This window comes from Carex rostrata, chromosome 23 (genome assembly GCF_964058835.1).
Source record: "Carex rostrata chromosome 23, lpCarRost1.2, whole genome shotgun sequence".
In the NCBI taxonomy this organism is placed as follows: Eukaryota; Viridiplantae; Streptophyta; class Magnoliopsida; order Poales; family Cyperaceae; genus Carex; species Carex rostrata.
Window position 1 is genome coordinate 5,394,577 of NC_135940.1, and position 142,685 is coordinate 5,537,261.

A 142,685-nucleotide genomic window follows, 5' to 3' on the forward strand; every position below is an offset into this window, starting at 1 on the left:
GTTCGTATGGTACAAGTTTAGCTGTTCAATGCGTCCTTTTCAAAAAATAATTTTTAATAAAGAACACAATAAAAATATGTGAATAAATATGTTAAAGTATTTAAATTAAAAATAAAGAGTGTTTAAGTTAGGGAACATGTTAGGCTAACTACAGAAGATTCATCCAAATTTTTATTCCTTAATTCTCTACCAAATTGGAACACAGAGAGCAAAAAATAAACATGAGCCCTACAAAGTGACAAGCCTTGATGCTGATGCTTCAAATAATAAAGAGGAGAGAATTGTACAAGCAACAAGCATTCACATTTGAAATGAATAAGTTTAACCAACAAAATTATGTTAAAATTAAGACAAGCAGATAAGATCTCTCTTTAATATGAAAAGCAGTGATTTAGAAATACTAATTGTGCAATTTGAAAATTAACAGGGGGTGATTATTATATTTAATATAAATATCATTGAATGGTCTTTTAATTCACATGCTTATTACCTTTTCAAATATATTGTACATTAAGTACCTCTACCAGTTAGAAGGTGCGACTGCATTTACTCTTAAAAAATGTTCCCAGGATAAAATGCATTGAACCTAGTCATTTGAGAGAGGAAAAAAAAAAAAAACACACCATACTATGATATAGTAAAAAGAGATAGGGATGAAAATTTAAAATAGTGTACGTAGCATGCATTTCACGCCGTTTAATTGTGGAAGTTGGTAACCATCTCAAGTAACCAAATTTATAAGACTGACCTTGTTTAATTTCATTTTTAAATAAAAGGAGGTGAAAATTATTTCAATGCACATGTTAAGTGTTGTACATCGCCAAAATCATTTGACTATCTGTGCTGATTTGTCTCCAACGTAACTATTCTTAAACATAGCAAATTTCTTGATTGAGTTATCCATTTGGTTTCGGTTCAACGCTTCCGTATTAGCATTAAAATAAATAATTCGTTCATCTCTTTATTTGCCCCTAAAAAGTATTTATATTTGACATGTAATTGTCCATATCTTAATTTACAAGTATACATAATGTGCAACGTGTTTGTCGCTTTAACTTCTATTAAAAATCATAAAGAAATTTTAAGTGAAATACTTTCTCAAACAAGTAAAAATACAACTTTCAATTTTTTTATTATTTGTGAGATATAACAACTTTCACTGTTAAATACAATCAATATTAAAATATATATATATATATATATATATCAACACACCTGAAAAAGTACAGATAATGAGAGTGAAGTTAGTATCTCTCCAAAATAACTTGTCATGTCACTTTTTATATTAGTCTTTCAATACGCTTATTCCCATTTCTATTTCTGGGTGTTCAAACTCATCAGAGCACTATATGAAATTAACATCAAATCAATAACAAAAGAAATAAACAAACATAGTTTTTTTTTTTCCTTTAACTCCAACAGACCATGCAACTATGGGCAGCATAGACCCGCTCAATGAGCAGATCAAATAGCCCACATTTATATGAGATGCTCAGTCCATATATTGTGACAGATTTGGAGCAATAATCATTAGTAGAGCATTAGAATCCTCCTCTGTATATTGGGGCATTGGAACCCCTACTTGTTAATCTTTCCTACCTTCTATAAATACACACTTATATTTACCGGACAATCACTTCTACAAGTTAATATTCTTCTACCTATTTTTTCATGATCCAAATCAAGTTGATCATTTGTGTCTGTTTTTTTTTTTTTATCTTCACAAGATCCAGCACTTAAACACACACACTGACAGGTAGAAAATTCTATCTATAAGTGGAAATTTGAGGGTATACTTTATTCATACCGTATATTCATCCACAAACTCCATACCTCTCCATGGGGCAAAATCATTACCAATATTCAAAATATGTAGAGTTTGAGAGTTCCATTACATTTTCGCCCTTTCAGATAGAGATACGGTACAAATAAAGAGGACCCTTAAATTTCCACATACAAGTATATTTCCGTACCATCAATGTGTGTGTTTTTGCACTAGATCTTGTGAAAAGAAAAAGAAAAAGAAAACAAAAACAAATTATGAACTTGATTTGGATCAAGAAAAAATGGGTAGGAGTATATTAATTCATAGAAGTGGTTGTCCAGGAAATATAAGTATGTCAAATAAGAATAATATATAGAAGGTAGGAAAGATTAACAACGAGGGTTCAGATGTTAACATATAGAGGGTTCCAATGCCCCAATAAATATTTGCCCCAAACCTGCCTCAACCACGCGTCTCATAAATTTCTAGGTTATAACCCAAATCAAATATTCAACCGACGCAAATCAGAAAATAAATAAGACATGTAGCACATCACAAAACGTCTTATATATCAGCATCTTATTATCTCACTCTCTAGTCTGAAATTATTCAACAGAAAAGAAAATAGAGAAAATGAAGCCGATTGAGAGACCTAAAGGGCAGCAATGCACTCGATTTCAATCTTTGCATTCAATGGAAGTGCGGCTACTTGGTACGTCGATCTAGCTGGCGCAGGATGCGGGAAATCTGCACCGCCAAATTTTTTATAATGAAAAAAAAATATATATACTATCAACACATGGGATAGATTTATAGCCTATACACACTATAAAAAATACATCTACAAATTTAATAATGAGTTATTTTGTCGTTTACCCGCAGTTCTCAACCATTATGTGAATTTTATAAGAAAGTTGGATTAATGTCCCTGTTGAATTTTTGGTAACTTACATTTTGCATAAATCTCATTGACCTTCTTGAAATCCTGGAGATCAGCTAACCTGAAAATTAAAAATCAAAATCACTAAATCTACGAAATATCATAAAAACTGTGAAATTTAGATTGATTAAATTAGATCATTAGTACATAATAGTGGTCTTCACAACAGAAGAATAGCTCGCCCCACTCGCTTTCAGTATTTCACCCATGTTCTTCAAAACCTATTAAGATGCAAAATTTAAAATCTTGAGTACAGCTAATTTGATTCTCACAAATGAACAAAAATCTTTCATTTAAAGAAGTATATTATAATACCAAATTACGATTACATGGTTTAGTCTTTACCATACTTGGGTTCAAAAGAAATTTCTCATACCTGTTTAGTACAATGTAACAAAATGCAGTCTATGCGGCCGCATATGCGTATGCGGTTCCGAACCGCATAGAAAAATAATATGCGGCCGCATATTCAACTGCATAATTTTGACCGCATATTACCTAACCGGCCGCATATACCGCATATTGGATGTTTGGAATCGGCATAGCCTAATTTCCCTAATTGTTTCTCTCCGTCTCTCACTGTCTTGTCTTCTCTCTCCAGTAGTCCAGCCGTCTCCGTCTCTCAAAATAGATCCACCGAGCGCCACCAAAACGGATCGCTCTCCAGCCCTCCGTCTCTCACTCTCCTCCAAAACAGATCGCACCGATTGCTTCTCTCCTCCGCCTACTCACCCATCGACGCCTATCCTTCCATCCCAGCGCGTCCTTCAATATTTCCTATGTGAGATGATGAAGAACCTTCTATTGCATCCCAGCGCGTACTCACAATTTCTCTCTTGATTTTGTTGTTTTGGTTTTAATACCAGTTGCAGTTGCTTTCTGATTTTGATTGTTGGTTCGTGTGATCAGAACCGTCTAATTTTGATCTAACATCCCTGTGAAGATTCTAGTCAGCAGATGGCAGGTGCCAAGATGTTGACAGTTCAGTTCTCATTGAAATCATAGATGATAGATACAAGTAAATAACTTTAAAAAATATGAAAAAAGTATATTTTTACTTGATTACCAGTATTTATTTACTAGTTTTGTCAGTATCTCTGAAAAATGGAAACTTGATGCCTCTCGGATTTTAAAATATGAATACAAATGTTTGTATTCTTATTCCTGTTGTGAAGATTATGCTTTCAAATATATCTGAATTTTTATTTTAAAATCCGCATATATAAATCCGCATAAAAATCCGCATATGCGGTATGCGGTGGCCTTCCGCATACCGCATAAAAACCGCATTTTATAACACTGGTTTAGTATGTTCTTGGTAATTAGTGTTTGTGAGATTTGGGGTTAAAATGAATTTGTCGGACTTTAAAAATATTCAGTACCTGTTCAGTCTGCTCTTCAACGCTATCAGAGACAAACTTTCCTGTCTGCAAATGCAAATGCAAAAAAAAATTCATAACTCGACCATTTAGTACATTCTTCTATTATAGCAGCATCTATTAGATTTGTAATCTTAGGTATTAATAATAAACAAAGAATAGTTCGAAACCTCAGGAATTAGGCCCAAACAACCAGAGACAAAAAGAAGATTATTGGCTTTGATAGCCTGTGAATATGGACCCAGTGCAGCAGGTGCATGCTTAGTTTCTACAGCCTCTTTTTTCTCTGATCAAGGTGAAAATATGTTAGTGCTATAAACATTTTTTTCCTTTTTTTGGTTACCATTTCATGAAAATGCAGCAAATTTGTTTTACTTGTTCTTCCAAAATTGCACAATGGGATTATTTGTTTTTACCAGTGGAAAGGGAGGCGGAGATGGAAGCGAAGGGCTTGGTGGATGAGCGGTGGGACCCTCTCGCAGAGAGACCAATGACAGAGACGCAATACAAGCCGGCGACGATCGGCGCGCGGTTACGCAGGGCCCGTAGCCCGATAGCCGGAGCACTGCCTGATCCGGTGACACTCCACGCCATTTGTCAATTGTCACTCTCACTAAAACCCTAGCTAGACACAAGTCTCTCTTTTCCGTCTGCTGTGAAACAAACAATGTCCGGTTCCGCTACACTTGTTTTGTGCTGCATTTTGTGTTGCGACTTACTTTTCAATTGTGGAAAGACTCGTGTGTAATTTTCGTAAGAGATACATAAAAATGTCGAGTTAATAAAATGCTTAAAGAATTTAAGTTCAAGAGAATGTACAATAATGTATAATTATATATAATCTCCTATAAGAGCATAGTTATAAATGAATGATTTGATAAAGATTTGGCAGAGTTAAAAATTCGTGTTCGAAAATAATTCGAAATTATATATTAAGTCTGAATTAGAGATCATATTCTCACAAGTAAGAGTGTCAACGGGTACAATACAAGTCGGGTGAAGATATTTTAACGAAAAAAAAACTTTACCCTTATCCGTTTTTTCGAATACGGTACAGGTTGGATAAATAAATAAAAGTGTCATTGACATCTTGATTTGTGTTTTCAATAAAATATTTGTAAAAAAAAAAGAGAATAAATACAACTAATTTGTATTATAAAAATTTAATAAAATACAAAACTTTATTGCATCATGTATTATCTTCATACAAATATATATCTATATCTATAATTTTATTCTTTGAAAATTATCTTATATGATAACAAAAAAAATTTACCCTTACTCATACCCGATAAGCTAACGAAAAAAAAAATTTTACCCTTATCCGTATTTTCGGATACGATATGGGTTAAGTAAATGAATAAAATAGTGTCATTGACACCCCTACCCATAAGAGAGCAACTTTTTTTTCTTAAAAGTTTGAGAATAATTCGAAAAACTGAATAATACGTGGATTTAGGGGTGTAGCACCCTTTTATCTATTTACCTGACATGTACCGTATCGGATAAGACGGATACAGGTAATATTTTTTTTCGTAAACTTATCTGATACGGATGTGGATAAAGATTTCTTTTCGTTATCTAAACGGGTAAGGGTACGGGTAAAGCCTAGTTCGTACCCATTACCCAATCGAGTAAGAGGAGGGCTCAAATGCCTCCATGTTTTTGTGCCTCCATCTCTCTTCATCATTTTCAAAATTCAAACAGTCGATCCGAACCGCTCAACCTAACCTCCATACTAAAATATGTTTGGAGACCAAATTTTATATTTTTAGGAATTTTTTTACTATTTTTTTAGATAGGTACAAAAATACTGTTTTTAGATGGTTTAGATTTACTGATTTTGTACCTATCTAAAAAAATAGTAAAAAAATTCCTAAAAATATAAAATTTGGTCTCCAAACATATTTTAGTATGGAGGTTAGGTTGGGCGGTTCGGATCGACTGTTTGAACTTTGAAAATGATAGAGAGAGATGGAGGCATGATGGAGGCACAAAAACATGGAGGCATTTGAACCCTCCTCATCGAGTAATTATAAAAAAATTATATATTATATATATATTAATAAGTATTGAAAATAATACTTTAATTGGTTTACTTGCGCTTAATATTTTTTATTAATAAGCATCATCATATATTTTTTTTCAATAAAGTACTATACATGTGTGAAATGAATGTATATGTTTTAATATTTTATTTAATAAATAATAAAAATAATTATTATATTTGTATTACCCGTTATTTACATGCTACTGTTTTGTTATCCGACAACCATAACGGGTAAGGGTAGGGTACGGATAAGATAATTTGTAGCGGGTAAGGATAGGGTACGGGTAAGATCGTAAGATCAATTTGTAACGGGTACGGGTATAAAAATGCTTCCACCCGATCCTTACCATACCCGTTGACAACCCTACGTTGATTGCTTCAGGGAGGGTTTAAATCTGGATTATTCGCAAATCTTATCACTATGCTTATATGTTCAATTGAAAAAAAGAAGAAGAAAAGAATGCTTAGTGAAGTGGCATGAATTATATTTCTCTAGTCTCCATAGAGAGATCACATATTCAATTTTTAAAAATAGCATCTAAAAGGTGTTGGATGTATTATGATCCTTTAATAAAAAAATATTATATATACTTAATTTTTATTGGTCCTTAATACCTAATTGATTTGTCTTTAAATTGCACTAAGGGCTGCTTAATGTTAGTGGAATATCAAGAAAAAAGAAGAAGAATTTTTTGAGATAGATCATTTTTTTTGTCATTTGGTTTGCAGCTTATCCTGCAAATCTTGATCTTTATTCAATTTTTCTTTATTGTGTTTATTTCCTCAATTTTTAATGTGAAAGAAGTAAATAAAAAAAGTAACACTAACTAAAAGATTTTTTGTCGCTGGTGTAAATTTCAATGCGCATGTTATATATAATATACCACGCTTTCCAACAATTTTTTTTTAAAGAAAATAATATAATAAACTTGTCTTTCTGGCGCACTTGTTGGAATTTAAAAACATCATTACCAATTTTTTTTTTTTTTATCATTCCAAAATATGTATTAGTAGATTTATGTGACAAGTTTCTTAACTCTAGTCCATTGACATTATAAATGCATATAGATATAATGGAATCTATTATTTGAATGATCGTCTAATTATGAAGTTAAATGAATCTTAAATGTTCTTCGTGCTCCATCTCATGTTTTTATAATAGATTAAACATCCCAAACAATAAAATTATGAAACCTTTAATAAAATAATACAATTTCTAGCATTGTCCGAGAGTTTTTCATCTCCTTGTAGGTCAAACAGCCTAAGATAATTACATGTATAATATATTTTTTTAATTCATAAATACTTCCACGTGTTTAAATTTCATGATTTTCAGTATAATGTGAATTAATAGTTTGTTGTTTTATAAATGTAGATTATATATCAATCATTCATATTTATACAAAATTAATAAAAAAAAAGCCCCTCATGTTTTATAACTTAAAAATAATATAGATAAATATGATATATCATTTGTATAATTCGTGAAATTCAAAAATAATATAAAGAGATGCTAAAAAATATTTAGATATAATACAAATATCACTCCAAAAACATTCTTACTACGGTTGGCAGTGACCCAAAATAACATGTGCAACACCTGGGACATTTAAATGCCTTGTAATTAATACAACAATTTAAGTACTCTTGACCAATACCATGACAGAATCCAACTATCAAGATTTTTTTATGCTATGCTAAAATTATACCAGAGAAAAATTAAACTGACCTAAAACACAAAATTGTTTTGAAAGAAACCAAACACTACAGCAAAGTAGACACTTTATGCGAGAGAAAAAACGCATTTACAACGGTTGTCCGTCGCAAAAAAAAAAACTAAACAATGAGAGTAGTCCGTCGCAAAAAATCACTTTTTTATCCTCGCGAAAAGTGTCTCGTTCTTGTAGTGAAACTTGTACAAGTAGATATAACAGGAAACTGTTTTGAAACCAGACCCAAAACTCAAATATTTTACAATGTTAAATTATCCTGAGATCGATTCATCTAAGGATAGCTGAATGACGATACAAGAAATGTCATCCTTGCTTCCCCTGCTCAGCGCTTCGTCTGTTAATTTCATTGCCACCCTCCTCGCATCCTCCACGCCTCTCACTGTGTCAACCACTTCTTGATTTGACATCACCGGACAAATCACCAAATTCAAATACTTTTACCATGATGAATAAAATAACATGGCACCATATAACTTTTTATAATTTATTACCTTCGAAATGCCATCACTAGCAAGTATAATGAACTCGGCATCAGCGTGAATGTCTTCGATTACGATGTCGGGGTTTGAGCTGATGTGCTGTTTTACAGTTACATCACCAAATGATCTCGCCATAGACAGATGGCCGTCAACTCAAGGAACGTTACCTGACATTATTCACCAAATTGCATACTGTCAGAGTTAGTTAAACTAAAAGTACACAATTCTAAAACCAAAAAAAATAATGTAGAACAAATTATTCTACATGTTTAACTCTTTTGTGTGTGACAGAGCCACCTCGGATTTCGATCTCCTCTTTCTCCTTAAGAGGCTCATGATTGACTGAGAGTTGCCTGTCAATGCCGCCTTCAGAAATGACGGCAAATGAATCCCCGATATTTGCCACAACAAATGACTCACCATTTATCACTATCACTGTTACAGCTGTGGATCCGCCATGTGTTTTCACATCGTCACTTGATTTCTTCTTCAGGATCTTTCAGTCGGTCACTCAGTTGTATGGCATGCTCTTTTTATCGCTTTCATGGTATCATCCCAAAAATCAGGCTGTTATTAAAAAAAATGAAGATGTCTTATGTTCCAAAGATATCAGAAAGAAAAAAATAAATGAATGAACAAACAAATAATAAAAATCAAGTTAGTGTAGATAAGTGGAGTTTCTGTTTGACCAAAATTATATGTACGACTTCAAAAATTTCCAAGGTGAGAAAATTTTGGCTATCTTATTCATCTGCTAATTCGTTATCTGAGAAAATTAACAAAATCCATAGATACCCGGCCGGCCCCTGTAAAAAAGTCTTCTGTTATATTACTTTTTAACACTCCAGATTCTAATAGGAAAATAAAATTAGATAAACACATCATAGAAAATAACAAGCACAATTAATGCTACTTATGTTGTATTCCTGCTCAAGAATGTTATCAAACAGATGTTGACGGAGATAACTCGCCACATCAATACCCGAATGCCCATCACAAATTGCGAATAAACCGACCTCATTTTCATCGACCTCTTGGAATTTTGCTACATGGTAGTCCTCCATTTTGTGACTCAATTTTCCTTCCACCAAATGAAACCCATGTGTTATTTTCCTTTTAGAACCCTAGCTCTTTCCTTTACCAGTATTGCACACTGGTGCATCATCATCAACACTACTATCCTACCATTAAATGAAGTTTTTTTCATATATACGACGAAGTAATATTAAAATCAAGTTGCTCGTACCACTCATTGTTCTAACAAGTAGTTACTTGGATATCATATAATTTATAATTGAGAAAATATTTTAATTAGTTTCTTTCAAAACATAAAACAACTTTAGGTTTAAAATATATCCTAATCCATCAAACCCTTGTGCATAGGTTGTAGCTTTAAATTATTTTCTAATTCATTGAACCTTTCCGGGTTTAAATGTCTTTCAAGGCTTGTACCAGAGGAGGTTTTTGCTAATTGCAACTTTGTACAGGTTCTAGGCACACTGGCGGTGCATTTCTGTCCCATAGGAATATAACTTGTGCTCATCGTTTAAAAGAGGCGGTGAGGCTTTTTCTCTAAAACAAGGATCTCCTGTTGTTTCCCAGTATAAGAGAATTCGTGTGTTGACTGCAAGCTCTGATGAATGTTAGGGAATAGGGAACTTGCCAAATGTCGCCATAGAAAATTAAGGATGTTGATTATTAATATAAACCACACTTGAGAAATATAACCTGCTATCTTGAAATTTTGTGTATTATTATTTCCTAAAAAATACAGGTGCCCAACAAGACGTTAGGAAATAATACTAGTTAAACGAAATCGGATTTACAAGTTTTGCTTATTTGCATTAAGATTTGCTTTCGCCCGGATCTCAAGACAGATGAACAATGAGAGATGATATCTACACATATCTACACTTTTATTAGCAGACCAACGAGGAAAATAAATAATGCGTTTGCAAATAGTTACCTCTGCTGATACATGCCACGTGGGTTTTATTTCTCTTCGAAAATGTTATTACAAGTCAAAGCGATGAACAAAATTTATTTTATAGAAAAATCAAATTCCCACTCAATAATTATGAACTCAAAATCTCTAAGCAGAATCACAGCTTCACCATATTATCTGGTTCGACAACAACATGCTGCATAGAAAAAAAGTAAACGCAAAAAAATTGGATGATACTAACTTAAAAACAAATTGATTATATAAGACACAAATTCATAAATAGCCTTGTATAGTAAAAAGGTTAAGAAGCAAGTCATGCAATCATAACATTGTAATTTCTTTTATTAATATTATTTCAGCAATTACGTGGAAATTAATGCAGTATTACCCTGTAAGTACTGCTAAATCCAATTTGATTTTGCGAATAGAGGAGCACAAATTATTCCAACCATATTCAAAACTCTTTCATATAATTTTTTTTTTTTAATTATTGATACCCCTGGTGCCGGTATTAATGAAATCTGGAGGGTTGACCTCCACATTTCTTCTTCTTAAAACAAAAAAGAAACTTATTATTTAATTGTAACAATCTTTTTGGGACTGATAGTTGTGGTTCATTCTAATTACCAGCAGACCGAGGAGTTGCAAGGAAGTATCATCGCTAAACTGTCCCAGTATATTTGACACAATATAATCCGGTTATGTTTACTATATAAAGTACATTCCTGTACCTCTCTGAAAATAAGATGTATTTCTGGACAAAATAATGAATTTCTTGTGAATCTTTAGGTATTTTATTAGGATTTTACCTTAATTTGCGTTCTGTTGTAGGTGTAAGTGACGTGTATCAGGTTGTCAGAAGTCTGGATCACAGCTGGATAAGAGAACTCCATGTTATCAGTATTATCTAATGTCAATTTTTCCTCCCAGGAATCACCATCATCTGCGGAAACTGCCACTTTGAGGCAGGCTCTTGAGTCGGTATTGTAAGCCAGTACCAATCTCCCGTCCTTCATCTTAGTTCCATCAATCCCTGGCAAACAGCAGCAATGATTTAAGCTGTTTTGTTAATATTTGTCAAAATTTATGTAAATAACGATTGATTAGGGCTTGAAATGGGGCGGAACTAGAAAATTTAGATTGGGGGAGTTGAAAAGCAAAATGCATAATATGTGAAAATACAGGTCACTGGGATTTGAACCCAAGTCTCCACAACCACTAATAAATGGAATTCTAACCACTAGACTACAAGCACACATTTAGCATTTTGTGAGAGAAGCTAAACTATATAAAAACTTTCAGAAAAATGAAAATTCAATTAAATTTCAGTATGCATGATTATAATTTTTGAAATCACGGACGTGGCTAAGCACCCCCTAGACTATATCTAGACCCGCCCCTGGGCTTGAACATAAATATAGGCCAAAAGCCCAAAATTATTATCGGAACAAATGTCCTTGAGCAGGTACATTAAAAATAACACTTTACCAGTAGATCTGGTAAGGTAGTAAAACTGTACCAGCTTCCCTAGCTTATGCACACCCTTACAAATATAATAAACTATGTTATAAATAAATTTTAGGTATAAACCAGGCCCGTCAACATTTTGGCAAAAAGAATGATAAGATTTTGGTCAGATGCATAGTCACTATGTTATTTTTATACTTATTTTTTGTTTAATGGGTTCACTGGTACTGTGGTACATGTTGGTACTGGATGCCTACCTGAATTTGGGTTTGGAAGTTCAGTTTGCCGCACATAACTCCAGTTAACACCATCCTCTGACTCTGACATGCAAACCCGTCCGATGCCCTCAAAAGAACGTAGAAGAACCCGGTAAGTGCCTTTAGCAGTCTGGTACGGTACTGGTTGAATCACTCCTAGGGTTTCACCCTCTAACCATATTGGTCCATACTTCCTCCAAGTCTTTCCTGAGTCTTCAGTGACCTAAAGGTAAATCAGTTCTAGATGTTATAATGGCAATACATGAGAAAAATAAGAACTCAGCAGTCAATATAATATATATCCCGTCCAAAATGAGAAATATTTCATATATTTCACAAAACATGAGAAAAAATAACATGCCACCATCTCTCAAGGAATTTTGAAAAATATAACCTATCTGCTTTTCATCGAAAAAAAAGAAGTGATAATTTGTTCATCTTTTTAAGGACAAACTGGAGTGAAGGTTATGAACATATTTATAATTTCTGTAAGGTGTATAAATAAAATATTGTTTCCGAAAATATAAAGACATGGATAGAACAGAAATCTACCTCAACCCAAGAACCCCAGGAATTCCAGCTTTCGACTGAGGAACCGCAAAAAAGTCGCCCATCATCGAGCAATATAGGCTGCATTGTTGCCACAAACAAAAAGAAAAGGAAGGAAATGTATAGCAGGGGCAGGGGCGGAGGTAGTAAGAAGTAATGTTCTCGTACACAATTTTCTATATAGCTTAGAGTAAAATACTATGGATACTGTAAAATTGACCTCCATTCACAGCATGAAAATTTTATATAAATGACCCCATTAGTCAGGAAGTTTGGCTCCGCCCCTGAGCAGGGGTAACGATTTAGACCAAAAACATGCACAAACCACTTCCTGCGTAACATGCCATTTTGGTATATGTTGCATTATTTGTTGTATACTCAAACATCCATGGACCTTAGTACCTTACACACTTTTTTGTATACTATATTTATTTACCCTTGGTGATGGCTGTCTCTGTGTTTTTCTTCTTTCTTGGGGTATTTCAGCCCTTCTAAATTAACAAAGGAAGATGCACTATTTTTTTTTAAAAGCCATCTTTTATAAGAAATGAAAATATACCTTGTTTTTTATAGGACCAAGGATGCCAGGTGGCAGTTGCTCTCTCTTAGACCATGTCAAGCCCCCATCGTAAGACCGCTTCATGCAACCACTCCACCTGTTTTATTATACAACCAAGTTCACAAATAAATGGAAAAGTGTGCCTATGCAAAAGACCAGATTTCAGAAGTTCTTGTCAATTTTGTAGAAGTGTATATATAAGTGTATTATACACTGTGTATATATATATATATAAAGAAATGCAAAAAAAAGCTAACTTTTGAACTTCTTGTCCAATTTTGTAGAAGAGAAGAATCTCCTTGGAAGGAAGCTGAAATAAAACTGGGTTCCACATAGACACATTTGTTTGTTCATCCGCTATTTTTGGTCCTTGCCAACAACCATTCTACATAAAACATACAAGATAAGGTTTTTAAACATATATGCTGCCTCTAATTGCATTCTACTTAAATTATTTGACCTTCATGAAATACAGGTTCTAAAGAAATGAATTTGGCCAGTGGCCTCCAGGCTCCAGAGTAGACATCTTAAATGTGCATAATCAGCCTCCGTTTATAAAGGAACCGAACTCCTAAGGCATAATATAGGTAAAATTAAGTGAGACAACCTAAAAATTAAATTATGGAAAGAGAGATGGATTGATTGAACCCACACTGTATCTCTGCACCCAGATCTTGACATCGGGTGCCCCCTCATAGGAACCACCAAAGTAAGCAACCAAGAAGATATCTTTATCAACCTGCCAATTAAATGCAGTTTGAGTTAGTAAAACCATCAAGGTAGATTGTACACGTAATTGTGCCACTATTATACCATCCCACATTACTCAACCGGCAGGTGTATTTATTTTGTTTAAGTGAGATGCTCCTTGCTAATAGTACCAGCCAGTGAGGTACCCATACCAGCAATTGTTATACCAGGTGACTTAAATTGGATGCTACCCACCTGTTTGTTTGTTTTATTTTTATACTGTCCTAACATGTTCATATATTTTGTTACTTAATAGGGCAAAAAGATCAAACAAATGAATAACAGTTCAATGTTAATGGGTTTGCCGACGGGCAACAGTTAAATAAGTGTTTTCTAAATTCCAATTTCCGATTTATGAAAGGGGGTTCATAATCCATCTAGCATACAGGAAAAAATCAAGAAGAGGAAAGGCACATGAAAAAAGAGAGGAAAGTGAACTCCTCTTTGACTGAGCTTTCAAAATTACTGACCTCAACAATTGTGGAGGCATGACAGCTATTGAAAGGGGCCCCACCAGCAGGAAAAGTGAAGCCCTCTTTGACAACTTTCCATCTGTTAGTGGTTTTTTCCTTTGTGAAATTATTAATGGTGTTGTAAGATTTTTCCTCCATTATCCTTCCTTTATGCAAAGAACTATGCTCCTCAGTGCATGCGTTGGTACTCCTGTGTTTTGTTACCCAATAAATTACTCATCTAATTGATGCTTGAAAGAGAGTTTTAAATGGAAAATCTCTAAATTGAACTTACTAAAAACTCCAATGTACCTCATCAAACACATGGAAAATATAAAACAAATAGAGAAGAACCTAGATGATGTGATAAATTTAATGTGGTTCAATACAAATGAATCCAAGGAAATGACAAATCCAATAACACCCAGCTCATTAGATTATTTGCACAAAGATCCCAGTTATCTTTAGTTAAATTTTATTGAAATAAATGAGAAGAGCAAATTAATTGCAGAAAGTAGTAGCTTTGTGCAATGGATTTTAAACTTAAATGTAACAGAGGTTCGATTAGTAGAATGAAATAAGTTTGAAGATAATATGGTAATGCTTCAATTGACTTAAAATCTTCTTTCAGCTGTCGGAGTCAATTGACCAGGGAAAATGAAAAATTCTAAACAAATACAGCACATGCATTTGCAGGTTTTGTTTGAAAATGCAAATAAACTATAAAATAGGGTGTAATTACAAAACCCTGTAAAAAAATGTAGAGCCTTACAAGAACGATTTGACAGAGCCCAGCATTCCTGGTACGAAATGGAGATTAAAAAAAAAAAAGTATTGTCCCTACTTATGAAAAGGAAGCAGATCGGCAGAGGCAGGAGAGAAGGAGATGAAGGAGAGAAGAGAGAAGTAGCAGGACCCACAGCTGCCTGAGATCTTACGTGGCAAGTTTGATTTTGCAAGAATGTATAGAGACAGAAGTCCAAAAGTTATCACCAAAATGTAGAAATGGTGAAGCCTACTGGTACAGGACTCCATTGGTGTGCCTCGACTGTAGCGGGTACAAGAAAAATAAAATCAAGTACTATAATTTTTTTTTAAATTAGAAGGTAAGCATCAAAATACCATATTATCCCAATTTAAGCATTTGAGATTCCTTATAAGCAAAAGTCGGATTTTGTCGCTAAAAGTTCGCTCCAGACTACCAGCAAAGGAGAGTAACTTCTATTCAGGATCTCTCAAAGAAGATACTGACACTGGGGGCCCGCTTACTCTTCTTTCAAAGGAGTCTGATGGAGCCCACTCCGACGAAAAGTCAATGGAAGTCGTATAAGTTAACTGAGGAAATAACTGAGCCCAAATCCCCACCGGCCTGTTACAATAGAGCTTCGAATATTGGTTCTCTGTGACAGTATACTACCGAGTTTGTCGAGCATAACATGAGTGTCATTTCAGTCTGTATAACACTAATTCTAAAATCTATCAAATTGACTTCGAATGATTAATTCAAACTATTCAAACCGTTTTACATTATGAGTGATGCGTTTACATACAATGTTTTTATATTTTCGAGTTATTTTAGTATCAAATCAAGCGGTAAAAATATTAAAAAAATTAATATATTAAAATTAACTTAAAAACTCACACATTTGACCGCTTGACTTAATACTAAATAAATTCAAAAAGTTATAAATTTTGCATGTAAACGCACAACTAATGAAGTAGATCGGTTTGAACGGTTTGGATTCACCGTTTGAAGTCGATTTTGTAGGTTTTAGAGTTGGTGTTATATAAGTTGAAATGACACTGATGTTATACTAGGCAAACTCTATACTACCTTGTTGATTTTTGGTCTACAAATAATATATATTTTAATATTTGTTTCCTCATAGCATTTTTATTCTCCTTTTTACTTTTTACTATGATCTTAAGTATTTGACTTTTACTTCTTCTACAAGCTTCGAACTCTTAAGGTAAATTTAATATTTGTTTCTTTTATAAGAAACTTCATATTTTACTCTTCATAATTTCTTAATCTCTTCGTTCCAATAATCATTTAGCTCTCATCAAGGTAATTTTTCAATTCCTTCTCTTAATTTTACAAAGGTTTCATATACTCTAGAACGTTTATTTTCTAGGTTTTCATGTCAAATTCCATTTTCTTTTCATCCTGACTTTTAATCTTCTTCATGAAATTAACAAGGGCTAGAAAAGACTCAATTCAGCGGTAGAGACTTTCAGGTATGATGAAAATGCAAGTCAAAAGAAATTAGCACTTGCTATTGTCATGCATGAATATCTCTTTTGCATGGTCGAGCATGAGTACTTCATTGATTTTGTCAAATCCCTTCGTCCCTCTCTTTCATTAAAATCACGGGCTACATGTTGAAAGGAGATATTGGAGATGTATAAAGAAGAAAGGGATAAGGTTTATCATTATTTTGAATAGCTTTCATGCCGATTGAATGCAACCATGGACCTATGGACTTCACAACATAATAAGAGCTACATGTGCATAACGGTCCACTTCATTGATGATAATTGAAATATTTAGAAAAGAATAATTAGTTTCATGAAATTATGTGGGAGGCATTCGGGTTTAAATTTATCTCAAGCTGTGATGGAGAGTTTGTTTGATTGAAAAATTGATAAGAAAATGTTTTCGCTTACCTTAGATAATGATGGTGCAAATGGGATGTGTGTACGAGACATGGTTGTTCGACTTAATGAGAATAGTGACCTTTGTTGTGGTGGGAGGTTCTTTCATGTGAGGTGTGCTGCTCATATTATTAATTTAGTTGTGCAAGATGGGATAAGTATGATAAAGAACGCAACCAATGGCGTATGAGAAATAGATGGAAAGGTGAAGAAGTCTCCTATTTTGAGAGAAGAGTTTGAAAAAAGAGCTAGAGATTGTAAATTAGACACAAGTAGAGCGTTCTCCCTAGATGTTTCTATTTGATGGAATTCAACCTATATGATGCTAAGAGATGCTCTCTATTACAATGAGACATTTGAGAGGATGCGCATCCTTAATCCTTCAACGTTTCTTAATTTTTCTACAATAGAAGAGTGGGGGCAGGCAAAGGAGTTGTGCAAGCTTTTAAAGAATTTCCATGCTATTACCGAGCTTCTCTCGGGTACTTCTTATCTGACCTCTAACTTGTTCTTTAAAAAGTTCTGTGAAATTCAGTTGAAAATCGAGGCATGGCTTACAAATGAAAATACAACGGTTGTTGCAATGGCTAATTCCATGAAGCAAAAGTTCGATAAGTATTGGGACCAATCAAATATTATTTTAGCCATAGCCTCAGTTTTGGATTCTAGTTGTAAGATGGGACTGATTGAGTTTTACTATCCCAAAATTTATAAAAATGGTGGTGTAAGTGAAATGATTGTGTTTAATCAAAGTCTTGAGAGAGTTATATGGAGAGTACGCATTGAGGTACCAAAATAGTTTGGATGAAGTGGTTCAATATAGGGAACTGTCTATGCCCGGTGATGCATCGGGCAATATTAGTGATGATGAAGACGATAGTGAGTTAAGTCGATTCATGTTAGAAAAAAGTCAGCCATGGAATATTAAGTGTGACTTAGATCAATACCTTGAGAGACCACCTACTGCATGTTCTAAAGGTCAACCGTTTAATGTTCTTCGCTGGTGGGAAACTGAAGGCAAAGAATATCACATTCTTTCCAAAGTTGCTCGTGATGTGTTAATTGTTCCAGTTTCTACAGTTGCATCGGAATCAGTTTTCAGCACTGGAGGTCGTGTAATCAATCTATATAGAATGCTCGACTCGAAGGCTGTTGAGGGTTTAGTTTGCATACAAAATTGGATTAGAGCCCACAACAAAGATATATTTTTTAGGGAAAACATTATTTTCCCCCGTCCGCTTTCCCCTATTTGTCCCCCGATTTCCTAATTAACCACTAACTACCTAATCTTAACCGAAATTAACGGTAGCTTCTATAATTGGCAGTCCCACATATTCTTCCTTATTAACCGCCGCATTTACTATATTTTGAATTTTTTACTGCGCGCTCTTCTGACGCGACACCGGACGTGATTTTGGATGCGATTTCTATTTCTCGCTCTTCTGACGTGATTTCTTCTCAGGCGATCTGCTTTGGTGTCTCTCTCAGGCGATTTGGTGTTTCTCTCTCGGGCGATCTGGTGTTTGTCTTTGTCAGGCGATTTGGTGTTCTCTCATGCGATTTGGTGTCTGTCTCGGGTGATCAGGTTTGTCAATCATGATCTGAGTATGAATATCTCAATTGATGATATTATCTTTTTTTAACTTATGCAATTACTCTTTCTATACTGTATTGTTAGATTATTCACCATTATCGATTTGGATTTTTAGAATGTTATTAGTATATAATTGCATTTGTTTTGTGCGTTTGCAATTTTGAATTGAGAATTTTATTCTGTTATCAGTTGATCATTGTAGTTCTTTTATATTGATTAGTTATTCATAGTTCATTGTGTTTTGATGATGATTTGTTCCTGTTCATATTTACATATAATTTTCTGTTTTAGATTGAATTTCAGTGTTTAATTATATTTGTGTGCAGGACTGAATACTTTAGTATTTCAATATCTGTACTTATGTATCCTGATATTACACAGTTATGTTAGTTAACATTACTGTTAGATGTTAATGATGGTGAAAATTTTATATAACTGGTTAATTATAAGTATTTATGTTAACATACAGAAACGAATATTTGTGATGTTCACTATGTGTACATAACAATGTTATTATGTTGTTTATCTGGTAAACATGTTACATTATATTTTTGATTGTTTATTAAATGAATTTGTTATGTATTGGTGAAATTTCAGGATGTTATTTGACCTGAATGAGAAGTTTGGCGATGATTTGTTGATGCAAAATGCTAATGGGGAAGTTGATGAGGTGTATTGTATCGATATTTTGAAGATGTTCATCGTGCAAATGAAGTAGTTAATGATAATGTTGGTATCAGAGAAAATATATTTGATTGGAATTTGAATGTTGATGATGTTGGTGAAGTGGAAACAGAAGAGTTTCAAGTTGAAGAAGAAGAAAAGCGTGAAATAGATGTTGTTAATGAGGAATATCATGAAATAAGTGCACCCCAAGTTGGTGATTGATTTGATTCAATTGAGAAAGCTTTTAAATATTACCAGCTTTTTTCAAAGCAAGTTGGTTTTGGCATAATCAAAAGATCAAACCATAGAAAGGGTAACCAGGTTAACCACTATTGTTTTGCATGTTGCAAGCAAAAAGATTCTCAGGTATATGTCAATGGTCTTTTTTTCAGAGAGGGATAGGCCTGTTGTAGGTACTGGTTGTAAAGCATGTTTGAAGTTGAAATATCATTATTTGTCTGAAAAATGGGTAGTAGTGGAAGTAATTTTGGACCACAACCATGTTTTACAACCTGAATCAGCATTTTTGATTTCTGGTTTTAGATATATCCCAAAGAGATACCATGATTTGTTGGATTTCAATGAAGAACAAGATTTAGCTGTTTCGGTCAACATCAATCTAGTGATAAAATGTGTTGGAGGGTATATGAGATGCCCTTTCACTCGGAAAGATGCCCGAAATCATATAGACAAATACAAGAGTAAATTAGATTCTCTTGGAGGTGATGATTGTATATTAATTTTTGAGTACTTCAAGAAAAAACAGATAATTGATCGTAACTTCTTTTATGCGTACGATTATACAAAAGAAGGTTGTTTGTGGAGTGTTTTTTTGGTCTGATGGCCGAAGTCGTGCGGCATATAAGTATTTTCGATGTTGTTGTTTTGGATGTCACATATTTGACAAATAGGTAGTAACATATTGATCCTCAGCTTTATATTTTTTTTGAAATCATATTTTGTTTTGTAATGAATACATCATATTGATGTACTGTATACTTATTACTACTATTGTGGGTAATTAGTTTTCTTTAATTTTTTGTTATGATATTTCTTTGTCAGGTATGATATGCGACTCGCACTATTTATCGGTGTTAATCATCATGGACAGTCTATTATATTTGGTTGTGCTTTACTTGGAAGGGAGAGTGTAAAAGATTACAAATGGTGTATTTCAAGGTAATAATCACTGTTGTAAAATGCGGTTCTATGCGGCCGCATATGCGTTTGCGGTTGAATTCCGCATAGAAAATCATTATGCGGTCCCAATATGCGGGACCACTGATTCAAACCCATTATATGAGTTCAAATCCAAAAATTTCACACCCATTATCTAGGTTCGGACCTTGAAATGTCATCCAGACCCATTATTTGAGTCCAAATATCCAGGTAAGTAACACAGCGTCCCCCTCATCTTCTTTTATAGGAGTTTGAGCGCTTGAAATTTCTTGTTTGATTATTGTGGGACTTATGCTCCGCTGTAGTACCGTTTCCGAAGGCAGCTCTCGCAGAGAAATGACATAGGGAATTCACGTGCAGCCCATTTACATGTGCAGCTCCAATATATTATACGTGCAGCCCATTGGCCCAAAAGAATAAAAGGCAAATTGACGGGCTATTGGCTCCAGTATATGACATTGTCATTTTTTAATGACATTGGTTTTTCTCCTTCTATTAGTGTATGTCTAATATTTAATATATATAATCTCATAAAATTTTAATAGGTGAGAAATTTCACTTATTTGTTAATAAGTTTTTAATATATTTGATATAAATGATTAAAATATTTAATATATTTGATATAGATGATCTAAATATTTAATTTTTAATGAAAAAAATCCGCATATGCGGCCGTATACCGTATATGCGGTATGCGGTGGTCTTCCACATAGCGCATAGAAACTGCATTTTACAACACTGGTAATAATCATTCTTTAAGTGTGATTAATTTTCTTATCAGATATGAATACTTTTGACAGTAGCAGTGAATCATTTGTATTATAATACTGTTTTGTTTTCACTTTTTTAGGTTTTTAAAATGTATGGGTGGTGTTAAACCAGGTGACATACTTACTGATCAGTGTGGAAGTATTGAAACATGTGTCAGACATGTTTTTGGTGCAGAAACCGTTCACAGATACTGTTCATGGCACATTTTGCATAAGCTTACTACCAAATGGGGTCCAAGGAATGATAAAAGTGGTAAAACAAGGCAAGTTAAGAAAGTTGTATGAGTCGCAGACCAGACAGCAGTTTGAAGAAAATTGGACAAAGTTAATGGAAAATCTCGAGAAACAGAATGATCCATGGTTCACTGGTATATACCATATGCGGGAGAAATGGGTACCAACATTTTTAAATACACATTTCTGGACTGGTATGACTACAACTCAATGTGTTGAAAGTATGAACGCGTTATTAAAAACCTATCTGACAAGGAGAGAAAGCCTTCAAGATTTTGTTAGAAGTTTTGAAGAAGCTCTGGTTAATATTTGGGAGAGAGCACAAATATGATTATGATTCAAAGTATAAAGCTCCGAAAGTGCATTCTGAGTTACCTATGGAGTATCAATTTCAGGCTATTTATACTAATGAAATGTTCATGAAATGTCAACAACATTTCAAATTATGTATTGGTTTATCTTGCAAGATAATTGAAGAACATGAAGAAGAAGCACTTTATGTTGTTACTGATTGTTCGAATAACTCATTTCATATTTTATACAAGAGGTGTTCGAAAAAAATATTTTGCATTTGCGGTATGTTTGAAGTAATGGGTATTGTTTGTTCACACTCTATTGAGATTCTGAAGATGGAGAATGTCTTATTTATTGATGAGAAATACTTTGTTGATCATTGGAGAAAGAACATTTGTCGTGAAAATTTGACAATATGTGACCGCTCACATCCAACTAAACCTGAACATAACATGTTAAACTTCTTAATATACTCTTTTTTAGAAATTATGTTAGAAGTTTTGGAGTTTAGTATTATGTAAGTAAGTATGAATACTTAGCTACTTTTAGCTAACTATTTATTTTTGTTAACCATTTCAACAAATGCAATAATCCAAGATCTGCTAAATATTGGGAGTGTAAGTGACAATTTGCACAATGATGTTCTTAATGGTTTGAAAGAGTTTAGGAATAAAATTCAAGGTTTGTTATTGTTATTTCTATTGATTATGTCACACCCCAAACCAGGTATTCTGAATTAAGGTGTGATCAACCTCGCCTCGTGCTTAATTAGTCATTAAGCACGCAAGGTTAATCATAAATAATAAATCAAACAGCAGCGGAAGCAAAATAATATAAATATCAAGCATCAATCACATAGCAATAAATAAACATACACATACATAACATATAATTCGAACCATCTCGGATCCAAATAACACCATCTATAGAAGGGGATATATGATCTATCGAGCCCGTATATATAACACAGGAAATACGAGACTCGCAAACCTAATCAAAAGCCTAACCCTAACTAGGTCAAGTGGTGTGGCCCTCGGGGACAGCTCTTGACATCTCCTGCTGCGGACCGCCAGAACCTGTACCTAAAACCCACGAAACAACTTGTGGGTGAGCGATGAATTGCCCAGTATGTGACCCAGAATTATCCCCTCAGGGATCCTCTACGGTCAAAGCACTTTTATTTATAAAATGAATACAATTAAAAATATGCACATGTGTGAACCTATATTAATATCTAATAGAATTTATAATACTTTTGAATGATGCCATGATGCGATTATTCTATTATGCCAACATGCGGAATAAACCCAAAATAAAATCAAGGTGTAATATCGGATATAAATCAAATCGAAATCCAGTACTCTATGCACTGTGTGCCCAAATACAATAATAATAGTAATAATATGGATAAAGTAAATCACCCCGTGCCGTGCCAATAGGATCAAAGATCTAAACAATATAATCCAAGGACTGTGATCAGAGTGCAATGATACGCGTTGCCTGGTGACATCAAGCATTGCCCACAAGATAATAGCACACTAGCCGATGGTTATATCAAATCCAGTGTGTCATCTCGCCTAACGATTCATCACCCAAACATATCCAATAGGAGAAATCATACAATGCAAGTCGTAAAAAGTTAATCTCTTCTCTCATGAGCAGGAGAGAACTCTACCGTCCGGCCAGACCAATAGGAATCAGGGGCTCGACTCGAGCTCGACCCCGTGCACCAAGGCTCGCCGACCTTATGCACTTGCACTTCATTCCTCAAGACCCGCATTGGGCCTTAGGAACTTCCGTTCTAGGCAAAGTAGCTCCTAATGTAAGGAAGGAATAAATTCCCGAATCGTATCGTGCCACAGAACTCGAGATCGGAACTGCTCACGTCAAATAGTAAAATGATCGAAAATGATATATAATTAAGTTTATACATATAATATAAATCCTAAAGCCATCCAAGGATCAAGTGACCCTCAGCTCAGTGGCTGTCGGGCCGTCCCATGCCAAGTGACACCAAGACGGAACGAAGTCACTCGGCTCTGCTCAGCTCTCGCCAATGCATGCGTATGCACGTATTATAATAATAATATATTGTCTTCCACGAGGAGGAGACAACTAATAACCTAATATTATAATAATATATTTATAATATTATTTAATTATTCTACTCCTAAAATACAGTAAATTCAGGTTTTTCAGGGTTTATGCAATTCTACATACAGTGCAGAAAGGATAAACATGCTATAAAGTTTTAATGCAACTACTTAAAATTAAACTGCGGATGTCAGGTCAGATGGATCGACTGGTAAGAGTACACCAACGAAAGAAAATAATTCAGATATCCCACACCTGAGGGGGCTGGAGTCTATGTCGCTAAAAATCAGCGTGCGCCACGTATGCTCCGAACTGCGGGTCAATCGGATCGGCCCACGGGTCAGACTCGTACGGAGTTGACTGATATGTGATCACGTAATTTAAACTAATTAAAATCTACGCAAATTTTATTCTAACTCTCATTCCAGTTAATGTGCAAGTTAAATTCTCGATGATTTCGATTTTATAAAATTACCGATTCAGTCAGTCTAACTGATCCGGTTAGGCATATATTAATTGTTTACTTTTATGTCATCGAGCTTAGCATTAATCTTAATTTCTTTATAAGTTCGTCAGGTATTGATTATTCACTTTGATCTAAATTAATCTAACTTAATCCTAAATTAATTCATATTTTTATTAATTTAATTTGAAAATATATCGATTGTAGAAATTAAAATGTCAAATTATTCGTAAATAAAAATAATTGGTCGAGAGCTACGGTAAATTACACGTGTTTTACTTAACTAATATATTCTAATTGCCTATCTACTTGATTTATTTTAAACAGACTACAGTTAATTTTAATTGATCGAAATTCAGATTCGAAAGTTAATTTATAATTAAAATCCCTAATGCTAATATTTTAATAAAATATAATAATTATATGATTATTGAAATTTTATAATCAGTTTTAATATAGTTCAGTTATTTTATTTTTTTGATGTATAATTCTTTTATAAAAATTTTAGAACGGAACCATTAACTATTTTACGCGTTTTCTAATTAATTTATTCCTAAGTCGCGCAGTTCGTTATTTTTATAACTAAATTAATTCCTACGTATAATTTGTCGTTTTGAATCCAAGTCAAGTAAATACTTTCCATTGTTAAATAAATTGGTCCTTTAATAATTAACAACGGAGTTTTTATAAAAGTTTTGAAAAGTTTAACAATTTTATTTAAAACTCGTTTATTAGACTTTTACTTTAATTTAAAGTGTGAGGTGTGTTCGCGTGAAAGCGCAACGCAAGTTTCGGTACGCTTGGGAGCGTACCTTTTAAACCGCGGTTACACCTTCCGATTAGGGTTGCAAGTGCACAACCCTATCGAGGAGTATAATCGGGTATCGATCCACAGGGACGGTTTCTTTATCTAGAATTTTACTTAGCTTAGCTAAAGACTAGAAGTGAGAAAAAGGGGTTTTGGTGTTTAATTTTCCTAAGGAATCAACTCAAGCAATCACACAATGATATAGAATAGTAAATGTGCAAGAAAAGGTATAAACTGTGTTTTGATTTGGGATAAAAGGTGTTTCAAGGGTTTCAGACTTCATCTCTGATTTGCCTCTAGTGGTACGGCCCTTACCAAGTTGGTACGGCCAGGCCGCACCAACCTGGTATGACCAAGCCGTATGGGGCCTGGTACGGGTAGGCCGCACCACTCTTGTAAGGGCCGTACTGGTTTACCAGAACAGAGCTTACAAGTTCGAGTTGATGCATTTCTTGCTGGTACCTCGTATTAAACTCTTGATAAAGGTTCAATTGACCATACCTAAGGTTCCTAAACCTCAACTCTCGTGTGTTGGTTCAAGATCTAAGTTTTGGATTCAATTCTTTACCTTCTAGGGTTTCTAAACCTCAACTCTCGTGTTTTGGTCCAGATCCTCTAGTTGATTGATTGGAGATCTAAGGTAACCTCTAATCTGTCGATTAGAGGAGAATTCAACCTTTCGGCTTCAATTCGATCAAGTCTACCTAAAGGGATTGGTTTGGTTGAGAGAAGGCAATGGTCACATGACCTTGTTAGGGTTGATCTACCACTATAGGCACACCACATGCAATCACAGAAACACAAAGCAATCAAGACAAGCAAATTCACAATCAATTCAATCACAAGAGTTCATACAAGATCCAAATCAAGAAAAGCAACACAAATCAAGAAAATCCATCTACAAACCCTAGAAACGAAAGTCTACTACTCACAAGTCATGGATCTGTCCAGATATACAAGAAAAGAGATAGAGAAAGTCATGAAAGAACTAGATTGAAGATCGGGAATGGAGAAGGTGTAGATCCGTCGATTCTCGCCTCTTCCTCTTCCTTGATCTTCTCTTCTTGCTCCTTTGCTCTCTTTCTCTCTTTCACTGAGCTCTCAATCTGGAATGAAGTGGAATCCCCGAAAATGGAGAGATCCCCCGCTATATATAGCCTCTGCCAAGATTTGAATTATGTCAGGCGGCACCTATGTACGGCCCGTACCAATTTGGTACGGCCAGGCCATACAAGGTGGGAAGAAGGCTGAAACGGCTAAGTTTGGTACATGCCGTACCAAGTTTGGTAAGGGCCGTACCAAGGTGTCCAAAAACGTCGTTTCTTCGTGTATTTTGCTCCAATCCTGCAGAAAACAAACAAACTCTCAGCAGTACCAAATTCTAAGAATATATCAATGAAATGCACATGGTTTTGACAATTTAGAACGTGAATTTGGTACGAAATCAAGTCAAATATAGGCTAAATATGCGAGGTATCAAATTCCCCCAAGCTAAACTCTTGCTTGTCCTTAAGCAAAGATCTGTTCTTTGTTACCGGGTTGGACTCTAAATGCAAGTTAAGTTCCTAAATGTGAAAATTTACATGAGTTGCTTAAATCAAGAACCTCGAGAATCTTTATGGTATGATTTGGACTTTCCTTGATCAATTTTGATTCACCCCACAAATTGACTAATCAAACTTCAAGTTCTAGAATGTTTTAATACTTGCAAAGCTGAATACTCGAATTGATCAATCTATCATTCTTTTACTAAAACCAAGCTCTCATTTGTGGAGATTTTCCCTTTTTCTCCCCCAAGCTTCGAACAAGCTTAGGTTAGCAAGTCCCGGACTTCGTGTGTTGATATATGCAAAAGTTATTTTTTCTTTTCTAAATTTGGGAGACGAGCTCAAAGGCGCCCAATAGGACTTATTGCCAGTACTCTTATTTTCTCCATCTTTTCTTTCTTTCTTTTTTTTTTAAATTTGGGAGACGAGCTCAAAGGCGCCCAATAGGACTTATTGCCAGTACTCTTATTTTCTCCATCTTTTTATTTTTTTATTCTTTTGCTTTTGCACATACCATGAATACACACATCCATTGGTATTCATTCATACCAATGAATATCCAAATCTTTCTTTATTTAAAATCTCCATTTCCCTATTTAAAAGGCACAGTTCAGTTTCAAAAATTGATTTTTGATACAATTCAAGTTTTCATCCTTTCAAGTTCTCAAAACATCCCTTCCTAATCAGTTCTTTGATCAATTATGAGGTTAGTTCTAATTTTTCAAAGTCATCCAAATCACAACCAAAATTGTTCAAACAAGTCCTCAACTCAAGTAATCACACAAATTTATCACCTGAAAATGCAAATTTTGGAAAAATAAACATGACCTAAATGCAGATACAGTTTTCTTCTATTCACTCCCCCAAGCTTGAATGAAGCATTGTCCTCAATGCTTGAATTCACACAAGAAAAAGTAAGTAGAAGAAAATATGGAAACTAACCAGACATGGAGTGAGGGGTGAGGCGGGGGCGCCTCACTGGTTGGTGGGAGGTAGATCGGGTGGTTTTTGGTGGAGCGCCGCGTCGAATGTGTCGGAGGGATACACCATTCTTTCTTCATAAGGGTCGGGTGGTTTTTTCTTTCTAACACACCAAGGAACATAATGCATCGACCAGGTTGGTTGTGCACGGCCCGTATGCTGGTCTGCATGGTCCGTGTGTCTGTGATCATCCGCTGGTAAGGTCTTGTGCATGCATGTGGCTGGGTTTGTGCCCATCAGCTTCTCGATCAAGTTCGCGATCACATTTCGCTGAGTTTGAAAATCCTCAAAGTGTCCAGCAGTGCAATACGGGGGCAAATCTGAGTGGAGCGTCGTGTTCTCAAACACTTGCAAAAGAAAAATCCACCCCGTATCTTTCAAGTATTTGATCGAGCATCCGATCGCGCTTATGTGAGCTTTCAATTTCCCCAAGAGTGTGGCAGTCCGATCAGGGTTGAGATCTGCATTTAAGATCACAGGACAAGTTTTATCTGGATCTAGGAACTCATACCTGAAGTTTACTGGAAGAGGCTTGAGTTCAGGGGTCGGACTCTCTGTTTGGATTTTGACGCGACCCGCGTCTGGTGCAATCGGCTCGCGTGCGGACCCCACGTGGGTTTCATCCGACCCGCTTCCTCTGGTCTCCAAGTCTTCAGGTTGTGGCATGCGACTCGCGTGAGATTCATGCGGCCCGCATCCAGGTTCTCCCAGGTCGACAGTAGTCACATCTGCTCCATACTCTGATTCCAACTCGCTTGTTTCAACCTTTTCAGAGCTTGATGCGAGTCGCATCTCTGGAATGCGGGTCGCGTCAGATGGGACCTGACCTATTAGGTTGGCTGGTTCCTTGTATTGGGCCCCACTTCTCAGAGAGATTGCTTTTACCTCTCCTCTTGGGTCTGGTTCTGGTTGAGCAGGTAGCTTTCCAGGTTGAGGTTGGCTCGAGGTGACTATGTGACTCAACTTCTCCAGCAACTTGTTCTGAGCAGCTAGTTGAGTAGACATAGATTGCATTTGATCCCACATGATTTGATTCATTTTCCTTTGCTCGTGTGCGAAGTCACTCACGGCGGGATCAATGTACGGCTCGGGTGGATCGGATTGGAATGAGTAATTGTTTGAGTTATCGAATGGTGCATTGTTGTAGAAATTGCTACTGTAGTTGCTGAGATAGTTGACCTGTTCGGTTTCCTCATCCCAATCCGCCAGTGGGCAATACTCATAAGAGTGCCTCATGTCCCCACACATGACACATGGCTGTGGTTGATGGTTACCGACTGCTTTCATGCTCATTTTGATTAAAGCCTCTTGCATGGCCTCCTCCAACTCGGCAGCTCTAGCATATAGAGCTGTGATCTGATCAACCCTGTATCGACCGCCTCCTCCTCCTCGAGAATTGTCATGGCCGGACCACTCTTGGTATGTTTCCATAGCGTCTTGAGCTTCTCTGTCTCTTCCACGCGAGTCGCGTCGGTTGTGATGCGGGGTGCGTCGAGAGGTGGTTGTGCAGGAAGAGCTGTGTTCCTGTGGTAAGAGAAAAAATAAAAGAAAAAGATACAAATTAAAATCTAGATTAGATAAGATAAGCAAAAATCCAGAAAATGATAGCCGTCCCCGGCAACGGCGCCAAAAACTTGTTCGCGTGAAAGCGCAACGCAAGTTTCGGTACGCTTGGGAGCGTACCTTTTAAACCGCGGTTACACCTTCCAATTAGGGTTGCAAGTGCACAACCCTATCGAGGAGTATAATCGGGTATCGATCCACAGGGACGGTTTCTTTATCTAGAATTTTACTTAGCTTAGCTAAAGACTAGAAGTGAGAAAAAGGGGTTTTGGTGTTTAATTTTCCTAAGGAATCAACTCAAGCAATCACACAATGATATAGAATAGTAAATGTGCAAGAAAAGGTATAAACTGTGTTTTGATTTGGGATAAAAGGTGTTTCAAGGGTTTCAGACTTCATCTCTGATTTGCCTCTAGTGGTACGGCCCTTACCAAGTTGGTACGGCCAGGCCGCACCAACCTGGTATGACCAAGCCGTATGGGGCCTGGTACGGGTAGGCCGCACCACTCTTGTAAGGGCCGTACTGGTTTACCAGAACAGAGCTTACAAGTTCGAGTTGATGCATTTCTTGCTGGTACCTCGTATTAAACTCTTGATAAAGGTTCAATTGACCATACCTAAGGTTCCTAAACCTCAACTCTCGTGTGTTGGTTCAAGATCTAAGTTTTGGATTCAATTCTTTACCTTCTAGGGTTTCTAAACCTCAACTCTCGTGTTTTGGTCCAGATCCTCTAGTTGATTGATTGGAGATCTAAGGTAACCTCTAATCTGTCGATTAGAGGAGAATTCAACCTTTCGGCTTCAATTCGATCAAGTCTACCTAAAGGGATTGGTTTGGTTGAGAGAAGGCAATGGTCACATGACCTTGTTAGGGTTGATCTACCACTATAGGCACACCACATGCAATCACAGAAACACAAAGCAATCAAGACAAGCAAATTCACAATCAATTCAATCACAAGAGTTCATACAAGATCCAAATCAAGAAAAGCAACACAAATCAAGAAAATCCATCTACAAACCCTAGAAACGAAAGTCTACTACTCACAAGTCATGGATCTGTCCAGATATACAAGAAAAGAGATAGAGAAAGTCATGAAAGAACTAGATTGAAGATCGGGAATGGAGAAGGTGTAGATCCGTCGATTCTCGCCTCTTCCTCTTCCTTGATCTTCTCTTCTTGCTCCTTTGCTCTCTTTCTCTCTTTCACTGAGCTCTCAATCTGGAATGAAGTGGAATCCCCGAAAATGGAGAGATCCCCCGCTATATATAGCCTCTGCCAAGATTTGAATTATGTCAGGCGGCACCTATGTACGGCCCGTACCAATTTGGTACGGCCAGGCCGTACAAGGTGGGAAGAAGGCTGAAACGGCTAAGTTTGGTACATGCCGTACCAAGTTTGGTAAGGGTCGTACCAAGGTGTCCAAAAACGCCGTTTCTTCGTGTATTTTGCTCCAATCCTGCAGAAAACAAACAAACTCTCAGCAGTACCAAATTCTAAGAATATATCAATGAAATGCACATGGTTTTGATAATTTAGAACGTGAATTTGGTACGAAATCAAGTCAAATATAGGCTAAATATGCGAGGTATCAAGGTGTTTTAATTTTTGTTTTCGATTGGAGATCGATTTCTATTATGTATAACATAGAAATACAAGTTCTAACTAATCCATACTCTAAAGATCGTAATTTAGAGAATTTTACGAATGTTCTTTTATTAATTTAAGCAACAAAAATACGCTATTTACTTGTTAATCTATTTATCTTGATAGTTTGTCATACTTAAAATACGTATGGAATAAAATACCATGTTATTAATTAATAACTTTTACACTTAGTTTTGAATTTAAAACTTTGTAACACAAATTTTTATTTAACTACGATTTGGGTGGTTTTAAATTTTATTCGATTTCTTATTTTAAAATATAATTTTAAAGCCGTGTTTTAATCCGAGAAATTACGCATTTTAGATATCCAAATTCCATAATTTATACACAATCTTAAATGGCCCAATTCAATTCAACAAGATGTGTCATGGATGCTGCAATGAATTTTTTTTCATCTGCGAGTGTTGCCCAATCTATAGCATGAACACATAAAGGAGTTAGCGAAAACCCCCTTTCTTCACGTGTTCTGCTTCCCTGTCAACACACAAGTGAACAATCCCGTGTTGTATTCAATCCTGTTGAAATGGGACGCTGGGAAAGGTTGTTTTATATTCAAGGATAAGCAGTTGAAGTTTACTGCGAATGAAGTTGCTATGGTTTTGGGGCTTGGTACTGAAGGGGGTGTTGTAGTATACAACAGAAAAGAACTTGATACATCTGGTCTGAGGCACAAATATTTCAAGAACGAAGGTGAGATTACTCGGAGCCAGCTTGAGGCTGCAATTTTACAATGTATTGAGAGAAATGCTTCTGCAAGTGATATTGTAGGATTGCTTGTTATGTACTTGTTTACAACGGTACTATTCCCTCAAGCATGTGGAAATGTGCCGATCCACATGTTCCGATATGCAGAAGATATTAACCGCCTGAAGAAATATAACTGGTCTGAAGGAGTGTTCCGTCTTTTGATGGAAAACATTCCAAACAATGCTGGTGCCAGATGAGATCTGATGCAGAACTCAAAGGTGAACCAATGACAGAGAGTCCTGAAGTTCAAGTTAGAGGAAAAGAAAAGAAGATCGAAGAAGTGTTAGGGTACACTACCTGGTTGTGCATTTGCATTAATTGTAAGTTATTATAAATCAATATTATTTAGTTTGATAAATTAGCAGTTTTGGATCAGATCAGTTATAAAACCAGAAAAGTATTTTGAACAAATCTGTTATGTGTAAGTATTAAGTAATAGTAGGTATGAATACATTATCTGATAATGGTGGATATTTTTTTCTGTTTAGTTATACAGTATACACAAATGTTTTTTGAACAACTTTGTTATGTCTGAACTTCTTTTGTTTTTTTTTTTATAGGCTTGGTTTTATGAACACGTTGAGATACCGGATTGCAGGAAATTTACGAGTCACATTCCTAGGTACTTAGATTGGAAGTTGAATGTAAGTTGGAGGAGAGCACACTTCAATTGTCATGTATTGGATTGAATACTTATAAGGGCAAGTATTCATTCTTATTAATGTTGCCAGCTATTATTATAATCTATTGGAAGAATTTATGTGAATCAATATTTGTTTTGTATAAGTATGTGAATCAATATTTAGTTCTTTGTTTACAACTTGTCTTTTAATCTGTTTTGTGAAGATGATTAATTTGTTCTATGGAAATGAATACTTTGTTTACTTTCAATGATTTATTTTGATGCAAATGACTATTTTTTTTAATTGCTGTTTAGCTGATCAATCTTGGAGAGAAGTTCAATACCAGTGGATGGATTGTCCCAAGCAAGCCAAAGGATCAAAAGACTGTGCAATCTTTGTCATCCGTTATATTGATTGTCTGAGAAGAGATGCTCCACTAGACTTCAATCAGGTTTTTATTTATTCAATACAACTTCATATTCATTAATAGTTATTTTTTTGTTATCTAACCATTTATGTTTTAATAATGTAGGACATGATCAGCAAGGAACGGCTTCTTCTTGCGTACCGATTCCTAATTGATGATAGGAATGAGGTGAAATTCATTGCCTAAGGTGTAATGAATTGTGGTTATTTGATATTTCTGTTTTGATGATTGGTACTGTTATGTGATAATATTTGTCGTTACTGTCATGAATTTGTGGATGGTTGGTTGTTGTGTGATGTTAGTTGCTTTTGTGATTTGTTTGATTATGGAACACTTTCATATTTATTTTTTTGTGAACTGGTAATGGATTGTGAAAATCTAGTTTGTAATGTGATTGTTATGTGATGACAATGGTTTTGTTGTTCTAAGTGATATGTTTTAGTTTATTCAAATGAATACTTTCAGTTTATACTTTATATTAGTTGTGGTTACATATGATATACACTTAAATAAGATGAAAAATAGTCTTTATAAAAATGAATACTTATATAATTAACTATTAATACTTCATACATAGAAAGTTAATTTCATACTATTTTTATATTGCTCATACGATAAAAGGGTGAAGTCATATGCATGAATATTACTGAGTTTTAAAATTAAAAATTTTGTTTTATTGCAATGAATAATTTTGGTTTTATTATGAATGATTAGTAAGGCTTATGTAACTCTTTTGCGGTCCCCATTGACAGTTAGACACAGTAATTTTTCCATTAAACACATTTTCTGAATGTTAATCAAGGCTCATGTTGTTGTTTTGCGGTCCCCTCCAGTCAGTTATTGGTCCCCATCAACAGTTAAACGCACTTTGTTTCTATTAAACGCATTTTGTTTCAGTTAATAAGCGGTCCCCCCACTTAACGCGTTTTTTTTTTGTCTTCTTGTGCTGGTCCCCCCCAATTAAACGCGTTTTGTTTTGTCTTCTTGTGCTGGTCCCCGCCATCTTATGAGTGGTCCACGCAATTTAACCCGTGGGGCCCACAACGGGGGATGAATGGGGGATTTTATTCGGGATATAGTTAGTCGATCCCTTTTTTTTTATTCAATTGTGAAATAGAGACAACAACTAGTAGTTGGAGGTGACATCTATTTCTATATGGCTACAGTCTAGTTTCTCTGATCTTAACAAGCCTTTATATTTTACTCCACCTCTTTTTAATTATTAATTTCTTACCACTACATGCTAAGATCAAATAAAACAACATAGGTGTTAAGTGAATAATGATAATCAATAAATCAACTAAGATTGATTAATAGGGCATGATTTCTGAACAAAACTAAACGGTTCAATTTGTGTCAAAAAAAACATAATGGTATGTATAATTGGTGTTAATTGTATAATTAATTAGAATAAAAGAACTATACTTGTTGCTGGTTCAAAAATTATGTGTACATAAATTATGATTCCTTTTTGTTTAGTAAATTGATTTATTAAACTACATCCACATGTATACTTATGATTGATTATTTATATATATAGGCCACATAGTATATATCGATATATGATTTTGTTGAAGAAGTAGAAGCAGAAGATGTTGGTTCAGAAGAAGTCGTTTAAAATTGGCATTGTTGATGCAGATGGTTCAAGACATTTTTAGTTGTTTCTAGTTTTTTTTGTTTATCCTATATGGTTAAAAATAAGGAAAAATTGTGAGAATGTCACTCCAAAACTTTGAAAATGTGAAAATACCACTCTAAACTTTAAAATTGGGAAAATGCCATCCTAAGCTTGATTAATTGTGAAAATGCCATTTAGAGTGTATTCTTATACTTAAAAAATAAAAATAAAATTAATTCCTAAAATACCCTTAAATCAATAAAAAAAACCCTAGCCTCCTCCGCCCGGAGAAACGAACACGCTCTCCCCTTCTCCTTTTTTCCCCGCATTTCTTCCATCTCCGCCACAACTGTCTCATTCTCTTCCATCTCCGCCTCAGCCAGTTGTTTCACCTCCATCTCCGCCCAGTAATTTACCAGCACCTGTCTCGTCCCCGCCTCCACCTAGTAATTTACCAGACAGGTAGTCTTGAACAGAAGGAGAGAGCTACAACTCAAGAAGGTCCTTCTATTTCTCAGACTAGGTTCGGCCAGGTAAGCATATTGTGTTATTGTTTAATTATTAGTCCAGAGCATAGGGTGAATAATTTATTACTGATATGTAGTGAACAGAACGAGCATTGGGGTAACAGACTTGTCAGAGGCAACAAATAACCGAGAGGTTGGGGCAAATGAATTTCAGATAGAAAAATTAATTCTGAAGCTTTTGCCTTCTAGAGATGGCGTTGTCTTACGAAGGCTTCTCATGACTGCGGTATGCATTTTTCATCTACCCATCAGAAAAGTTTAACCAAGTGCTTGTTGTATTTAGCAAATGAGGTTGGAACATAAATGACAATATCAAAGGCATTTGAAAGAAAATTCTAAAATCAAATGTGTGATACTTTATTTGCTCATTTTTGCTTTTCATATCATCATAGACAAATCTAAATTATCATATTATGTTTATTAAAACAAGCAACTCAGTTGTATATTGGCGAGTTAAACATTTCCTTGCAACTTTAAATCTAACATTGGCATTATTTGCAACTACGAAGATTTAAAATTTGAACTATAATTCTTTGGAACTGTTGATTCTTAAATTTGCGCTTGTAGCCAACCAACCAATTACCAAAAAAAAAAGAAACTCCAAGTAATTACATCCATCAAATGATCTGTTGTTTTGAACTGGAGCAGGATGGGGCTTCCTTGGTAGAAGCCATGCTTTCCAAAGAAACCATCTTTTTTCGCTAGTTTCTTGTAACTGCTTTTGCCGATTCCATTTGCCAATGGCTGGTGAAGACTACAATTGGCAAAGAAGGGACCCGGCAGCTAAATAGAGAAACAACTTCACAATTGCAAGCAATTATAACAGATCGCAGGGTGAGAGTGGTACTATTCAAATTGGTTAGAGATGCGAGCAGACGGCCCTTTGTAATGCTACGATCAGCTTGTGCATTGTTAAAAGTTTTTGTTGTTGCCTTGGCAAAAGCTTTGCACCGTTTTGTCGTGCACTTGTCAGAAGGATACTTACCATCATTTTTGCTGGTACCAAGGCAAATTGTGGGCAGTACATAGAATAGCTTGAATGGTATTTCTGACATGAAGAATTGTAATATTCTGTTTCTGTGACATGAAGAATTGCAAGATTGTAATATTCTGTTTTCTGTGATTTCTAAGTATTGTTTCTGTGATTTCTCTTCACATTCCATTGAGCTTATTTCAAAATTGTAATATTTGTCAGGATTTTAGTATGGAGTTTGAATTGAACTTGTGTTTGTTTTAGGGCTTTTTTTGCAAAATTGTAATGAATTGTTTGCTTCTGGTATGAATTGTTTGTTGTTTGAACTCATTTGATCTTTAGAATTGTAAAGCAGGTGAAGTGTTTGTTTGAACTCATTTGTGGATTTTTTGTATGTAGTCAAAGAGACGGTTGCACTTGCACAGCAGCTGTTAATTGGGGATTAATAATCGCCTTATCTGACCAATTTAAATGGAACATTGATTTGACATGCGTGTTGCAATTGAACCAATTTAAATGGAACATTAACGTATAATTACATCATTATAACCTTGTTCATTAGTTGGGGAAAGTGGTTTGGTTTGACCAAAATAGAAAGATTCTTACTTTTTAAAACCTTTGATTGAAATTTCGTTTAGGTGAGGCATTATATTCCTATTTAACATCTGAAACAAATTACACCCCCTTTTCATCAGTGGAGATTGCTACAACCCATTTTAAAATCATAGCTTAAAATCCAAAACAAACACAATTCACTTAACTTCCTAACATAATGCTCTAATTACATCAGTGCGCTTGTTGGGACTCACTTAACTTCCTAACATAATGCTCTAATTACATCAGTGCCTTTGCTGGAACTCTCTTGACATTTGATTCTGAACTGCGCCTAATACCTACACATTGAAAAACAAACCATAAACCAGAAATTAACATTATAATGCAACGAAAACAGAAAATCAGAAAGTTTTGATGGATATATATATAAATTTAAGAGTTAATTGGTTTTAGTGTTGTTACAAATGAACTGAAAGGAAATATACCGGCTGGTACGATAACCTTATACAATAGTACATAGCCTACCTTGTGTCAATCTCCCCCCACATATCTCCAGAAAATTGGCAGAGACAAAAAGAGAGGCTAACCAATGTACAAATATGTCATGCAACAATGAGTAAAATCTGAAATAGAAAGAGCAAAACAAAGCTCTTAATTTTGCAACAATAATCTAGGTCCCTACAGTCCAACTAATTAAACAAAGAACAAGGAAATGAGATAGAGACCAACATATTCTTATTCTGGCTGTTAGATGCGTACCAGTATGGGCTAGTACATGCTATATAGGTTTTAGTTTTGCAACAATTGATGAGCTCCCAATTATGCAAATAAATCTTACTAATTTCTACTAATTTGGTTAATTGATGAGATAAGCATCTAGCTTTTTCACAAGCTTTGATTAAGAGGAAAATTTAGAGGAAAAAATAAATATGTGGGTCAGTGGGTCAGTGGGTGGAGATACAGAGCTGTCTAATGTTATAAATTAAACAAAAATTAACCGAAATTGCAACAAGCCGTCAAAAATTAAACAACAATTGTTGAAAATTCACCTGTCAAAGGAAGCTTGTTCAGTTTAAAAGTGGAGGAAATATGGAAGTTCGACGCGACTGTGGGGAGGAGGCGCGGCGTGGTAGGATCGAGGCGGAGCGAGGGAGAGACGGCCATTGGTAGCGTACCCCGGCAGAGGCTGAGTGAAAGTGAGAGCGATTCGAGATAAAGGTGATCAGCTCGCCGCCGATTCGAGAGCGAGAGAAAGAGAAGGGTTCTGGTTTGAGGCGGAGGGAGGAGGCGAGTTCCTGGAGGCGGAGGCGAGTTAATCGCCTGAACCGAAGAGGTTTGCGTTTTGAAGAGAAAAACGATTACAACTGCAGGCAGGAGGGGGCAAATAACCAATTAATTGTATGAAGGGTATAATAGGAAATACAGAAATATGTATACCAAAATAGTATTTTTCAGTGGATTTTTAATAAAAATAGTGTAAGAATACACTCTAAATGGCATTTTCACAATTTAAACAAGTTTAGGATGACATTTTTCCAATTTCAAAGTTTAGAGTGGCATTCTCACATTTTCAAGGTTTTGTAGTGGCATTTTCACAATTTTCCCTAAAAATAATGTTATTCAGCTTAGGTTGATTATATTGATGAACAATATGATATGATTAGTATCTATTATTTTGTTAACATGATATATGTTTTATAACCAACAAATTTATGAAAAATATTAAATCTAAAAAAAATTATATTTAGATATTACTTTTTACTAGAATGTGCATTAGTATTTTATTATTAATTATCCGAATTATATTGATATCTGTATCCGTATTCGTTTAACATCCGATCCGTATCCGAGACTATTCGTATCCGTATCCATATCCAAAAAATTATAACAAATACAGATACGGTTTGACCACTATCTGATCCGTATTCGACCATTTAACAACGTCTCAACTCTCAACTAATGAGTATTGAGATGAAAAGTTGCCTCAATTGTATTTGTATCTCCCTAATAGTTTGAAAATATATGGTGCCTTCCTTGTAATTAATATATAGAAAGAACATCCTCATTTTTTTTTTTAGGAAAATAAGCTAAATCTGCCGGTTTCATTAATTAGCATCCTTATTTTTGAAATAATGCATCGCAAACTTTGATGACGATACAAGTGTCATATCTATAATTGTGTTATGAAGAATTTGTAATTGTCAATTTTTATAACAGTGAGTGAAGTTATAACTTTTCCTTCTTGGTTAATAATATATATCTAGTTGGCTTATACTTAGGTTTTCTTTTTCTTCTATTTCTTTCGAAGAAAAAGGTTTGGTTTTCTAAATTACTTAGGTTTTTGGAAGAAGAGTAATCAATGTATCTGCGTATAGTTATATATAATTCGCAAATCGACGATATATAGGTGATAATCAAGTAGTCGTTTTCTTTTTGTTTTGCTAAAGAATGATATTTTAGTTATTTTTTCATTGCTGGAGAATGCAAGTGAACATGTTTTTCTAGTACTATCAATGAATTGCATTTACTTTTCTTGCCCCAAAATATTAAATAAGGATTATATCGCTATCCTTGTTGCCTGTCTAGCACATTTTTCCCCGTAAAAATTGTTAATTATATGCCTTCAAATTTGAAGCATGACAATAAATTTTGGTAATTAATCACTTTAAATATGTCTAGAATTAAACGAAAGCATCAAATATCCATAAAATTTGCTTCAAATGCATTACTGTACATTTGTTTGCGTAAAAATTGTTTTTTTTTTCTTTGTTGCTTTAACAAATATTTATGCACATATTAGATTATTTTTTGTGGTGTAATAACTTAAATGACTCCGAAATTAATCGAAAACTTTTATTATGCATGTAAATTGTTGCAGAAGCTATATATGATCGATACAGCTATTTTTGCGTAAAAAATGATGGATCGATGCTTCTGAGTTGCTTTTGGATTTTCTATGACATAAGTTGTTCACCTGCATACATCTTCTACGGAAATGCTTGAAGGTTAATTAATTCGATTTTTCCTAGTGGATCAATCATGATTTATTATTATTATTTTTTTAATACTACAGAAAAGAAAAATCGGAGAGGACCAACAACGATTGTGCAGACCAGGTGCTAGCTAGAAAACAAGGGACTTGACTTTTTCCCGTTTGCTCGGTCTGATTCATGATACATATATAATATTAATATATTATAAAGATTAGATGGGAACACGAATATACTCCGGATGTTAGCAATTTTATAATATCGATATTATTATCTGGCAGTAAAGAAATGGGTTGATCTGTATATCCTATCACTTGCCGTTGGGGCTAACATAATAAAACTACGAGAGCTTTTGCAGAATTATCCACATAAAATCTTTCCTTTTCATGGGCATTCACATCCACATTATTGTTGTTGGAATTTAAAACATAAAAAAGTTGTCAATTTTTACAAGAAGAGTGTTAACTATTGTTGCATGATTCAATTTTTTTTTTTCACTTTAAAATTATTGTAAAAGATATGGTTCCTTTATTTTTATTTTTTTCCTAACGAGCAACATATTTCTATTTTCTACACCAAAAGTGCGTCATACAAGTATACAACTACTGCCAAAATATTTTCTTGGATAGCATACTCGACTTATTTTTCTACCTCTTTGTTGACATGATATTGGCTTATATCTCGTTTTTAACAAACAAGAGTTTTTCTTTCATTTTTATAATATTTTAGTGAATTTAGTTTTTATATGCTTACTAGTCGTTTAAAAAGAATTAAAAGTAGCATACATAAACGGAGTGTTAAATATATGTGTTTCTAATGTCGCATCATAATGACAACTTTTTCATTAATAATTAAAAATGAAAATTCCAAAAAAATAAATGTAAAATATTAGTCTTATCTAATTTATGTCCAAGATGAAAATTTTGGAGTTCATTTTTGAGCAATATTAAGAAGAAAAAAAATTAACGGTTATTTTGTTACCTTCCATCACTATTTTTTATTTTTTAATATATATATATATATATATATATATATATATTGTGCAAGTAAACTCAAATCTCAAATTTATAATCATTTGAATTAATTTATTCAGTCTCAACTCGAAAATACTTAAGAAGAAATTATGTTATTTAATTTTGAGTACGCAATCATGACATAACATAAGATGTTCACATTTTTTAAGTGTAAAACATGGTTTATATTTAAAAATTTTGTTTATCAAGAAAATTATATCTTTGTGATTTTATATTTTAACTCTTTAATATAATTCATAAATAAATAAAAACGCTAATTAATAATTGAGCTTGGGTAGACATCAAGCTTCATTCGAGTTTTATTAGTATGAACTCGATAGTTAGATTGATTTTTAATTTGCGCTCAAAAGATTATTAAAAAAAAAAAAAAAAAAGCCGAAGCTGTAATCTGCTTCCTATAGCTCGATTCATTTCAAACCCTACTCCAACAGCTTTGCTGATACTTAAATTTTAGATTTTAAATTATAAGATTTTTTTTTTTCTAAAAAAAAACTAGAAGTATAATAAAGACATTTTTGTATGAAAGTGGAAACAAATCCACCGATTTCATTGATATTTACATTAAAATGAACATATATGAATCCAACTCTACTGTGGTTGTGGTACTCTCTGGTTAACTAAGTGACAGTAAATCCTATTTGTTATCGCTCAATCTATTTATATTATTGTATTTGTATGAACTCCTTTGATAAATTGGAATTGTGTGAAATAACAAAAAAAAAATGAGAGATTTACTTTTGAAAATTGTTCAACGGACGGAGGAGGTTATTTCCATTTTGGAACTTAAAAGGGAAATATTTGTAAATGTCGGAACTGGATAATAAAAATGAAAAGGAAAGAAGTAAAAGTCCTATAGAATAAGAAAATAATATAACCAGCTGAGAGACTTATAAAAACGAATACATATCCTCTATGGTAACAAAATATTTGTGTTTAGATACAGACCGTCCGATTAGAATCTACACGAATATTAAAGAATTCCCGTGCTTTCCATCTCCGGCCCGATCTGCTAGGATTCTCATCAACGGTCCAGATCTAAAGAGAAATATTTTGTTACCTCAGAGAATTTGGATTCGAATCGAAACCACCTCGATACTGTTTAGTTGGTGTCACGACACATAATCAGGCAATCAGTCTCTTCATTTTTCTTAATTTTCGCCACTTTTGAATTTTTTCTCAGTCGTCGCTTTCTTCTTTCTACCTCTTTCTTTTGTCTCCTCTTACGAGCCTTTCAAGGTCAGAGATCTCTGTTATCTTTGGAATTTATCTTTATTTTGTGCTTTATCTACACGAATCCAGTAACTCATATTTAAATTCTGGATTTCTCTACTGAATTGCAAATCCGGATATTTTCTTTCCAAATTAAGTGGTACATAACTAAAAAAAAAAGTTAGAGGTATTGTAGAATTAGTACTATTGTAATTTTCTAAATTGAGGCTATTTCTCTCATTTGCAATATCCAAATCTGCTGTGAATTCATGTCAATTTAATTTGTGCAAAGCTACTAGGTTGCGACCTGAATTTCCTGCAGCTATATTGAGGAAAATTCCAAATCGGGTCTTTCTTCTCACAATGTACATCTGAAAAGTAGCTCTGAATTTGTAATTTATATACTTCTGGTTTTCGTTGTTTTTGTCAAAAGATCTAAAATTCAACACATTTACTTGTGCATCCTTATTTATTATTTTTCATTTTTATCTCTTTCTTCTATTTCAACATATCCCTTTTTACTGTGCAGCAAATAAAAGGGTTTGGTAAGCTGAAGAGACTTTACTTTTAGAGAGAGATAGAGATGGGGCAGTGTTGTAGCAAGGATCCAGCTGAGCAGCCTCTGCCCACACACCGAAGTGGCGGTGGGAGCAATGGGTCTTACCAGACCGAACCGGCACATGCTCCCCAAAAACCCACCACCCCAACAGCTGTACCGTCGCCACCTCCCTCAGCGTACCAACCTAGTGCTCCTGCACCCGTCACCTCCACCAAACCCATAGTACCACCTATCAGTGCGCCTGTACCAGTCCCACCCAAACCGGCAGTGGCACCTGACACTATCCTTGGGAAACCTTATGAAGATATACGCTTGTTCTACACTTTAGGCAAGGAGCTAGGCCGGGGCCAATTTGGGGTCACATATCTCTGCACTGACAGTGCGACAGGTCATCAATATGCGTGCAAATCAATCTCCAAGAGAAAGCTCGTCAGCAAGGCCGACAGGGAGGATATAAAGAGAGAAATTAGTATAATGCAGCATTTATCAGGCCAAGCTAACATAGTTGAATTTAGAGGTGCTTTTGAGTGCCAATTTTTTTAATTTGCAATTTGTTCTTGAAATAAATTGCTTACAATTTACTCAAGGAACTCCTTAGTTTTAGTTCAATCTATGGGTACAATGGTACTTAATGTATGGATACCTCTGCCCACTATGTCAAAAATGACATTTTACCCTGCTGTAAGACGAAATCTTGGCCATGAGGCTACAAATTGTACGAACATACCATTTTACCTCTACATATTTTCATTTATAAATAAAGGGTAAAACGGGCATTTTATAATTCTAAAATGAGTTTTAATAGGAAAGGCAATAAATTGGGTACATTTGTGAGTTTTTAAAATTTAGAAGGGTAAATATTTTTAAAATTTAGAAGGGTAAATATTTTTAAAATTTAGAAGGGTAAATATTTTTAAAATTTAGATGGGTAAATATGATATTATGAATTTTAGATGTGGAAATACGTAATTTTGAAGTTTTTGAGGGGTTTACATGAAATTCCCTTTCTGAAAACATCATAGGATGCACATATTTATTGTACCTGCTATACTGGTGTATTTGAAGACATCATAGGAGGGTAAAGGAGTTACTGGGTAAACCGAAAAAGAAAACTCCAAATACAGTGAGTTATTTTTACTGTTGTCATGCTCTCTGACAGGTGCGTATGAAGACAAGAGCAATGTGCATGTGGTGATGGAGTTGTGCGCAGGAGGAGAGCTGTTCGACAGGATCATTGCCAAGGGGCACTACTCTGAGAGAGCAGCGGCCACCATGTGCAGAGCAATAGTGAATGTGGTGTACACCTGTCATTTCATGGGGGTGATGCACAGAGATCTGAAACCCGAGAATTTTTTGCTGGCCACTAAAGACGAAAATGCCATGCTTAAGGCCACTGATTTCGGCCTCTCCGTGTTTATTGAAGAAGGTTAGTTGGTTTCATTTGTTATTTATTTGTTCATTCTATATCTTTGTTTCAATTATATGCCTTGTAAAAATCAGATTTTTTTTTTTTGTATATTCGTCGTAAAACTAGGCCTGTGTAGTTTCTACCCATCCTGTCCCAAGCCAGGAAAAAAAGGAGGGTTGTGATAATACAGCCTTTTATGGAAATGAAACCCTCCCACCGGGACTCTGGTTGGTTGTTTCTAGCCTGCCCAACTTGTTTAGGACTGCTCGGTTGTTGTTGTATATTCATCGTAAAACTGTTTGCTGTGTGCTGAAAAATAAATTGTGTAATGCTGGTACTTGAGAATGCGTGATGCTACCTATTGGTGCTGCTCAGTTGTACCAATGAGTTTCTTTATTTTTTTATTATACTTCCCAGGATTTAAGGTTTCTTTAGAGGAGTTGTAGTGTTATTCCGTGTATCAATTTATAAAAAGATAATTTTATTTTGTGAAAGGTGTGATATTCTTCTTTTCTTTGTTTCATGATTATGAAATTTTGTATGATACATACTAACAAAACTCTTCAATATTGAAAACAATGCAGGGAAAGTGTATAGGGATATAGTTGGAAGCGCCTATTACGTTGCACCTGAGGTTTTGAGGAGACATTATGGCAGAGAGATAGATGTGTGGAGTGCTGGTGTTATATTGTATATTCTTCTCAGTGGTGTCCCTCCTTTCTGGGCCGGTATAATACATTTATTTTTCGGTTGCATGAGTAAACTAAGATTGTCTGAAATTTGATTTTGTTGGGTCCTTTTCACAAATTTATCTTGAGCAGATTTGTTTTCTTGGATAGTTGATATTTTGCTTGTACACATACAAATTGTAGATAATGTGAAATTTTGCTTATACACATTAATGTAAAGCTGCAGGAATATACTCGTAGATAATGTGAAATTTTGAATCAGGTTGCTGCATAGATAATTGTTATCAATAGGTTAAATTCATATCCAGAAATGTCTTTATGCATCTCTCTGTAAAGAAAAAACAAGGACAGATTTTATTGCACTTGTTTGAACTTGAATTTAATGAGTTATTATGAAGGATACTCAAGGGCTTTAAAACACTTGATGGCATTTTATTTTGAATAAATAATTACTAATACACATTTCCTATGATATCTTTTTAAATATTTAGATCAAAATATGTATTCTTAGAAAAGAAAAGAAAATTTCACCTTATATGCACCATATTTGTCAATTGCAGCGTTATATATAACTTTATACATTTAACCTCCTCTGATGCATGTAGAGACCGAGAAGGGAATATTTGATGCAATCTTAGAAGGAGAAATAGATTTTGAGAGCCCACCATGGCCTTCTATTTCAAGTAGTGCCAAGGATTTGGTAAGAAAAATGCTCACTCAAGACCCCAAAAAGAGAATCACCTCTGCGCAGGTTTTACGTAAGTTTCTCCTATGGTTCATGATTTTCTTGCAGATTTCCTTTGCATGATTCTCCCAATTCAACTAAAAGATTCTTTATCATTTTTTCATTGTTTATTTATTCAATTATTTATTTTTTAACAGAGCATCCGTGGCTGCGAGATGGAGAAGCATCAGATAAACCAATAGATAATGCGGTTCTTTCTAGGATGAAACAATTCAGAGCTATGAACAAGCTCAAAAAAATGGCGCTCAAGGTACAGTACAACACCCAGCGATGACAAATTGTGATTTTGAACAGCTTTTTTTTTTATACAGTACTTCATTTGTTTTCTTGCCAAGTATAGTCGCAAGCATTAAACAATGGATACCCATTTTTGATGGTTTTGTTTCTTTTTCTCAACTTTGGTATTTTCGTTTCTTAATTAGTAATTGAAAGAAGCAATTTTAAAATTCTAAAACAGAAATCTTACTAGTTTTTAAGTGAAGAGGTGAAAACGAAAATTTAATTTAATTTTTGGTAATATTAGAGAACTAATAAAAGGATATTTTAGAACTTTTGTAATGTCTACTTCAAATTGGTTTCATTATTAAAAAATGAAATGCAAAAACTTCTGAATTTTCATTTATAATGGCTTACTTCTTAAAAAATTACCAACCCCAAGCTAAAGATGATGCTTGTACTAATTTTAACAAATTTACGCCTCACAGGTTATTGCGGAGAACTTAAATGAAGAAGAGATAAAGGGTTTAAAACAAATGTTTCTAAACATCGACACCGATAATAGTGGTACAATCACATATGAAGAACTGAAAGCTGGTCTGGCCAAGCTCGGGTCAAAACTTACTGAAGCTGAAGTTAAGCAGCTAATGGAGGCGGTGAGTTTATAAAAAATATAAAACATGAGAGTTATAAATTTGACTACAATTTGTGTTTTGTTTCTTTTGGTTTAAGAGCCCTCCTAAAAAAGAAAGTGTCATTTCTGTGAAACAATTAATAGCTAAAATGATAAAAAATACAGTGGCAGTGATTTTCTTTGTTCTTTTAGTTTACAGTTTTAATTTTTTAAATTGGAGAGCAAGGTTTACTAAATGTTTGCCAGATGTATACCTCTTACATACTCATTGATTAAAAACAATTTTGAGGTTACTGATTGGGGATGATGCGTGATCTTTTAAATTGAGAGCAAAGAATTACCTTTTTTTTATATATATACAATATTTCATTTCCTGTTCAAACCTTAGTTTTTAATTGATATCAACAGGCTGACGTGGATGGAAATGGGTCAATAGATTATGTCGAGTTTATAACGGCCACAATGCACCGGCACAGGCTAGAAAGAGACGAGCACCTGTACAAAGCCTTTAATTATTTTGATAAAGATAACAGCGGGTAAGTTTTCATACCTACCGGTACTTTTAAAGAACATGCACAATATGGACCCAAATCAACTTTAATTTGGAATCAATCTCACAGGTACTTTTTAAGAACATGCTTTTTGTGTTTTTGATTACCAAAAAGGTAGTATGGACCCAAATCAAATGTTTAATTTGGAATCATTCTCAAGAAAAAGAAAGCACTTCTAGTCTGTAAATACAATAAAGATATTGTGCACACTGAATGCTAAATGTTTCATGGAGATTTTCATGTGCATAGATGCCCATATGAACAATTATATGTATATTGTTTCTCAGGTATTAATTGAAAATATCTTGCATGTAGTGCAATTCATTGATGTTTTTGTCTTGTAGTCCTAATTTGAACATTTCCTTTTGTTCTTGTCAAAGATTAATCTTATTTTTTCAACTTGGGTGCTAAGATTTTTACCTTCATTAATAAAATGTTTCATACTGTGTGTATCGATGGTGTATCCTAATTATGTATATATTGTATTGCATGAAAGTTGGTAACTTGTTGGGTTTTTCACTGTATAGCTTTATTACAAGAGATGAATTGGAGGCAGCATTGCTAGAACATGAAATGGGTGATGCAACTGCTATCAAGGAAATTATATCAGAAGTTGATACTGATAATGTAAGGCTAAATACAGAAAGTACCTAACTTCTTTATTTTTTCTAAGATTGTAAAACTATATCTATACTAATTACAAAATAGACCAATGCATTGCACTTGAAAATTTTCACGAGCTATCACTGATGAAAGCATGAGGTTTAATTTTCCAGATGAATTCAGAGTAAATTTTTTTTATGCTTATGCTTGAAATAAGTCAGAGACGTATAAATTTTCTAATTGCATCTTTATCCATGTATTTTTATTTTTTTATTTTTTAGGATGGAAGAATTAATTATGAGGAGTTTGTGGCCATGATGAGAGGTGGGGGGATGCAACAGCCAATGAAGCTAAAGTAGATGTAGAGCTTGGTCCTTCATTTATAGCAGTTTCTCTTCAAATTGTAAACTGATGTTGTAATTTGTATTATTCAATGAGATGGATTTTTAATGTTGTGTTATGTATTATTTTCACGAGAATCAAAGTTTGTTTGTAAATCTTGGTTTTTAGTTTTTGTGCTGTACTCCTCTGTTGAAATAATGATATTGCTCTCAGGGGAGTAAAGCTGAGAATTGGAGAGGTTTTTTTGTTTCAAAGATTGTGGAGAGCTCTTTCGTATCTTGTAAATTTGTTATTACATTTTGTTGTCTAACCAGAGATATTTGAGTTTGTGGAAAACATTAATTTTTAGTAATACCATTTTATTTTAATTTGTTCTTTTTTAACTTGTGAATTGTTGTTTCAGTAGTTTGGTGGATTAGGTATGATGGAAAAGATGTCGTGGTGAAAATGGATTAGATACGGAGCGGATGGTAGTCAAACCGTTTGTATCCGTTTTTATTTTTCTGATAAGGACACCTATCAGATTGAATATTTATTAAAATAAATAAATAAATATATATATATATAGAGAGAGAGAGATAGGCTAATAAACAATCAATTGTTCCTAGCCTTCCGTACAACCAAGTGGTTTTCCAATTTTTAAAGTCCAAATGATCGATCCAAACCGTTAGATGTGATCTCCATATTAAAATGTGCTAGGAGACCAAATTTTATATTTTTTTGGAATTTTTTTACTATTTATTAAGTCACTTTGAAAATCGTTGATCCAACGGTACCTTCTGATTTTACTGTTTGGTTAAGTCACCGTTGGATTAGCGATTTTCAAAGTGGCTTAATAAATAGTAAAAAAATTTCAAAAAAATGTAAAATTTGGCCTCCTAGCACATTTTAATATGGATATCACATATAACTGTTTGAATCAATTATTTGGACTTTAAAAATCAGAAAACCACTTGGTTGCATGGGAGGCTAGGAACAATCGATTGTTTATTAGCCCCCCCTCTCTCTCTCTCTCTCTCTATATATATATATATATTTTAAGAAAATATCCAAGTTTATAATATTTATTTAATTATAATAGTGAATAATATATATTTTTGTAATATATATTAAATTATATAATATTAGAGGATTGCTAAAACCCGAATGGGTAGTACCCGTTTTGTCCGACCCGTATCCGTTACCCAAGGTACCCGTACCTGTGCCCGGGTATAGGCGGGTAAACGGGTACACGGGTACGGGTTTGGGACGGGTAGGGTACCAATATTTGGGAAAAAAACCCGCCCAACCCGTACTCGCCTTACCCGTACCCGAAACCCGCCTATCCGGACCCGTTGTACCCGTACCCGCACCCATTTACCCGAATACTTTACCCGTTCTACCCGCATACTTTACCCGTTCTACCCGCACCCTTTACCCGTTTACCCTTTATCCGTTTACTTTTAAAATTCAAATTTTGAAATTTTTTTGCCACACTACCCGTAAAAACAGTAAAAAATAGAAAAAAATAACAGAAAAAAAAGAAAAAAAAACAGAAAAAAAAACAGAAAAAAAATAGGAAAAAAAGGAAAAAAAAAATATATATATATTAAAAACCGAAAAAAACCAGAAAAAAAAAATATACTTGTACCCTACCCGAGGTACCCGTTACCCGAGACGGGCACAGGTATGAAACGGGTAGGGTACACTTTTTAAAAAAATTACCCGACCTACCCGTACCCGTTCTACCCGACTACTCGTCCTACCTGTACCCGCCCTACCCGAGGTATCCGTACCCTATCCGAGAGCACAACACTATATAATATATCTACTATTTAAATAAGAATAATTAAAATTTAAAATCTTATCCGTATCTCTACGAACATTGGATTTGTATCTAATTTCTAAATATGGATTGAATATTATCTACTTCATTTTCACCCCTAAAAAGATGTCAAAATATATATATGAAAAACCAAGCTTTAAGAATGGTATTGTTCTGTTTTGAAACTAGTGAAGGAAAAAAAATGATGTGAACAAGCTACTAGCTAACACATCATGACTTAATCAACGTCGTCGCAATACGTATACAAATTTTTTTATATGACATAATATTAAAATGAAGAATAGTCATATCATGCAAATGACAATATCACGTGTTATATTGCGATCACGTGATGTGATCAAATGTGATGTGATAAATGATATTTAATTATTTTTTAGATTTTAAGTTCATCAAAAATAACAATGAAAGATAGTAAAAGTAAGATAATATTAAATAACAAATTATAATAAAAAAAAAATGTTAAAAAAATTGGCCACCTATGACCTAACATCTCATGTGATATGACCTGACAAAACATGCCATGCCATTTTAGACACAAACAATAACATCCGCAACAACAGGCTGTCTTAAAGAAAATATATATATATATATATATATATATCTACGTCATACAAAAGCATCCAGATATTTTCTAATGTCATAAATAGAACTAAGTTTAAATAGATGAAACAAGAAAAAAGAAAGCTAAGAACTAGATCTGTGCGCACTTGACATCAACAACTAGGTGCAGAATATGGGGCCCATACCACTTCACACGCTCTATATGATGTATGGTTACATGCCATGATAAACCTGGGGCACAGAAACACAGTCACTAAAGCTGTTTTGACATGTGTATTAAAAAAAAAAAAAAAATCAATAGTGCTTGCTACCTTCCTTTTGGGAAATTCTGGTGATAGATTGTACAACATGATCAAACCATGTGGCCTCTTCTGAATCATTAACGTTACCATGTATGTGCAACATACCTCCCTCCGCTCTGACATGGAAAACAGTATACATTTGTGAAATTCATTTATAGTTTTTTTTTTTTTTTTTTTAAGTTAAAGAAAGAAAAATAACCTCAGAGCCCTGACGGCAGTAACCCAACTACCTTCACTGGAAGGTAGAAGGCCAAGACAAACACGGTCAGCAACCGCCTACATTTGATCAGTAAGATAAAAACAAGTAGTCATCAATCAGTGAAAATTAGAAATTATTATCAAGAGTGGAGTCAGGTCATGATCCTGATCGGAACCCCACTCCATTAACTGTCAGTGTTCAGGTCAGGGGGGGAGACAGAAAGATGCTAACTTTAGGTGCAGTGATGCAGTTATCTCCTTGGAGTACAATACACCGATCAGCCACTGAGTTGTCATGAATATTGCGTCTCAGAGCAATTAATGCGTTCGGGTTCCACTCGCATGCATAAACCAGCTTAGCATGGGCTCTGATGACAAAGTATGATCCTTTAATTTTCTAATGATAAATTAAAAGGACAAAATATTTAAACACTTTGCATGAGATTCCCTACAAAAACTCAAAACATCACATGCATGTTTGTAAACATGGAAATACTTTTGCAAATCCAAGTAAAGAGAATATTATTCGCATGCTTCTAAAGGGAGTGAGACGTACTTGACTAGGAAAGGTAGAACAAAGTAGCCAATACCAGCAAACAAATCAACTACGACCTCATTGGTACAGTCTAAAGAACCCATGCGAAGCTTCTCTGAGCGATTTCCCCAAGAAAACATGCATTTTGTGGCATCAAGAGAATAGCTTATACCATTTTCATGATGTGTAACCCACCCATCAGACCCCAAGAGAAGCTCCAACCCACTATCTCTTGTACCAGTTGACATCACACTACCCTGGGAAAGAAAAGGAAAATAAATAAATGAGAGGTGGCAACTATTGCCCAATACAGGGTTCATCTTTTTTTTTGCTTTAAAATTCATGCAGGGTCTCACTCTTGAGATGTACAGGGTTCACCCTTTTTTGTGCATCAAAATTTGTGCCACCGCACTGAGCAAGAGTTAAGTGATTTGCCCGGGCATGTGAGATCATTCCCCTAAATGAATTTACTAAAAAAAAAGTTTGGACAGTGCCAACACAGTGGTACTTCACTTGTATTTGTGCTTTGGTTACTTGTAATCCTTGAACATTGCCAGCTTGATTCTCATATTTTCATTCTCTTGTACAAAAGGTAAATGTATTAATTGAGACAGGTACCAGTATGAACTGTGTAATATGATTCTTACTTGGCGTGCAAGGCGCTGAGTCCCAAGTGAGTTAGCAATTATTGACCACAGCTCCTTGGCAATGGAATCCCATCGAGGATCCTTAAATGCATTCTTAGGTAGCACAACCATATCACCAAGTTGCTCCCACCTGAGTAACAATTTACCCAAAAAAACAAAAAGATAATAATATAAAAGCTTTCAGGAGTTAAGATTACTTAGATTGAGTGAGGCTACAGTAATATGGATATTACAGATCAACCGGTGCTATGGATCCATATCTCTATTTTTAAAGTTCAAACAATTGATCCAAACTGTCCAAACTGTTAAACATGATCATCATATGAAAATGTACTTGGAGACCAAATTTTACACTCTTTAGAATTTTTTTTTTACTATTTTATTAGATAGGTAGAAAATCACTTGATCTAAAAATTCTTGACCATCAGAGAGTAGTGATTCTACCCATCTACAAAAATACTAAAAAAATTCTAAAAATATATAAAATTTGGTCTCCAAGTATATTTTCATATGGAGATAATGTTTAACTGTTCGGATCACCTGTTTGGACTTTGAAAATAGAGACATAAATCTATAGCACAGGTCGGTCCATAATATGCATACTATTATAGTGTCACTCAATTAGATTTATACGAATTTACTGGATTTAAGTGTTTCATTTCATTTCATGTTATGTTCAAATGAGATCAAGTGAATCAAGAGTCCAAACTAGAAATAAACCGAAGTGCCAACAATGAATGTACCAAATGTATTAACTCCTTACGATGAGAGGAATAAACAATATTATGCAATACAAACAAAATTTAGCTAGGAACTGGTACTACAATGCTTGTAAAAAACTAACCTTGTAGGAAGCTGCTCAAGCAATTCTAGAGGAATCCCACTGCTCTCCAATAAGGGCTTTACTAACTCTCTCATTAAATTTTGAGGGGACTTGGGCCCCTTTTTGTTGATGGTTAATTCATCTTTTTCCAAAGAGCCCCCGCAAGACATCAAAATTTCCTTTTCATGATTTGCCTTCTCGCTAAAGAAAAAATCACAAAAACCCCCGTTTACAGGAAATAGCACATAATGCCCATTTGGGGCCACTTTAACTTTTCTGTTGAGATCCAACCACCCTGATTTTTTCAGCACATCTTTTATCTCTTTTGCACATTTCTTCTCAACTTGAAAAACAAAATTTGAATCTGAATTCAAACCATCTATGATCTTCAGGAAATTCAGATTAAGTTTCATTGGTGGATTGAAATATGTTCCAAATGCATAGCATGCAGCCCCACCACCTACCAAAACAAGCTCTTCATCAATTACCACAGCCGAACTACGAACCCACATGTTCTTTTTACCGACAGATTCAATTTTCTCATGAACCCATTTCTTTCTATTGAAATCCAAAAGAACTAGTTTTTGGTGCTCTTGTTGTCTAAAAGGGCACCCACCCAATATCCCAATATAGTGATTGTAGACAAACATTGAATGTGAAAACCTTGCAAAAGGAGGTTTTCCGGAAATAATTTCTTTTTTCCAAATTAATAATTCAGTATCCAAGGAGTATAGGTCGCCAAGTGGTTTCTGACCATTATGCCCTCCAAACAGAAACAACTGGGAGCCGTGGGCCACCATTGAATGAGAGTGGCATGGGCCCGGCCAATCTCCCCTTTTCTTAATCTCTTTCCATTGCATGGATTTGGTGTCTAATACAACCATGCAAGAATATATTACTTCATCACTAAGGCCGCCGAATACATATATGTTTGAGCCCACAACTGCTGCAGCATGACGGTGCCTGTGCACATGACAAGAAAATTCAAATTACTAAAAAATGATTAAAATTTAGGTTTTCTGTCTAAATAATCTCAAAATTTAGTATATCACAAGGGGAAAGGTAGAACTATGAAGCCTAAAACTACATTGATAAACCTAACAAAATTATCCTCTGACAGTATGCCAGTTTAAGCAGAAGCACAGAAAGTTTTAGAATGTTCAACACAAAAAAAAAGAGTTTCAGTATTTAGTTCTATTTTTCATATTTGTAACTAAATCCAAATTTTAATAGGTGAAAGATGTTGCAAATAGCACCAGACTGTGAGATCAATGTGATGAACAACTTATATTCCATTATAAATTATCTATCCAAAACACAAAGAAATCTAAAATCAAAAGTGACCCCAAATGGGCAACACGTGGCAAGTACCTTCCGAGTTTATATCTGCTTGTTACAGATTGATTTTTGTAGGTCAATATGTTAATTAGCTTTTGTTTTCTTAGTTAGGTTTGGCAAATAGCCAAAGTAAAGTCAATGCTTGATATAAGTATGTAATTTGTCATGTGTTTTCAAATATATAGAATAGCCAGTTGCAGGGGCGGAACTAGAAAATTTTGATAGGGGTGGCTGAAAATTAAAATGTACAATTGTAGTAAGTGGGATTTGAACCCAAGACCTCTCAACCATAAAATAGAGTTTTAACCACTAGGCCACAACTAAACATATGTCATTTATTGAAGGTGGCTAGACTATATAAAAAGTCTAAAAAAGATAAAATTCAATTAAATTCCTATACATATAATTAAAATTTTAAAATCATAGGGGTGGCTTAGGCGCTTAGCCACCTTTATTTTTAGGTCAAAACACAAATTTTTGTTTAAGATAAACAGAATTCATTTTTTGTTTTTCTTTGAAAAAATAATTGAAGTCAAAGTAGCTCAGTACCTTGGTTTAAAGACATCTCCAGTGCACTCAAGTCGCATCCATTCATTGGAATTTCTCTTTAGAACCCACACATCATTTAGTATTTCTACAGGACCCGCTCTTCCCCCAATAACATACACATCCTCTTCGACTAGACTGACAGAGTGCCCCATTCGTTCCAACGGGGGGCCCGCAGCATTTAATGTCGCTAGCGAGCCTGAACTGGGGTCCAGAATTAGAGAATAGTTCCTTCGTGAATGACGGCCTATGCCACCAAATCCGCCAAAAATGAGTACTCTGTTATTGCTATACGCACAAGCTGATTGTCCCCAGAGGAACAGCTTCTCAATTGGTTCACCTGTTACATTCAAATCTGAAGTAGAGAGACTGTGGTTTTGGTTTGGCACCATCTCCTTTATTAAGGCTGAATTTGAACTGTTAAAAAAAAAATAAATAAATAAGTGCACTAGTCTCGGTTGCAGTACAATCAACACGAAGATATATACCAGCCAATACTTGTTCTAAACTGGCCATATAAGAAATTTCTTTCTTGAACTACATTGCTCTTTGTTTTTTCCTGCTTTTCTCTTCAATTTTATTTGTTTCTTTCTAGGAAGTTTGACACAGGGAAGAAGGGGTGGGGGTGCCATGAATTCACATCACCTAAGGTACCTCAAATTTTGAGTTTGGATCTGGTCCAATGATCTGCTTCAGCACAAATACTAGAGAGGCCCTGTGCAATCTACCTCAGACCGGATTGGCCCCGATTCTGATCAGACGGTCCAGATCCAAACTCAAAATTTGAGTTACTTCAGGGGATCCGGACTTGGGTTGTCATGGTGAGGTTGGAATGTTATATGAGAATCTAGTACAATATAAGCTAATATGTACCATTACCAATCAAAACCTAAAGTATTATCATTACCGAAATCAAAACCTTTTGTGAGTATTGGCTTCATCAGCTTCCTCTTTACATAGGCAACCAAGCTCAATATTAGAATCATCAAGTGTTAGATCACTGATTCCATTTGGTACCAATGAGGTTGTACTAGTACCGGGTCGCTCAAAATTGTTAATCTGCTCTGATGGCATTTCTTCTCCACTGATTGATGCTAATTTTGCATGCAGAGCAAGGAGAAAGCCATCTGTTCTCTGTTTGTTTGCCTCCATTTTGTTATTTGCAATGCCAATTAAGTACCTAACATACTCATCTGAAACAAGCAAATTACCAACTTGTCCAAGAGGTACTTCCATACGTATAGAGCACCGTACTGCGACCATGATACGTTTCTGTACGCTTGTTACACCTGCAACTAACATAAATTACTCGTCTGACATAGATAATATCATAATAAGATAACATATACCAAAGTTTGTTGTACTACCGTACTATAAACGTTGAATCTTTTATTTTTCATTAAAAAATGTATAATATGAACATTTCAAATATACGCATTACTACAAACACCTTACTGCAAATGAAAAATACTTGCCAGATTCTCTAAAACCAGATGAAACAGCAACAGTGACGAGGTGACGTGCCGCATCCAGATCTCTACAATCGACAGCCAAAATCATAGGTTCAAATCTCAAAACTGCCTCAAAACCCACATCTTGTTCCTCTAGGACCCCAAAAAGCAATCCGAGTATCGTCTCCAGATCAGGCTTCTCATGTGAAACATACAACCACCTACCTCCTCCCGCCTTCTTCTTTTGTTGAGTGGAGGAATCAGGGTTAGAGAGAAGGATGGAAATACGCCCGGAGCAGGAGGAGGTGGTAAAGAAGGAAGGGTGGGAATTGAGGAGATCTAGAAGGGGAATGATTGGGGCATCGACGCCACCTTTGGGGGACTTATCCGGCGCCGACGATTCCAGCTCAGCCATCGCAGCCGCCTTCCTCTGGGCGAAGGTGTCCATGGCGATGTAATTTAGGGTTTTGGGGGGTTTGAATTGGTCGTTGACTAGTCTTTAGAAGATGGACCTGAACTGAGCATAGATACGATTTGTCGCTGCCTCGCTGGTGATGGACTTCAGATCCAGTGCAGTATCTCACTGAGTGCAATAAAATCTGAGTCGTCAGTTTTAATCTGGCACGAATATCAAAAATACTTTCTCTATCGAAATTAGGGGGTGTAAACGGATCGGATATTATCCGATTTTGAACGAATCCGAATTTAAAAAATTACTTAAATTATCTGATCCGTATCAGTATCCGAGACTATTTGTATATGTATCCGTACCCGAAAAATTATAACAGATAAAAATACAGTAAGATTTTAACTATCTGTAATTATCCGTATTCGACCGTTTACACATAGAATATACATTAGTAATTGATTTATTAAATTATATAACAAATCTATTTTATGCTCTTAAATTGATTTATTAAATTGCATATTCATACCAATGATTTATTAAACTGCATATACATATATATTTTGATGAACAATATAACACTGTGACATAATTAGTGTCTAATATTTTGATAATATGATATATGTTTTGTAACTAACAAACTTATTGTGAAAAATATTAAATCTAATTTATGAATAAAAAATTATATTTAGATGTTATTCTTTACTATAATATACATTAGTAATTTATCTTTAATAGAGAGAGTAAGACTACTATGTTTTGCAAATTAAAATGGTTGTTTTAATTTGCGTTCATATCTCTAGTTTTAAAGTTCAAATAGTCAATCCGAACTTCTCAACACGTTATTCATATTGAAATGTGCTTGGAGACCAAATTTTACATTTTTTGGAATTTTTTTTTAAAATTGCCCAAATTATCTGTTTGGATTTCTTTTATATGTTTCGTTGGTGATCGGAGGTAGAACTTTTGGAGCATTCGCATCGTGCGTCATATGATTAATGATTTTATTTCAGATCAATCTATTTCCTGTCAATTTCGTCTCAGTGGCTATTCTGTTCCGGACGGAGAGGTGCATTCCGCCCGAAAAGTCACTGATCATCGTTTCTGCCCGGATTTTGCTGAAACATGTCTCTTGAATGGAACAAAACGGAATTTCATATCCGACCCGAAACGGAACGAGTTGACACCGGCGTTCAATGGATGGATGCTTTCTGAACGAATTTACCAGAAACGACACAATTTCTTGCGAGACGTCTATTGCTTAGAGAAATGGATTCAAACAACGAAGAAGAAGGAGAGATACAAGAAATCACCATCGACAAAGAATCAGAGAAACAGGGACCTACTACACTACTAGGCACTGAGACTGAGAAAGAGGGAATCAGTATTGAAGAAAGTAATGCTAATACTAGTGTGGAGTCACAGAGAGAACTAGATGAAAAAAAGAAGACGAGGAATGCACTAAAGGGAATTAAAGAGATTTTATTAGAGTGGAGATCTGAAATAACAAGGCGATGTCATTTCATCTGTGGTTATCCTGATCAGCGGGTCCCTCGTGTCTGTGTTTATCAAGTTTGGCCTGGCAAGAATGTAAGGATCAATACTATGTATTTCCCTCTTGTACTATTCCTTTTTTCCTTTTTGTTTTAGCTATTGCTTCATGATGTATTTTAAACATTATTACTCTATTTTAGATATTTAGAAGCAAAGAATTCGAACCTATGAGGGTAGTATTACTGTAAATGTGTGTTGACTGGCAGGCTCGAAGCAAATTTAGGTGTCTATTATGAATTTAAATGTTGATTTTGATGATTCATTAAACTTATAATTAAATCATTTTTTTAGTGACATACACATACATCATATTTTCATTATTGAGTGAGTTGAGACCGTTTATTGCTACAGGAAAAAAGTTTGGTTCTTAATTTTGTTTACACTTGGGGGACTTTATACTGGATGTGTAAACTTTTGAACACCTTTTTAATGATTTCAATCTACTTTGACTATGCATTATCTAAATTAGAAAGTCAATTATATATGCAGGTCTTTTTCTTTAGAGGCCGCATGATCTGTGGTCCTGATCCACGCGGCTTTATCCTGACTGTGATTTCTATTATCATTTGCGAGTGGATCTTCTTTTCTTACAGAAGTGATGTTTCACCAAAGATCTTGGCTGTAGTTTCTATAATCTCTGTGACACTATCAATTATAGTACGTAAAAAGATGTTCAAATCAAAACAAATCTCTGATTGTTTCCATCTGTCTTTTCTAGATTATTTCCTCTAATTGTATAATTCACTAAATTAACCTCTTGAACAATCATCCATGTCTTTCTCAGGTTCTTACAAACTTGTTTTTGGTCGGGACAAGAGATCCAGGAATAATCCCTAGAAACCAAAATACACAACTAATGGAAACCGGGACAAGCGCACAGAGTAAAAGCATCAGAAGGAGCAGAAGCAGGAGAGTTAATGTCAATGGAATAGAGATAAAGGTCAAGTATTGCAGAATATGCGAGATATTTAGACCTCCAAGGAGTTCTCATTGTGCAGTCTGTGACAACTGTGTTGACAAATTTGACCACCACTGCCCCTGGACAGGCCAATGCATCGGACTGGTATCCAAACTTCTACATAAACTGTACCTCTTTGACTACTCAAGAGTCTCAGAGGCATATAATTTTTTCCTTTAAGATAAATATGGTGATCAAGTCTTCAAACTTAAAATATTCACAATAGATCCACTTGCCAGATTTTTAACCTAATTTTTGTTTCCTGTTCTGCAGAGAAATTACCGGCACTACTTGATGTTTGTGTTCTCGGCATTTGTATTCTTTCTTTTTATATTTGTAGTGTCATCATGGAGAATTATGATGAAGATGGCTACGACAAACAATAATACTTTGGGAATAATTAAACATATGCCTGAAATATTTACATTAGCAATTTTTAGCTTGATGGTAGTTTGGTTTCTTGGTGGACTCCTGGTATTTCATGGATATCTCATCTCTCTTAATCAGGTAGTTTATTATATCCTAAGTTCAATGCTATGTTAGTACTAAGTAGAATATATAACAAGTTTATTTCCTATATATATTGTTTAACAGACAGCACATGAAAGATTTAAGCAAAGGTATATCAACTCTGTGAACCCATATGATAAAGGTACAAGAGAGAATATAAAGGAGGCTCTATTTGCAAAACTTGAACCTTCTCGACTCAATTTCCGAGCAGTTGCCAAACCTGAATGGAATTCAATTGCAAAAGCATTGAGTTACTGCTACTCTCCTGAAAGAGCTAAAAACGGAGATGCGCAAACTGAAATGCAGAGGGATTCATGTTCAGGTCATAACATTGATCCAGAAATTGAAGATATCGAAGTATAAAAGATCAAATTGCTCGGCACTAGTGTATATTGTGTACTTTAGCTTTTCTTGTTGGTTTTGACTTTTGAATAACAAGTAGTGTATGCAGGAACTTGTGTCTTTGATTAGATGAATTAGGAGAAAATATAAGATTGATAAGGCAATTAAGAGCAAGAGCCCTCATGTTGTATTAATTTAAAGAAATTTGTAGACCGTGATTTAGACTTAATTACAAATCTCTCCTGTGATCTTAATTGGTTTCATGCTGCCTGTTATATTCAATCCCACTGCATTAACGTCAAATGCATGTTGGTCGTTGGATGCTCTGTTGTCAACGAAAATGTATTATTAACAAATGCAATACATAAACTTTATGTTATTGATTCTTTAATAGGGCTCTATTGGAAGAATACCGGTTAAGATAAAATTTCCCTTTTATTTGTATTTGTCATTTAATTGATTCTGTGCACGCAATTCTTTAACTCTATTTTTTCCCTCCCATTTTGTGGTGAATAGCATGATCCCAATTCTCAATCTCACCCCTCAAAAATAAATTTCCAGATACTCAAATTTGATAATCCTAATACGTTTTCATTTTATATTGTGTAATTGTGTTTACTTTGTCATACCTTTGGCCTGGGCATCCTTGGTAGTGCTTGCTGTCAGATGCCACAGAGAAAACCAAATACTGTGACTTACTCAATGGCACTTGTCATCAAGCATCTGTGTTATGATGCAGCTTACCTACAATTTGAACAAGTTCTGCATCACCAGAGAATCATCAGAATTATATTATATGGTCACCTGGAGCGACAGCCTCGATTCCAAGCCATTATATCTGTACAGGTAGAAAATAAGTGATTTGAGGTTATACAAGGCAGACTTAGAAGGAGGAGATTTATAAGAGAATGTGAGCAATTAATGTGATGCGAGGAGACTTGGGAAGGGGGTTTAAGAAAAAAAATAGGAACAAATGAGTTTAATTCATGGTATTTATTGTTGAATACTTTTTCCCAGTATATTCAACAGCATAGTTGGCGAACCAGTATCTTATTTTTGTTTAATAATAATGTTAATTATGGCGTACATCATAAAATATTTGTTCAACAAATTATCTTTCTTCTCATTGCACATAAAAGCAAACATGTAATATAATTGGAATTTCTTATACTCGTACAATATTGAGAAATTATAGCAATTAATGGTAAGACCCATGTAGTACCAAAAAGTATTTCTCTCAAATGAAGTATTTCAATGAACTGGAATTGATACTTCCAGAATATATTAAAGAATAATTTTATAATTAGGATTTTATAAAAATGAGAATTTCTGATTAATTAGGGGCTATATGTAGCTTTTTTATAATCCACCAATGCCTATTGTGGTTGGATTAAAGATCCAATATATAGGAAAGGTTACAAATCTTTTAAAGAGTAATATTTATGAAATTTAAATTTCTAAAGTCGAGTTCGGTAAGATTAGTTAAAAGTTAAAACTCTAATGCACATTTTGTTATCAGTAAAAGATGTTAAATTACTTTCAATAAAACCATGGAACATACAAGCTTTTTTTAAAAAAAAAAATAACTTTAATTTGAGTATCTGAATAAATGAAAACGTGCATTGTTGGACAAAATGAAAACATATTGGTGAGGATCAAAATGAAATTTTATCATTCAACAAAAAAAAAATACCAATGCACTTTAATTTCTCAATATTGGTGGAAAAACATCTATTAAAAAAATTGAAAACAATCATATAAATTTATAGGTAACTTGCCCCTTGTTTAAGTTAGTTAGATATTCCCACATCTCTTCCAAACACTGAAACAAACAATTGCTTGTGCATATTTTTGTACGGCAACTTACATTTTCTCTCTTTTTATTCGATTTTTTTTTTCAGATTTTTCAATTTTTTTTCTGATTCTTTTGAGATACTTTTTGGGTGAGATTGACTCTAGATTAATATGAGGATTTAATTTTTCAACAATGATAATTAAAGATAGTGGTAAATATAAAAGTTATAAAAACATTGATAAAATAAGATAAAGATAGAGATAAAAAAAAAATTATAAGATGTTAGGTATCCTAAAAAATTATATGTCATAAAAAAAAGAGAGTAAGAAGATAATTCCAACCGTTACTATTTTCTTAAGGTAGGAGTTATCTTTTCTTTTCTTTTTTCTTTTTTTTTTGTTCTTTTCACCAAACATAACGAAAGAGTGATTTAAAGAGATAGGATTTATTATCGTATGTTTTTATCATTTCTTACCAAATATAACAATAGACTGTATTTTAAAGAGATACACTCAAAAAAAAAAAAAATTAAATCTTATCCCTCTTGCTCTCTTCCTCCGTCTCTCTTCACTCCATTCTAGTTCAGCAAATTTGATCAGGCTCCAGGCAATACCCCTTTGTTATTATTCTTCAATAAAACCATGGAATAGACAAGCTTTTTTTAAAATTCTGTAAGCTTCCTTGTTTATAATCTTGATCGGTGTCTTTTAATTAAGAATCATAATTTTTTACTGGAACCATCCCTCTCATCAGTCTCACATTTTCTTTAGTGAATTTTTTATTGAACTTACTGCTTTTACTTTAGTTTTTAAAGATTTGCAATTTTCATATTTAGTAGATATGAACTTGAGAGGAATAAAGTTGTTTTCTTTTGTTTTTGCACAGATATTGTGCTGGCTTGTCAGGTGTTTGAGGAAAAGTCTCTGTGAGAAGTAAATGATCAAGGACGCATTGTGATCTGCTCAACTCGCTTCTTAGATTAATTACTCTGTGTTAGTTTTTCCATCAATCATCTTAGAACAATGATGAAAACCTGGTTTTCTTTTCTATAAATATTTTTTCATTGAAAAACTTAGATTTCAAACAATATTTGAAAGAGTAAACTGTATGATCAAGGAGCTAATTGATGATAATTTGCTATTGGAGGGGATAACAATTGCAACTGATAAAACGGTCTACAGATTAAAAAAATTCTGATTTTTTTTTTTTTTTGCCAAAAGCACAATGCATAGCTATAGCAGGTTCATGAAATATGAAAATCTGTATTTGGTTGAAACTTTTTTTTTTAATCTTAACAGCATATGCATGCTTTTTCACTCTTTAATTAGAAGACAGGAACATAATATAGCAGAATCTTTGCAGAAATTGTAAGGGATATATGTGCTGGGGAGATTTGAAGGAGAGACGATTAATGCATATTTGCCCCCATTCACTGAATGTTAATTTTTGCATTGTAAATTTGTAATACACCATGTAGCAACTTTTAGATACAGTATATAGTTTTTACCTGATAACTCTATTCAATGAAAGTAAATTAAGCTCTTATAGCTATCCTTCATTGAGATACACCATGTAGCAACACTGCAAATACAGAATATAGTTTTCACTTGATATAACAACCCTATAACTAACCTTGAAAGCATATGAATTTCCTACTTTAACAATGTAACGAATAAAAAGAATAAACGAGAGGACAATATAGTTTTTACTCGATTCTGTCACCACAGAGAATTAATGTACAAATATCTAATTAGCCGTAGCAATTTCGATTTGCTCCTATATGTGTAACACATCAATCATAAGTGGACAATTCTACCCTCACTTTCCTATCAAACTCATTTATTTCAGTGAAGGACTTCTGTCATAACAATAATTTGAAAACCATATATTATTGTAGATAATATATCAGACCCAACATCAGAGATTAATAAGCCGATGTTCTTTTTCATACTTTTAACGATAATTTCCACCTTGAGATGTTCTTGTATTAGTAAAAGTTTGTGCTAATATGGACAGAGATGAAAGCATATGATTTTCCTATTTTTCCATGTAACCAATAAAAAGGATAAAGGATAATACATACTATAGTTTCTTTTGAGATACATACTATAGTTACAAATGTCTGTGCCTATAGGGATCTCTATGTTGGTTAATGTTTTGTGAGAAATTTGCTATTACTTCCGAAGCAAGGATTTCATTTGAAGTTTTAATCTACGTGCTCTAGAGCATATCTTCACAATGGTGTATCTTGTAATATTCTAAAGTACTTGTTGTATATAAAAGTTATCGCAACTAATGTTTACGAAATGTCATAAAGACTGGCTGCAACTTTCTTTGTGGTTTTTGCTGTTTCGCAAACAATATTAGCGAATGCAATCTCTGAAAATTCAGTATTCCAATTGTAGGGGTTCAAAAATTAATCTTCTTAATGAAAGTTATTTTTGTTAATTTGGATGCAATAAATGAATGAACTTATTTTTCACTGTCAAACGCAGTACATCCCGTAATTATATATGTCCCTTTTGTAAAATAAAACTGAAAAAGAGCTCAATGTTTGACATGTTTGATGATGGTACGTGTGTCTTCCATATTAGTAGGCATCTGTGCCTCTCTTATTAGAGATAAAAAAGAGCAAAAGAACCTTAGTAGGCATATGTGAAGTAGAGCTTTCATTTCATTACCTTCTTTTCTCCTTTAAAGGATTTAGATAAGATCGTACTGTCTAGAATTTTTTTTTTTTTTTTTAGGTTTCTGTTGGTCAGTCTCACGACTCACGAACACCTTATATTAGGAACTTGGCGAATGTTTGAGCAAACAGGCTATAACAGGTAAAGAAACATTGCCATGTCTCATATATATTTTATTTTTTTACCTTGGTCAGGTGTTGCAAGTCAGCATTAGGGTGCTCTGTGCTATTGAATGCTTTCTTTTCGCCCTCGTCAATGTGTTGAATGCTTCTCTCCAATTACTGCTGGGGTGGGTCCCTTTACTTAGTTGATCTGTGTCTCTCTGTGATGCTTCCAACAGGATATCATTATTTATGCGCTAAACTTGGTGATGGATAATGAAATTGAAAATGCAGTTTTCAACTTGGTGAACCTACCCTTTTGAAGACCAAAAATGTAGTTCATTTTTACATGATTACTTCAGTAGATCCGTCCCAGTTTGTTATCATTTGAACAGATAAATACTGGAACAATTGATTTGTTGCTTGCTTCAATCGGTCCAATCCTTGCTTTTACTGATCCAGCGCCTATATGTTGACTCAAGTTTTGTTTATAGATAATGGTGATGGTAATGGAGTTTTGTAGTTAGCAGCAACATGTTGTCTGAACCCTTTTCTTTAAATTGAGCAAATCATTTCAAAGATTGTGTTTTTTGTGTGTTTTTAAACAGAGGAGTTGGGCAACACCATGGACTGGTTCTGTAACCTGCCTGATGAAATATTGACCCACATCCTCTCCTTCCTGAATACAAAAGAGGCGGTTCAGACATGCATCCTATCCAAAAAATGGAGACATGCATGGGCTTTTTTGCCGGTTCTAAAATTTTCCATTGATGATTGGGTGGATACTAGATTCCTTGATGTTGAAACAATGATAGAAGGCGAGAACAAATTCGAGAATTTTTTGTATGGCGTGTTGGAAAATCGAAGACCAACTCAGTTGGACATGTTTGTATACAATAATTGTGTTAACGATTATGGTTCTGAAATTTCTTTAGACTTTCTTGACCATGTAGCGCTGCTAAAGCCTCGGATGGTCTATATCAATATTTGTAGAATAAATCAGTTGGATCTGCCTGATTTAATTTTCTCTTGCGCAAGCCTAGAACTTCTTGAGTTGCGTATCTACACTGGTGAGAAGACTATTATTAGGCCGGAAGCAGTACATCTACCTTCTCTGAAGGTTCTATATTTGATGGGCATAGCGCTCAATGATGATGATAGATTCATACAAAAGCTTTGCCTGGGATGCCCTGTCCTTGCAGCTCTGCTTCTAAAACATTGTCATTTGAATATCACCGAAATTTCATCTGAGGTGTTGAAGGGATTGGCTATCTTTGATTGCTATCAATCAAGGAAAACTCGAATTTCTTGTCCTTGTCTTGAAGTTCTTATCATTGATTGTGATGATGCAGTGGCAGGTATTGAACTCAAGAACACGGCATTGCTTCAATATGCTAACCTCAGCATAGATCTGAACGAGAACCATGGTGTTCTGAACCTTCTAAACAGTCTTTCATATGTTTCATATCTGCGTCTTGGTTTGTGGGGTCCTCAATTCAAGGTATATTCCCTTCTCAAATTAATTAAATCTTTTTTTAATGAAACTTGGTGTCAGTAGTATGTAAGTTACCTATCATGTTTCATATATGAAACGGGAACTCGTATGCCTTTTTTTCAAAAAATGAAACTTGGTGTCCATCATCTCTGTGGCCATGAATTAAAGAATTTGCAATACAGATGTGTGCAGATAGTTGCGACTTGTGATACAATACCTCTTTAATTACTAAGGAAATTCTTGCTTGCATATTCAAATTTATATTTCATTGGGTGCTAATCATGTTGATCCATTTATTGAGATGATATGTGTTATAAATGACAGTTAAATAATAAAAATGGATTTTTTTTCTTGCTCATTCAAATTGATGTTTCTTTATTAATATAAAGGCAAAATTGGAGAAGGACATGTCTGAGTGTAGAACCTTCAGCAACTTGCAAGTTATGGAAATTGCCTACTGGGGTTTGAGTTATGACATTGATTTTGTGACTCGTCTTCTCAAGCATTCTCCTTCTCTGGAAGAGCTCGTTTTGCATCCCTGTGAAGTAATCTCCCTTCCTCTCCCTCCCTCTCTCTTATTATTTTTTTTTTCAAAGTTAGTCAGAGGCTACCATGTATTTATTGTTAAAGAAATAAGTTACACCATTTACCAGCCACAGAACAAAAACAAGACAAAAATAATTTCACCACCATAGCCCTTGTTCAGCAAAGAAAATAACAAAAGGAGTGATCATCTCTCATCATTTAGAGTGTTCCTCACAATGATCTCTGGAGGAGCGGTGTGCTCTCTCTCCCTTGCAAATCTCGGCTGAATTAAGCTCCAAACATCGTTAAGAATCCTTAAAGAGGTGTTGCTAAACGGCCCTTGTGTACTTTACTAATAAAAATAAACTAATAATTGGTACGGCTAATAACATCCACTTGGTTATAGTCTGGTTATATAATAATTTTGCTTCTCTCTGCTTGGGCTGATATGTAAATTGTGGCCAAAGCCAACCTTGCCTTATCACTCTGATTAATAACAATTTATGTATAAACTTTATCGTATGAAGCAATGCCAGTGCTATTATGAACTAGCTGGTACGTACTTATATGATGATCACCTTTCTTATTAGACTAATATGAACTTTTTTTACTAATATAAAGGTGCTGGACATTGATCCAAAAGAAGAGCCAAGCCAGGAGGAATTGAGAAAAGAAAGAAATGTGTTATTCCAAAGGAAGTACCTTAAGACGGTTACAATTGTAAAACCAAAATGGCGTGATATGGCGGTTGATCGACTGATAAAAAAGTTGCATGCTCACATCAAGACAATTGAAAAAATTATTATTAGCTGATGTTTCAATAATTTTTCATGATGTGAGTTTGGTGTTTTAATTATGTGTTAGACGTATGGATGTTTTTTTTTTTTTTTTTTGATGGTTAGCGACAAATTGTCGCCAACGATATATTAATTAAGAAAAAGTTTTATTTACACAATTTTGGGCTAAGTTAAAGCAACCTAGCCCGATAGAAAAAAAAAGATGTAAAATTAGTTCGAAAATATGGTCGCCAGAAGGATGCAGTATGCTCCTGCTAGCTCCATGACCGCAAATGAACTAAGCAAAGCGCGACCAATAAATGACATCCAGAGTTGTATCATTTATCAATTGTCTAGACGTATGGATGTTGATGTTATATCTGTACCTGTTGATTTGTTTCCATGTTCTCAATTTGCCTGTGACAAACTTGTAAGGAGTTTTTGCTGTTGCAAAAGTTAAGAGATCTAATGGACTTTGAATGATTTAATTAGTAGATGCAGTTTATGTAGGGAAGCTGCTTTATAAAATCAGATTCTTGCTAAAAAGAGAAAAAAATTAAGTTCATTTCGACAAACTTGTTGTTCAACATCAGTGCACCATATTGGGTTAATATGATACTCTGATTAGAAATTTGAGGGCCGGAGCATTTGTTTTCCATGTAGTAGTAAAAATAGATTCTTTTTTCCGAGAGAAGCAATTAATGTAAAATAGTCCTTTTTTTTTTTTTTTAAACCTTCGCAGAAGCTGCGAACAAAAAATAGTCATTCTGATTTTTGTCTTGTCAATTTAAGAATAATGATCAGGAAATATAACAAAAAAAGTTATACGGAAAGGCACTCCTGTTTTGATAGCTCCCACTATTGTGCCTTAAAAAGGAATCATATAATTATTGTATATTTGTAGTGTTTGGCTACTCTACTTCCATAAGTATTGGGAGCTTATACTTATAAGTCAGTTTTGTATTTTTAATGTCTAAATGGTTGTTCTGAAGCACTCAACATGTTCTCCATATTAATATGTGTTTGGAGACCAAATTTTACATTTTTTGGAATTTTTTACTATTTTTTCATAATTTTTCAAAACATGGTTTTTTCATTTTTTTTATTATTTTTTTAATATTTTTTATAACTGTTTTAAAAAATTCTGAAAAAATAGTAAAAACATTTCAAAAAATATAAAATTTGGTCTCAAAGCACATTCTTTTTTTTTTTGATAACTGGGCAGTAGCTGCCGAGTGCTCAAAGCACATTCTAGTATGGAGAACATGTTGAGTGCTTCAGATCGACCATTTTGACATAAAAAAATGCAAAAATAACTTATAAGCATATGCCCTAGCTCATATGCTTGTAGAGTAGCCAACCTCATATTTGTATATATAATTTATATACTTCCTAAGATAAACATTTTATACTTTATAGAGCCTACTCTTCTGCATCTAATCTTGTTTTGCACGTACTAACTAAGATAAGGAGAAGTGGATTAATGTTTGATTTCAATTTTATATGAACCAGATATGAAAATATTCAAGTTGTGTTAAAGAAGCCAGGGGCAGGACATGATTCAGTGATTTGTTGAGTTTCCATGAGATAAGCGGGGGCAAGGCAAGAGATGCTTTCGAGAGAAGACGATTAGATCGGACGTTCAGTTTCCATTTGCGAAGAAGTTAAGTTGAGGTGCTTATGAAGCATCTTCTTTCTTTATCACTTGTTCAATTGTGTTGGAAATTAATTTAAGGAAAATATCCATTTAAAACGTAAAGACATATTTCTCGATTCAATATTTAAAATATGAAATAAAAAAATTAAATAAATAAAAGAGGATTGAAAAACAAATGTTAAGTTTTTATGGGGATATTGGATATTATGATATTTCATTAAAAAATTGAATAATTTAGATGTAATTCTTCCAACTTTTATATAAGATCTATTTTTATCTTAACAAAAAGAAACCACCCAAATTCTCGAATGTATTTTTTTAATATTGCGTGCACATATTTTAGTACATAAAAAGAATTATTCCAATTCAAACTTCTAATATAATTTAATTGTACACATATATAATTCATTATTTTGGAGGTATTTACCTGCGAATTTAACATATGCATCAAAATTACGACAGGGCCACACAAATTATAGGCAATCGCTCCCTCTACTTCTTTTATCCGTCCAATTATTATCATATCATATTATTCTACATTTCAATTGGAAACGTAAATTAAAATTTTAATAGTATATATAAATTTATAACGATTGACGACATAAAATTTACGGACAACTTTACAAAATTATAATATTACATCTCAAAATATTGCATTTCACAAAGAAGAAATTGGATATTATATAACCACGCCTAGATCACAATCATATATTAATTCTAAGTTATTTTTTCGGAAAATTATATAAAGTATCCCATTTTTTAGAAAAAATAAAAAAATAAATTTCTCTTTCAAATTTATACTAAAATTTTGAATTAATTTAGCGTAAAATTAAACGGTAAAAACAAATATAAAAAAGAATGCCAAGTTCTAGTCCAAGTTTTTTATATATTACTCGAAGCACAGGTATCAGTTTAGGTGATTCAATCATTTTAAATGAAAACGTCTAGTATACATGTGATTTGCTTTAAATGTACTAATATAGCTTTTAATTGCGTAAAATTAATGTATTGTTTTAAAAGTTGCTCTCATAATTATTTGAAAAATATATATATATAATCGTATTACAAAGCCACCGGTAACATTACATGAACTAAATTAATCTCGAATCACGACATATTACTACGTTTATAATATATGAATGTCACACAAAAACGTAACCTAGCTAGAAACACCCATCACAACAACTTTAAAACTGTATTTGCTGTCATACCATAATGACGACGAGAGCAACAATGGCATGTGATCTTGACTGTCTGATTTAAATTGAATGTGCACGATGCAGTGCTATGCAGTCTTTTCGGACGTTTTATAAGATCCGTACAAAATTTCAAACAAACGGTCGAGATTATGAGCAAGATGAGAATTCGCGGTGAGTTCGATTAGAGATGAATGCAAAGCAAGCTGCAACCATATACAAGCCACGTGTCTCGCCATCGGCCCATGTTTGCAAAGCGTAGAGTGGAAAATTTGTGTCGTGTTGTATTGTGACTTTGATCTGTATCGTGTTGTGCCGTGATCAAAATACTGAGGAGTAGTCACGGTATATGAATAATTATGCTGTAACTAAATATACCGTAACATATCACGTTAGTCATGTTTGATCACATTTGACTATTTTCTTTAATAATTTAAATTTGTTTATTGAAAAATTCATTAAAGTTTTCAAAAAAAAAATATGGAACGATTCTTTAAAATATTAAATGAAAAATTAATGTTAGAAAAAAAAATTATCTTGACTAAACGTGTCGTGTTTTGTGTCGTGACCAAAACAATTTCGGTGCCGTCTTTTTTTTACTAACAATTAGTTACGATACAGAAAACGCAAATCACAGTACGTAATTGATGCACATACCATTAGTGTGGAAAAAATGGCACGCCAGAGCCAGCTCCGTCACGGAACGACACGGCACGAGTGTCAGTTACGTGCCGTGACCAATTGTTAGCAAAAAAGACACGGCACGCACAACAAGAATGAGATACTTTTCGCGAGGATAAAAAAGTGACTTTTTGCAACGGGTTACTCTCATTGTTCAGCTTTTTCTTTTTGCGATGGTACTTTTTGCGAAGGACGACCGTCGTAAAAGCGTTTTTTCTCTCGCAAAAAGTGTCTACTTTGTTGTAGTGACGACACAGAAATTGACTTGGACACGGCACGGCACTGAACACAGCAAGGCATGGCACGGTAGACACGTTAGACATGGAAGATACGGGAGTTGATTCCAATTTGAAAAAATGTTGGTCATCTGGTATCGTCGGGTGGCGTCACTAGTATCATAGTGTGTGTCGTGCAACGTAGAAAGGTACAAGGCTACGAGAGTAGAGAAGTTGATTTGACATCATTATTTTTATTTTTTGAGGGAAGGTGATTTGACAATTAGTGACACCCAGCGTAACTTCACCTCATTAATTCTCACTAATTCTCTTTCTCCATTCAGCCCAACTTCCTTTATATTTATGTTTTAGACTTCTGTTTTATTCGGATAATCTAAACAATGATTTGTTTGAACGCCATGAAATGTCCCCTAGACTTACTTTTTATTTGCCATGAAATATTTATAGTCTAGACTTATTATATAATTGCCTTTCTCAATAAATAAATTTAAATAACGTTAATTGCGATCAAACGTGACTAACGTGATCGGTCAAGACACAATTTGGTCACGGCACGTGAGTCATAGCGTGACTCGCGTGCCGTGACCACCCCTCATAATTTTAGTCACGGCACGGCACATGAAAAATTAACTTGGTCACGGCACAGCACGGCACGTGAAAAATTAACTTGATCACGACACGGCACAGCACGTGATCAAAGTCACGGCGTGTTAGTCCCAACACGGCACGACAGGGCATATTTTTTCCACTCTACATATTGTGCCGTTTCGTGACAAAGCCGACTTCACCATGCTATTTTTCTCACTCTAGCACAGAGCTTTATCATTCCATTTGGTACTGATTTTGTCTGTTGCCCTAAATTATTTGGTTCTGTTTGGTACTGGTTTTTTTTTTTGTTAATTACTAAAAGAAATCTATTTTTCTGGTCTCTTCTCCCGTCCATAGACAACAAATAAGCACTGGTTACTGTTAGAAATGTACTATAGGCCAGAATATTTATGGGCCATATTAATAGTTAATATGGATCAACTCTTTATTGGACTAGGCCCGAATTTCTGATATTCTGATATGATCTGAAATGGATAAGTCTTTTGAAAGGGTTCAACGAATTGATGCCATGAATAGGCTCAAACGAACTGGTGCATATGCTTTATAAATATGCAGTGATCTGTTCAGAATTGGTGGACTATCATTATTCAGATTTTCGAAAAAATAGAAAGAGAGATAGAAAGAAAGAGGGGCTGTTAATTCGGTACTAGCATATCGAATTACAGAAGTTTATCAATATGTTCGTGTGGATATTGATAAAGGTGTGACTGCTGAGCTGTTGCGTGGATCTGACACGAAGGAAAGGAGAAGAAGGCTACTGCTAGACTTGAAGTTTCCGCTGCGTGTCTAGTGGTAAAATCTGTTTTTAATCCTAGAATTAGTTTTATACTTGAATTCTGATTTTCGGGTAGTGAACAAATCTTGAACTGTTTCAAATTGTTGCACTATAACCTACTCGAAATCCCAACAGTTACATCAAACATATCCACAACTTAGTTCATAAATTTGTATTCCTACCATCCCCTATTTTATTCTTGAATGCTGAGTAGTATAGTCAGCAGTTAAAATTTTAGTTCTTCCTTTTGTTAGTTTATAAGATTGTTAGCAACATAAACTCGTAATACCAATCTATACATACAAGCAGAAATAGTAGAATTAATTGAGCTCCTTGCACGGGTCCCATTAATAAAACAAGTGCCAAGCATCAATCAGAAAAATATGTACCAAACATAAAAATTACCTTTCTCATTATTAAACAAATTATATCATAATAACCCATTAATTCTATGTGTGTGATGGAATGTATTAACAAAAAAAGTACCAAAATTATATGCTGGATCTTATGTATATATACGTATTTTGCCATTCAGAATCCACTTATTGGTTTCTCGCAGAAATAATCAGATACAAATAAGATTCACCATCTTGGCAAAAAGAAGAAGTTTACACTCAAGTGGAGAGAGAGAATATGAAACATGGATCTTATGTATCTTAACCGAGAGCATCAGCACCGGCCACAATTTCCAAAATCTCTCCTGTGATCTTGGCCTGCCGCTTCCTGTTGTATATCATCGACAGTGACTTCTTCAATTCCGTAGCATTATCTGATGCACTGCTCATGGCGCTCATCCTTGCTGCCAGTTCACTGGCCAAAGACTCCTGCAAAATAGTTGACATGTCATATGGAGCTTAGGTTCTGGGGTGAAACACTCAATATGGTAATCCCTAATTTTTTTAGTTTTTGGGTTTATTTTATGTATAAATTGAGTTTCACCGGAGGATTTTTAAGTACATAAACTATTCTCTTATAATAGTGTCCGAGTTTTGCTAATTGATTGAGTTTACTTCCCTTCGAGCACTCCTTCGGTTTTTCCATAATTGATTTTTTCTCTTCTTACAAAAATAGTATGATTAATCATAAAGTTAAACAGAATTAGACCGTGGAATGCATGGGGCCCCTTTAATAGTGCCAGAGCAGATCAGACAGTCCAGATACAAACCCAAAATTTGGGTTACTCTAGGGGAACCGAATTCAGATAATCAATACCTCGATTGACCCAATCCAAATAGCCCCCATAATGTTACTTTCTAACTCCCAATAATTGCTTACCTGCAATGCCCTGAGAATCTGACTGTTGAGATACAATGGAAGTAGCGCATCCAATATCTGCACAGGATCCTGCTCGAATTGCAAGATCGCCGAGAATGAAGTTGTCGGTGTGCGCACGGTCTCTCTCTCAACAGTCAACTTTCCCTCCTTGGTGGTGAGGCGGAAGAGTTCATCTTCAGCTGCATCAACACAAATGCCATTGATGTCACAGATTTCACCTTTAGGAGAGAGTGGCAAGAGTGTGTGGATCACTGGATCAGATTTTACGAGCGAGAGAAATTTTGTGTAGAGAAGCTCCACCTTGTCCACCTCCTCCGATACAAACAGGGAGAACACATCATCTGCTATTGCCTGCCATTCAGTATTGTATTGCACCGAGTCAGTTCATTGATTTTTCTTTTTTCTTTTTTTTTCTTTTTTTTTCTTTTTTTTTTCTTTTTTTTTTTAAGATGAGAGCAAACACCACCTGAGTTTAATTTCCAACAATTTTTCTTTTTTGCATTTATTAATTAGTATCAATATGAATGGTTTATAAGAACAGTGTGGCAAGTAATGGTACTGGACCTAGCGGGTGCATGTACTGATAAGGGAACCAGTTCTTTCTGATAACAAATAAAAATGACAGAGCAAAACTTTTTATATTTCTAACAACAGAGCAAACTCTCTTTTTTTTCCCGATGTGTTATCTGAATTTGTTCACCTGGGCATCTTTGGTAGTAGGCAAGCTAGCGCTCTCCAAGAAGCGGTCAACTGGGATATAGGGCCGTCTCATGAAATACGCGTTGCCCTTTTTCCCAACACTGACAACTGTGTATTCTATCCCCAATTGTTTCAGGTCTGCCATTCTTTCTTCCGCCTTCTTTAGTATGTTGTTGTTGAAAGCCCCGCACAACCCTCTTTCACCCGTCACTACTACCAGTGCAATCTGTTTCAAAAAATAAAACAATTTGTTGAAATTTTTGACTGGGACATTTCTTCGAACACCTTATGGGTATCATTATTCAAAACATACATACAGACCTTTTTGACAGGGCGAACCCTGGTAAGTGGGACGTCGATGTCCTCAGTCTGTAATTGCTCATTGATATTAAACAAGACATCAACGAGGGCTTCAGAGAAGGGGCGGCCGGATACAACGGCCTCCTGGGCACGCCTGACCTTGGCAGCGGCCACAAGCTTCATGGCCTCAGTGATCTTTTTTGTATTGGTGACGGAGTCGATGCGGTCACGCAGGTCTCTGAGGGAGCATCTGACGACGCAGAGAGAAGAACGGCGGGTGGATGTGTTTGCGGAGAGTGGAGTGGGCTTGGCAGAGGTGCTGGCCCACATTGTAGAGGCCATTTGAGAGAGGGAGAGGTTGTGGGGGTTGTAGGGGTTGTAGGGGTTGTATGGATGGAGAGAGAATGAGAGATGGTTGTTGATTGAGAGATCAGAGAAAGGAAAGGAACAAAGGAAGGGAAGTGAAATGAGAGGAGGGAAGCATTGAGAGATTGAGATTTGGATTACGTTTGGAGATAAGGGGATCGATTTTGACCGTTGGCTTGGGCCACTACAGTAGAGTTCGGATCCTCTGAAGTAACTCAAATTTTAAGGTTTAGATCCGACCGGATGATGCATGGGGCCCCTTTAATATTCGTGTCACAACAGATCGGAGACGTTCCGGATCTAAACTCAAAATTTGAGTTAATTTAGGGTCCGAATTCCGTTCTCAGGAGTCGGGAGAGGTGAGGAACCATGAAGCCTTTATACATTGTACTTCATACCAAAACAAATAACAAAATTGAAATTTCATCAATTTTGCATTCGGGTGCCAAATTTCAACAAGTCTACGCTCGTTTTCCATATACATTTGAAATGTCTCTATCTGTGAACTTCATCATTCAGAAATACATAAACAATGCATAAAGTTTGTGTGCATTGCATCGTTTTTTATTCAAAAAGTTTGAACAATATGGTCGTATTAATAAATTTAAGCAGGATTACTTCACAAAATAAAATTTGTATAGGTGGTTACATTTGACGAAAAAAAATTTGTTGTACAGGATTTACGTTCAATAAAATTTGTATAGGATTCACATTAAACGGTAAAAATAATTGCACAGGCTCAACACCTGCTCTGTCAAGTACAAATTTGTACTGAACTCAAATTTGCTTTATTATGAGCAAATCCTGTGTAAACATATTTCCAAGGGTAAACCTTATAGAAATGTGTTAGCTAAGCAGGAACTCTGCACAAATTCGTTCATGTGGTAAACTTTTTTAGTTAATTTAATTATCAATTGATTAATTTAGTATCATAATGAAGAAATAAATTGAAATTAAAAACAACATTAGGCCATACAATCCGCCAGAAAATTAATATCATTTTAGATCTAAAAATTAAATGTTCGAAAGCTGTGAGCATGAAGTGACTAAAGCTGAAATTTTCAAACAAGCGAGGGTAGATGATTTTCTTTATGCAGCACGCTCTTGCCAGGAACAGTTTCCTCAATATAGTGTGAGTAAAACTATGGTGTTCTCAATTTCATAACAAAATTTAGTGACCTTTAACTCCAAAGCTTATCGAGAACGTCGCATGTTCAAAATTCAGAAAAGGAAATCCTTGTGAATATTAAATAATAAGAGGATTTGACCTCCAACCTATACTAAAAAAATAAAAATAAAATCTTGAAAGCCTATCAGATTAACTTCAAATAACGAATCTAAATCATTAAAACTGATCTACTTTATTAGTGATGCGTTTACATGTTAAATTTATAAATTTTCAAATTAATTTAGTATAAATCAAACTATCAAAGGATGAAAAATGAACTAATTATAAAAGCTTCTTTCTTTTTACCACTTGTCTTTATACAAAATTAATTTAAAATTTTATGAATGTGACATGTAAATGCATCACTTAGAAGTAGATTTGTTTCAATAGTTTAAATTCATCATTTGAAATTATTTCAATATATTTTGAACATAAGCTCACCAAATGATCGGGGAACTTAAGAACCTAATTATATCATATTGCATCACACGGTTACACCACTTAATTTCTTATTAGTCGACGAGCGGGCAGTTTCTTTTTGCTGAGGACAGTTATAATACCTAACTCCGCCTGTGTAGTTTCTACATAGTCTATTCCTAACCAGGAAAAAGGATGAGAGTTTGTGATAGGCTTGGCGAGCTAATGGTAAAAAAAATAGCCTCTTTATGGAAATGAAACCCTCACGAATTGAGCAAGAGTAATACTAAGATAGGCGACCTCCTGGGAAGTCCTTGTGTTGTTGATTCCGATTGAGTTTCATTTCTAACCTATCCCAACTTGTTTGAGAAGAAAGGCTTTGAAGAAAAAAAATAAGACAGTTATAATACCTCAAAATATGAACTGCAGAGATTTCTCATCATACTGATATAAAATTGGCTACTTTTTTCTCGAGTCCAAGGAGGCACTAGATTGGGGAATTTGGGAAAGGCATTTACTGGTATGATTCTCTGCAGATACTACACTTGATTTGGAAGCAATGAAGGTTTACTGATGAAAACACAGTAAGCCCGTGCAGGTGAAAGATCAGCATGAAAATTTAAGCACAAATACCCTAAAGAAATGCACGAAAAAACAAACTAAGCAGGAATATATGGAGAGCTGATGTTTTGTTTTCAAACTTGTGAATACCAGATTGTTTGTATTACTTGCTTTATCAGCATGGTTTGTATAACTTGTTTGTATTTCGTTTTGCTTAATTTAGTTGAAGTGTGTGATAGATAGATCTGTGCGATTTATGGAAGGGCCAGCGTAAAACTATACCGGTGTATACAGCAACAGTAACAGGTGGTCTGACTGCACCAATTTTTGTCTAAAAAAAAAAACGAAAACAACCTAATTGGTGGGAGAAAGTTGTGATTTTCGATAAAAATAATTCAATCTGAGAAATTAAGATAACAGTTCATTGTTAACACAAGCTCAGTCATTGGTCCTATTAAAAAAATAAAAAATAAAAAGAAAGAAAGAAAGAAACAGAAATAAGAAAAACGAACAAAGAAGCTATTAAACTATTTCCAAAAGAGAGGCAAAATAAGCTAAATGATACAAAACTCTTACAAATGTTCTTAACCTGCAAACAAAGTGAAGACAGTAAAAAGTTGTAGGCTTACCAAACCACTAAAGAATTTGAGGAGCTTTCTTAGCTGGGTTGTATACACTGTGCTCGCCAAAGTCCCGTTTTCCACTGTTATTGAACAGAAGTAAAAAATTGCACATGTCAAAGATCAGAAATCAATCAGTGCCACTTTTGGTACATGACAAGGTTCAGGATGTTCATAATTGGTTATTTTTGTTATTCACTTTATTATTAGTATTTTTTTTCATTATGTTCCTTTGTGGTTTAAGCAAAATGAGCACTTACTGAGGTCATAGTACAGCATTCCATGCAAAATACAATATTTGCTGATTCTTGCAGTAATTATATTGGTGTACATAATTATATAAAACTATCTCAACTTAACCTGTGCTTAATATTCCAGCCGCCAGGTAAAAATTGGGGATGAAGCGCCTCGACAAACACTTGTCTCCATTTCTGACAGAACTGGAGAATCCCTTCCTCCCCGTAATTTTCAAGTAATTGCTCCACTACTAATTTACCATGAGGCCCGTGACCCAACAAACTCAACCTTTTATCAGTCTCTGAAGCACCGACCTCACAAGTCTCAGAAGAGTCATTGTTGTCATGACCATTTTCAAGCATATGGGAGGGGAAGCCATTTTTTAGCAGTGTGGTGCCTCTATAATTTCCGCTCAAGGAAAGACCCTTCTTTTTAAAGCGCCTTCTCTCATGCGGACTCATGCCTACAAGTAATGCCGCTTCAAGATCCTTTTGAGAAACCTCCCTTCCTCCATAGTACGCTTTCACTGTCTACAAGAGAGAGAAAATTCTTCAATAGCGGCAGATCTAAAGGTAAGTCAGAGGGTGCTTAGCCACCCCCATGATTTTTTTTTTTTAATTATGTATATTGAAATTTAATTAAATTTAATTTTTTTGTAAGTTTTATATAGTTCAGTCTCCCTCATAAAATATCAAATGTTTGCTTGTAGTCAGTCTAGTGGTTTTGAAGACTTGGGTTGAAGTCCCAGATACGACAAATAATGTGTGGGTTTTATATTTGTTTCAGCACCCCCCCCCCCCCCCCCCCCCCCCCCACACACACACATCCCCCAATCTAAATTTTCTAATTCCGCCCGTGAAACTATTAGTACCAACAGCCAAACAAACATATCAATCATACACATACCAGTTCAGAAACTGGAAGAAAACAAACCAAATTGACAAAATGTAGGCCCCACTTACATCCATCAACTGACCACGCCTCTCAGACGGCATGCTTGATCCATGCCGCAGAAGAGCCATAGCAGCCGTCCTTAGCTGAAGAGGTGACACCCCCGTACCACCACCGATGCTATCCATGTCACTAGTTGGCCCAACTGACGCAAACACCTTCTCCTCACCTGAATCGACAATCTTTTGCACAAACAAGGGTATCCCAAACTCTTCTGCCACCTTCCTTTTGTACCTGTTACACCACAAAATTATTGTTTTGGGAGGCATTTGGTACCTGCACCTTCCTTTTTCGTAACTAACCCTATCAATTGCCTTTGTAGTGTCATAACTTTGAACCTACAGGCTTTATCATAATTTAAATATCCAATTTTTTTAATTCCATCTCCTGCACATTACTTCCATCTTAGAAGATAAATGTTCAGAGTAGTACCTCTCAGCAGCGGTGTGTGCCTTCTCATGGCAGTCAACACATAGAAGCACAATGTCATGGGAGCGGTGGCTCTTCAAATGCTCAGGGAAGTGCATTCGGTAGCATGATGGGATGATGCGATAGCGAATGTAGTGTTTCTCTTCGCCACAACTAACACAGATGTTGCGTTTGCTCTGGATGTAGAAGTCATTGTCTTTGTCATCTGGCCGTCCCTTCGGCTCAAACAGTAGAACTATTGCCGGTGGATCATCTTCAACCATCTTCGCCAGGTCTCTCTGCAGATACCTAATTTTTCCAAAATTAATGCAAGAAGGTAATTCTAAGGGTGGATTTAAAAAAATGAAAATCACTTTCAGTGATATTAACATGCTCCAAACAGAAAGGGGTCGGGGTTCAATTTCCATTGGTGCCATGATGAATAGGCCCATGTGTTCAGTCAAAAAAATATAAGAAGATAAATAATAATGAAACAAAACAAGAGAAAATGAAAGGAGCTAACCATTCCAACTTTTTCTTATCGCAATAGCATAGAAGCCTCCCATCACTGGCATATATGCGACAATTGTGATAAACTGGGGACTTACAAGAGAACTTTTTAATGAAAAGATCCCTTGAAGCCCTCTTATTTCCTACTTGGGTGACCTTCTCAGCGCCGTTCAAAGAAAAGTTAAACATCTCCCCCCTTTTTGAGCTAAGTTGTGACAAGAGAATGTAATTGTAAGCCGACAAGGGGCAACGACCTGTCGGGTCGAGACGCCTCTCTAATATGTTGTCAAACAAATCATCAATGCTCAAATTTGAATTTTGCAACAAGTTGCACAACTCCTCAATGTGCCAGACAACAATGGGGGAGGGAGATTCTGCTATTGTGTCATATATCTGTTGAGGGTCTTTTGGTAATTTCATAGCAAGTGCAGAAATGGATTGATCTGATAGTGTGTAGCGCAAGCTCTCTTCATGGATGCGAGCCTGTGATTAAGATAATTAAAAATAAAATAAGTGACAACCACCATTGCTAAAAAGTAGTTATTTTTACTTTTTCCAAATGTCACTACTCACTAAACAATGGAAGTTAACACTCATATAACAAAACTAGAAATCTCAGTATCATAGCTGTTGAGAATTATGTATGTTTATCGTATTATGAGAGTTGTAGGGTTATATAGGCAAGAAAAGTATTATAGAAGTTGTAGGATTGTGTATGCAAAATGTACCGCCTATATAGGCCCAAAGGAACACAGGAATAAAGACAGTTCGTTTTTGAACCATTTCTATTTGGTATCAGAGCAGAAAATTAGGGTTAGCCATTTTTTCCATTTTTTCTCTCTTTTTCTCCGAATTTACTGTAGCACCAGCAGATCCATCAGAACAAAGGCAGAGGGGAGCCGCCACCAGTCAGACCGCCGGGTCTGAGCGTCGCCGGAGCTCCGCCTGGCCATCGCCGGTCGGCTCACCTAGATCTGACGACCCAGATCTGCTTTGCTGCACAGCCGCCAGATCAGCCTGCTGGCTCCGCCTACCTAGCTCCACCCCTTTCGCTCCGCCTCCGCCCAGCACAGCTCTGCTAGCCACCGCCTCTCCCTTCTAGCTCGCCGGTCTCCGCCTAACTCCGACCACCAGCCGCCACCAGCCGCCAGCTTCTGGTTTTCCGCCAAAACAGACCCGTTTCACCCTAAACAGACCCGTTTTTTCTCTTCTTCTCTCTTCTAGGGCAGGTCAGCCTCCAAAAGTAGTCTATTTAGGTTGATTAGGCCGACGTGGGGGGCCTTTACCCCACGATACCCGAGAAGCGGGTTCGATCGGGGTTCCGATAGGGTTTGCGCTCGAATCTTGATGAGATAGATCAAGATCGGGTTCAGAAGAGAAAGAAGAGAGGGGGAGATGGTCTAGATCCGTCTTGAGGAGCAAGATCGGGTCTTTAAGAGAGATACAAGTGATCAGATCGAGAAAGGGAAGGAAGTCGGGGGGATCTGTGTGATCGAAGACTTGGATCCTTTGAGAGAAGATGTCCAGCGAGGGTGACAAAGGGAAAGGGGTTTTAGAGTGCCTGTCGGGTGTTGATCCGGAGGTTCTAAAGGTGTTGGTTGGTCTCATTCAGGGAGCCAGTGTTCAGACCAATGCCTTGGCACGTGATCCACCGCAGGTGAAGTTTGATCTCCAAACTGTGGAGCTTAAGCTTGATGGACCGGCCTCATATATGAGTTGGTCGCGTCGGATCGAGACTGCTCTGGAAGGGAGGAAGCTCAAGAGGTATCTGACAGAGGATGAGCCAGCTAGTGCTACTGCTCAGGCTGAGGAGTGGAAGACCACACATGCTTTGATCTACACCTGGTTGCTCAATTCGATGAAACAGTCGATCGCCTCTTCAGTCGATGGCATCCGACTTGTGAAGGACATCTGGGCAAAGCTGAAGAGGACCTATGGTGGGACTGAGAACCACATGAGGGTATTCCAGATTCAGCAAGAGATATTGGCTGTGGTGCAGGGTGATAGATCGATTCAGGATTACTCCTTGAATCTGGAAAAGCTATGGGCAGAGCTTGATCACTTCTCACAGGGGTTGAACTGTTGTGATCCGAGCTGCAAGAAGGAGGAGCTCTTTCAACAGACGAGGACTATGCATTTCTTGGCTAAGTTGAACTCGGCTTTCGATCAGAGGAGATCAGTTCTCCTAGCCCAGACGAAGATCCCTTCATTGGATGAGGCCATTGCAGCGATGATGCAGGAGGAGAGTCGCATGGTGATACATGCTGAGCCGAGTGGACCTCCAGGCGCACGATCAGCTTTGGCTGCCTCGAGCTCAGGTATGACAGGTGCCAAGGGGGAGACTCGCAGGTGTTACAACTGCGGGGAAACAGGTCATCTGATCAAGGCTTGTCCTAGGCCACCAAGGGAGAGAGATGCAGGTGGTAGAGGGCAGTTTGCGAACCGTGGACGCGGCCGTGGGGGCAGAAGAGGTGGAAGAGGAGGCAACCGGGCAAATCTGATGGTTGCAGAGGAAGAAGAGGAAGCTATTGTGGGGTTATCTGAGGAGGATCTGATCAGGGAGATAGTCAGGAGGAGGCAGAGAGGAGCAAGTGAGGAAAAGAGTGCAGTTGATGATGCATCAATCACGGGTAACATTGCTTCTGTTGCTTACTCAGCCACAGGTACTTGTGATACTCTTGCTATCCCCTCTATATCCACCACTAGACAGGTTGCTAAAGAAGATCCGAAGTGGAAAGCAGCCATGCTAGAAGAGCTCGAGGCCCTTGCGAAGAACAGAACCTGGGAGCTCGTGTCACTACCACCAGGCAAGAGGGCAGTTGGATGCAAGTGGGTCTTTACAGTGAAACAGAATCCTGAGGGTCTGGTTGAGCGCTACAAGGCTCGGTTGGTAGCGAAGGGGTACAGTCAGACCTATGGAATCGACTATGATGAGACCTTTGCACCCGTGGCGAAGATGAGCACAGTGAGGACACTGGTTTCCTTGGCAGCGAATGGAGGATGGAAGTTACACCAACTCGACGTGAAGAATGCGTTTCTTCATGGTGATTTGTTAGAGGAGGTGTATATGGAGATACCATCAGGGTTTGGCACGAACCAGACAGTGGGTAAGGTGTGCAGGCTCAAGAAGTCGCTGTATGGGTTGAAGCAGTCCCCTCGGGCCTGGTTTGATAGGTTCAGGAAGGCTATGGTAGGCATGGGCTACCAGCAGATCAATGCAGACCACACGGTGTTCTTTCGACAACATGGCGGTCACATTACTATGTTAGCTGTGTATGTTGATGATATGATCATTACCGGGGATGACGAGGGAGAGATTGCACAGTTGAAGGCAAAATTGGGGAAGGAATTCGAGGTGAAGGATCTGGGACTGCTTAGGCACTTCCTTGGAATTGAGGTGGCTCGTGGAGCAGAGGGAATTGTTCTATCCTAAAGGAAGTATGTCCTAGACTTGCTCACTAAAACAGGCATGTTGGGGTGCAAGCCTGTGGTTTCTCCAATCGATGTGAAGGCCAAAATAAGTGCAGAGGCAGGAGAACAGGTTGATCGTGAGAGGTACCAGAGACTGGTAGGCAGATTGATCTATTTGAGCCACACTCGTCCCGATATCTCATTTGCAGTGAGCGTGGTGAGCCGCTACATGCATGACCCTAGGAAGGGACATATGGACGCAGTGTATCACATTCTGAGGTACCTGAAGAGTGCACCAGGAAAGGGCTTGATTTTCAGGCATAATGGGCACATGAACATTGAGGGCTATTGTGACTCGGATTGGGCTAGTTCTCTTGATGACAGGAGGTCCACAGCTGGCTACTGCATGTTTGTAGGGGGCAACTTGGTCTCTTGGAAGAGCAAGAAGCAGCCAGTTGTTGCGAGATCAACAGCAGAAGCCGAGTACAGGGCTATGGCATTGGCAGTTGTTGAGATGGTGTGGCTGAAGAGGTTGTTGGAAGAGCTCAAGGTGAATAACGGAGCTAAAATGAAATTGTGGTGTGATAGCAAGTCCGCGATTAGCATTGCCAACAATCCTGTGCAGCATGACAGAACCAAGCATGTGGAGATCGATAGGTTCTTCATAAAGGAAAAGCTAGAGGGTGGACTATTGGAGCTGAGTCATGTAGCTACTAGAGATCAAGTAGCTGACTGTCTCACCAAAGGACTTAGCTCGATAGATCTAGATAGGTTTTGTGACAAGATGGGCTTGAAGGATATCTTTTGCCCATCTTGAGGGGGAGTGTTGAGAATTATGTATGTTTATCGTATTATGAGAGTTGTAGGGTTATATAGGCAAGAAAGGTATTATAGAAGTTGTAGGGTTGTGTATGCAAAATGTACCGCCTATATAGGCCCAAAGGAACACAGGAATAAACACAGTTCGTTTTTGAACCATTTCTATTATAGCAATCAGGGTAGACAGGTGTACAAACAAGTTTGTATATTTAGTAATGTTATTTCCAATTTTATATTTCCTTTTCTTAATGTCACTACCACAGGAAGTTACATTAAACATATATAAACTGGGAATCTCTGTACCATAGCAATCAGGATTGAGAGCACACTACTGTTAAAGTCGAAGCAGTATTGAAATTTAACAGGACATTAAATTAAGAAAGGCATGGTTATCTTTTTCTTGAAAAAAAAAATATTCTTTATGTCAGTACATGCAAAATAAGGTTGTTTCACTTACAGACCATTAAGTCTCTCCATATGCATAGCTTCCATATTATATCCTACAAAACATCAGTTTTACAAATATTTCAGTACATCTAAACTTTTACAGTGGTACTCAAGAAGCAACCAGTGGGAGAGACTAGAAAGTGAAACAAGAATTGAATACTAAAACTAGCATATGAAGTACCTTCAATTCAGAAATTCTAGATGGGTCCAATTCTTGGTTCAAAATTCTTGAAAAAATAGATGTGGCAGCCGAGGCACCAGGAGAAGGTTCTATTTCCTTTGTATATAGTTGTATGCAAACTAAATTTGAACGCCGGCTGGCCTCGAAGAAAAAATTGATTTTGTCATCGGAAAAAGATGAACTGTCTGATTACAGAATTGTAAAAATAAGTTTAACATGGAAAACATAAAAGAAAGAGAATAAAAGCACTTTCATATACATAAAAATAAACTGTATTACCATTTCCATGTCCATGTAAAAATTGGCAAATATTGTTTTAAATAAGGCCCAATGTTTATGCCAATTTATTACCCAAAATCAAGTTCAATTAAAGTTCATATTTTACTTTGTGTTGTTCAAGTAACAATGACTGGGCTCTATTTTAAGCTCGAGCTGGGTCCAACTCCCTTCTAGAAATAGTTTAGTTACAAAACTTGCTGGACCTAAGGTGTTTGAATTTTAAACCTCTATGTTTATACTACATCAGTATAAATCATGTTATGGTGACAGCAGTTGCATACCAGAGGTAGTTTTGCTATGGAGCTCAGAGGAGAGACGATCAGCAATGTATAAAAGATAATGAGCATCACACCGTGCATACTCGATCATCTCCACCGAGAGTGGCCGTATCCTCCAATCCTCCCTCTGAAATTTCCAAATGCTGTTACTAAGTATACCCTTGTATTCATAATATATCTTGTTGGATTGTTTACACTAACAAAACAACATCATTGCATCATAACCTTTTGTACACTAGATAATTAAAGGAAGAATTTTAAAACTTGCATGCAAAATCTGATATACTAGGCTTGGTACAGGCTCGAAATTTACCACAAATGTGTGCATCCCAACAAGACATGTACCTGTAAGGTTTTGTCAGTTATTTCCAAATGCCAGTTACTAAGTATACCCTTGTATTCATGACATATCTTGTTGGATTGTTTACACTAACAAAACATTGCATCATAACCTTTTGTACACTAGATAATTAAAGGAAGAATTTTAAAACTTGCATGCAAAATCTGACAGGCTTGGTACAGGCTCGAAATTTATCACAACTGTGTGCATCCCAACAAGACATGTACCTGTAAGGTTTTGTCGGTTATTACTCCACAGTACACCTCGAGAAGATATGCTAATGACTTCTGTGGCTTTGAAAGAATCTCACAGGCCTGACAGAAAACATATAAGAATTGCACAAAACTAAGGTCAAAAGACTCAAAACAAATTAGTGAAACAAATTAAACAAATAAATAGTGGGTATAGTATACTTCTACCTTGGCGGTGTCAAACATGTTAACGACATATATGTGGAAGTCACGTTGAAGCCAAATGACATCATTGTCAGCCCCATGAAATACCTAAATTAGTACTCATCATTAGGCACTGTACACAATCGAGGAAATATATATACGTGTATTGAGAGAGTATATCACCTAGGCCATTACAAGCTCACCACAAAAATACAATAACTAAACAAATTTATATGTTCCCAGCAATAAATAGGCTGATGAGAATTTCTGTTCTGGTATATACCAGGTGAAAACCTGACAACTATATTGACTGTGGCAGCACAAATTCATAACAGATAAATGTAACAATATCAGTTGTGTGTGAACGTACCTTGCAAATAGAAGAATCAGCAAACACTGGTCTTAAGATACCCATCGCATCATGTAAAGCAATAGTATCAATTAAGAAATCCTCCTCCGCAGTAGATATCTAGAAAGCATGATACATTGTTAATTGTTAGACTTAATTAAGCAGAAAGAGGGGGGGTTTCAAAATATTATTTATTCAAGTATCATCAAACGCCTCACAGACAAAGTGATAATCTCAATCTCATATACACCCACCTCAAGAAGGGCAAGTCATAAATGATATATCACTTTTATCAGGAGTGTTTTGATATTGAACTTAGATATATTATCTTCATCTTCTTCTTTTTTTCCAAATACCTGCATCAAGGCAGTAAAACCAAGAAAAGATCGGAAACTATGCTGCTCGGTATCAACTGCAAAAACTTTTTCTCTCCTCAGTAACCCTGCTAGGGACTCCAATTGGGGTTCTGTATCAACCCAAGTGTAAGAGCAACTCATATCTAAAGGTGCATTGCCATTATCAGACACAAACTTGGGTAATGTTGGGGGATTGAGCAGCAAATGTGTGATATCTTCTTCATATGGATGGAGCTTAGTGGGAGAACCTTCATCAAATTTTATGAAATGAGCACTTAAATATCAACAAGCACATAGAAAAATTGACAACCCCTAGTATTTACATTGGTTTCTATGTGAAGTAGAACAACTAGGAAAGCTTAGCTCTTGTCAGAAAACTAAAAGGTATTAATTATAAATGGCTAATTTTTTCAGATGGAATCGGAATAGTCGTGTACTAATAGGTTTCGAATCGCCCTTATTGAACTAGAGCAGGTGTTCTTCTTTCAGCTTAGGCTGCTTAGCTCATTTGAATATGTAACCTGATCAAAACATGCCAAAAAAGATGAATTTGTAATCTGATCATGAAATTTAAGCAGCTGAGAGAAATTCAATCACCTTTAGTATCGTGATTCAAATGCTTAAACGGGGAGTAGGAATTGTCAGCTAACAGTCGCTTGAACTTCTCCTGTGGTTTCTTCTCGCCCGAATCGGAGCACCTAAACTCTCGTAAATCGCCCCTTTTGGTTCTAGGAGGACTCGACCTGTGGTGGCGTCGGAGGAGAAGCGCCGCCGAGATCGCCGCCACCAGGCAGGCCACAGCGATTGCGGCAACAGTCTTCTCTGGGCTACCTGGCATTGTGCTCCGCCCCTTTTGGAGTTTGCTTTAGGCGGCGGTGGATCGGGGTGATCGTACTTCGAGAGAGAACTTGACATGCGAAACAAGAAAGAAAGAATCGTGTAGAGCACTAATTGCGACCCAATTTGCTTGGAACGGGCACGCATGTTCGTTTCTAGGGCTGTTCGTAGTTCGTGATTGATTTGAGTTCGATTGGAAAAAAGTGCGTAATTAATTCGATTCGAAATTATTTTATTTTGAAACAAATTAAATCATGAGTTCGATTCTTATTCAATCAAATTCAAACTAAATATAATTTGTTTAAAATTAATTTACCAACTAATTATGTTCAAATATCAAATAATGTAATTAATGAATTCAACCATCAATCTTTAATAATACATATTAATATAATGGTAATTTATAATAGAAAAATATTTCAGTATCGTAACAAATTAATAATAAAATAAGTTTCATTTAACTAGATCAATATCGTAATTTTAATCAAGCTAGCAGCATAAAAAGTAAAAAAAATCTTGATCTAGCTTATAATTCATCAGTGTAAATTCATAAAAGATAAAAAAAAAAAAACCGTATAAATTCGTAAAATCACTCTTAGCTTACAATTCATCAGTATAAATTCATAAAAGATAAAATAAAAAAAAAAGTATAAATTCGTAAAATCACTCTTATGAAGAAACTTCCAACATGTAGTAGATTGATTAATTCTACGTATCATTATGTATTAGCAGGGTTCGACGTGGGAGAAAATAAAAGCTTTCTTGTGTGCTCTCTGGGAGAGTATACAGAAGTATCCATTAATTTCTATTGATTTATCCCTCTCTAGTTTAATGTAATTGTTTTATTTTGTAGTATTATTAAGATTTTTATAAATCATTCTTCAATGTTGTACAAAAAAAATCTCCTTAATGAACATTGAAAAGGTTCTCCAATCTTATCAGATTTTGGCTGTTTGTGTTTAATTATTATCACGTGTATTCCTTGAAAGACAAAGAACTTAAAGTAATTCTGATAAAGTATTAATAACAAGAGGAGGTTTCAAATGCCTCCATGTTTTTGTGCCTCCATCTCTCTCCATCATTTTTAAAGTTCAAACAGTCGATCCGAACCGCTTAACCTAACCTCCATACTAAAATATGTTTGGAGACCAAATTTTATATTTTTAGAAATTTGTTTACTATTTTTTTAGATAGGTACAAAATCAGTAAATCTGAACCATCTAAAAACAGTATTTTTGTACCTATCTAAAAAAATAGTAAAAAAAATTTCTAAAAATATAAAATTTGGTCTCCAAACATATTTTAGTATGGAGGTTAAGTTGAGCGGTTCGGATCGACTGTTTGAACTTTGAAAATAATAGAGAGAGATGGAGGCATGATGGAGGCACAAAAACATGGAGGCATTTGAACCCTCCTCTAATAACAATACTTACAGCATCATTGTCCGCTGTTGTTTAAATCTAAAGCAAGAAAGGATTAAGCCTCCTTAAAGCTTAATCCGCTTTCTTTAGCTTTCTTAGCCGCTTAATTTTACCGAACACCGGTTCTTTAGCGCGGATTAAGAACACCTCCTTGAGCTTCTTTTTGTCCTGATCATAATTCTCTGCCCGGACTTTAAGGCACCCATACCCCTTCCTTAGCAAAATCCACGGATTAAGACAACCGAACATCGGTTCCTTAGCGCTCCTTAGCGCTCCTTAAGCTCTTAATCCTTCACTCTTAATTCTTTGTTGCCGAACGACCCCAATGGAACCTCAGAAAAGCAAATTCAAATGTGACTTGACCGTTGGTACCCGATTAACCATGCCCATTTGCTAGAGCTGGTATGTTGTTAAGAAAATTTCATCATATATAATGCTATCTATATTTTGTCAAACATATATTACATTGACTGACTTCAAATAACGAATTTAAATCTAAGTTATTTTATGAGTGATGAGTCTCAAGCAATAATTGATAATTTTTTAACTTATTTACTAACAGTATTCTGTGTCTTTGAACAATATCATAATATAAAGACATATCGATTAATTTGCTACCAACTAATTACAGGAACTCACAAAACATTTCGCAAAAAAAAAAAAATAGCCCTTATACTTGATGAAAATAGATCCAATATATTAACCTCGTAAGAGCTGGGCTCTCTCAAGTTAACATAATTTGCGTTTTATTTATAAATAATTCACGAATAAAATATTTTTTTAGTGTTTTCGAATCGAATGATGAATTATTTGACTGATCGAATTATTCACGAATAAAAAACAGAAAAAAAAATTATTTTTTTTTGGATTTTTTTTTACTTCTTTATAAAACCGAATCATTTTCAAATTATATTCAATCATGTCCAGTCAAATTGAATTTGAATAATTTATTTGTTACTGTGCTCTTAAAAAGCGCTCAGATTTTTTTTTAACACTATCCGGCACATACTTCAAAAAATGGTTCATGCATGTTTATGAGGGGAACCCATTTTTACAGCGTAAAATTTTGTACGTACAGCGTTTGAATTTTTCACAGATCAAAATGCCCTTCTACTCTTTTCTCCCCCACGACACTCCTGTTTTTTTTTTCTGATTTTTTTTTGTTGTGGGTCCGTCGGTCAGAGGAAGAAGAGGGGAAAGAATAGGGGTCCGGACCCGAAGTAGGGAATTGATTTGGGTTAAATCCTCTCCAAAAATTAAATCCAATCTTTGAGATTTGTGCTATTTTCATTTAAACGGCTACATGCTATTCTCATTTGAATGGTTAATTTATTTTATAATTTCTAATTTGTCATGTAGCGATTCAAGATCAGATTAAATTTATTTGCTAGCTAAGAGTCAACGGTATTTTTAGTATGCATAAATTTTATTAATTTTAGGTAATAATATTCGTTCAAATTTCGAATCGAATGTTCGTAAAATATTACAGTGTCGTACGAATATTATTACGTTGACTCTTAGCTAAAATTAATAAAATTTATGCATACTAAAAATACCATCGACTCTTAGCTAGCAAAGAAATTTAATCTGATCTTGAATCGCTACATGACAAATTAGAAATTATAAAATAAATTAACCATTCAAATGAGAATAGCATGTAGCCGTTTAAATGAAAATAGCACAAATCTCAAAGCTTGGATTTAATTTTTGGAGAGGATTTAACCCAAATCAATTCTCTACTTCGGGTCTGGATCCCTCTTCTTCCTCTGACCGACGGACCCACAGAAAAAAAAAATCAGAAAAAAAAAACGGGAGTGTCACGGGGGAGAAAAGAGTAGAAGGACATTTTGGTCATAAAAAATTCAAACGCTGTACGCACAGAATTTTACGCTGTAAAAATGGATTCCCGTTTATGAGTCAGATGAGATTCTGTACTACCCTTAAATTTAGTAATAAAATAGATGAAGTTACCAGTAAACTTGTCATTTATCACTGGCCACCAAGCTAAAGCTGTTGTAGTTGTACTCGTCCAAAAACAAGAGAATTTTTTATTCATGGAGAATATTATAGAATAATATAAGAAAACAGAAAGAGTACAGATTGAATCGGCAAAAATTACTGATTAATTTTTCTTTCTGTTTTTTTCAATAAAACTGGGTGGAGTCTTCTGTGGCAATTAAGGCAACGATTTTTTAAGATATTTTTGTTTTTTAAGGCCAAATTTGTCCGATCCATGAAGGATTCAAGGCAACCGGATAAAAAAGAAAAAAGTATTGCATATGGAATTCATATCGCCTAAGGTAACTCAAATAGTGCTTTAATGCAGATGATACCTGCTCCAGTCTCCAGGTAGGGCTGTAAATGAGTCGAGTTTGAGCGAGTTAACTCCAACTCGAATTCGGATAAACGAGCGAGCCAACTCGAGTTTATATGATAATAACGAGTTGTAGAGTCAACTCAAACTCAGCTTGTTATCAACTCGAGTTGGCTCACAACTCGTTTATAATTCATTTAACCAGTGATAGTATTACAACACAAGTTCAAACATATTTTGCACGAATCTCAAAGCACAAATAACAGTCTAGAGATTCGAATTTGATTATTTTGGAATTTATTGTGACATTTATGTGACTCAAGTTATAAATGAGCGAGTTGGGGCCAACTCAAACTCAGCTCATTTATTAAACAAGTTGGCCAATTTGAGTTGTAAGAGAGTGAATTAAAGCGAGTTGTAAATGAGCGGTTGCAAGTTCGAGCTCTTTTGCCGAGCCCTACCTCCAGGTGAGTCTGAATCATTTAAGTCTGTGCGCTGTATGAAGCCAAAACTTACTTTTAAAAAGTAGTTAACACAACACCAATAATATTGTTGATAAAGTAAATGAGTTTTGGGTTTAGAGTTTAGATTTGTCATATTCAATTAATAATTTTTTTTTTTACTAATTCAAATTTTGGATTGAGAAAATTTATACCGATCTTTCTATGCATCGTCAAAAATACACTTTCTGTTTTCCTATATTTTTTATAATATTTTCAATTAATAAAAAATTCTCCAAAATTAACATGATGTCTCTAATTCCACTCAACTTGGTCCAGTGTGGTTTCGTATTGTAATTTTGCAGGCGATACACCGCAAATTGAAAATCCTCACATATCATTGGGCCCTATTTCTTTACCACCATCAGCGAACCATCCCTTGTTAAAATCAAGCAATAATGTGCTGAAAATTCCTCAAGACATGGAACAGTTGATAACTCGTCCAGTAATGTCAGATATCAGTACGATACGATTCGATTTGGTTGCATGTCCTGTTGAAAGAATGAAAATCCTTCCCATGTGATGCACAAGAAATTTCATGAAGGTCGGGACTATCATTGTCGGGTGTTTATTTTTGCCAGATATATTTGAAAGTTGAGAAGTTTTGGTAAAACCCAACAGGTGGAAGAGGGACAATTTCACGACGGTTAACATTACGATCAAGATGATCAAAATCAACACGAAAGATAGCATTACGCGCAAAATTATAGTAATCCTCTTTCACCTCTTTCTTCGACTAAAACCTCATTATGCACTATTGCACTCCATGTTTGTAGTTTCATGCCCACACACCGACTTGAAGCGGAGAGGGATTTGACGCAGTTTACACAGTCTACTGATTATGCCAAATCATGTAGCGTAAATTATTATCTTTTTTTTTGAAAGAGAAACAAGGGAGTCAAGCTCCCAGATTCCATTAATAATTACACCAACGGTGTAATATAAGAGTCTGTACAGAGTGATATATACAAAAATCAAAGAAGAAAAGGATGGAAGGAAATAAAAATAAAAATTAAGTAATCATGCAAAAACATAATATAACAGTGGTTTATTCCTCAGGAAACCAAAGTTTGACTTCATGCCTAGTCTCGTCACACACTTGTCGCTCTGTTTTAATTTTTTCTTGAAAAATTCTTTTGCGCCTCTCTTTCCATACAGTAAACACCGTGGCAATTTGCATTCTTTTAATCACTTTGAACTTTGATTTCAGCATTGCATTGTAATAGTGACCTTGAGCAAAAAAATTGCACTGCCCCAATTGTGGTTGATCTACATGCAGTTCCTGCCTAATTCGAATTGTAAAATTACAGTGTCTGAACAGATGCCTTACCGATTATGCTTGCTCCTTGCACAAACAACATCGATTAACCATTTCCCATCCTTTGAGAGTCAAATTGTCTATAGTTAATATTCTATCAAGGGGTGCGTTTGGATGCACTAGAGAATAGCGAGAATAGCTACTGTTGAGAATAGTAAATTAAAAATAGCGAGAACAGCTACTATTTAAGAATAGCGCTAACTCAAAGCTATTCGGAAGTTGTTTGGATTGAACATTTAGAATAACTACTGTAGGGATTGAGGCTTTGAGAGAGTTCATTTGCTATTCCATGTTTTTGTAGGAATAGCGAGAACAACGCTATTCTCGCTGTTCCTGAGTACGTTTGGATGGATGAGAATAGCGTTGTTCTCGCTGTTCTCGCTATTCTCGCTGCATCCAAACATACCTTGTTCAACATCAACCAATAGAAAATCATTACTCTTATTGGTGCTCCACTCTTCCATACCCCGTCGATTTGATCTATGACGTGTGGTCCTATTTCATATGCTCGATAATAGGACCTCACCGTAAATTTCCCATTTTTTTCCCAACGCCAGCATAATTCATCTTGTCATGTGCATGCCATAGGTACCAGTACCAGCTCCCCCATTAAAGATTCATGCTGTAACATTGCATCTTGGCTTAGTTGTGCAGAGAAAGGTATGACCCACTGCCCCTCATTGATGGCTTCTCTGACCGACATATTATGATTCTCTGCATATTCATACAATAACGGGTATCTATCCATTACGGGGCACTGTAACCACGCATCCTTCCAAATTTTACAATGTTCTCCTGATCCTTTAGTGAACTGTACCGATCCCCTCATAAATTCCTGAATTGCCCTCATGTTTTGCCAAAATGGAGTTGTTATTGTTAGTTCCCAAGGTCTGATGAGAGGTGAGCTTAGTTGCGCCATTACCATCCACGCCGGCCTCTGCACTTGCAACCATTGCCACATCACTTTTCCCAATAGTGCATGGTTAAAGGTGTTGAGATTGATTATCCCCAGACCCCCTAACCGTTTTGGCTTGATAACTATTTCCCATGATATTAAACTGATGAATCTCGCATTTTGCTCCTTATGGCCATGCCATAGAAATTTTCTTCTCACCTTATCAATTTGATTAATTACCCATTTAGGCATCAAGAATGTTTGCATCATATAGACCGGCATGGCCGTGAGAGTGGCATTTATGAGAGTCACTCTTCCTCCAATTGATAACATTGGTGCCTTCCACATAGCCAATTTTTTTGTAATCTTCTGTATAAGTATTTGGTAATGCACCTTTTGTAGTCTCTTGTTTGATAATGGCATGCCCAAATATTGAATCGGGAACTGTGATGGCGTACAGTCCATGATTTGCGCAAGAACTTACGCATCTTGCATGCTTGCCAAAGTCATCAAAAATTCTGATTTTTACAAGTTGACCTTAAGCCCTGATAAATCGTGGAAGATGACCAATATGACCTTGAAGAACTGCATTTGCTGCATTGTGGGTTTCATCAAAAATAACGTATCATCCGCAAAAAGGAGGCAAGATTGGCATCCAATAAATGGTGGCTGTAGTAACCCTCTATTTATTAGGCTTTGGGTCCATGGTGATAGAAAATCCATTGCCAAAATGAAAAGATAGGGGGATAATGGATCCCCCTGTCTAAGCCCTCTCCTTATCTAAATTGTTTTTCCTGCAACTGAGTTCAATATGACATTCGATGAGCCTGTAAGAACTGAATTTTGTATCCAACTGATCCAGGTTTGTGAGAAACCCTTAGCTTGTAAGACTTGCTTAAGGAAACTCCATGATAGAGTATCTGTTATATTCCGAAATTTTAAAATAATAATTAATATGCTAAATCAATTATTATGCCTAAATAATTTTTTTTATGTTATTTATTTATTTATTTTTTTATTTAGTTCACGACCCTTTTCGATTTAATCTGGTTGATTAAAATGAATCTAAAATTTCGACATATACATGAATTATGAGATTAGGTATATTAAAATTTAGAATTTTAGAAATAAAATAAAGTCTAGAACCTATAATAAGTTTGTTTTTTTTTTATTTTTTTTTTATTTTCTGTGAGATTCATAAATTGAAAATTCATCACAAGTCGTAAGATTTAGAAAAGAGAATAAAATAAAATGATAAGATTCATATGAATAAATAAATAATTGAATTATAATTAAGAGTATGATTATACAAAATTATTCGTACAAACAAATTATAGAATTTATAAAACTCGTTCATTTAGGAAATTTAGAGATTTAATCGAATGTATATATATATATAAATTGATATCGAATTATTCGGATTTCTAAATTGAAATATAAACATTCGAATTATCAGTACGAACTTAATTGTAGAATTTACGAAAATTCGATTCGGACTTTATAAGTAAAATGGACCATAGATCAATTAAATTAGACTATAATTGAAATTCGAATTGATTAAAAAGATAAACTTAAATTATATAGGATTTTGTCAAATGTATAACTTAGCTTTATAATAATATCCTGACTAACGTCTAATAATTCATACAAATTTTCTAAACGCAAGATTTCTGAATTAATTTGAATCCGAACCACCTCCTTTAATTGTTAAGCTTGTGTTGTTCTAGAAATTCTTCCGACCGTCCAAGTTAATTCAGCACGAATCTCAAAACAGCCCTTTTAATAAACCCTCCCCCTCCTCTCCGTTTCCCTTCTTCCTCTCTTTCACTGACTCAGCGCCCCACCCCCGCCCCTTTGCTCTCTTCTCTCTCGCTGAGGCGATAACCCCACCCTGACTTGCGCCTCTCTTCGCTCTCCTTCCTGGAGAAGAAAACGGAAGGCGATTCGATCACCTCTCCCTCCCGCGCGCTGCCTTTTCCCTTTTGTCGTCGCTGTCTTTTCCCTTGTCAGAGGCCGTACGGGAGAGGGTGAGACGAGGGGTGGCCGTGCACCTGCTCCCTGACCCGCTTTGACTCGTGCTCTGCCTTGTGCCTTCTTTTCTGGTATAAGTATACCCCCTCTCCTCTTTGGTTGGTTGCTCTCTCTCTATTTTCTCATGTGTTGAGACAAGTCTCTCTCTCTCAATTTTTGCCTCTAATCTGAGAATCTGAAAACCCTGGAAATTTGGGGTTTTCGTTGATTGATTGTGAGTGTGTTCTTGTTACTCGTGGTGCTGTCTTTGCTGATTTCTAGAGGTGTTTGAGACTCGTTGATTTGTCGGATTTGAGGAGCTGTGAAACAAGACCCCCTCTTGGCACCGGCTTGCTTGTGACTTCCTCTTGTGTGAATTGGCCTCTCTCGGTTAGTCTAACACCTCTTAATTCTGGTTTGCGTAATTAAATCGAAGGTCAGCTCGGGTTGTTGATTTTCCCGGCCGACCAGTGGATTGATCGAGGCCGATACACCCTTGAACTGTTGTTGTGACGTTTGTGCTCCTATATTGAATCGGTACCGGCCTTTTTATGGAAGTTGAGCGTTCGATACGATAATTGATATAGTGCCGGCTTGTGCCTTGTTTCGATTCTGATCTGACCATTGCTATAATTTTTCCTTGTTGGTTGTTACAACCCTTGTGTGATGTCTTTGTTCATGTGATTTTGCTTGTTGAGTTACTTGGCCGAATTCTCTGTCTATGTGTGATGTTGCGACTCTAGTGTTGCTGAGATATGGTTGACTGGTATATTTACCAAAACTTGATTTGGTAGGGACTTATAAGTAATTTAAGTAGAATTGGGGGTTGACTGTGTAAGAAATCAACCCTTATAATCATTAAATTAAGATGGAGGGGTTTAATGCAAGAAAACCCTTGAATGTGTAATTAAGGTAAGTAGAGGGGCCTCTATGCAAATCTGAATTTTATTTTTAGTATATATGCGGCCTTGAATTGATTGTAGATTTATGTGGGCTTTGGGCCTTCCCTTGCTGGGCCGAAATAACATGTATAAAAATATAGATGATTGGATTAAAGGCTTGGGCCTTTAATAAATGCATACTTAAATTGCTAGAATTAAATTGGGCTTTGATTTGGCATGTGAAATAAAATTATGGAATTTGGTTTAAAAGCCGAGATGCCTAATTGTCAGATAAAATGCGGCTTTAAAATTTAGGTTTTAAATAAGTAATCAAATAAAACTAAAACATCCAACACATTAAAATAAAATAAAAATTTCATAAGAGGTTTTTTTTTTAAAATTAAAACATTCCTTTTAAAACATTTTCAAACTTGTACGAAAACTCATTGCTAATTAATAAATGACAATTAATTAGTAACGAAAAATATATTATTTCTGACTTAGATTTGACACGACTAATTATACGTAGAATTAGATTAGTTATAAAATAACGAACTGCTCGACTTAGAAATAATTAGCAAAACACATAAAATAGGTATACATTTCTTTTCTAAAATTTTCGTAAAACAAGTTTACGTATCTAAATTTTAATATAACTAAAGACATATTATAATACTTATTAGTTTAGTAATAATTACATAAGTTATGCATTTTTATAAGAATAGTAATATTAGGAATTTTTAATAATAAATTAATTTTTCGAAAATGCAATTCGATCGGTTAGAATAATTATAGTTAAGTTAGAATAAATCAAATAGCTAAGTAATTAGGATATATTAAATAGGTAAGAACATGTATAAAATTTATGTAACTCACGAATAATAATTTTACGAATATTTCGACTTTAGAATTTTTATATAAGCAACTTATCTTCAATTAAATTATTAAAACTATAAATTATTTAGAATTAAAATTTGGATAATTTAAATCAAAGTAAATAATTAATATCTGACTAACCGGTTCAGTCGGACTGAATGAATCGGTAACCTTTATAAAATCGAAATAATTGATAATTCAATTTACATATTAACTGGGGCGAGGGTTAGAATAATTTAGCGTAGATTTTAATTAGTGTAATTTCGTGATTTCAGATCAGTCGACTCCGTACGAATCTGATCCGTGGACCGATCCGACTGATCCACAGTTTGGAGCATACGTGGAGCACGCTGATTTTTAGCGACAGAGACTCCAGCCCCCTCAGGTGTGGGATATCTGAATTATTTTCTTTCGTGGGCATACTCTTACCAGTCGATCCATCTGACCTGACATCCGCACTTTATTTTAAGTAGTTGCATTAAAACTTTAGAGCATGTTTATCCTTTCTGCACTGTAGGTAGATTTGCATAAACCCTGAAAAACCTGAATTTACTGTATTTTAGGAGTAGAATAATTAAATAATATTATATATATATCTGATTAGAATATTAGGTTACTAGTTGTCTCCTTCTCGTGGAAGACAATATATTATTATTATAATACGTGCATATGCATGCATTGGTGAGAGCTGAGCAGAGCCGAGTGACTTCGTTCCGTCTTGGTGTCACTTGGCATGGGACGGCCCGACAGCCACTGAGCTGAGGGTCACTTGATCCTTGGATGGCTTTAGGATTATACTATATATATACACTTTGATATATATACCCTTTTTTCGATCATTTTACTATTTGACGTGAGCAGTTCCGATCTCGAGTTCTGTGGCACGATACGATTCGGGATTTATCCCTTCCCTACATTAGGGGCTACTTTTCCTAGAACGGATTCCAAGGTCGAGCTACGGGAGCCTACGGGAGCTACGGGAGTCTACGGGAGTCAACGGGGGTCAACGGGAGCCTACGGTTGTGCCGGGCTCACACCGGACCCAATGACCGGACTCATAGCCGGACTCATGGCCGGACTCAGCCGGTCTCAGCCGGTCTCGAGCCTTGTGGAATCATGCGTGGTGTACCTATTAGACTGGCCAGACGGTAGAGTTCTCTTCTGCTCATGAGGAAAGAGATTAACTTTTTACGACTTGCATTGTATGATTTCTCCTATTGGATATGTTTGGGTGATGAATCGTTAGGCGAGATGACACATTGGATTTGATATAACCATCGGCTAGTGTGCTATTATCTTGTGGAGCAATGCTCGATGTCATTAGGCAACGTGTATCATTGCACTCGGATCACAGTCCTTGGATTATATTGTTTGGATCTTTTTTGGCACAGCACGGGGCGATTTACTTTATCCATATTATTATTATTATTATTGTATTTGGGCACACAGTGCAAGGAGTACTGGATTTCGACTTGATTTATATCCGATATTACACCTTGATTTTATTTTGGGTTTATTTCGCATGTTGGCATAATAGAATAATCGCATCATGGCATCATTCAAAAGTATTGTAAATTCTATTAGCTATTAATATAGGTTCACACATGTGCATATTTTTAATTGTATTCATTTTATAAATAAAAGTGCTTTGACCGTAGAGGATCCCTGAGGGGATAATTCTGGGTCACATACTGGGCGATTCGTCGCTCACCCACAAGTTGTTTCGTGGGTTTTTAGGTACAGGTTTTGGCGGTCCACAGCAGGAGATGTCAGGAGTTGTCCCCGAGGGCCACACCACTTGACCTAGTTAGGATTATGCTATTGATTAGGTTTACGAGTCCCGTATTTTCTGTGTTATATATGCGGGCTCGATAGATCATGTATCCCCTTCTATAGATGGTGTGATTTGGATCCGAGATGGATCGAATTATATGTTATGTATGTGTATGTTTATTTATTTGCTATGTGACTGATGCTTGATATTTATATTATTTTGCTTCCGCTGCTGTTTGATTTATTATTGATGATTAGCCTTGCGTGCTTAATGATTAATTAAGCACGAGGCGAGGTTGATCACACCTTAATCCAGAATTCTTGGTTTGGGGTGTGACAGTATCAAAGGCTTTGTAAATATCTGCTTTAAATAATCCAACTTTCTTTTTTTGCTTTGTTGCCATAGTTACCATTTCTTGTGTGTACAAAAATCCCTCATTTATATTCCTCCTGTAAATTATTATATATTTATCAGAAAAATGACAAAAAGTGAATATAAAGTAGTCATTTATGCAAATGTGTTTTTGAGTGATTTTAGCAGGTTTTGAAGAAAATTGTGTATTTAGACTAAAAACATAACAAAAATATCATATTTCAACAATTATCAAATGGCCGGCAATTATCTAATAATTATATAATTAAATAATTAAATGAAAATAGGATATTCTTCAAATAATAATTAAAAATAAATAAATATTTTAAAGACAAAAAAAATTAGTTTTTATTATATGTTTTCACTGCGATATTTTGATTTAAATTTGATGATATATTTATACTTAACTATTTTGTCAATAGATAATATTTGCACAAATGCACAATGTGAGTAGAAATTCAGAGTATTTTAACTTTACATATATATGTTGACATCTCATTTCGGATTAGACTAAATATATAGTTCAAGTTTTAATTTGTTTAAAAAAAAATACAAAGAAACAAAGCCCAGGCTTAGAGAAGAAAATTAATTATGGCGAGATTAGTCACATCACATCACATCACGTGTATTGATTATGTGATATGACTGCATTTGAACGAAAATTACATGTCACGTCACATCACAGTATGAAACATAGAATATTCAACTTTTTCTGGTACACATAGAATATTCAGATTTCTCTTTTAGTGTAGGTTCAGTGATATTGGTACTCATATAGTACTGATTTTTACTACTTTAGTCTAATGAGTATTTATAATTTGAATTTTTAAAGTAATGTCAAATGTCCAAACGTCTTTTCTCGAAAAAAATTACAAAATTATTTACTTATTATAGAATATTTAGAATTTTTCATATTTTATATATTTTTCTATATTTTCAACAACTTAAATTAAAATAAAAAAAATTTGACATAACTAATTTAGATTACATTGTATGGTCACGGGGTGACTATACACGTGATCATTCAGGTAACGTAACCGTTTGCTATCATTTTAGTCACATCATAAAAAAAAAAAGAATTAATTACGTCATGTCACGTGAGCACGGCATGTTTTATCAGTTTGTCACGTCAAGGTTTCCTTCTCTACCAAGGCCCAAGTCGGCTCAGACTTAACTCCGCACGAACAAAATAGGGACCACAAACAATTTCAGACCTTGAAGATCCTGAACAAGTCAAAAGTAAGAATCTATATCCTCTAGTGTACCGGACCGTTACAATTTATTTAGAATACATGGGATTTGTTTCGAGAATCATGTCATATTCAAACGAACAACTCAGATCCAGGGGCGGATCTACTGTAGCACAGGGGGGTCAGCTGCCCCCGCTGGATTTTCAAAAATAGTGCTAAAAATCTGCTTTTCAGACCTCTGCCCCTCCCTGGAATTCAAATTGCCTCCTCTGTAGCCCATTTTGGAATTCTAATAGACAGAACGGAGCTCATATAAACTCTGAGCGAAACAAATTAGCGGAGCCCAAATAGGCGCTGATCCCAAATAGCGAAAATTAGTTAAACCAAAATGTTTTTATTTTTTATTTTTTTTTTAATTCAAAGGCAGAGGCTGCCAAGTTGAACCAAAATATTGATTTCAAATTCCCTATAAATGTTGAATTGTTGATTTTTTTCAAGTAATTCAGGATTTTTATTATATTGATTGGTATTTTTTTTTGTTATGTTGAATTGTACCCAATAAGCTATTTGCATCCGATTATTGTCTCGCCCTGACAAAAATCCTGCGTCCGCCCCTGCTCAGATCTCATTGTATTCGGTGCGGTATTGCACTGGATCTGAATTCCAAAAGGTAAATCACTCTTCTTAGTTCAAGTTATATGCTAAGCGTTAGACTTTCTTTCTCCGATCATCAAAATGCGATTCAATATCGCACTTTGCCAGATGCTGGTCTCTCCAATTAAAGAGAAAAACATCTCACACGCTCGTTCTCTTATTAGGGGCGCTGCACAGAAGGGCGCTAAGCTTGTTGTCTTACCTGTAAGAATTAATTACATACACTTTTGTTTTGCTTTTGTTGTTCAATTCATCAATTTGACCTGAAATCCATCTGACCAAAACAAAAATTTGCACTTTGGCCTTTTTTAATATAACTAAATAATGTGCTGACATGAAATCTGAACTCTGCCAATACTGTTATGAAATAATCGAGCAATATATGACTTCATTTGAGAGAGCTCTTTATAGGAGATGTGGTGTTGTCCTTACTCAATGAAGAGCTTGAGAGATCATGCCGAGGATATAGATGCTCAATCTGCACCGTCCATCTCTATGCTTTCTGAGGCTGCTTCTCATCACAAAATAACAATTATCGGTGGATCAATTCCCGAAATGTCAGGTGATAAGCTGTTCAATACTTGTTGTGTTCTTGGTCCAGATGGTGAAATAATAGCCAAGCACAGAAAGGCAAGAAGCTCTTCACTTGACATGACACTAATGAGTTATCAGTTGATGAATCTGTAGCATCTATTGTTCATGTAAAAGTAGACAATATATCTTACTGTCAATGGACTAGTACCAGTCCATGGTGAATTGTACATAAATTAACTGGTTCAATTATATTTCTGTATATTTCTTATCAATCTGATTATATGATATCTTAGTAAACAATTTTTATCACATTTGTTTTCAGTTGCATTTGTTTGATGCGGAGATACCAGGGGATCTAAACTTTAGGGAATCTGATACTTTTGCATATGGAGATGGACCCACTGTTGTTGACACTGGTACTATTTAAAATCCAAAACATTTAGGAGGGATTCACTTACAACATCTTACAACAATTCAGTACTGTGATTTTAAAAGTCCAAATAGTCGATCCAAACTGTTCAAACTGTTCAGCATGATATCTATATTAAAATGTGCTTGGAGATAAAATTTTACTTTTTTTTTAAATTTTTTTACTATTTAAAGAGAGATTTGAAGAATTGAATCTTTATTCATTTTCTTGTCTTTAACAGTACAATGATTCATGTTTATATAGCCAACACTTTGCCATTACATGATCTGTCTAGAATCTCCTAATCTCAATCTTAACCAACTAACTAACTATAAACAGCACTAACTATCACTTATTAGTGCTAACTGCCTAACTAACTAAGTCAACAGTAGCTTGGTCAACAGTCTTGTGATTATCTCCTTTACTATTTATTAAGTATTTTACAAAACGGTTGTTTTTAGACAATTTTGGACCACTGAAAAACAGCAATTTCGTAAAATACTTAATAAATAGTAAAAAAAATTCAAAAAAATGTAAAATTTTATCTCCAAGTACATTTTGATATAGATATCATGTTAAACGGTTTGGATCGACTGTTGAACTTTTAAAATCACAAAACCGAATTGTTGTAAGATGTTGTAACTTACAAATAATTTCTTGCTTGTTTCATGTTTTGAATTAGTTACCTTCTAATTGCAGATGTGGGTAGAATTGGCATAGGGATTTGTCATGATAATCGCTTTCCAGAGTTGGCAATTTTATACAGATCAAGGGGTACAACTCAAAACTCCACATGCTACTTAAATAGAATTATCTTTTTCAAAAACGAACTAAGTTTCTAATGTCACCTGCTCAATTGCATATATATGCACATAATATATCATTTATTATGTGCACATATATATATATATATAGGTGCTCATCTAATTTGCTATCCAGGGGCATTTAACATGAGTACTGGAGAGCTCCTGTGGGAGCTCATGCTAAAGTCAAGGTACTACTAAACTAAACTAGGTTGAATAATTTAATACAACGATTAAGTAATTCTTTGTATTTGTATAATATAATCTTTCAAAATCATCACATTTTTTGTTCTTGTATTTATATGTGCTAAACGAAACATGCAGGGCTGTTGACAATCAGGTATTATAAATGAGGATAGTCACAATCAGGTATTATATGATGAGTTTAGATAAATTCGTAATACTTGTGCAGTTGTTTGTTGCGGCCTGCTCTCCTGCCCGGGACCCAGATGCAAATTCTGATTATATGACTTGGGGTCATTCTAGTCTTGTGGGACCGGTATGTCATTTAATAGAAAGATGTGCACTATCAAAGTATAATAGTAAAAAGATGCATTTTGGGTATGTGTACTATGATTTACTTTTATTGTGAATAATATTTATTGTAGTTTGGCGAAATAATAGCAACAACTGCGCATGAAGAGGATGTTGTCATTGGTGAGATAGACTATTCCATTGTTCAAACAGTAAGGTACTAGTATTTTTAAATTTAAGTAGCAAATTTAGTACACAGGTGATGATTATCTTCTTATGCCTAAAAATGTATGAATCATGAATGTACAGAGAGAATCTTCCTTTGGAAAGGCAAAAGAGGGGAGACATATACCAAGTGATTGACACCAATAGGGAGTAACTTTGTAATCTTAATTGAATTTATTAATCTAATGGTGCATGATATTAGAACACTTTAGCCCTTTCTTTGAGGGATCATTTCTCCTTGTATGCGAGATAATCAAGAACTCGAAAAATAATGTTTCGAATTGCACTTCATATTTATTTTATAATGAACATTTATGAGGTTTGCAACAAACACCCAAAAGCTTTTACATTTTTACATGTCAACTATATAAATTACTTCAATTAACGGTGTAGGTACCCCATAAATTTGGTTTGCCTTATAGGTACCACAAGTTAGAAACTCATTGAGTTCATGGTTACAAACTAATTTTGGGATTCCAAATTGTATTGCTTATTTGTGGTATAGTTATTATTTGCCTGGCTAGCATTGCCAATTATAAACCTCAAATTAGCATTTTTCAATTATACGCACTTGTCCAATAGTGTCTCAAGTTGGTATCCTTTTTTTCATCTAATGTAACATCTTTAGTATACCCTGCTAAAATATTGCCTACTGTCAATATTGACTTGGCAAAGGAAAAATTAGGACTACCAACAACTACTACACAAAATTACATTAGCAACGTTAGTAAAAAGGAATAACTTTTAACCAATTCGTACAATGGTGGCAATAGGCAGCCTATTTCATTGAATCAAAAGGGTTTTAACACTTTACATGCATTACTCTTTCTGGACCGCTCTAACCTGCATAGTTAACAATCTCCGTAAGCAAGTATCAGTAAACAACCAAATTTCATATATATGTTCTCACCAGTCAGCATTTTGCAAGTGAAAATCAGACAATTTGAAAATTTACAACAGCGCCCCTGTCTATTTCAGCAAATTCAATCCCCATAGAAAGATTCAAGATAAAAAGAGTACCAGAATCTATCAGCAAGTTTTGGTTCACCACAAATCTTATGTCAGCCAAAACGCAAAACATACAAAAGTTACCAGTGAAGCCTTCTAAAATATAAAAATCAGCCTGTTAGGTACCAGTACCAGAAAGCACTCATCTGAGCCTCTATTATTCAATTGGCAAATTTTGCCCATTACTTCAACATCAAAATCAGACATGTTTGCAGAATTACTAAGTGCCCCTCCCAGTTTTTCAGAATTTAACAATGAAAACTACTTTATGACAAAACTGATCAGAGGTAACAATACCATGGTACCAATACAAAGACATACGTACCGGTTAATTTGCTACCAAGTAATGAACCCACAAAACAGTTCACAAGAAACCTAATTGAGCCCTTTTACTTCAAATTATTATTTTCATCCGAGTATGTATCCATATTCTAAAAATTTACTTGGAATAAGTACTCATGTCTAGCTTAGTATTTTTAGTTTCTTCCGAGTCCTTAATTCTACACTGAATCATGCAGCTAAAATAATCTATGTCTATTTATATATAGTGATTATCATCTTTATCTTTTTTCTCTCAGCTCGTATTTTTACACGACTAAAACAAAAATATTCAGGCCGTTATTGTTTAGAATATTTGCTATTTTTCGACTCCTCTCTTCTAGTTGCATGCACATTCACAGTACCAAGGGTCTTTGCAAACAGCAGTAATTGTAGACGACGGACAACATTATTCAGAGAGAAGGTAAATGCCCCAATTTCGCCAATTAGAGTGGATTTTAATTGATAAATTAAGCTGGTTAGTAGTTTGAATTACAGCATATTAATTATACTTCATTTTATTGAACTTCTTTGCTTGCGTATGCAACCTGATCCTTTGTATGTAAATAAATTGAATTTTTTTTTCTTCATGGATTTTAATTCCTTTTGGATGTGTGATTTGATTTGAGAGTTCCTAGTTTAATTTCGTTTGAGCATCTCACAAAAAGTATATTACCAAAGGTGTCCTTTTCTTTTCATAAGATCTGTATTTTAAATTACAAGCAAGTTGAGAATGATTGTTAGCGATAATTGTTATGTTATTATTCATTTCCTTGCAATTCTATGTTTGGATAGCATCCTGATCTCACTGTCACAAAAATGAATTCCTTGAATTTGTTCTCAACGGGTTGAATTAGATTGTTTCAAATATAATTTTATCATTTTTACAAGCTTAATTGAAATTTGCTACTGACATCGATCCCATAATTAACTACAAAAAATAACCTTATAAAATTACTTTCCTTAGGACCTTCTATAATTCATTACTATAAAAATGTATTAATTCATCATATATGAACCTGACTTGCATTTGATAATGTACAGGTGTACTATCTATCCATACCGACTTGTGCATAAAAGAAGGAATTAAGATTAATTAATGGCTAACAAATGCAGTAGTGTGCCAAAATTTGACAGGGCTGAACTAAATCCTGATTTGCTACCCTTCATTGCACACAAATTAGGTAACGCCATTGATTGATTTTATCTGCTTCCGTGCTGTGTGCAAGAAATGAAGATCTGTCACCAACTTGTCAGATAATCCCCTCAGTTGCCTGGGCTTATGATGCTTAAAAAATATCATGACATGGCTGAGGTCTGTTTCCATGCCCTTCCCTCTGGCAAAATCTTCTCCTTCTCTTTCCCTTAACCATAGAGATTATGCCATGGCGTACAATTGCAAAGGGTCTAACGAGTTTCAATTCTATGAAATAGATGAAGAATGCAATCTTAAAGACTTTATTAAGAAATTCGTTGCACACAACTAGCTTGGTCTCAACATGATCGATGGTCGTGATCAGTTGGAAATATCTCTAAATTTTTTAATTCTATACTATCTGGCAAAGTTAAACGCCTCTTAGTGGCAACCCCCTTAATGAGATTTGCATACTACAGGGGGAGGAATTTCAAGTTTGGAGATGGACCTAGAACAGTTGTTGATGTTATTGATAGCCCCACTGGAAAAACACACTCAACAATTTCTCGTCCCGGGTAAGTTACGCCCGATTCTAACTTGATTTCAACAAGAGATGGTTTGTTGATCGATGCTCTCAAAGAAATATGTTCAATCTCGTGATCAAGATGATAAACCATACTATGATTATCAATTTGTGGTGCACCGCCTTGAGAATTATGATACTAAGCACCCCAACTGGATCAAGTTAAGTGGAATTGGAGATGTGATGTTGTTTTTGGACCATAAAAATGCTTTTAGCTTGATGGCCACTCAATATGGTCATGATGGATTTAGGGGTAATTGCATTTATTTCATCACTCGTTTGAAGCGAAATCCTACATATAGTAGCTGGATTTCTATGTATCAATATCATTATGTATTCAGGGGCGGAACTAAAAGTATATATAAAAGAAACAAATTAGTAAGAAAAATAGTTGATTAACTCTCCCAAAATTTAATTTCTTCTATCAAATCTAGATACTTGATAATACAATTTTGAAAAGTTGGAGTGGCTCTGCTAAGCTTATGTTCCGCCCCTGTATGTATTAGCCGGGTTCGACGTGGGAGAGAGCAGGAGCTTTGAGGTGTGCTCCCTGGGAGTATACGGTGCATTGCATGAATATTTATTGGCTTATCCCTATCTAGTTTAATGTAATTGTTTTATTTTGTAGTATTATTAAGATTTCCATAAATCATCATTCTCCAATGCTGTGCAAAAATAAAACATAAAAATCTCCTTAATGAACATTGAAAAGGTTCTCCAAATATCTTATCAGATTTAATTTTGTTGTTTGTGATTCTTATCATGACGTGTATTCCTGGAAGGACGAGAACTTGCATGTATGTAAATCTGATGAAATATTACTAATAGTACTACAGCATCATTGCCAGCTGGAGTCGTTCAAATTTAATGAAACCTCAGAAAAAGCAAATCCAAACGTGACTTGGCCGTTGCTACCTGATTAACCATGCCCTTTTGCCATAGCTGGTATGCTGGTAAGAAAATTTCATCATATGTAATGCTATCTATATTTTGTCAAATATAATATTAGATTGACTTTAAATAATAAATTTAAATCGAGTTATTTTCCGAGTACATGTAATAATAGTATTCTGGCAATTGAGCTATTCTGGCAATCTATAATGTTTTTTGTGCCTATTTCATTAAATCAAAAGGGTTTTTAACCGTAAATGTATTAGTCTATAAAAAAACTAGTACATGTTTTATCTTTCTGGGCCCCTTTAAGGACCTGTATTGTCAACGACCTCCATAAGCAAGTATGAGTAAACAACCAAATTTCGTATATATCTTCTCACAGACAGCATTTTGCATATAGAAATCATGCAATTTGAAAATTTACAACAGTGCCTCAGTGTGTTTCAGCTAATCCAATCCCGACAGAAAAATTCAGACAATAACTAATTGTCTACAAATTATAAACTCATAAATATTATAATATACACAATCAGGAGTATTTTGATCCTTTGTTAATTTGTTGAGCATTAAATTAGTAAAGTAACTATTAGAGAAGGAGAGGTTGTTGTCACTTTCATAATAGTAATCGATGTTATATTTAATAAATTTGCGACTTAATTAAAGATATGTTTAAAACTGATTTATTTTTCCGACAGATAAGTGACCCTTTCTAATGTGTACTGCTTGACGATGCACATTGAATCTCCACCTTACAACTAAAAACTTGCTTTAAGATTTGTGCTCAAATTGACACCGAACAAACAATTGAGTGTTTTGTGTAGGCTGACAAGAAAGCCCGTAGCTTGGTTCGGAAAAATTTGGTAATTAGTTTGCCCGATTCTAGTTCGGTTTGTTATTAAAGAGTTCAATCTTGATCAGCTCAACTCGTTTCTCAGCTTGTTGCAAGGAAATACACATATTTTTTTTCTTTTCTTTTTTCTTTTTTCTTTTTTACTATCTCTATTTGTATTCATCATAAATGGACGAAACTCATTGTAAGAAAAAAAATATATTCTTTACCGACATGTGATCTATATGCAGCTCACTAATACCAAATTGACGAAAAACTTTACTATGTACATTGCTCACAGCATCAAGAACGGATCTACTGTAGCACAAGGGAGATACCGCATCTCTGGATTTTAAGTTTTAGTGGTGATGTATTGGTACTTATCGACTTTGTTTCTCCTTGGAAATTTTTTTGCCCCCCCTCTGGATGTTTGATTTGTAATTTTGATTAAATTTAGTATTAAAATTAAAATATTTTTTTTGAATTATAATTGATAATATTAATTATAAGTTATAGAATTAGAAATTATAAGTCAGTGCATTGAAAAATATAAGTCAAAACATTGTTTTTTTATCGAGTACTCAATTAGTTAATGAGTTTAAATCCGATAAGTTATTTAAACCCGATTCGATTTTTTTTGCCCCCGACAAAAATTCTAAGTCCGCCCCTGCACAGCATTATTAACTATTAATGCTCTATGTTAAGAACATCGCCTTATAATTAAAAAGTCAATACTCAAAAGATATTAGCAAAAAGGACAAGATATTTTTCATGCTTAAAGACCAAGATATTTTCATGAATATTTTTTTTTCCTTCTTTCATCTTTCAATGTTACCTCCATTAATAATAAAATTATATTATACTTCTTTTTAGTTGTACATACGAAGGAATTGTTGTTAGTTTATAAAAAAAGGAACTGTTTATACTTCTCACGAAAAATACTTTTTAAGTTAATTCCGAGAGCTCTACTTATTCAACAATGTTTTTAATCTTTACTTTTTTATAATTATTTAGGAGGTTGACTTGGATGAGTCATATCTCACCAAGCGTTTGTACTTCAAGCCGTATTTTTATTTTGAAAGTCCAAACGACCGATCCGAACCGTTAGATGTGATCTCCATATTGAAATGTGCTTGGAGACCAAATTTTATATTTTTTGGAATTTTTTTACTATTTATTAAGCATTTTTTAAAATTGCTGTTTTGCTGTGAACAGTAAAAAAAGTAAAATTTTCTGGACCATCAGATCAGTAATTTTCAAAAATGCTTAATAAATAGTAAACAAATTCTCAAAAATGTAAAATTTGGTCTCCAAGCACATTTCAATATGGAGAACAAGATGAACGGTTCGGATCAGTTGTTTGGACTTTCAAAATGGCTAAAATAAGTCATTGCTCACCAACGCGCTATGAGCCATGGCTCATTTTAGCCCAGTAAAAGATGATAAATTATTTATATATTATGTATAAATAATAGCAAGTCTAGACATATATTACGTTTAGGTTAAGTATAAATATTTTTACAGTGTAGATAAGAGATGCAGAATATGAATTGTAAACAAAAAAAAAAAATCTAAGTTTTAATCACAGTCTTTCCTTTCCCCTGGAAACTAAATCTATTCCTCTCTTAGTAATAAATGCATTTCCTCTTCTCATTTATTGCTTCTAATGGCAATCAAGTCTTCCATTGATCATGTCGGGATCAAATAAAAACACATTTAGCAATAATTTAGGACTTGGTGTATGCAAATGTTGCTATTGTATCTGATACAACGCCAATAAAAAATCAAAGATAAAATACGGTTTTTTATTATAAATGTTTATTTTTATAGTATATTTAACTTTTAAAAATTTAACAATATTTTTCTCCTTTCAACAAATAAGAATGTTAAATAAATATGTATATATTTATATCTAATATTTTTTTAAAGTACATGTATATAAAAGTAAAAGAAAAAAGTTAAAAGGATATTTTTGTGCATGAATAATTATTGACCGTAATGAAGAAGAATTTTAAATTATTGTCAGTATCCTAAGTTAAAAAATTAAGAATAATATTAAATTATTAACTGTGTCCCAAGTAAAATATTAAGAAGAAAATTTAAATTATTGACTGTATCTTAAGTAAAAAAACTAAGGAGAATTTAAGTAAAAAATAACATAAAATTTAAATTATATCCGTATTTGTTATTGTCAGAATCCTAAGTAAAAAAATTAAGAAGAATATATTTAAATTATTGACTGTATCCTAAGTAAAAAAAATTAAGAAGAATTTTAAGTTTAAAAAAAAAGGTAAGATAAAATAACAAAGAAGAATTTAAACTATTAAATATGCAAGCAGGAGTATTCACTCGCTCTGTATTTTTCTACAAAGAGTATTTCGTTACCTCATTTTTTTTCCCCAAAAACTGCCACAAATTTTTGCTTTAGTATTAGAAGTTTTAAACTAAACCCGTATCGGATCCGGATAGTGTAACAATTTCTTAAAATTTAACATTCAGACAAATTTTGCTTGATGACTTTGTTAAAGTTGAATGGGTTTTGGAAGTTTGATAAACTAAATCATAATTTGACACTGACCATAAAAACTGATTACTTTAAATCACATGTAATTTTAGTTAAGAGATACAAAGAACTCCATGAATCATGCAACAAAACTAATAAGTTTGACCTGACCTTAAAAACAACTTAATTTTTGTTTGACTGGACGCGAATCGGTTTTTGATTACATCAAAACAAATATATCACGATAATAGTTACAAAACATTTTTTTCATCTGGCAACAAAAACACAATGTCTTCCATGTCAAAAAATGCAAGCTAAAATCAGTCCAATAAAATAAATTGTGAAAGATCTAGGAAGGAAAATTTTACATAATATCATACTTTTTTAAAATATAAAACAAAATATTTTCATTTAAAATTCTTCACAAAATGACTATGTGGACCACACTTTTCTCCTTTCTTCTCATCCTTCACTCCATATTTTCTCTTGTTTATTCTTTATTTAAGTAAAAAATACATCTATTATCTCATTCACGTTTTGAATTATTTTTTACTTTTTGTGTATAGAGAATTAGAATTAAAAATTACAGTGTAAAATTTTATAAAATTTTGGAGGAACGAGGAGCCGCCTTCTATTCATCAAGTCCATTATGGGGTGATGCCTCTCTTCAATTAAGCAAGCTTTTGATGAACTCCAGTTAATAGTTAATTATTGTGAAAGATTTGCAATTACTTTCAACTCTTTCAATTATCTTTGATGAATTGATGATACATGAGTGTTTAGAGGAGGCTATTCAGGAGAAAGAGGTCCTGCCTCTTTTAGGTGGAAGTAGGGGTGTTTATCGGCTCGGTTCGGTTGAAACCGAACAGAACTTGGCAAACCAAAGTTATAATTCGATTTTGAAAATAGAACTAAATCGAACCAAAGTTTTATTTCGGTTTGTTCAGTTCAAACCGAAATATATTATTATTTTTATTTAAAACAATTGATTTATAATAAACCGAAATATATTAAGAAATAAACCACGTATTAAGAAATAAACCGAAGTATTTAAAGCAATTGATAAATAAATAAACCGGAGTATTAAGAAATAAACTGGGGCGGTTCAGATCAAATTAATAATATATAAAAGTTCGATCGGTTCGATTATTTCGGTTTTCAAATTTTTCAAACCGAACCAAAGTTATAATTCAGTTTTAAAAAACAAACCAAATCGAACCATTAAACAGAAAAAACGAACCGTTTGAACCGAACTAATTCAGTTCGGTTCAAAACCGAATAAACCAGACCCAATGAATACCCCTAGGTGGAAGAGACTAAGAGAGTAAGAGGAGATATAGATCAAGAGTGACACGTATCCTAAAAGATGATGGACTTTTATGCTTTTTTGTTAAGTTTCTAATCTTCTTAGTAGTTGGATTATGCTATGCTATTTTGTTTGCATTTTATATTGTATTTTGTTGTTAGTTGGCATTGCTTTAGGAATGCTTATATGATGTAATATTTTAGGTCAATTTTTTGTAAGGGGTGTGGTACCAGTGATTTGGTACCAATTCCCAAATACTTGATTTTTAATAGAAATCGGCGGGAGTTACCCACTTTTATCAAAAAAAAATTTGTGAAAGATTTGCAGCCTCATTAGTCGAGTTTAGATTAGTAATTAATGAATGAATTAGTTCATGCTCATCTTAGAAATATTCATACTTATTTTAAATCATAATCTTAATTTCGATCCATTGATTTTTAAAAATATTTTGGTCATGTATTTGATTGAGTGGCAAATGCACATGGTTTCTATGTGAGATGTCATGAATTCGAAATTCAAATGAAGAAAATATTTTATTATAATAACAATGGTATTAAATAGTTTGATGACTTGATATCTAATTTTTACTAAAGAAAAATGGTCATTAAGTAAATTTACACAATGTTTAAAGGTCGATTTTAGTTTATTTTAATAAATTAAGCGCTAAGTAAATTTTTAGGAGGCTGATAATTAACCCCGCACCTCCCACCCCGCAATTAACCCCGCACAAAATGTCAAAAAACGTCAGCTGTCATTTTTTTTTCATAAGGTATTAATACTTACGTACAGAAGTATTTATCTCTAAGAACGAAAGTATTTATCTCTAAGCACGAAAATATTTAGGGGACCATGCAAGTTTTTTTCATGGAAGGTGGGGGGAATCTCAAATCACATGGGGGACCATGCACGTTTTTAGAGATGGGTTTTTTTTATCTCATTTCAATCTCGTCCACATTTCTCACAATCTATGAGAAATTTTGCGAATCTAAAACCACGAACGTTTTCTACGTAATTTTCTCTTTCAAATGAGAATTATGATGACATACTTCCGAGCAAGTCATTACAGAAGTATTTATCTCTCATCGTGCAAGTATTTATATCTATACTTGAAAGTATTTTTTTGCATATAATACTTATAATACTTGATATTAATACTTTCATATGTCAGTATAAATACTTATAATACATGATATTAATACTTTCATATGTCAGTATAAATACTTATAATACTTGATATTAATATTTTCATATATCAGTATAAATACTTATAATAATTGATAGTAATACTTTCATATGTCTGTATAGGTATAAATACTTGCACGATGAGGGATAAATACTTTTGTAACGACTTGTCCGAAAGCATGTCATCATGGATCTCATTTGAAAGATAAAATTACGTAGAAAACGTTCGTGATTTTAGATTCGCAAAATTTCTCATAAATTGTGAGAAATGTGAACGAGATTGAAATGAGATAAAACTAATTTGGAGAGAGATAGAGTGGGGGATGGTGGGGGGATGGAATGGGGGGAGTAATATAATTGTTCAAATTTTTAATAATAAGATGTTAGATAATTAAGCAACACGGAGTAGACATCTTCATGGTACATAATTTCACTTTACGTTCCATAAAATGTGCAGACGATAAAAATCAATATTGATAAAAAAAAAAAAAAAAAAAAGTTAGTCGCGCCGTCAAATATCTATTCAACATATGCGACTCTCTCACCAAAATCTCTCATAACTACGTCAACAATAGACTACAATAATAAAATCTAGGTCCGGCTGAATTCGAAAATTTAATTTAGGTAGAGCATCTACATTTCTGACCCTATTAAAATTTCTAATTCAGTTTCAGAGATATGAAAGACTTTCTTATTTATCTCTTCTTCTTTTTTGATTGAAAGTCCGTAGGCGATTGCATTGACCTAACGATATACAAGATAGCTATTACATAGGTTTCTTTTGATTAAAATAAAAAAAAATATGAGAACCTATACATTAAGCTACCTATAAAATCATCTAATTTGCTATGTTAGAAAATAACAGATACGTGAAGCCAGAGAATGCGAATTGGTATATTCGCACCCGATTAGTAAGTAGGTGGACCTTCTGATTTTCTTCTCTAGAAATGTAGACATAGCAGTAATTTTTCGAGTTGCATGGCTAACGGAGTACGCCATATCAAGCCCTTTCTTAAGGACGAAACGTCTTCTTCTTTCCAAAATTGACGCTGCCCCAGAGGAATTCGCAGCCGAGAAGCACTGAATCAAACCAGACCGAGACAGTCACCACTTAGAGAGGAGAGAGAAGAGGGCACTGAATCAAATCGGACCGGAACACAGTCACCACTCAGCCGAGAAGGCACTGGATCAAATAGGACCGGGAACTGAATCAACTGGCCCAGTACAGTCACCACTCAAAAAGGTGGAAGAAGAAGAAGGGAAAGAAGAAGGAAAAGAAGAAGAAGAAGAAGAAAGGGAGGAGGAAAGAGGCAACTCTTTGCAATCTCGTCATCATCAACAATCATAAAAACACATACCTTATTCACATATATAGATATAGTATATACTACAAGGATGGAAACGAATATACAACACCCTCAGTTGAACCCGAAAAGTAGAGATGGATGGGCGAGATGCCGAGCAAACGAGACAAGATGAAGCGAGATAAGATGGACCGAGCAAACGAGAAGTGGTGGAGACGAGACGGAGCGGAGCAGTCGAACTTATATTGCGACTCTCAAAACAGCAGAATTTGAATCGCCTTCAATGTCGCTTGAGTGATTTTACCGAGAAAACCTGCGGAGTTTACGACGTGCGCACTACATGTTTTCATTTCTTATTTATCTCTTAGTAGACTACAATCGAATCAGTTAAAATTTTGATTTATTCAACGGAGTGTGGATTTTTTATAGCACTTCCAAGTCAAGAAATTTAATGGTTGGACCTAGCTAAATCCAATTAGGTTGTTTAATTAAGAAAATATTAGTTATCCACGATATAGTTTGTCTCACCTTTAACCCGACCCCACTTAACTTTATTGATAATTTAACTTAATTGCATAGATAATTTTTTAAAAATTTTGTTGGTGGCAACCATTTTATACATCTTTTACTGGATTAGAAAAAAATATATATACAATTATATACTCATTGATTTTGATTTATAAGATTATTTTAAATCCAATGTCAACAAGAAAAACTAATTTTGGATAGTGGCCCCCGCTTCCTAGCTTGATATACTCCCAAATTGTGTAATGTATAAAATTAGACACACTTGAGTATATTTGATGAACAATCAAATTAAATAATTGTACCTCTGACTTCCATCAAAACAAAACATCAATTTCCACCGTTATTATATCTGAAAAAAAAGGTCATTTAAATTATGGTCATGTATCAACAGTCCGGTAAATACTTTTTATTTTCATATAAAGAAATACTACCTTAAAGAGAAAATACTTTGAAAACTTAGAATATTTCTATTTAGTTATATTTTATTTAAAAAATGCAAAAATTTGGAGTTAATAATCACCTTTAGAAGAAAAAAAATTGCATTAATTGTATTATAAATATGTGCAACTAATTAGTAGTCCATTTATTGTCAGTTATAAAGGTTACAATGTCTTCTTCCAAGTTCCTAATGAAATGCTACTTTTTGTTGCAATGCAAGACGTTAAATATTTTTTTTTGAAAGAAAGATACCTATCCACGCACAAAAAGCAAATATAAGGTAATTACTCAACTTCAAACATTGCAATTCATTGAGACTCTAGCTTACAAGGGATAATTTTAGTGTAGCTACAGTGCATATACTTGACATGATACTTTCATTCATTTCGTTTCAAATATAATTAACATGATATGAAATATCTGGTACATATTATGTTAAATGTGACTGCTATTAACAATCCCTTGAGTTTATATGTTGGCTAATTTTGATCAGTGGATTAACAATAGATAATTTTATCGAATTAAAAAGTCATTTAGACTTTGGTTAGATTAATTTCACTTAAAACCAATTAAGTGCCGGTATAACTTATTTATCTTTTATAACTCATCTCATAACTTTGGTATACATTCATACGAAGAAAAGCATAATGTTTGCAATTGCTAATTATCCATAACTGTTTGATAGAAAAGGTGTCAAGTTACTTCACAATTGGCACAAGATATCAAAATTTATCAGGATAAAAAGTAAATTGGTATAATAATTGAATATTATCTTTGATGTGTATCGTATATGTAAAACCTGTCAAGATGTATTCAGAAGCGGATCTAAGGCTTAATCAAAGGTGACTAAGTCACCCCTATGATTTTAAAATTTTAATTATATCTATAGAAATTTAATTGAATTTTTTTAAAGTCTTTATATAGTCTAACCACCCTTAACAAATGAGAGATATTTAGTTGTAGCCTAGTGAGTAAAACTCTATTTGTGATTAAGATGTCTTAGATTCAAATTTCACTCACTACATTTGTACATTTTAATTTTCAACCACTTTTATTAAAATTTTCTAGTTTTTCTGGATGTACTCCTAAAAAGAGCATTCGATTAGATGGTTTGAAAAATTGTAGTTGACTTAGAAAATTTCCGACCTAATATAGATCTGCTTGAGAATCCATGTAAAAATTCAATCAATCCACTTGAAGCATAACAATTTAAACTTGATTAAAGTTTAAGAAAAAGAAAAAGAAAATATATATATATGGTGACTTACTGACTTGCAGAAAAAGAGAAATTTAAAATTTTGCAATCCAACCAAAAGATATGCTCATAATAGTTATATATAGTTATTAACTGCATTCATATCAACTCATATACAGTTCTTATTCAGCAGGCATTTGTACTGCTGTTTTCACAAACAGTTAAGTGACTCGCTACAAGTTTGGTCACAGAAATTCTCGTAACAGAATTCCCAACTCCAGAGTGGCAGAGTCAATTGTCAACAAGTCAGTTGGACTGATGTCGTCGTCTCAACTGCCTATTCCTGGTGCGCAACACCGTAGAACCACCATAAATATTCGAGTTTACTAATCCGTGTGCCATTAATGTGTTTTGAAATTTTATGAGAGGGGATGAAGAAAAGAAAATCAAAAGGGAAAGGAAATAAAAACCTTTATATTTTATTTTTGTAAATTTTAAAATAAAGGAAGCAACCATAAATTATATTCACCAAACCTCAGGAAAAACGACAAAGTATGCTGTTGCCTGTTTAGTAATGCCAATTTGCCTCCACCAAGAAGTTGTTGAAATTTAATATATTCCTGGACCACGTATACAGATACGAAGACAATCACTCTGACATGTAGGTCCAACTTATCAGGCAGAGAGTTGTTGTACACCGGGTTTATATTGCCGGTTTAAATTGACAATTGCCAAGTAACCTCTCTCACTTTTCCTCAGTTCTACCAACAAAAAAAAATAAACCGCTACACTCTCAAGTCTCAACACAAGGCCGCCATTTTTAATCTCTCTTTCCTCTCCACCTACCTCTTGATTTATACCTCTCTCTCTCTCTCTCTCTCTCTCTCTATCTATCTCTATCTACCCATTAATGGCGTCACAAGCAATTGGTAACGGGGTTGGAGGAGTCTCTCCCATTACCCCGCGAACCAGTCTCCTTCGTAAGAGCTCTCTTGGCACTAGCGTGGTAGAGAGAAAGGAGGAGCCCGATTCGTCTTCTTCGTTTTCAAATTCAAATTCGCAAGAGCAGTTCAAAGGATTGCGAAGTGGCGACTTAGAGAAAAATGCTCGAGCTCTTACCAGGGATTGCAGCTCTCTACCAAGTGGGTTTAGTCTCAGTTCTCAATTTGTTTTTTTTTTTTTTCAATTCATGAGAATTTATCGTTTCTCTTTATAAAAATTTCAGTTTCGCTTTTTTTTTTTTTTTCTAGGAACTTGGGGGATTAATATATCACAAAAACTGTATATTTAATTTAATTTTTACCAGGTCGGTGTTAATTGTGATTCTTTCACAATTAGACTCTCTTTATTTTATTTTTTGTTTTGTTCTTTAGATAATTCATCACTAATCAATTATAATTTGTAAACACCCAACAACCAATCAATCCGCTGAAAGACAGAACTCAAATTATGGGTTTATTTTTATTTTTAATTAAATAGAGAAGGCCATTCCGTCAAATTTAGAGGCTTTTGATTCTCTCAAAATTAGTTGACTAAATGGAATTACTGTTCCTTGTTTACCCAATCATATCTTGTATCACTGAGGTAGCCTTGAATTATGGTTATATCATTGACTCAAAAGTATTACGTATGCTCTCTATGCAGTGTGGATTGATGCTTTAGTTGACGAACAAATTAAACTTGTTTCATTAATAGAATAGTCACTTGCTTCATTAAGTGATTATTCTATTGTAAAATAAGGTGCTTAATAGCTACTTTTGGTAAAGAGTACAATTAGTGTGGATCATGTAGAAATCTTATGTGGTTTAGTTCCCCCTCACTGCTCTCTTTTTATTATAGTAAAGTTAGCAATACTGCAAAAAATGATTGCGGCCTCTTCTGCTATTTTTTTAAATTATAGTATAAGTTAGCAATACCGCAATAAATGATTGCGGGTTTTGTTATATTATAGTTGTTGTATACTTGTATGAATAGCATATTTGGTAATGCAATATACTTCGCATAGTTGATTTCCCTTATTGAACATACAGCACTCATGAACAATTAAGTAGGAGTTAGATATGGTTAGATTAAACAGATACAATCTTTGATATTTTAAACTTGTAGCAATTAATGTTCTCATATATATAATTTTTTTTTTGGTAGAGCCTTTGTCTATTATGGATTGCTCGACCTCTAGTGAAGCATCAGATATTCGTGTGGCATATCAGGTACATTTTAGAATAGTCAACACATATTTACTTATATTAAATATGATAAGATGGGAGAGAACAAAGATTGATTAACTTGTATTGTATGAGATATTGATAGTACTATTTTATTGACCTTATTGCCCCCTTCAAAATAGGGTTCACCGGGAGCTTTTAGCGAGGCTGCTGCACTAAAAGCATACCCGTATTGTGTGGCTGTTCCATGTGAGCATTTTGAAGTTGCATTCAAGGTTTGATTTTGTTTAGCATCTCAGTACTAATGTAATATGATTAAGTTTTAGGTTTCTATTGATAATTTTTTTCTGGATCTGGTATCAATCAAAGCCTCAAAGGGTATTTGTTGAAAATTCAATTTACATACAATGAACTGGCAAATGAAACCACACAAAATTCTGGTACCATAGCATATCAGTTTGTCCAAAAATTAACCAGGACATTTTACAAAATTCGTTCACAGGGTACTAATTTTTTTCATTTAATTAATCTTATTCTTTGTTGATACCTTACTGGTACTGCTACTGTTTGCAAATTTTGCAATCCCTGACCAAATATAAGCTGGTTTTGCTATTTTTCATTCTCTCTCTGTATTTGGTTGTATGATGTATTAAAATAGTTGTCTCACACTATTAACCAGACAACTATTTTAATACATCATACAACCAAATACAGACAGAGGATGAAAGACATGCTATTTCCCTATAAATTAAAAATCATATGCCAATGAAGTTTGTATTTTCAAGATAATATCAATTTATTAAAATATTCAATTTACAAGCTCTACATCTTAAAATCCTTGACAAATGGGATGGATATTCTCCTATAAAACACAATATACAGTTCTACAATTAAAAAAAAAAATTACATATTTATACTAAATATTTTTTTTTCAGGCTGTGGAGATATGGCATGTAGATAAGGCAGTTCTTCCGATTGAAAACACCTTAATTGGGAGCATACACCGAAACTACGATCTGCTGCTCAGCCATCGACTGCATATCGTAGGTGAGGTGCAACTAGCCGTTGACCTCTGCCTTCTTGCACTACCTGGTGTACAAAAGAAGGATATACAACGCATCTTTAGCCATCCTCTGGTACACTTAACTTCTTTTAATGAAATATAAAATCTAGATAGCCTATATTTGCAAAAGAGAAATAAAAAACAAAAATTCATACTTGGTTGATGGTTTTTATTGTGCGTCTGTAGGCATTTCGGCAATGTGAGAGTGCAATCTCAGACTTCAAAGCAATTCAAGTTAGCTTTGAGGATACCGCCGGGGCTGCTCAGGTAAATAAATAAATATATTCCAAGTTAATTTTGGTTTATTACAGGAGTGTGATTAATTAAACTCTAAATTTTGCTTACTCCAGTTAATAGCTGAGAAAGGGATGACGGATGCGGCGGCAATAGCGAGCGCCAGAGCTGGGGAGCTTTACGGCCTCAATATACTGCAAAACAATTTACAAGTAAGAAAAGTGCGGAACAATCAAATTTGCAAGTGAGACCGGTTATATTTTAATTTGCCCGTCATCTATTCATTATAACTGGACTCGGTTACAGAATTTGTTTCGTAGAGAACTATGGCTTATTTAGTTTTATTTATATGAAACATTTGTGGCATTTAATTTATTCATTCTTTATGGCAGGACGAACAGATCAACATCACCCGATTCTTGGTACTGGCGAGAGAACCGATCCTACCAAGGACAGATCGGCCTTATAAGGTATTGATTTCAGAGACCCAACTGCTATTTCATCCATGAATGGATCATGTTAGAATTTGTTTCACCTTATACAGACAAGCGTTGTGTTCACTCTGGAAGAGGGGCCCGGTGTACTGTTCAAGGCTCTTGCCGTGTTTGCTCTCAGAAATATCAACCTATCAAAGGTATTAAATTAAATGTATGAGATGGTTAAAGTTTTAATCAACAAAAGTTGTAAGATTTTAATATTTAAAGACAAAAATACTGAAACAGATTGAAAGCCGGCCACTGAGGACGAACCCCTTGAGACTTGTAGATGACTCGAACCATGGCACCACTACGTAAGAATTTAAGCTATCTTGATTTTGTGTTTTGAACCTTTGGTAATAAATTTATGTAATAATTGCTTGAATTAATCTCATTGTCCAGGTACTTAAATTATTTATTCTACATTGATTTTGAGGCGTCCATGGCCGAGACCCGTGCCCAAAATGCCCTGTTTCATTTACAGGTCAGAGTTATATTTTTATCTAGTTTAGTTGTTGTATATATTTATTTGTAAATTATTTGTTTATTATTGGTTTTCTTTTTTGAGCTTCTAATATATGCCAAATTATTCATTTCATTTGTTCCCATTAAGAAGTAGCTGCAAGTCTCTTGCAAATTTCACTGTTTATTTCTTAATTATTTTTTTTTAACAATCACAATACCTCAGAAAATTAAATTATAATTTGCTTGCAATGTGCAGGAATTTTCTAAATTTCTTCGGGTGCTTGGCTGTTATCCGATAGATACATTATCATAATCTCCAAAAGGCAGAACTTCAAATATCTCATTGATTTAAGCTGGTAGTTTTCTGATAGTTTAAAAAGGAAATTTAGAGAGCAAATGAAGCAAATAGTTTTATACCTAGCTTATAATTTCTTTTTTTCAGTATTTGAGGTTTAATTTGCTTTAAATATAAAGAATATTGTGCAGAAATGATATAGTGGTTGAAAGATTTTAAAGTGTGGCAAATGGTTAAATCTCATTTTTCAGTTGCTTTAGAAAATGTTTTTTTTCTAGTGAAAAGCCCCATGTTTTTCCCTTTAGAAGCTATTTAAATGATCAATGGTGTTCGGTAAGAAACTGCAAATTAATATAACTGAAACCTGATACTGCTTTCTTTCTTAATAAAAATGATATGGTTAGAAAATACAAGATAAGGTACGATACGAGAAGGAAAAGAACTGAAGGTATTAGCACGTAAGATTGGTAAATAAATAAACGGAGGTAAAGGCGATGGCCATAGCAGAATGTCCTGGTAGGCTGGTAGCTGATACTGGTACGGCACCAGTAATAGGGAGGATGAAGCAGACTTGAGACCCAAAGCTGTCCCACACCGGTACTGTACCAGTGTTGGGGAAGAACAACAAAGCAACAGAATCTCATGTCTCGGATCATAATAGTAGCGCCTATACCATATGAGTATCATCATGGTAGTACTCTACCCACCAGCACCGGGGATGCAAAGAAGTCACCACAGACTGGATACGTCAAGGCACGGCATGTTTGCCGGTCATGTGCCGTGACAAACCTTCAGTTAATTGGCACTGCACGCAAAATGGTCTGCTAACAGCATGGTACGTGGTCAATCAAGACCGTTAAATCTCGATCGAATGGTAAATTTTAAATAAACTAACTTAAAATTATGGGAAAAAATAGTTAAACATGATCATACGTAATAGTAATGTTTGGATATGACACGTGGTCACAGCATGACTAATGTGCCATGTCCATTCTCTCTAAATTTGATCACGACACGTGACCCAAGTAACCCATTTTGATGATTCTCTTTGCTTTGTATGGGTACCACTTATTTTTTAGTTATGAAAACCAAAATTCCTACAACAGAAAATTTTAGGATGATGTGAAAGAGGGAAGGACAAACAGTTGCTTAAATGGAAGGGCAAATGCAAGGGGGGCCCTTTTGTCTTTAATGGAGATAGAAAGAAAGGCCAAACTAGTTAGGAAACAGATATTTGATATGAATTATTAGAAATTTGGTTGGCAGTACTGTTAATTATTAATTATCACTGGGTCCTTGAGACCAGGTGTATACAAATTCTTGTAGATTTCAAGAAATTAGTGTCATGTTTTATTTGGATCTAACTGCACTGCGTAGGTAATTAAGTACAGTTTCTTGCTAAGCCTCTAAACCAGCAATTTAAATTGTTAGGTCTATAGCTTATTTGGATTTTTTTTTTTTAAATAGAACTGAATTTAATATTTTCAACTGTACAAGCACCATTGAAATATTGTTCTTTCCCCAACAACTGAACAAGCATCATAATTAGGATTGCAGGTCACTTAGGTTATATATAACCCCAATTTCAAGAGGTTCCTATGTTGATTTATCTCAGGTTACGTACACCAGTTTCTGTACAATTTACACTAGGCACACAGATGCAATTGCGTTGTCAGATTTTGAAAACGAATGCACTCACTCTATATGATACTTTAGCAACATTCCGTTGTGAAAACCAGAATCAAGAGGGGACGTACAAGAGAATTCGGATCTCCTAAGGTAACTCAAACTTTGATATTGAATTCTGACTGTCCAACCAGAATCCGAAGAAATATTAAAAAATAGCATAAACTATTTTCATTTTTGTATGGGCATTTTGGAAAAAAAAAGAAAAGAAAAATATGAATGGAATGTTTGTCTATTTTTTATGTGCGTGCTAGTTGTACTTCATATAAACCGTAACATTATAACAAATCGTATAAATAGATTGCTTACCCAACTATGAGAAAACGAACTTGCCTAAACTTCCATATTTCTTTCACAATTCGAGTCCATTATAACATTATATTTTGCATCCATCCACATATTGCTCACCTACATCATACAATAAAAACATGGAAAAAGAAGTAAACAATTCGATTCCATTATAACTATCCACTTCTCTAAATAGGTGTTTATGAACAAATAGTAAATACCCAACTCAAAATTAATTTTTTTTACCACTTCTCTGAATAGGCAAATAATCCTTTGTTTATAAAGAGAGGGTTATTCGCTAACCACATGAGAATGGGATTCTAGGAATTTAAAAATTGGAAGTTTTATATGCGTGTCTAAATTTAAGATTAACGTGACTACAACCGATGAATTTATCAAGCATAATAGGTGACTTTCAAATGCCAAAAATCAATTTCATGCAATCGTTAAATAGATCCAATTATATCAAATTTCAACATGTTTCGAATTCAATAGATATGTATTTCCAACGCAATTCAAACTATAAAACAATACTCAATTATTTTTATGAATTCATTACTGCCAATAATAAATCAAGATTTATGTCATAAAGTAATTTTATTACCTTAAATAAAACTGAGTAGAAAACATAAATCAGATCGCAATAATTCGTCGAAACTACAAGCAGTGTAGGATCATATTCAATCGAACACAAGTCGGCGCAAGAAAGAGAGGCAAACGCTTCTTAGGTTTTCTTATGGACGACGAATTTATAGAATTGGACCGTTTTTTAAGGGCTGACGTGTATTTCTTTATTATTATTATTTATTTTATCGAATCTTCTAAAAGTTTCATTGAAGGCTTTTTATTTGTTATTATTATAACATCGTTAATTGATAATTACCAAATAGATATTCAAACTTTCAAAATGTTACAACTTTGAAGAACATAATAAACATTTTAATATTACAATATTGAATGTGTAATTCATTAGCCACTGTCAAGAGTTTCAAAATATATATATATATATATATATATTTAATTCATTATTTTTTCAGTATGAATGCGAATTTGGTAATTATGCTGAAATTAAATTTATAGATTAGCTTCATAATTTTTTTGATTCAATTTTCAATCTTGATAAATTAGTTTAACAATGCTACATATGCATTTAGTAATGGTGTTAAATGGTTTAAAGTTGTTATAGGTTAGTGTAAAATGATTCATATAATTTAACAATAACATAGATGGAAATCTTAATTTATAAAGTTTACGTACTTCAATAAGCGGCACATGAATTTATCCATGCAGCATTTTCTTTTAGTTTAACAATATTACATTTTTTTTTTTTTTGAGATACACTGAATGCTTTGTCTTAGTCATGAGACTAAATGTTGATTCACGATTTAGACACTCCATCTCATCTTATATATCTAATGGTTAGATTTTATACGAGCTACTTTATATAACCAGTGTTAAAGCTACGTAGATAATAATAAAAAAAAAAATTAGACTGTCTGATAGTGATAAACTGTTCATATCAGCATGACTTGAACATCCAATATTTTTGTTCTATCTTTTAATCATTTTTTTTTCCTTTTAAACTTGCTCGTGTTATATTTTGACCCCCTCCATCTCCATGCTGGATCCGGATCCCCTGAAGTAACTCAAATTTTGAGTTTAGTCGGGATCGTCATATCACAATTCGGCGTATGCGACTTTTAAATTGTGTGGAAATATAAACTCAAAATTTGAGTTACTTTAGGGAATCTAAATTCCATCTCCATACCATCAACTGGGAATTGAAAACATGAGCTTAATTGGACATTCAATTACACTTCTAAGGTATTCAATTACATTTTTTTTTGGTGACACCGGATTACACTCTTTCAAAGTCTAAACAGTCGATCTAAACCGTTTAATATGATAGATATGTTAAAATGTACTTGCAGATCAAATTTTATATTTTTTTTGAATTTATTTATTATTTATTAAGATGAGTACAAAAATTCAATGGTCTAAATATAGCGATTTTGTTAAATACTTAATAAATAGTAAAAAAATTCCAAAAAATGTAAAATTTGATCTCCAAGCACATTTTAATATATTCATTATGTTGAACGGTTCGGATCGACTATTTGAACTTTGAAAATTTTAAAAATCGAGAGTGTAATTCAGTGTCACCAAAAAAGATGTAATTGGATCACTTGTCATATATTGTAATACGTATTTTCTAGACCTCCAAAGCATAGTTCTCGAAAAAATAAAATAAAAACTATAATTACGCTGCTGACATTAAACATGCATGCTAAAACTCTTACAAAGATTAAAATATCGTACATATCAGCCCATTATAAACTTTATATGTAAATGCAAAATAGATCGGTTTCAAATATTTGAATTTATTGTTTAAATCATGTTTGATAAATGTTTCATGCAATAACACATATTGTTATACTATTTTAAGTGTCCACTTATGGATGTTGAATAAAAAAATTAGTCGATGTATTAGTTATTGCATGTTTTCAGTGAACAAATTTATCTATTTTTCAACCAAATTCTTTTTTTTTTCTAACTTATATTTTTCAGCTCAACTCATTTTCTTAGGGACCCAATTCCGGAAATAAATCAGTTATTATTTTATAAATCAGAATCTGTTATTTTGATTTCAACTGTTCAAATTTTTTTATACGCGAATTTTAACCAATCTTTTTTATTATATACAAATTTCAACGAAAATCAACAATTAAAATCGGAATTAATAACAGGTTAATGTTATTCCTTATTTCCCCAATTCCGCCCCCTCACGAAAGGGAAACTTTATTCGGCCTTTACTTACAACTTGGCTTTTGGGAAGCTTCTTTTAAGTGCCTACCAAATTAATGCTGCTATCTTATTCTAACACTTTCATCCTTTTGTCAAATCCAATAAAATAAACTGTTGACAAAGGGATTCCGTCCAGGTCAGAAATTATATTTCGGCCTTTAATCTTTCTTAATTACACTTGAAATTTCGCTTTTACAGTTTTACTGAACCGTTTAATTATTTCATTGGACACCAACATTTAATAATTTTCTCAATCTTGAATCATGAGGAGCAAAGATGTATTTAAAATGCACCTCAAAATTTGAGAATCGTACAATTATCTAGCGGCTAAGATGTTAACCTTTTTATGTAAATGATCATTAGTTTAAAATTTAATACTCGTATAGAAGCTGAGACGAAGAACTTTGACTCTCATTATATACTAAAACAATAACATTAAATTATTTTATTTGCTAAAATTAATTCTCGCAATAGAGAATCAATATTTAATATGGTGACAAAAACAATATTTTTTTGTATGAAAAAGTTACAAGTTCGAAATCTAAATGAATAATTATCTTGTATATGAATATTAAATAGTCAAGTGATTTGATCTCTAACTTTTATTCAAAAATCTATTCTGATTTCTCACAGTAATATGTTCCTTGGACGCCTTAATTTTTTATGCCCCATTATATTTTTATCTTTAAACTTAGACAATTACAAAATTTAAAACTATATGTTAAAATAAAAATGAGTGAGGTTATAGTAATATGCATATTACAAATTAGTCTGTACTATGGATCAATAGTCAATACCTCCTTTTTCAAAATTGAAACAGTTAATGTGAAATATGCAACATAACTTCTATTTGAAAATGTACTTCCAGACTAAATTTTATGTCTTGTAGAATTTTCTTACTACTTTATAAAATGGCCGAAAATCACTACTTTTTAATGGTCTAAAGTATTTATATTAAGTGATTTTTTATCTTACTAAAATAAATAAAAATGTTTTTTTATCTTTCTAAAAAGATATAAGTTTTAAAAATATAAAATTTAATCTGCAAATACATTTTCACATGAAGTTCAAGTTAAACTGTGGAAATCGATTGTCTGAATTTTGAAAATAAAAATATTAATCAATAGTCTACTCTGTATAATACCGTAGCCTCACTCATAAAAACGTTTAAAAAATATTGTAAGAAAATATTAATTTTAAACCATTCCTAAATTGTGCATCCAAAGTTTCGGACGAATAGATGAGCTGGAGAGGGTAAAACTGCGGAGCGAGTGGTCAAGTAAAAAAAATTTAAAAATTTAAAACAAATAGAAAAGTAAAAGGAACAGTCAACAGTCACAGAGAGAGCGAAAGGAGAGGAGAAATGCCAAATAAATTCCGTTGGCTGAACCTGGAACAGGACTTTTCTGAAATTCGTCTACGAAAGATGTTACCGCGTGGTCCCGCATCTCTGTTGGTATTGATGCATCGAGTCTACCAAATTATCTCGTCAAAAGCAAGACATATTGGAGAGAGAAATTAAGAAGAGATGTTTGACCTAGACCCGGGCTATCATTACTTTCTAAAGAATAAAGATATTACTTCTCAAAATAGAATTTCTACTTCTCATGTATCTTCTTTTTAAAGAAAGAGCTCATATTTAGATAAAAATATTAAAAAAGGGAGAATTAAGATATGTCTACCATATTATATGATTCTTTGTTTATGATAAATTAGTTGGGTTTTCTAAAACTATATGAGGGTTTTTACAAATATTGTGATTGTGTTGGATTGATTAATAAAAGAAAAAAAAAAGGCTTAGTGGTGCCCAAATATTAAGATATGTTTAGCTTCCACGATAATTAATAACTAGTATCGTACATGTACGTTGTAATGGGAATATATATAAAATAAAAAAGAATCTCACACAAAATGACTTTTTTTCATAAAAAAAATAGACTAATAAAAAGAATAACTATTCAACAATGTTCATGAATAATATTAAAATAAATTAGTTTTAAATTCAAATTAAAAAATAAAAAGTCAATTAGTATAATAAGAGAGAAAATATAGTTAAAACTAATCAAATGTCGTATGGACAACAATATTTAAGAACCTACTAAATTCATTTAAATGACCAATCAATTATCAATTAATCTAAAAGTTCCTTAAATGATATTTAAAAAATGAAAATAAATCATGACTAGTTAGAAAATTGAGTATCTGACAATCAAATAAGAGTGTTTAGGAAAGTTTTCGAAAAAAAATGAGGAACAAGAAGGAAGCATAGATTATGTCAAATAGAGAGCATTGAAGAGGCGTCAGTGAGTACATGTCTAAATAAATTTAGACTTTTACACGTAAAAAAAATAAAAAAGATGCATAGAATCAAACAAAGACAAGTTATTTGTTCGAAGAGCTGAAGTTTCATCTTTTAATCACAACCATTAGCAAATCAAAATATTTACATACTTAATGAGAGAGAAGTGACATCTAATGTAGTTGTTAAGAGACTTAATTAGGTTCACGAGTTGGTTCTTTTTTAGATTATTATTTATTTCTGTTGAACAAGTTTGCCTACTTTCAACTTATTTTTTTCTCAAGCAATTGATCTAGTTATTCTTTTTTTTTTTTTATGCACAACTCAGATTTGCCTTTTTGTTCTTTTCAACTACAGTTTAAGTTCGACATTTTTTTCCGCTAAAGACTGAACATACAAAACGAAAAATTGAATAAGCAGTGAAATAAAAAAATATTGTATGAAATTTGTACGCTTCTCATTATTTTTTAAATATCCATGATCAAATATCTAAATCAGCCCCTGATTATTTAACATACTAATATATACCAACATTTTTGTTAAAAAGATTTAGAGTAAAAATTCTCTCAATTTATCATTTTGTGTGCACTCACATAACAAGTGCTGCTGCAAAACCAAATAGTTCAAGTCACAAAGGGATTAGACAAATACAAAGGACAATCTATTTTGTTATGTGGAGAGAATTACATAGGCGATGAATCTTTAGAAAAAAGAAGTTAAAACTCTATAGTTGATAATAATTAAAATTACAAATGAGATTGCAAACTAGTACAAAAACATGGAGGGAAAATATTAGATAGCAGAGTAAGGCAAATAACTGGTATTTATATAATTGAATTGATTGTCTTGCATCACAAGTTTCAACATTTTACTTTGTCTTCTCATTTGAAAGATAGATTGATATGAAAATGGTCACAAGATGATCATTTCACTGTTCATTTTTTTTATAAATTGTTAGAGTATGGTGGTATCCCAAATTCTGAATATGATACCATTTGGAAATCTCACATCCCTTTAAAAATCAAAATCTTTTTTTAGCTTGTCCGACGAGATAAAATACTAAGGTTAACTTGGAAAAAAAAAGGTTGGCCAGGAGATCTTACTTGTGCATTTTGTGACCAACATGAGAGCGCTGACCATTTATTTATACATTGTTCGTATGTACGCTTGATATGGAATTAGATTGCAACATATAATTCATTCACCTTTACATGTAATTCTTTAGATGATTTGTGGTTACTTGATGCTTCTATCCCCTTAAATGATAGATTACTTGTAGAATTGTTAAGGAGAGCTATTTTATGGAATATATGGTTAGAAAGAAATATAGTTATTTTTAATGATAATACTACTCCTATTTCTGCTAAATCATTAGAGTTTAAGATAACCTCTTTAGCTACTTTTTGGTGTAAGTCTAGATATGAAAATTCATACTTAAAATTAAAGTCTAATGCTTCCATGTGATGTTAAGGACCTTCCAGATCAGATACTGGAGGAGGAAGAGGAGTCAATCCAAGCTCTTGGAGCTGGCAACCCCCCAGGTCATATGTCTGGAGACAAGATGTCGGATGAGGATTTACTGGATTCCCAGTCTCCTAAGATATGATTGATTTTTGAGATTTTTATTTGCTTAGTATTCATTTTGTTTAAATATTAGCTTTTGATGTGGTACTATTTTTACTTGTATACTTTTATGTCTGTCGATGTTGACCCGCTGTATGACTTTTCATATTTGATCTTGGTATCTATTTTGAATACCAAATCAAGTATGCTTGATTTCTATGAAATCGGTGGTAATACCACTATTTTTCAAAAAAAAAAGATAGAGCGTTAAGTGTCTTTCAATAATATTATTGTATCTTTGTAACGTGTAATTTTCTTTCTTTCTTCTCTTTAAAAAAAAACTTCATAAAAATAAACATATTTTTTGTGCATATCAATAAAATATAAAGGTTTGACTTCTACATTTCCCGTAAAAAAATATATTTCGTCAATTTAAATTTTTTGAAGGGCATTTATGTGAAAGGCTCGGAGTTAAATGATGACCGACTGGCTCATTTATGTAATAAAAGAACACCCACACACACTGATGGCATCCTCTATTCCTCTCCTCTCATTTTAGAGAGAGCAAGAGAGAGAAGGAGATCTGCTCTCGAAAAAAAAAAAAGTCATACTAGTGGCCAGAGTTGGTGAGCGAAGAGTCATACGCAGACACAGCCAGAGAGAGAGAGGGAGAGAGAGACAGTGATAGTGAGAGAATTATTAAAAAAAAAAGAGAGGGGAAGAAAATTAAAACAAGCAAAAAAAAAAGATAAAATCAGGAGAGAGAAACTATTATTGTAAGCGATGAAGTCTCAGCTCCGCCGCGGCCGCCCGCCTCGACCGCCGCCTCCGCCTCCATCGCCGTCTCCTTCGCCTTCTCCACCTCCATCTCCGCCTCGTCGCAACCTCCGACCCCGCCTCACACCTCGTCCCCTTCTAGAAGATTTCTATGGCATGTCTTCTTCTTCTGGGGATGAATCGGAGACCGAGAGGAAGGGAAGGAGGAAGGTCAAGCTCGTGACGAACCTATCAGGTGGGAGGCCAACTGGAGGGCGTCAGGTAGCGGACTCTGATTTGTCGTCTTCATCTTTTGTGGAGGATGAAGGGGGGAGTGAGGAGGAGGTCAAGCCTTTGAAGAAGAGGCGGATCAGTGGTGGTCTAGGTGGTAGGGTAGACAGATTAGGTTTTGACAAGCCTCCTTTCCGGGAGGTATTTGTTACCTTCACTTTTTCACATTTTACAACACTGTGAGATTAGGGTTTCACTTGAGCAGAGTATTACCCCTAGCTATGGTTTTAGGTGCTTTATTATGTTTTCAAAATGTTCCCGAGTGTTATGTGTTTGCTTTGTTTAGTTAATTATTATTTATGTGCCAACAAAGTGATTGTTTCTAACTAGTCATGGGATGTATCATTTCATTTCATGTTTGTTCACAGGTCCGAAGGAGCAATGTCAGTGGTTCTGGATTGAGGGGGTTTGTTTCAGGTTAATATTTTATCATCTCATGCTAGTTTAGTATTTAAAAATTGATATTTCAAGTTTAATTAATGGCTAATTTATTCAATTAGGCTTGTCATCTAAGTCTGTGAAGAGAACTCCTTTACCTGACCGCAGGACACTCGAAGAGATACTCGATAAGCTGCAAAAGTACGAGTTTATAAACATTTTTGTTGGTGGTTATTATTTTTAGTTCAATATTTTGATTTATCTTGGTTTTTATATGTTCTTATTTCAGGAAAGATACCTATGGGGTATTTGCTGAGCCGGTCGATCCAGAAGAGGCAAGTATAACCAACCAAAGAGTTAATGTATTTCTTTTGTTTTATGTTGGAACTTAAAAATAATTAAGAAGCGCATCTATTTTAATGCAGCTACCTGATTATTATGATGTGATTGAGCACCCGATGGATTTCAGCACTGTAAAAAGAAAGCTTGCTAAGAATGTCTACAGTTCGTTGGAACAGTTTGAGGTGAGTCGACCTTTGTAGAAAATAATTGTTTACTTCTTTTTGTGGTTCTCAAATTGGTAAAATTTCTTTTAATATTGGATTTACCACCACGTGTAGTTTAATTTTCATGTTATTTCTTGTTTTTACTTATTTTAGTAATATTAATTTACAATTTCCTTTAGTTAATTGTTTATGCAAGCTGTTACTTTGTAAAGATAAGTATTGATTTGTCGAGATGCAAAGAGTTGTGCCAGTACAAACATTGCATGTAGCATGCACTTGTGGTCGCAAAAAGAAGGAAACTTTTTTGTTCTTTTGTGTATAATGTCACTAAAAGTACAGAGTCTACGGTTTAAAGCAGGCAGTCACTAATATTTCAAGGTATATGCTTTGCTTTCGTTTTTATTCATTTATTCTCTTAATTCTTGTGCACTTGTGTTTAGTAAATCATTTGTCGTTTCTATTGCCAACTTAATCTGGGCTCTGTAAATGCACTCAATAAGTAAGCCACATTTGGACCTCTTCCTTAAAAGGAGCACACCTTGTGGTATGATAATTTATGTTGTCAATTGTCTTACTGATTTGTTGTGAAGTTGTGGTCTCTTTAGTAAATCATTTTGTTTTTCTCTTACCAGAATATATATACATATATATATAGAGAGAGAGAGATTGACTAATATGCTTTCGGTAGCACTTCGGCCGAAGTGCTACTGATCCAAATTTAAAAAAATCGAATTCGAAACTTCGAACTAAGTAGCTCAGTAAATTGGTTATATATTGAACTTGTAGAATACCAATTTTTACTATTTTTTATGATTTATGAAAGATGGCAAAAAATGGTCTAAAAATAAAAGAAAATTGCCAATATTTTAGGCCATTTTTTGCCATCTTTCATAAATCATAAAAAATAGTAAAAATTGGTATTCTACAAGTTCAATATATAACCAATTTACTGAGCTACTTAGTTCGAAGTTTCAAATTCGATTTTTTGAAATTTGGATTGGTAGCACTTCGGCCGAAGTGCTACCGAAAGCGTATTAGTCAATCTCTCTCTCTCTCTATATATATATATATATATTAGGTTAGTGACAATTTGTCACCAACATATATTTAAATAAAAAGAGAGTTATTTACAACTCAGTTCCTATGCGACTAATTTTGTACGTAAATTTATATTACATGCATCTAACTTGCAAAAATGGCTGATAAAAGAATACAGTACAGAAGAAAATCCTGACTCTGACCCCCCCAGCGCTGTAAACTCTAACAGCTAAGTCTCCAGTGTCGAATCTCTTGGATTTTATCATCTATTAAAGCTATGAAACTCTTTCGCTTACTAGAATAAATTTATGGTCTAATAAATGTATTTTGTCATTGACCTTACAATTAATAATCTATGTTTGTGGATATATGGTGTAATAAATAATTTTGTCAATTCGGTTACTTCTAGTGATTTAATGGTTCAGTAAATTGTTCAACATTCCTCTTACCAAAATAAATTTGATGGACTGTTTGCAAAAGTACTCGGTAAATAACCATGTTTGCGAGTGAGCCACATTTGACCTCTTTCTTTAAGACAGTACCTAATGCTTTTAATTGGTTACCGGATTGTGGTCTAGTTAACCCAGTTTGTCATTCTTACTCATTGTTTTTTAAGTTATGGCACATCATTTTCTTCTTTCTCTTACCTAAAAGAATTCAATAGACATTTTGCAAATGGACTCGATGTTCTACAACATTTGTTAACATGCCATTGTTGACCTCTTCCTTTAAATGACTCGCCAGAAGAGATCTGCTTTTAATATAGTTCTAGATTGGATACTTTGGTTATTGAAAATTTTCTATTTTATATTTGGCAACTAATGTTTGATTATATATAGACAGCTATTATTCTTAGTACTGTTTTAAATTGTCTTTGTAATGCTGAGTGATGCCAAGAATAGACTTCAGATTTAATTACAAAATATAAAATGTTATCATTTGCAAATGAAGTAAGCTCAAGTTCACTTTTCCAAATCAAGTCATGTTCTCGTGGGGCCCAGATCCTTATCTCTTGAAATACGAAGTACCCAGATTATGGAAGGCCATAATGTTTTATTTTATGACAAGTGTTGAGTTTTGAACAAACTCACCATTTATTATGTCTACACTGCTAATGCAGTTCACAAAGTAGTTAGCACAATGGAATATGAAATAATGAAGTTCCCATGTAATTGGACAGTAAAGAAAGGACTTGAAGTCATGCACTGATTTAATGGACAGTGAAAGACTACTTTTGCGTTATCCCCTTGAATGATTCTATTCCATTTTCTAATGCTAGAATACTTGTTAAAATATCACTTGAGATATATTGGACAGGATAAATACAGTAAAATAGACTTCCATCACTTTTGAAGGAAGTCAGCTATTTAGATTATAATAGTTGCTCTATACTAAACTTTTGATGGTCTATTTATTTGGTCTTTCTTTGCTGTTAAATGAAAACATTTGCTATTGCAGGATGATGTGTTCTTAATTTGTAGCAATGCCATGCAGTACAATGCACCAGACACCATTTACTTTAGACAGGTAATACCTTTCTAAGATGGTATTAGAAACTTGGAATTTATTGTAGTGACATGGTAGCCTGATGGGGATATTGTTACATGCTAATTTTGCCAATTAGTTCTAGTTTAGCATGTCCATACCAACATGCAACAATCTTGGTACCACGTTTGTGAAAAAAGCTGAAAAAAAATATATTCAAGGAGAACACACTGTTACAAAACATAAAATATGTGGGACAGAACAAAGAAAAGCATGAATCACATGGTGCAATTATGGTGGCTGTTATGTAAAGGAAGTATTTAATTCTTGATTTTTTTTCTTTAAATTATTACTTAGGCACATTCAATTCAAGAGCTGGCCCGAAGTAAGTTTCATAAACTCCGAGATGGTGTAAAACAACCAGAGACTGTAGATAGGTTAGAGATTAAAACTCGCACATTCCAGGAGCGGGACCCAGCAATCAGGGAGAAATATCAGGTCAGAACCAGCATAGGAGAGAAGCATCATACAAACAACAGGAGAGAAGAGAGAGAAATGGTGCACAGAGTTAAGAAGCGCAAAAGAGAGGAGAGGAAGGTGGCATCTCCACCAAACCACTCATGGGAGGAGAGAGGAAAGTTGACTATTAGTAACAGTACTAAAAAGAGGTCATTTAGTCGGTTTGGTCAGGAGCCAATCAGCTCTGACATATCATCAGCCGGGACCCATGTCTCCACTGAGGAGGCTGGGACTTCGCTGAGTGCTTCACATGTCAATACCATGAATGATATAGTTGATGATGATCATGATGACGAAGATATTAACATCAATAATAGTAGTAATATCAAGGAGAAGAGTGTTGAGTTGAATGTAGTCGTTAATGGATTTGTCGATAACAATTGCTGCTCATTGGGTGACAGCCAATCTGAGAAGGTCGGCGAGTTGTCAGGTTTTGTCCTTTTAATTCTTGTTTTATCATCAATTTGCACATTAGTCTAGTTTCCACAAGTAACTTCTTCCAATGTAAACTGAGTTTAAACCGTATTTGGCCTTAATTATATGCTCAACCGGCACAATAATGCACCAATTAAGCATATAATTCATGGGTATACCTTTTGCTTATGCTTGTTTATTATTGGCTGAGGAATTAAGTGTGAGTAAGATCAATGGATTAATTTCTTGTACCTAAACAGCTGCAATTAGTTGAAATAAATCAGGGATAAGGTTGATTTAGACATTTTTTTGATGAAATTTTCCTGCTCATTTCAGCAAGGGAGTCTCCATCGAGGCCAGTGGATACACCAGTTGCGGATGAGAATAGGCGGGGCCCTGATGAGATTAAAAAGCCTGTTGATATGAATAGACGCAAAACATATGGCATGTGTGAACAACAACATTCACTAGAACTTGATCCCATATTTGACATCTTTGCTGATGACCCAAAGCAACTCCTCTCTGTATGTCCATATTCGATATAATTATCTTGTTCACACTGTTGTTAATTCTGAAGTTTTTTATTCTATGTGGTTTAGTATGGTGCCTGGTCAACAATTTACATTATAACCAAGTTAGTTATTTCTGCAGTTATTTATTTCTGTCAAATTTTTGTTTGCTTCATTAGATTGGCCTGGAAACTGAACACTCCTATGCAAGGAGTTTGGCCCAATTTGCAGCATTTCTGGGCCCCACAGCATGGCAAATCGCTTCTAGTAGGATTGAAAGGTCTTTACCTGCTGGCACCAAGTTTGGTCGTGGCTGGGTCGATGAATGTGAGCCCCTGTCACCTCCCATTATCTTTGTATCTAATCAAGTCGAACAACCTAGATCATCTCGATCCATCAGTAATGCCTCTGCAGATGCACATTTGGGTACATTTAGCACACCTAGACGTACTGATCGGAATAATAATAACGTCAGAGAGGTACAACAAAGGAGTAAAAAGGTGGGCCACACAACTGTTGTGAGTTCTCAAGTTAGAAAGAACTATACTGCTTCGCAAGGCATCGGTGAAATGCCCCAGCCATTCTTAAAGCCACCGGAGGTGAGCACAACAAGGCAAATGAGTAGTGCTACAGTGGGGCAAAATCGTAATTCTGTGCAAGCAAATCCAATGGGGTTTATCACAAAGCACCAAGTGACGACGAATCAGTCAATGGCTATTGCTCCAAATGCTAGTAATGGCAACAGTATTGGAATTTCGAATGTGTCGCTTGGTGCCCTGAATAGAGGTGCGAGCTCTTCTAAAGGTTTTCTGCCTCCGGTGCAATCAGTGAAAAAAGAAGTTGAGAGCCCCAAAGCCGTGGGTCCCCCTATTTCTGGTCAAAACTCCTGGATCTCCTTTGGTGGTCCCCCGTATGAGACGAAACCTTCTCTGAATGCACCTGTACCAGCGTTAGTTCCAGGACCTGTGCCAGCTTTTATAGGTACTCAAGTTAGACCAGTGTCTAATAATGTTTCACACAATGCTCCTGTATGGAGGGTGGTTAATACGAGCTCTCGGGGCAGTGGCACCGTTAGCAACGCAGCTCAGCCTTTGCAAGGGCAAAATTGTAATAGCAACCCTGGTATGGTGATATTTCCGGTGCAAAGGGATTTGACAAGACTCCAAGGTCAGCTGCCATGGCAAGGTTTTATGCCACATAATCAACATATGCAAATGAAAGAACCACAAACACTTAGACCGGATTTAAATATCATGTTCAATTCACCCGGTTCGCCACCAGGTCAATCGTCAGGTATTAATTTGGAGGCCCAACAGCCCGATTTAGCCTTGCAACTTTAGCTTTCAGGATTCTTGCTTATTAATGGTCAAATTATTAACTTGAGGGGGAAAAGCTGGAGCCGGTGGTGAATATTGTAAATTGGTTGGAGCTTCTTTCTTAATTATTTTGTAGTTGCGGGGAAAATTCGGTAGATCTAAAATTTGATAGGGATAGGACTGGGGACTGAGGGCTTAGATTCTCGGTGCAAAATTATTTTTGGTGGTAGATTAGGATTTACTTTGGTTTACTTCTACGGTGTTCCTAGAAGTATTGTATTTTCTGTGCTGTTTGTGGTATTCTTGTACTTGTAATGTAAATGGCTAAATAGATTTAGACTTAGAATTAAGCTCTCTTGCCTCGTATTTTGGTGATACTCGTCGCAAGAGTACCGTGGACCCGAAGCTCTCTTTATGACATGAGGTAACTAAATCTGGAGCCATCAAATGGTGTAAATTTCTGTGGATTTGTTTGGTATTTTTATTGTCGCCAATAATTGTTGTGCTATGGTGAAAACCAATGGCTCCTGGCTCATACTATAATAAAAGAAGCACATATTATCTGATATGTGACACATTGGAGTTCATTGTTTCATTTTAACGTACTTTTTTTTTTTTTTTTCGCCAAACAGCCCTTGGGCTTTCCATTGATATCTAACTTGTCCATATTACAAGTTTTTGGAAGTCGGGAAGGTAAAACCCTGGTATCTAATTCTGCTGACCGTAACATTTGGGAATTTGCTATTAGGGATTGCTCCGCAATGTCGTGACTCGTGACTATGTGAGCAACTTAACAAAGAAACTAGAGGCCTATCCAGTATAGACTACACATTGAAGCTGTCTTTGGAGTTGAATTCATACTCTGGAGGAAACACAAAAATTAATCATAATATAAGAATGCTCCCTCGAGCATCTCTTTCTCCGGCCATTTTTATTAATATCCCTAAAAACAAAGAAAATTTTAAAAATGCCCCTGTTCCCAAATTTTTATCAAATATGCCCTGACCGCCTGGGCCCAGGGCGGCCCAAAACACACAGTGAGGCGCCCGTGGCTGGGGCGCCCCATGGCCTTTGCCTTTTTTTTTTTTTTTTTTTTTTTTTTTTTTTTAGAGATGTGAGTATTTTGATTTGAATAATTTTGTGAAAAAAAAGTTTTCTTATTTAGAGTGTATGCCAAAAAGTAAAATATTTGATATATTTACGAAGTGATGTTAGTATTTTTTGGTGAACTTTGATTTTTTTTATTTTTATTTTTTTTGGTGAACTTTGGTTTTATTTGTCAGTTGGATATCACAAGTCTAAATATAATACTAATAAGGACTTGGCTTTTATTATGGTTTTTATAATATATGTATAATATACACACACATATACACATACATATACACACACATATACACATACATATACATATACTAATAAGGACTTGGCCTTTATTATGGTTTTTATAATATATGTATAATATACACATATACATATACTAGTATTTTGATTTAAATAATTTTGTGAAGAAAAAGTTTTCTTGTTTAGAGTGTATGCCAAAAAATAAAACTTTTGGATATATTTATGAAGTGATGTGATGGACGAACGATCAAGAAATTAGAAAAAGTAATGGAAAGATAGATTTGGTTCTGAGATCACACATTAAAAACTCAATTCTTTGATAAAACTGAATACATTAAAAACTAACTTCTGCCAAAAGACATGACTTCTATTTAAATACAAACCCTAAAAACATAAAATACATAAAAAAAAAAACATAAAAGACCCTGAAAACTCTAAAATTATAAAGAAAGGTCCAAAAGTCCATGAAGGAAGGCTCGGATCGCGAATCTGAGCCCGAAAATGGGTGAAACGAATCTATAGATTTGTTTCTGATCCGGTTTTGGGCTGTGGAGTTCCTGTCAAAATTTCAGCCCGATCCGACGGACGGATCAAAAGTTATGCCCCTTTTCGTGAAGCATGCGCAGGACCATATTGCATCATGATGTCGTAAATTCATATAATATGCAATAAATTTTTTTGGCAGGACCATATTGCATCCGACGGACTAAAATAGTATGCGTATATATGTAGCTTTGTATATGTATATGTATATATGTATGTGTATGTGTATATGTGTGTGTATATGTATATGTGTGTGTGTGTGTATGTGTATGTGTATATGTATATGTATATATGTATGTGTATATGTGTGTGTATATGTATATGTGTGTGTATGTGTATGTGTATATGTATATGTATGTGTATGTGTATGTGTATATGTATGTATATGTGTATGTGTATGTGTATGTGTATGTGTATGTGTATGTGTATATTGAGGAGGGTTCAAATGCCTCCATGTTTTTGTGCCTCCATCATGCCTCCATCTCTCTCCATCATTTTCAAAGTTCAAACAGTCGATCCGAACCGTTCAATCTAACCTCCATACTAAAATATGTTTGGAGACCAAATTTTATATTTTTAGGAATTTTTTTTACTATTTTTTTAGATAGGTAAAAAAATACTGTTTTTAGATGGTTCAGATTTACTGATTTTGTACCTATCTAAGAAAATAGTAAAAAAATTCCTAAAAATATAAAATTTGGTCTCCAAACATATTTTAGTATGAAGGTTAGATTGAACGGTTCGGATCGACTGTTTGAACTTTGAAAATGATGGAGAGAGATGGAGGCACAAAAACATGGAGGCATTTGAACCCTCCTTGTGTATATTATACATATATTATAAAAACCATAATAAAAGTCAAGTCCTTATTAGTGTTATATTTAGACTTGTGATATCCAACTGACAAATAAAATCAAAGTTCACCAAAAAAAATAAAAATAAAAAAAATCAAAGTTATAAAAATTTACGACATCACTTCGTAAATATATCAAATATTTTACTTTTTGGCATACACTCTAAATAAGAAAACTTTTTTTCACAAAATACTAACATCTCTAAAAAAAAAAAAAAAAAAAAAAAAAGGCAAAGGCCATGGGGCGCCCCAGCCACGGACGCCTCACTGTGTGTTTTGGGCCGCCCTGGGTCCAGGCGGTCAGGGCATATTTGATAAAAATTTGGGGACAGGGGCATTTTTAAAATTTTCTTTGTTTTTAGGGATATTAATAAAAATGGCCGCTCTTTCTCAGCGCATTAAAATTCATATATTTTAAGATATTCAGATTACCATGGAGCAATCCAGATTGGGGCAAAATCTAAAAGATTGTAAGCTCTAGCCATCCGTTTAATATTGATAGGCCCATGTAAACAAGGCCTTAGAAGAATAGATTTGGGTCATGAATAACCCGGTCTCGGATCCCGGAATGGGCCAGGCCGGGACTAAGAATGAGACCCTCATCTCCAGTCAAGGCTGCTCGACATAACCAAGGCCCGAGGCCCGTCCAGGGCAGTCCCAAACAAAGCAAGACGAGCCCAAAACTGACCCGGTCGAAAGGCCTCTTCGGCTGGATCACCCTGTGGGCGTCCGCAGGGACGCCACGAAGGACAATATGCAGACTCTGACAATTCTGACAACGCGGAATGATTGTCAGAGAATAATCTATATAAACCCCAAATCCCGAGGTATTAGGGGCTGAACTTTTGGACAATTAAAGGTACCAACAGGTTAGAGTACGAGTACCTCCATAATTCCCCTAAGTTCCCATCGCGAGGCTCGAACCAAGCTCTTCGGGGTTGGGACGAGTCGAGCTGCCGAAACCACCAAACCCTTACGGTTTCGTTCTCCGGGACTTGATCCGTATCAAATATCAAATCATAATGATCAAACTTGACTTCTATTTCAAAATCAATAATATAATAGCAAGCACCCATTTGTACCTTTTTGTTTTTTGGACCTTGCATAAACAGTAGACACTATTGTTTTGGACCATTTGGTAAAAAAAAAAAAAAGTAGCCAATTGTCGATATGTAGTGGAATTTATGAAAGGCATTGTTCTTTGAGTTAATAAGGAACAAAGTAAAACCTGTTCTCATTGAGTAATGAAGAGTTATAGCTAGGTGATTTGATAATTTCTACTACTGATTTTTTGGCAGGAAAAGAGGGACTGAATTTGAAGCTCAACTGTACTGTTGCTTGCTACTAGGGGTGCATAAAAAGCTCACAACTCAAAACTCAGTTCGGAATCAATTTGAATTCAACTCGCTAATAACTCGAGTTTACTGACTCGCTTGATTTATGAGTCGAATCCAAGTTATCCCCAACTCAGTTGAGAATCAACTCGGATGAACTCACAAAAACTCTAATCCATATATTCCTAATTTTTGCGTCCCCAAACCTTATACATGTTTTCTACAATCTACTATATTGTTGCTTGAAACTAAAAAAAAAATCACCGCTTCTCAAACGACTAAAACTTTATATGTTTTGTAATTTTTAATTATGTACTATTTTGATATTTTCAAAATTTTTAATTATGTATTGGTTATTGTCTCATTATGTAATGTCTTTCATTATGTATTATTTTGATAAACTATGTAATATTTTTTTTGTTAGAATTAAATTAGATTGTCTCACTATGTATCACATTATGAGTCACGAGTTGACTTGCCTCAACTCAAGTTACTCGCAAGTTGATTCTAAATTAGAGTTTTTGACTCGGAACTGAATTAGCAACTTGGACTCAACTCGGCTCATGAATTCGCGAGTTGAATTCTAATTGTCCTCAACTTGGCTCATGAGCAGCCCTACTTGCTACTAGGATATTGCAAACATCACCTCAAAAACATATCCTGTTTATTGTCAGATCTTGGAGAAGATAACTTCAATCCATCGGATGAGGAGATTCAGAAGCACAACATGAACAGAAGGGCACCGTAAATGCATTCTGATGCGGATGTAAAAGATGCATGATGCAAGCTAGAATTTATTGGTAACTTTAGGTGAATATATGATAAAAAAAATAAAAAATAAACTAAATTCATTACAAATTTTGAACAAATACAGACAAAAAGGTATTTAAATGCATTCTAGCAGAATTTTATACATAATATTTGAGGTATATGTATTTGTTTGATTTGAGACAGATAAATAGATGCATATATAACATTCTTGGTCCATATGCAAAGGATCCATGATTTGAATTCTGCTTACTCCTAGTAACAACTTTGTAACATTAAAATATGTTTCTGTCTGCATTAAATACGCATAATCTAACTTTAACTATAATTAAATTTAGGGAAAATTTTCAGTGTACCCATTCAAAATTTTAAAATAGTCAATATCCCCGTATAA

General features: G+C 34.6%; 11 protein-coding genes, 3 long non-coding RNA genes and 1 pseudogene across 22 annotated transcripts; 8 read left to right on the top strand and 7 right to left on the bottom strand.

Moving 5' to 3' along the window:
• Positions 1-2,311: 2,311 nt before the first annotated feature.
• LOC144574735 (endoribonuclease L-PSP family protein) lies at positions 2,312-4,748 on the bottom strand. Its single transcript, XM_078324776.1, has 6 exons — positions 4,501-4,748; positions 4,255-4,370; positions 4,088-4,132; positions 2,853-2,926; positions 2,717-2,766; positions 2,312-2,512 (listed from the first exon to the last, which is right to left on the bottom strand). Exons 1-6 carry the CDS (start codon positions 4,676-4,678, stop codon positions 2,418-2,420), a joined length of 558 nt encoding a protein of 185 aa, XP_078180902.1. The 5' UTR covers positions 4,679-4,748; the 3' UTR covers positions 2,312-2,417.
• A 3,310-nt stretch (positions 4,749-8,058) lies between these two features.
• On the bottom strand, positions 8,059-9,889 carry LOC144575210 (putative protein phosphatase 2C 39; annotated as a pseudogene).
• A 426-nt stretch (positions 9,890-10,315) lies between these two features.
• On the bottom strand, positions 10,316-15,522 carry LOC144574751 (uncharacterized). 2 transcript variants are annotated; one of them, XM_078324796.1, is made up of 10 exons: positions 15,448-15,522; positions 15,170-15,373; positions 14,344-14,536; positions 13,776-13,862; positions 13,381-13,508; positions 13,124-13,220; positions 12,568-12,645; positions 12,016-12,238; positions 11,101-11,324; positions 10,316-10,487 (listed from the first exon to the last, which is right to left on the bottom strand). In XM_078324796.1, exons 2-10 carry the CDS (start codon positions 15,358-15,360, stop codon positions 10,449-10,451), a joined length of 1,260 nt encoding a protein of 419 aa, XP_078180922.1. In that variant the 5' UTR covers positions 15,361-15,373; positions 15,448-15,522; the 3' UTR covers positions 10,316-10,448. The 2 variants fall into 2 exon arrangements, with proteins under 2 accessions (XP_078180922.1, XP_078180923.1); XM_078324797.1 differs by lacking the exon at positions 15,448-15,522 and having other exon boundaries at positions 15,098-15,213.
• Positions 15,523-34,542: 19,020 nt separating this feature from the next.
• On the top strand, positions 34,543-36,085 carry LOC144574884 (uncharacterized). Of its 3 annotated transcripts, none has more exons than XR_013518299.1 (3): positions 34,543-34,790; positions 34,862-35,010; positions 35,433-36,085. It is a non-coding gene; the product is annotated as an uncharacterized LOC144574884 (long non-coding RNA). The 3 variants fall into 3 exon arrangements; XR_013518301.1 differs by having other exon boundaries at positions 34,543-34,780; XR_013518300.1 differs by having other exon boundaries at positions 34,545-34,790; positions 34,869-35,010.
• Positions 36,086-41,427: 5,342 nt separating this feature from the next.
• Positions 41,428-47,628, top strand: LOC144574529 (calcium-dependent protein kinase 19-like). Of its 4 annotated transcripts, none has more exons than XM_078324489.1 (10): positions 41,428-41,572; positions 42,075-42,621; positions 43,264-43,530; positions 44,097-44,240; positions 44,807-44,959; positions 45,084-45,196; positions 45,651-45,818; positions 46,205-46,332; positions 46,875-46,974; positions 47,232-47,628. In XM_078324489.1, exons 2-10 carry the CDS (start codon positions 42,129-42,131, stop codon positions 47,307-47,309), a joined length of 1,644 nt encoding a protein of 547 aa, XP_078180615.1. In that variant the 5' UTR covers positions 41,428-41,572; positions 42,075-42,128; the 3' UTR covers positions 47,310-47,628. The 4 variants fall into 4 exon arrangements, with proteins under 4 accessions (XP_078180615.1, XP_078180617.1, XP_078180616.1 ...); XM_078324491.1 differs by having other exon boundaries at positions 41,563-41,893; XM_078324490.1 differs by lacking the exon at positions 41,428-41,572 and adding an exon at positions 41,720-41,910.
• Positions 47,629-49,659: 2,031 nt separating this feature from the next.
• Positions 49,660-56,046, bottom strand: LOC144574726 (Met-10+ like family protein / kelch repeat-containing protein). Of its 2 annotated transcripts, none has more exons than XR_013518288.1 (10): positions 55,543-56,046; positions 54,987-55,356; positions 54,071-54,484; positions 52,205-53,146; positions 51,361-51,490; positions 50,735-50,970; positions 50,411-50,575; positions 50,180-50,256; positions 49,990-50,096; positions 49,660-49,909 (listed from the first exon to the last, which is right to left on the bottom strand). XR_013518288.1 is itself a non-coding variant. In XM_078324765.1 (10 exons), the coding sequence occupies exons 1-10, from the start codon at positions 55,964-55,966 to the stop codon at positions 49,809-49,811; spliced, it is 2,937 nt and encodes a 978-aa protein (XP_078180891.1). In that variant the 5' UTR covers positions 55,967-56,043; the 3' UTR covers positions 49,660-49,808. The 2 variants fall into 2 exon arrangements, 1 of the variants encoding a protein (XP_078180891.1); XM_078324765.1 differs by having other exon boundaries at positions 50,411-50,546; positions 55,543-56,043.
• Positions 56,047-57,193: 1,147 nt separating this feature from the next.
• On the top strand, positions 57,194-59,309 carry LOC144575211 (putative protein S-acyltransferase 1). The gene is made up of 6 exons (XM_078325324.1): positions 57,194-57,514; positions 57,619-57,651; positions 57,968-58,135; positions 58,263-58,541; positions 58,710-58,943; positions 59,031-59,309. The coding sequence occupies exons 1-6, from the start codon at positions 57,194-57,196 to the stop codon at positions 59,307-59,309; spliced, it is 1,314 nt and encodes a 437-aa protein (XP_078181450.1).
• A 5,187-nt stretch (positions 59,310-64,496) lies between these two features.
• LOC144575212 (F-box protein At4g22280-like) lies at positions 64,497-66,704 on the top strand. The gene is made up of 3 exons (XM_078325325.1): positions 64,497-65,372; positions 65,756-65,911; positions 66,513-66,704. The coding sequence occupies exons 1-3, from the start codon at positions 64,497-64,499 to the stop codon at positions 66,702-66,704; spliced, it is 1,224 nt and encodes a 407-aa protein (XP_078181451.1).
• Positions 66,705-72,207: 5,503 nt separating this feature from the next.
• On the bottom strand, positions 72,208-74,607 carry ATPC1 (ATPase, F1 complex, gamma subunit protein). The gene is made up of 4 exons (XM_078325132.1): positions 74,117-74,607; positions 73,797-74,021; positions 73,097-73,447; positions 72,208-72,645 (listed from the first exon to the last, which is right to left on the bottom strand). Exons 1-4 carry the CDS (start codon positions 74,435-74,437, stop codon positions 72,478-72,480), a joined length of 1,065 nt encoding a protein of 354 aa, XP_078181258.1. The 5' UTR covers positions 74,438-74,607; the 3' UTR covers positions 72,208-72,477.
• Positions 74,608-76,982: 2,375 nt separating this feature from the next.
• Positions 76,983-87,166, bottom strand: LOC144574609 (Polynucleotidyl transferase, ribonuclease H fold protein with HRDC domain-containing protein). 2 transcript variants are annotated; one of them, XM_078324611.1, is made up of 14 exons: positions 86,786-87,166; positions 86,189-86,436; positions 85,854-85,952; positions 85,508-85,591; positions 85,316-85,402; positions 84,752-84,875; positions 84,192-84,376; positions 84,025-84,063; positions 79,347-79,816; positions 78,848-79,132; positions 78,427-78,649; positions 77,588-77,994; positions 77,237-77,310; positions 76,983-77,058 (listed from the first exon to the last, which is right to left on the bottom strand). In XM_078324611.1, the coding sequence occupies exons 1-13, from the start codon at positions 87,024-87,026 to the stop codon at positions 77,244-77,246; spliced, it is 2,559 nt and encodes an 852-aa protein (XP_078180737.1). In that variant the 5' UTR covers positions 87,027-87,166; the 3' UTR covers positions 76,983-77,058; positions 77,237-77,243. The 2 variants fall into 2 exon arrangements, with proteins under 2 accessions (XP_078180737.1, XP_078180736.1); XM_078324610.1 differs by having other exon boundaries at positions 76,983-77,310; positions 86,786-87,165.
• An 8,110-nt stretch (positions 87,167-95,276) lies between these two features.
• LOC144575022 (uncharacterized) lies at positions 95,277-99,240 on the top strand. Its single transcript, XR_013518343.1, has 3 exons — positions 95,277-95,873; positions 97,516-97,625; positions 98,978-99,240. It is a non-coding gene; the product is annotated as an uncharacterized LOC144575022 (long non-coding RNA).
• Positions 99,241-101,230: 1,990 nt separating this feature from the next.
• LOC144575135 (omega-amidase, chloroplastic-like) lies at positions 101,231-103,963 on the top strand. Its single transcript, XM_078325254.1, has 9 exons — positions 101,231-101,434; positions 101,642-101,860; positions 102,087-102,180; positions 102,873-102,947; positions 103,089-103,167; positions 103,301-103,316; positions 103,389-103,475; positions 103,585-103,667; positions 103,760-103,963. Exons 1-9 carry the CDS (start codon positions 101,312-101,314, stop codon positions 103,827-103,829), a joined length of 846 nt encoding a protein of 281 aa, XP_078181380.1. The 5' UTR covers positions 101,231-101,311; the 3' UTR covers positions 103,830-103,963.
• Positions 103,964-117,623: 13,660 nt separating this feature from the next.
• Positions 117,624-121,826, top strand: LOC144574977 (arogenate dehydratase/prephenate dehydratase 1, chloroplastic-like). Its single transcript, XM_078325087.1, has 11 exons — positions 117,624-118,040; positions 119,044-119,108; positions 119,246-119,338; positions 119,999-120,199; positions 120,313-120,393; positions 120,477-120,572; positions 120,753-120,830; positions 120,905-120,994; positions 121,083-121,150; positions 121,239-121,320; positions 121,558-121,826. Exons 1-11 carry the CDS (start codon positions 117,809-117,811, stop codon positions 121,612-121,614), a joined length of 1,143 nt encoding a protein of 380 aa, XP_078181213.1. The 5' UTR covers positions 117,624-117,808; the 3' UTR covers positions 121,615-121,826.
• On the bottom strand, positions 119,985-124,305 carry LOC144574978 (uncharacterized). The gene is made up of 5 exons (XR_013518328.1): positions 124,175-124,305; positions 123,592-123,690; positions 120,472-120,554; positions 120,282-120,385; positions 119,985-120,152 (listed from the first exon to the last, which is right to left on the bottom strand). It is a non-coding gene; the product is annotated as an uncharacterized LOC144574978 (long non-coding RNA).
• Positions 124,306-130,764: 6,459 nt separating this feature from the next.
• On the top strand, positions 130,765-137,799 carry LOC144574492 (uncharacterized). Its single transcript, XM_078324443.1, has 9 exons — positions 130,765-131,425; positions 131,653-131,701; positions 131,785-131,863; positions 131,952-131,997; positions 132,088-132,186; positions 134,665-134,733; positions 135,049-135,640; positions 135,961-136,148; positions 136,313-137,799. The coding sequence occupies exons 1-9, from the start codon at positions 131,021-131,023 to the stop codon at positions 137,471-137,473; spliced, it is 2,688 nt and encodes an 895-aa protein (XP_078180569.1). The 5' UTR covers positions 130,765-131,020; the 3' UTR covers positions 137,474-137,799.
• The last annotated feature ends 4,886 nt before the right edge of the window (positions 137,800-142,685 follow it).

Bases quoted from the DNA above. Each gene is read 5' to 3' on its own strand.
- LOC144574735 (XM_078324776.1), bottom strand. From the start codon at position 4,678: ATGGCGTGGAGTGTCACCGGATCAGGCAGTGCTCCGGCTATCGGGCTA. The intron at 4,133-4,254 runs GTTTCGAACTAT...TTGCATTTGCAG, and splicing joins GTTTGGGCCTAATTCCTGAG to ACAGGAAAGTTTGTCTCTGA. The intron at 2,767-2,852 runs GTACTAATGATC...TTTAATTTTCAG, and splicing joins GTTGTGAAGACCACTATTAT to GTTAGCTGATCTCCAGGATT.
- LOC144574751 (XM_078324796.1), bottom strand. From the start codon at position 15,360: ATGGAGTCCTGTACCAGTAGGCTTCACCATTTCTACATTTTGGTGATA. The intron at 14,537-15,169 runs GTAGGGACAATA...AACAAAACACAG, and splicing joins GATCTGCTTCCTTTTCATAA to GAGTACCAACGCATGCACTG. The intron at 11,325-12,015 runs GTAGGCATCCAG...GCTGTTTGCCAG, and splicing joins ACTTCCAAACCCAAATTCAG to GGATTGATGGAACTAAGATG.
- LOC144574529 (XM_078324489.1), top strand. From the start codon at position 42,129: ATGGGGCAGTGTTGTAGCAAGGATCCAGCTGAGCAGCCTCTGCCCACA. The intron at 44,960-45,083 runs GTAAGTTTCTCC...ATTTTTTAACAG, and splicing joins CACCTCTGCGCAGGTTTTAC to AGCATCCGTGGCTGCGAGAT. The intron at 46,975-47,231 runs GTAAGGCTAAAT...TTTATTTTTTAG, and splicing joins CAGAAGTTGATACTGATAAT to GATGGAAGAATTAATTATGA.
- LOC144574726 (XM_078324765.1), bottom strand. From the start codon at position 55,966: ATGGACACCTTCGCCCAGAGGAAGGCGGCTGCGATGGCTGAGCTGGAA. The intron at 51,491-52,204 runs GTTAGTTTTTTA...ATTGTTACTCAG, and splicing joins CTTGAGCAGCTTCCTACAAG to GTGGGAGCAACTTGGTGATA. The intron at 50,971-51,360 runs GTAAGAATCATA...TTTCTTTCCCAG, and splicing joins CTCAGCGCCTTGCACGCCAA to GGTAGTGTGATGTCAACTGG.
- LOC144575211 (XM_078325324.1), top strand. From the start codon at position 57,194: ATGGATTCAAACAACGAAGAAGAAGGAGAGATACAAGAAATCACCATC. The intron at 58,136-58,262 runs GTACGTAAAAAG...TGTCTTTCTCAG, and splicing joins CTGTGACACTATCAATTATA to GTTCTTACAAACTTGTTTTT. The intron at 58,542-58,709 runs GTATCCAAACTT...CCTGTTCTGCAG, and splicing joins CAGGCCAATGCATCGGACTG to AGAAATTACCGGCACTACTT.
- LOC144575212 (XM_078325325.1), top strand. From the start codon at position 64,497: ATGGACTGGTTCTGTAACCTGCCTGATGAAATATTGACCCACATCCTC. The intron at 65,373-65,755 runs GTATATTCCCTT...ATTAATATAAAG, and splicing joins TGTGGGGTCCTCAATTCAAG to GCAAAATTGGAGAAGGACAT. The intron at 65,912-66,512 runs GTAATCTCCCTT...ACTAATATAAAG, and splicing joins TCGTTTTGCATCCCTGTGAA to GTGCTGGACATTGATCCAAA.
- ATPC1 (XM_078325132.1), bottom strand. From the start codon at position 74,437: ATGGCCTCTACAATGTGGGCCAGCACCTCTGCCAAGCCCACTCCACTC. The intron at 73,448-73,796 runs GTGAACAAATTC...ACTGAATGGCAG, and splicing joins CTACTACCAAAGATGCCCAG to GCAATAGCAGATGATGTGTT. The intron at 72,646-73,096 runs GTAAGCAATTAT...ACTATTTTGCAG, and splicing joins AGATTCTCAGGGCATTGCAG to GAGTCTTTGGCCAGTGAACT.
- LOC144574609 (XM_078324611.1), bottom strand. From the start codon at position 87,026: ATGCCAGGTAGCCCAGAGAAGACTGTTGCCGCAATCGCTGTGGCCTGC. The intron at 85,592-85,853 runs GTACGTTCACAC...GTACTAATTTAG, and splicing joins CTGATTCTTCTATTTGCAAG to GTATTTCATGGGGCTGACAA. The intron at 79,133-79,346 runs GTTAGCTCCTTT...TGGAAAAATTAG, and splicing joins GATAAGAAAAAGTTGGAATG to GTATCTGCAGAGAGACCTGG.
- LOC144575135 (XM_078325254.1), top strand. From the start codon at position 101,312: ATGCGATTCAATATCGCACTTTGCCAGATGCTGGTCTCTCCAATTAAA. The intron at 101,435-101,641 runs GTAAGAATTAAT...AGCTCTTTATAG, and splicing joins CTAAGCTTGTTGTCTTACCT to GAGATGTGGTGTTGTCCTTA. The intron at 103,668-103,759 runs GTACTAGTATTT...ATGAATGTACAG, and splicing joins TCCATTGTTCAAACAGTAAG to AGAGAATCTTCCTTTGGAAA.
- LOC144574977 (XM_078325087.1), top strand. From the start codon at position 117,809: ATGGCGTCACAAGCAATTGGTAACGGGGTTGGAGGAGTCTCTCCCATT. The intron at 119,109-119,245 runs GTACATTTTAGA...CCTTCAAAATAG, and splicing joins ATATTCGTGTGGCATATCAG to GGTTCACCGGGAGCTTTTAG. The intron at 121,321-121,557 runs GTCAGAGTTATA...TGCAATGTGCAG, and splicing joins ATGCCCTGTTTCATTTACAG to GAATTTTCTAAATTTCTTCG.
- LOC144574492 (XM_078324443.1), top strand. From the start codon at position 131,021: ATGAAGTCTCAGCTCCGCCGCGGCCGCCCGCCTCGACCGCCGCCTCCG. The intron at 131,426-131,652 runs GTATTTGTTACC...GTTTGTTCACAG, and splicing joins ACAAGCCTCCTTTCCGGGAG to GTCCGAAGGAGCAATGTCAG. The intron at 132,187-134,664 runs GTGAGTCGACCT...TTGCTATTGCAG, and splicing joins GTTCGTTGGAACAGTTTGAG to GATGATGTGTTCTTAATTTG.